Below are 120,520 nucleotides of genomic sequence, written 5' to 3'. Positions count from 1 at the left end.
CTTCTGTAGTTCTTATTTGATGGCGAATCCTAGAGATTACGTACCTAGCAAAGAGCTTCTGTCTCAACAAAACCCTCCCATTTATAGAGATACCACCATTACAGAGTATTCAAAGTTCTACAGATCCAAAGGATTCGATGGTGCCTCTGGACTATATTTCAAGATCTAGAATGTACGTTTAATTTATGTTTTAATAAGGATACGTGTTTTAATAAGGATACGTGGAGCCGTGGAGGCACGTGCACGTTTATGTTTAACTAGGATGCGTACCTGTAATAACTTCTTGTCTAATAAGACTGTGTTAGAGCCAGTAATAACTTCTTGTCTAATATGGTCATATCGATACAGTGGTTCTGTTTTTGTAGAAACAAAGAACACGTTGGAAACAACGGAGGTTGCTTCCATGCATATTCCACGACTCACCTTCCAATCTAGTAAACCCCAAACCGCTCTCCTCTGACTTGCTACATCTCACGACGATCCCAACGATAGATCTCGAGGACGAGTCTAAGCGCAAGAATACGGTTGATGAGGTTAAAGACACAGCAGAGAAGTGAGGGTTCTTCCAGGTGATCAACCATGGCGTTTCAGTCGATCTTCTAGAGAGGGGATGTATCCCTTTCAGTGAAAGGAACTCCCTGAATGATTCTCAACTTTTCTATGGCCATGATCATTTTATGTCCTTTTTAGGCTTCATCAAGTAAGGACTACGAAAAAACTTCTCAAGTTCCTCATATGTCAGCTAAGATCAAACCGCTAATTTATTCTTCGAGATGTTGTACGAGAGAATACTTTCTGCCAAGATACATTCAGAGAGGAAATGGAAAGCTCCAAATCCAGATAACACATCTCATGATATTTATACAATATGGTGTCAGCTTCTAAGGAATATTTATAGTTTTAAATTGAAACAATAGTTCCTTTCTTTACTGATAAATTTGAAACACATGTTTATGGACGCCATCTATAATTGACTTGATGGCTCCAGTGATAATACAAAGTTTAAAGATGATGTCAAGCTATTATTATTGGATCACAGCTCATATACAAAGTTTAACTACTTAACTACATCATCTTTCATGTCCTCAAACTATGATTAATAATTTACTAGGTTAAGATCCGCGCCTTGCGCGGGATGAATGTTATATATATAAATTATTTTATATAATTTAATAGTTTAAGTAATTTATAATATTTTTAAAAATTAAGTTTTCAATATTTTTTCAAATTGTTTATCAAAAAAAAATAATTTCAAAGTACTTTCAAACTTAAGATATTTATGTATTTTCTTATATGACATATAATTTAATTTAAAATGATATATATATATATATACATATATATATATATATATATTTAATAATTATTAAATGAGACTTTCAACTTATATGATTTATTAATTATTTGTATCATGTCAGAACAAAAAATTTAAACCGTAGATCACAAAATTTAAATGTGAAACTTTTAAAGGTTTTAGTAATTTATACTCATTTTTAAAAATTTAAAATATAACATATAAAGAAAACTTTTAATTTTTATTAAATGGTTACTATGGTTGTTTAATTTATTTTAATAGTTTAAAATTAAACAAATATAATATAAGACACTTATTTTTATCAAATATTTATTATTCAAAATCATTAATTATCATATATACTTTAGCCATATTAGGTAATTCTGTAATTTTATTTTTGGAAATAATGATACATTAATAATTTATTTATGGTTAGTTTAATAAAAAGTTTATTATATATTTAGATGGACCAACCTATTTCTCTAAGGTATCTAGGAATCATTCTAGTGATGACATGTGGCTACAAAAAAATGTTGTAATGCTTCTCAAATAATATATAGGAGATTTTTACATTTCTAACTTTTTGTGATGAGTAATCTTCTTAAGAAGAGCAAAAGATTATTGTATTCGCCAAGCTATCTTTAGCACGTATACTTTCTCTTGCAGAAATCTAACGTGAGTTTGACAGACAAAGCAGTCAGACATGTTTAAGGAGATACTTTTGGTCAGCAACTGAAGAAAATTTTGGAAATTTATTCGTCAATGATGACGAATGATGTTAGAAAGATGTACACGTTGAACCTTTATGCAAACTTGGTTAAAACATTCTTAGAGAGAAATACACGTTGAACCTTATGCAAATTTGGTTAAAGCATTCTTAGAGAATTTCTGGTAGCTTTCTATACAGTCACCATCATCTAGACCCTTATGTTGATTTTGTTGGCAACATGTAGTCTCACCGCTAAACTCTTTGTGCATGGACCACTGGATATTCAGATATTTATAAAAAGAAAAGAAAATCACACATTAAAAAGATAACAGAAAAACACACTACAGTAGCAACTCTATAAATGATCCAACAAATTAATAAGCACTATATATTAATAATTTTTCGATTTCAAATTGAATCGATTCAAACACAAATCAATAATATAATAAGATAATATTTTCATTGCCAAAGTTAGTTTCATACCAGAAACCAAATAAGAAGAAGAATATATGCACAAAACTTCATCACACACGTTTAAATTCAGATTACTCTCTAAACTAAAATTTCAATATTGTTCTTTTTATATAATGTCCACATGGTACTTAACAGTATATGCTCTCAAAATAAACCATCAACTTTACTTTATGTTTAAATTCCAACTAAATTAATTTTATTACGACTATTGGATTTTCATTCTACCTTTATTGAATCCATTAGTCACAACCAATTATGCTATTCCACTTTGAAGTAAATAACTCCAATACACTACTGTCGCTAACACTATTAAATGTATGGATCAGTAAAAATATCATTCTCTTCCAACATATTTTCATTTTCATATTTTAGAACATATTTTCTTTGCTAAAACCATTAAATGAATTGTAAATTCAATTAAGAAAAAAACATACAAACCCGGCGCGTAGCGCCGGAATACCCCTAGTTCTCAATATTGTGTAGAGTGATGATGTGTCACAATTTTCGACCTCTCCAAGCGTGCTGGTGAAGCTTGATTCCATTCTCAACCCTCTTCTATTTATAGGGTTTGAGGTGTTATTTCGGTTTTGATAGCATTAAGCTTTAATTATAATCGAAGGGAGACAGAGAGTTAATGGCTTTAATGAAAACTGAAGATTCATTGTGTAGAAACGTTGAACAGAGCGCAACCAAGAGACGGAGATGAAGAGATAGGGAAGGTAAAAAGTTGAGAGTAAGGAATTTTGTTTTTTTCGGGGAAAGGATAAGACAGTGATGTTGAATCGTCGAAAATGGAGACGACTTCCGACCTAATGAGTTTAATCTTAAGCACAGAGTTTGGTTTTCTTTATGTATAAAGTTAATGAGTTCATGTATAAAGTTAAGTTGTTAGATAGCTTTAGAAAATGTGGGTCGACTAAGAAAATTAATGGCAAATGTAATTATTCTAGAAATTTATGGGTGGTTGTATTTTGATTAAGAATGATTCTGAAGCTAACACATAGGTTCAAAAAGGTTCTAAGAAAATGACACTTCAGAAAACCTAAAATGTAATTAATATAAAATTGAAGTTATATCTTTTTAAATGAATCTCAATTGATATACATGAGATGTTTATCTTTGGTTTATAATTTTTTTTTCCTTTAGAAAAACTATATTTGGCGGTTCACTCATTCGTAGTTGTTGATTTTATACTTACCAATATAACAAAAATATCTCCAATTCAACTTATGATTCTTCTTTGAGAAAATCAGCATCCTTTTTGTGTTCTTCTTCTTTCATAAAATATGAACTCAACGATGTAAAATTCTAGTTGACATTACTTTATAAGATATATATAGTGGATGAATATATATAAAGGTTATGAGGTTTAAGTCAATTGTTTTTCTGAATATATATTTTACTAGGTGTTTTGTCCGCACATGCGGGTATAATTTTTTTATTAATATTTTATTGATAAATGTGCTATTAAATTTAAAGATCAAAATTTTGAAGTCAAACATTAAATTTATAATATTTTTATGAATCTTTTAATTTCTTAATTTTTTTATCTTTTATTAATTTTAAAATATTATTTTCGATAACAATGTCAATATGTTATTATTTTAAAATAGGTTATTATCTTTAAACATTTTTTTAATATATATATATAACTGCTAATACAAAGTGATGTTATTAATTAAAATTATAAAAATTACCAAAACCTACAAAATCTCATAAAAAATCAAAAGCAAAAAAATTGTGAAATGCCTCCATAATAACTGAATACACACTCAAACAAGTTAACAAATAAAACATTAATATATAATGAATAAGATAAGAACCTTTGTTATCTATTCTTATATTTAATTCTAAACGGTATAATAGAAGGAAAAATATGCTATAGTCAATCTCTATTTTTCATTAAAATAGAGACATGCTATTTTCTTCTAATATAGATATTAAAATAGTATTTTTTTAGTATAAAAACATATTTTTTTTTCTTTTTCAAAATGGTATTTTAACTTTCAAACTTTAATAATTATAACTAAAATAAATAATGTGAAAATACAATTTTTTATAAAAATAGAATCAAATTTTTTACATAATAGTCTTTTAAATAAATTGTAATTTAAACAAAATTATAATTCTCTGAAATTCTTGAAAACATAAAAGTAATTAGATTTAATTCTAAATTAATATTTTGAAAATATTCTCTTTTGGAGAAAGATATTTTTAAAAGCTAATATTTTTAAAAGATAATTTTATTCCCAATAAAAAATATTTAGAAAAATCACGAATAGCAAAAAAATATAAATAAAATTATCATTATTACTTATATACCTCTTTTGTATTTTAATACTAAAATAAATTTAATCATTCAGAAAAAATATTCCATGATATATTACGCTTACAAACAAATATAAATCAATTTTTGATATTTTTTATAAACCTATTTTAAATATTTTAGTGTAATCATAAATCTAATTATTATATGTATATATATACTACTACTTTTAAAAATTAGTGAATAAGAAAGAAAGAAAGATGTAGATAAACACAAAATAAATACATGAATTTATCTTTTCTTTTTTTTTCAAAAACGTTTTCCATTTATTGTTTTGAGATAATTTTATTATAGTAATTTGTAATCAGATAAATAATGAATTATATTTTAATTATAGTTTAATTAAAATTATTTATTAAAACTAATGACTCAGCCATAAAATCATGGTAAATGTGACAGATAAGTAAATTCTCTAATTATTATATGTATATATATCTATACTATTAAAAGGGAAGGAGTCTAAAAAAATCTACCTATGAAAAGTTGTTGGACACTTTTATTAAACTTATCTATTTTATTGGTCTTACCTTATATTTCTCTAACTATACAATAATCAATTATTTTACCTTTATTTAACTATAAAACAATCAATATTCTTATTTATTATTCAACTTAACTAAAATATCATTCTCATAAATCTATACCAAAACGTGACTGATGAATTCAAGTACAAAACTATATTGTTCCTTGGTGCCACCAACTTTGCAACATTTCATTCTATCATTTTTTTACCAAAGGCTTCACTCTATCATTTTTTTCGTTGATCGAAATGTGTTTCTGAATAGGATGACCTTTCTTAAATATTTATCTACAAACCTTATACATCATAGCTTTTCCTTGACTAACACTTCTAATATATTTATCTACAAAGCTTATACATCATATTCTAAATATATTGTTAGAACATTTTAGTTAAAAAAATATTATAGATGCGATTTTGAAAATTTATATTATGAAAAGAAAAACCATTTTAAAAATCTATTATAAAAAGGTTGTTGCAACTATATATATCTCTTTATATTTTTATCCTACCATTAACTACTATAACTATAAATAATTTAAATATTTTAAATAAACTTATTATTATTTCTCATTCTTTTCCAATAAATTTTCTCCTTATATAAATATATTATGCTCAATGATGGATATATAATATTTAGATATCAATTATTAAAAAGAAAGCATATATCATACAACATATTATAAAATGTTATCTAATATTATATAATTCTAAATATTTACAAAATCAAATTTGATAAAAACACTTCACCAAATCATTTTTAAAAATAAAATTATTTATATTTATGTTCAATTATTTTTTATAAAAAATATCTATAAAAACAATTGTTATTCAATATAAGTTTTAAAAAACAATTAAAACTCCTGAAAATATATACTATTAAATTAGCTTAAAATCTGCCAAATAAGTCTTAAGTCTCACTAATTGAACAAAATAAATAAGTAGAATAGGAATTGACATTCGGGTCTTTGGATCAGATAAGAGTCGGGATTTTTTCTGGTCGGGTCCGTTAAATCCTAAATATTATAACTCAATTAAATATCTGAAATTTTTTTATCAGAGTTTGGGTCAATTCTTTCCAAGGTTGGGGTTGTTTGGGTCCATAATTCAAATACTTACAAAAATACATGTAAATTTTGGGTACATAGCAGGTCCGGATCGATTCTGGTTTAGAACCCAAAAGACTCGAAACTCGAAATCCCAGAAAAATCCAAACCCCAAAAAATATAAAAAATACCCGATAATATTCAAATAGCCGAAAAGAAAAGAAATTTTACCCGAAAAACCGAAAATACCCAAAGTTTAATCCAGATACCCAAAATAATATATTTTAAGAAATTTGAAAATTTACCTAAAAACCGAAATTATAACTGAAAAGCAGAACATGAAACTTAAGAGGATATAGTAATATTGAAAACATATTTGAAATACCTAATATGCACATAACATTTCAGGTACATAGAGTATCCGATAGGGTTTCGAGTAGGATGTGGACTTGAACCAAGAACGTGGATCCAATAAATACCCAACATGTATTTATCTATGGATCCAAATCAAACCTGTGTTTTCTGGTCGGTTTTTGGATCCAGATAAATGTCCAAATTTAAAAGAGAGTTGTGTAAAAACATACATATAAAATCTTAAATAATCTAATTCATAAATTAAATAAATTAAAACAAATTCTCTACTTTGTTATAATACAATTTACTAACAATACTTTCAAAATATTAATTTATATCAAACTTTGTTTATAATCTACAGAAAACCCGCGCTTCAAAAAGCGCGGGTCAAAATCTAGTACTGCTAATTATAAAAATTAGTGAGTAAGAAAGAAAGACATAGATAAACACAAAATAAATACATGAAATTATCTTTTTTTTTCAAATACGTTTTTCATTTTTTGTTTTGAGATAATTTTATAATATTAATTTGTAATCAGATAAATAATGAATTATATTTTAATTATAGTTTAATTAAAATTATTTATTAAAACTAATGACTCAACCCTAAAATCATGGATAATGTGACAAATAAGCAAATCCGCTTCTCAAATAATAGTATAGATTGTAGTAGTTATTAATATAAATATATTTAAGTTTTTTTCTTCCTATAATTGTTTCTATTTATATTCTAAGTTTATATAATATAATCTACAAAATATTTTTTCCTATAATTATAATTACATCAGATTATTTATATTTAAGATTTGTTTGAAAGTTTTGATTTTTGGCTTATCTATGATAAGTTTTTCTTTTTATATTTTAATTAAATAAATAAAAATAAACATATTGTCAAGCAGTCAATTCAAGAGAATTAGTTTTGAGTTTCACTTATGAACAATACATAAGGAATAATCACTTAAGTGATGTCCCTTTTAATATAAGTTGATGTGTAATACAATATCAAATGATTTTACAATCCCTATAAATATTTATACAATTATAAATAGACTTATAAGCATTTACAAATGATTTTATACTCTTATAATTTTTTATAAGTTAGAAATTAATTCCTAAAATTTGATAAATAATTTATTATTTATATCAATTTTTGTAAATGGTTTGTATTCATTACTTTATATAGTTTATAATAAATAAAAATAATTAATCTAACATTATTACTCTTTCTATAATTTTGACAATTACTACCATAAATCATTAATTATGTAGACTGACCTTTTATTTTAGATCAAATTATAATTACTTAAAATTAAAATCATAGACCATTCAAATTATAACAATTTTCTTACAATTATAAATAGATTTGTGTCTCTCTATAGCCAATCTTGGATTATAATTTGACCAAAAATCTCTTCTTTTTTTTTGATAAAGACCAAAAATCTCTTATATTTGATATAAAAGGAAATGTTATATTTTCTTATATATATTTGACCAAGAAGATATTTACTTGTAATGTGCATGTGTCACTATATATATAATCAGAAAAAGTAAAGAAAAACGCACCAAACAAAACGCTAAAGTGAATATTTTACAACAAAGTTTTAAATTTACTTATAAAATGGTCATCACTATGAAAACTTTAGTTCTGTTTGTTTTCACTACTATTTTCATCATATCTTTTGTTGATTGTCATACTACAACTATGGCTACTACCCCTGCTAGTACTCCTGGTAACAATTTATTTTTATACTACATTTTAAATTATAGGTATAATTTTATTCTTTTTGATTAATATACTTATTGGTTTAATAATTTTTTCACATAAATAGGTTATGGAATAAATTGGGCGACAGTACTGTGCTTCAAGATCTCAACGCCGTGTGATTTAGCAGGGCGATATGGATGCGCAAAGTTTTGTGACCAGTGGGATTATTTTTATGACAGGTGTGAACCGGGTAAATGTTGTTGTCACAGATAAGTAGTATGCGTTCAGAATAAAATAATCTTATAAAAGTATTGGCATTTGTTTGAAAGTAACATCAACAACTTTCATGCTTTATTATCAATATATGATCAAGAAATGAAATGAATCAAAATTATTAGATTGAAATAGTTTGATTCAATCCATTTAATAATATTTAAAAAAAAAAGATTTATGAGAAAAATAAAATTATATCAGAATACAATTTTTTATTAAAATTTTAAATTATGTAATTAATCAAAAGTCACAAATTACTCTGACTTCCACTTCCAGTCATACAAGTTCACATAACCATGAAATATGTAAGACAATAATAATTTAACATGAAGAGATGAGGATGATTGCTTATAGTCAATAGCAACACAACTTGATGGGGTGAGATCTTTACTGAGCTGAGTGATATGTAAATAAGAATTTCAGTATCTTTGCTCGTGCTGTCGTGCATCATTGGCAATAAGAAACCTTCTCGAGCCTGAAAATATAACAGATTACTAGATCCATCGTTTCACACAAGTCCATAGAGATCAAGGGGACTCCACAAGGATTCTTGTGATGTTTTGATTCGTTTTTGACTCATCTTAGTATCAGTCTTTAAATTTCTAGTCTATATGGTAATGTATCTACTATATTAATTTAGAGTTTTATTTTTTATCTCCTGATAAAAATGGTTATTAAATTTTAAAAGGTCTAATAAAACATATAACCGTAGTTAGAGCATTATAAATACATTTATTATATTTCGGTTACTAAAATGAGTTCCTGTTAAATAGGATATTTGTTTATATTTAGAAATTCCAATTGAGTAACAACCGTAATTAATTCAAGTATTGTCTATGCCATGTTATTTGAGTTTTAAATAAAATATCACGGGCTTTCAAATTTTATACGTCTACATAAAACACATAATATATTTTGTTTTATACAATTTAAATAATTATAATAATATACAACTATAGTATGATATAAAATTTAAAAGAGTTAGTGATAGACCGCGGTCCACGGATCAGTACATGGAGCCGAACCAGCATGAATATCAGGACGTTCTGAAGTTTTCAACCGAGGTTCATGATTTTCACCATACTGGCCAGACTGACCGGACTGTCCCAAATGCATCCGGATGGGAGCTTTGGCTGGAACCATGGCCAGATGATCGATTTCACTGTACTAGACTTTGTCTTCACCGTCCTGTTTTCCATTTGATGAAGAACAGTCGAGACGGAATCGCATTCGGACGCACGAATCCTGAGTTAGGTCATTGCTATACATTTCTGGACAGTACCACATGTACCGCCCGGATGTCCAGTTTGAGGCTTCATCAATACCCATGTCCAGACGATCGAATTCACCGAACTGGAGCTCGTATTTCCCGTACTGATTGGCATTTTAAGAGCAACGGTCGAGACAGATTTGGATTCGGACGAGTGGAACTCAAGATAGGCCATGACACTTCAAAACTGGCTACTTTGGACTGTCCTGCTTGTGTACTGGCCCAGTCCGCAGGACATGCTTCAGGAAGCAATGAACCTGGACGGAATTTGAAGGGTTTTTCACTAGTCAAAGTGTGATTTCGTGCCTTGACCAGATCTGGTCAATTTTATCATTTTCTATGTTTAGATTTCCCACATTTTTCTTTAAGTCTTTTGACTAGAACTTCTATATAATGTAACCATCAGATCTGAATAAGATAATTTCGTTTTGCTTTCATTCTTTTGAGTTTTTTACTCTCTTTGTTCTTTGTTAGAACATTTCTTAGTTTCTTGGTGAGGTTATCTCCAAGTTTCGATCCTTCTTTTGTTGGACCGGTGCGTCACATCCGGCAACGATCGAAGTCTGGTAGTATCTTTGGGCTATTCCGCAACCCTTAGTGTCACCGTTCATACCATCAGTTCTCAATCCTCTCGGATCTGAGTTCATATCAACCTTACCGAAAGAGTGATCCTTATTTTGGTTCTATCAAGTGGTATCAGAGCCACTCTTCCGGTATTGTCTATTTCATTCATCTTTCTCATCTTCCATTTTCTTATAAAAACTTCTTCTTCTACCTTTCTTAAATCCGGGCCCTCATTACCATCCACCATATCAAAAAAAAAAAGATCTAATCAAAAAAAAGAAAGAAGGAAAGATCCACATAAAAAAAAAATAGAAATCGAAAGTTTCATTTGGGGATTGGTGGTGGAAGAGAAAGCCTGCTGGCTGAGGAGAAATCCAGCCTTTGAGGTGGTTAAAACGGATTTCAAAAAAATCAAAAAATCTCTTATCTATCTATCTTGAGAAAATTCCCTTGTTAGCTTGGATTTGCCCATTGGGATTCTTTGATTTGTTCTCTCAGAACATTGAGTAGAAACTTGTGTGTGATCACCTAAATCTGAGAGAAACACTTGTGTGGGTGAGGATCAAACACTTGAGAGTGTGAGGTTTTTATCTACTAACTTTTGTGTTGAGATTTTTCAGGTTTACGATGTTTGGTCTCCAAAGGAAAAGTAACAAGGAGAAGCACCCACGACTTTCTGTCTCTCAAACCTCCTTTAAATCTTCTTTGAATTATTTTGATGAGTGTGTTAGTGTGCAGGAAAAACCAAACAGGTGGAGCAAAGAGCATGTCAATACATCCAAAGGTGAATCTGATCCAAGAAGGCGATTGCTTCAGTTTGATGTCCAACAATTTTGTGATAACTTTGTGAAGGGTGTGGACAAAGCCCTCAAGGACGTCAGCAAGAGCCAAAAGAAGAGCACATCCACACGTGCCCCAGTAGCTGAGCCATCCTTGTTCATCATTAAGAAAGCCCAAGGTGAATCTGAAAACCATTTTGAAGAACTTAAAGATTTTTCAGATTCTCTACCCATTTTTGATGAATCTGATGAAGAGCTAATTGAAAGCTTGATGTTTTGTGAAAAAGATTGTGATCTTCCTTCTCTTGAAACTGAGTTTAATCTTGATAATGAACAAGCTATTGTAGAACTAACTGTTTTGCAACCGGAGCTTCCGAGTAGTCTTGTTTTGTCTCCACAGGTTTTTGAGGAAGAGCTACTGGATTTTCCACATCAGTGCCCATGTCTTGACACTAGGATATGTTTGGATGATGATCTAGGTCCTATCTTTGATGAGGAGGACGAAACTGGTCCAGTCTTTGATGAAGAAGCAACAAGCATCACATCCATTGCTATGGAGAACTATCTATGCTTTGATCCCGGCACAACTCCTGCCCCTTTACCTCCTGATCTTCAAGAGCACTTGTTTGTTTTGAGTATCCAGAAAAGACAGGTTCAGCCTCTGAATGAAAGCATTGGCCGTGCCCAACAACCTCAGATTTTGAGAAGCTTTGTTGTTCAAACCGACTACCTTGGTGCCAGCAACAGAGGTTCAGTCCAAGAAGGATATCTCAACAGTCCGAAGGTCTTTTGTCTTGAATCCAATTTTACAAGAAAGCCAACTCATCAAGGATTCACTGAGGCTTGTAATCGCATGAAAAGCTTCACGGATGAAGACGTTATGAATTTTCCAAACCGGAGGTTCTTCAGTCCATCTATCCGCGAGTACCAGATTTCTAAAAGAGATTCATGCCCCAGAAAGAATCGGCCTGAGCCAAAACCGATCCTCCATGAACCAAAGGTGTTTCCTCAGTCATTCTCCTGTCTAAACCAAAAGCACTGTAAGGATCATGAGTTGATTGCATCTACTCTTCATGAAAATGTTTTGAAACCGAGAATTTCAAAAAGAAAACATATTCTTACTTGGTTGAAAAACGTTTTGCTCAAACCTTTTCATGAATTGATTTCATTGAGCTGTGCTTTGAAAGAGATTTGGTGTAGGAAAAAGCATGAACTAAAATTGCTTAGGCCAAAGAATTCTTTTGATTTCGTTCATGATGATAATTTTTCAAATTTGGCATTGTCTCTTTCTTTCCATAACAGTTTCTCACCTTGGCCTGATTTTGAGATTGATAAATCAATTTTTGGCAAGCAGCTTACTTGCTTAATACTTGCCCACGTCCCTGATGATTATCCTAAGGGCTTGGATCCTGATTTTGATGTCTTAAGGATAGAGAAACCCTTTGATTATTTCTTTGGCAGATTTGATGTGGTTTCTCTAGTTGCTTTGAATAAACAGGATAAGCATGATCAGTTTCTAAGGAGAGCAAGCCCCAATGGACGTCAAAGTACTTGGAATTCCTTGATAAAAATGACTTCAAAACTCCAAGGAAGTTTCTGTCCATTCTATTCATTTACTGAATTTCCCTTGAATTTTAATTCCTTTGTATCTGATTTATCTCTTTTTGATATAGGTACATTGGATTTGAGGACAAATCCTTTTGAAGAAAGAGGGAATGATAGACCGCGGTCCACGGATCAGTACATGGAGCCGAACCAGCATGAAGATCAGGACGTTCTGAAGTTTTCAACCGAGGTTCATGATTTTCACCATACTGGCCAGACTGACCGGACTGTCCCAAATGCATCCGGATGGGAGCTTTAGCTGGAACCATGGCCAGATGATCGATTTCACTGTACTGGACTTTGTCTTCACCGTCCTGTTTTCCATTTGATGAAGAACAGTCGAGACGGAATCGCATTCGGACGCACGGATCCTGAGTTAGGTCATTGCTATACATTTCTGGACAGTACCACATGTACCGCCCGGATGTCCAGTTTGAGGCTTCATCAATACCCATGTCCAGACGATCGAATTCACCGAACTGGAGCTCGTATTTCCCGTACTGATTGGCATTTTAAGAGCAACGGTCGAGACAGATTTGGATTCGGACGAGTGGAACTCAAGATAGGCCATGACACTTCAAAACTGGCTACTTTGGACTGTCCTGCTTGTGTACTGGCCCAGTCCGCAGGACATGCTTCAGGAAGCAATGAACCTGGACGGAATTTGAAGGGTTTTTCACTAGTCAAAGTGTGATTTCGTGCCTTGACCAGATCTGGTCAATTTTATCATTTTCTATGTTTAGATTTCCCACATTTTTCTTTAAGTTTTTTGACTAGAACTTCTATATAATGTAACCATCAGATCTGAATAAGATAATTTCGTTTTGCTTTCATTCTTTTGAGTTTTTTACTCTCTTTGTTCTTTGTTAGAACATTTCTTAGTTTCTTGGTGAGGTTATCTCCAAGTTTCGATCCTTCTTTTGTTGGACCGGTGCGTCACATCCGGCAACGATCGAAGTCTGGTAGTATCTTTGGGCTATTCCGCAACCCTTAGTGTCACCGTTCATACCATCAGTTCTCAATCCTCTCGGATCTGAGTTCATATCAACCTTACCGAAAGAGTGATCCTTATTTTGGTTCTATCAGTTAGGGCATGACTGGTTTCTCTGCTACCATCCGCAAATGCAGCTTTTGCGTTTGGTAGCGGTTGTTGATGTTTTGCAACAATCACAAAAAAAGTCCATAAATCGTTTAAACCACTCTAAACTTCTAAAATTCAAAAGATGATTCTAGCTAGTGTTTGCGGTTGCAGGCGGTTGCCGGAGGGCAAAACAATTTTTTTTTAAATGTCATATAAATATGGAAATAAAAATGTTCAATTAAATTTTAAAATTGAAATAATAAAAATGCTAAAATATATATACTATATTTTAATTTATACTATAAATTGAAAAAAAAATAATCTATAGTTTACAAAAATAGTATAGATTTATGAATATAATGTTTATATTGATTATAATAATATGATATAAAAAATTTAAATTATATAAGATGTAAATATTTTTAATTTATTATTTAACCACTATAACTTTTGGTAGTTAGCCAGTCACAAGTATCCCGCAAACGCACGAATTTCTAACCGATGTACCAGTCGTATAAATCTCTTAGTAACCCTTAAAACCGTAACTATCCGCATCCGTAAACGCTCGAAACCGCTGTGGTTACACCAGTCAGGCCCTTAACTAGGTTGTTACTGTTTTAATTTCAACAACTCATGTACATATGTGAACAAAAATATAAACATGTCAGCTTTTATTTAACAACTCATGTACTGTTTAGATGGTTATGTTTAAAATTATTAGTTTTGGATTTAAATGGTTTATTACAGTTTTGTATAACCATTCAACTTCTTTTTTTTTAATCATCATCATTCGAATTTGGTTAAAGATAGTAAATTTGCTGTCAAAAGAAAAAAAACGAGTCTGTTAAATCCTGATTAAAATTTTCAATAAAAAATCTATCAAATCCTAATTAAATCTATTAGAATGAAGTAAATATGTGGCCAAAAGAAAAATAGATTTCTCAAATTTTAATTAATCTGTCAAAATGTAGTAAATCTGTGGCCAAAAGAAAATTAAATCTATTGAATCTCAATTAAATCTGTCAAATTAACGTAAATTTGTGTATATATAAAAATAAATCTATTGATGCTACATAAGTCTATCAAAATTAAATAAATCTGTGCCCAAATAAACTAAATCTGTTAAATAATTATTAAATCTGTCAAAATTAAATAAGTTTGTGGCTAAAACGCGAAAAATTTGTTAAAGGGAATTTGTAAAAATTAAGTATGCGGCTAAAGAGAAATAAATCTGTCAAAAATAAGTTTGTGCCTACATAAAACGTAGAAAAATAAGTCTGTTCAATGGCAAAATCATAAATATTTTTTTTTAACAAAAGAACAAAGGGTAAAACATGTATAAAAAATAACTAGTAATCAAAATAAAATTAGAGTTACTCTAATAATAAATGGATAAATAAGGGTTATACTAGGTTTTTTCCTTTTTGTAACTGTTTTTATTTTTGTTTATCAAATATATATTAAGTAAGAGTTAAACTTTGTACATTTTATATAGGCATATCTTTTTGTTGCCAAGATATACATCAATGTATAATTGTTCAAAAAAATTCAATATATAATTTGTTATAGTCCAAAATTGTTTGTTGCCAACATATAAAACTAATCTTTTAGTATGATCTGCATTTTCAACACACATAAATAATTTTTGTCTGCATTCATTTTATTTCATGAAAATTGTATTATCTGTTCCGATGAATGAGAAAATTTTATAGAAAATTTTTCATGTTTACCTTCATTAAAGAGACATTTTCACAAATATTTTTTTCATTAAGAGGTAAAAGATTCTTATACCCTTGCTTTATATATACTAGAATCGTGACCGCGCTACACGCAGATAATATATTTAAATTTATTTTAATTTTATATTTGTAATTAATAGGAGACATTTGTTATTTGTATTTATTTTCTAAAAATATTTATAATTGTATTTTTACCAGTTTTAACTGAATTTTTTTATTTTTTTCTGAATTTTTACTATGACTTTGAATTTTTTACTTTTTCATCACAAAGTTTTTGTTAGTATAAAGTAGGTTCATAATTTTTGAAATAAGAAAGAATAACACATCTAACACCGTAAATACGAATAATGTAGTTTGATGTTTTTTTGTTTTCTATTTAGTTTTAATTTTTTTCTTTGAAGCTTTGAATAATGTTTATGAAGTTGTTGTAAAATATTTTGGATGATGTTGAGACGAACAATAACTTTTTGTATTCTTTTGATTAGTTTTTAAATATAATTTACATGGTTAATGAAATATATTTTACATTTATAATTTTTTTGGTTGTTGCTTTGATAATTATTTGAAAGAAGTTGCTAGTTCATCCCATATAAATATTAGCATATTTGTGAATCAGTGAGTAATTAATTCATTAGAACTTCATTTTCTAACTGTAAGAGAATTGTTTTTGAAACTGACTGTAAGAGAATTTTGGTATCTATATTAAACCAAAATTTTGGTTTAACTAATTTTTATTGTAATAATCTAGCTAAAATTATTTTTAGTTTATTTGGTTAAGCTAATAACATAGTTTTGTTGTGTATATCAAACCAATATTGCATAACAATACTTTTTGTGAAACTGATGAACCTAATCAATCGGTTAAATTAAACCAAAAAAATATGCTTACACGTTTGTTTGTAATTTGTTTTGAAGACGTAAGCCAATAAAAACTAAAAAGAAAATGTAATGATTTTTAAACTAAAACAAAGATTAATTCTTAATTTAACATATGTTTTACATAAACATCTAGATAAGAAGATAACATATATATATTTAGATGGTAACTAAGATTTATTTATTTTTATTCAGCTTCCTCATCGTCATGTTATATGTAGTCTCCAATAATAATTAAAAAAAAAACAAATTTTAAAGTCACCCAATGTGAGCTTCAGTGGTTTCTAGACCACGTAAAGCCACACCCTAACCAGTTTGTTGGAGCTCATTGCTACCTAGATTTAACTATTACAAAAGTAGCTTCGATTATATTACTTTATAATTATATATGAATGTATTTTAACTTTAAAACTGCCAATTATGTATTTGAATGTATAATACATATGTTATGTATTTTATAAAAAAGTTATAAAACGAAAAAATAAATTATGGGAATGCAAAAATGAAATATTGATAAAAACATACAGTAGATTACATTATTGGCAATAATATTACATCAAAAATTATTTTAACACTTTTTTTAACACATTACAATATATTGTATATAATTTTTTATCATTATTTAAACCAAAACCTCGTGAAAATTACTTTAACTACCTTCTACGGGCAGATTTTTTATTATTGTTTGGTTTTTTCTAAACAGTTTTCGGATGTATTTCTTTTGCACATCATCCAACGAAACATGTCACTAAGATTATTTTTAATGGTTATTTCTTTCTTTTTTCTTTTTGAAAAAGGCTTCAAGTTATTTCTATTTCTTATTCTAAAAGTATAGTACAATTTGCTCCAAAAAAAGTATAGTACAATTATTTATATGAACATATAATCTTGAGAAAAAGACTAAGATAGTACCAAACCAAGTTTTTGTTCCCAAAGTAGCACTCAAGGTTCAAAGTCACAAAAATAGGTTTCATGGTAAATATACACTTATACCCTTGGGTTAATTAATCCAAACCTTAGGGTTTAGAGTTAAGGGGGTGGGGTTTTGGAATTAGGGTTTAAAATTTTATAAAAAATAAAAATAAAAATTTTAAAAACAGTTTCAAAAAGTATTTTTAAATTATAAAAAGAAAATTAAAAAAAAAAAAATTCGAAAAAAAAAATTCAAAAAAAAATTATAAAAATTTCGAATCTGAAAAATATAATCTGAAACTATAAAAAAAAATTAATTTTTTTTTTTAAATTTTATTTATTTATATTTATTTTTGTTTGTTTATTTAATTTTAAACCAAGGGTATTAGGGATATTTTACCCTTTAATGAATGTTATTTTTGTGACTTTCTCCTTCTAATGCTATTTTTGTGACATAAACTTCAAAAGGTGCTATTATTGACAATTGCCCTATAATCTTTCATGAGACAGTGATTTAACAAAGGGAACTACATTTAGATGTAACGACGCGTTTCCTTTGTGTTATGCACTTCCAATGTAATTAAATTAATCATTTCTGTTTTCTTTTGATGAAAACCTTGTTTGTATACATGAAATGAATACCTGAATCTTTTTCCCTGCTACTCTTGCAGGTACAACACAAAATATTCAGGTTGTCACTGGAGATGATTTAGGCAACCCAAGTCTGATAACAAAACACAAAAGAAATAACGCTTTACTCATGAATGCTGGTTCAGTTCACGGTAAAATCTACCTTCTCTATTACTATACTTCCTTTTTTCCCTGCTCTGATTCTTGTTGTTTCTTTTTCTCGCAGTGAAAAAAATTTAGCCTAATTTTAAGACTAATCAGAGTTTAAAGAATTGTGGTTATTAGATCTCTTTGTCGTGCTCCTCATGGCAATGGCAGACCTATACATCATCATCATCATCCCAAGAAGCCAATATTTTCTTATTCTTCGCTGTCTGGTCTATGTTTTCTCAGCACAGTAAAAGACCAGAAGATTAACCAAGCCAAACCCTGAAGTTCCTCTTGTATAAAAAATTATCATTTTCGGGAAAAAATTCAATTTAAGTTCAATATGGTAAATTTATTGAGACATTTTGAATAAAGCTCAGAGCTTTGATCACTTGTTGTTTTCTCCAGTTTTGGTTCTGTTTTAAAATAAGTGAGACTAAGGAAACAATCCACGATGTTTCTATAAGTAAAAAACTGAGAACGGTTATGTGGTACATTTTTTGAAATGGTTTTGCGTTCCGACTTATGATGTTGATCTTATTTGGCAAACACATCAGCTCCACCCGTTAGCTTACTGTAATAATTTGGAGAAGCATGATTACAAAGATTCTGACCGAGGAAAAGGGAACAACCTCGATACTTAGTTTTTAATACAACTGCAGAAAATGAGGAAACATTTGGTAGAAGTTACTGGAAAGCCGGTGCAATATACCTGCACATGACACAACTTTGCCTTATGCTTCTAATGTTTTGCTAAAGAATCAACCGCAAAAGATAATTCCCTACATCTAATTCAATTTCAAGAGGTGGAAGTTGTTGAGTTAGTTTCTTCAGGGTTTCTTATTGTTTATAATTCAGTCTTGTGTTTTTTTAAAGACATGCTAGTTCGCTTGGAGAATATTGATGTTAGAAACATACCAGATGGAGATAAAGAAAAGCTCTCGGTTTTGTTTAGTAACCCAGCCTGATTCTCTTTTCCATGCTGATCAGTTGCCGTTGTGTAGGTTTTAGGATCAGCGGTATCTCGGCTTGTCGAGGAGCTGGATCAAGCTCGAGGAAATCTGCTCCTCATATCTCTAGAATCGTTGCTTAGTTTCCACACCGGTAGCAGTAATTTGGTGCACTAAACACTGTCACCACATTATTTTCCTGTTACCATAAATTTTTTGAAAGATCAGTGATTCAATCCACAGTTATGATAAGATAGACTGACCAATCATGCCTGTGGCAGAGCCTTGAGCAATTGAGATGAGCATTCATGACATGCCACCAGTTAAATCCTTCCATGAGAAGCTGATGTGCTCTTGTTATGAGACTGCGTCCATTGTTGTCACTGAAATTGGTCTGGTCCAAATAATAACCATCACCAAGTGGAGATAACCCACATCGATCAAGGGGACCAGCCATAAATCACAAATTGGTCCTTCGTGTTGCACATAGACATACTCCAAATAGATAACCAATAAGTTATTATTTTGATCTTTGAGAAAACAACCTAATAGTAATTTGGAAGTTAGCACTTGAACCTTGAGAGCGGAAGGAGGGAGAGACCCATCAAAAACTCATATTCAAATTCAATCCGAACTAAGGACCTGGGCAGGAAAAAGGGAGAAGGTGATAAATGGTGTAGTTGAAAATTACGTCTGATAAGGGGAAGATAATCGAAAAGGTCCAGGTGCATTCTCATACTTCCTGAAACACGTCATAAAAACCATAGCTGGATCAGAGAAGCAAAACACACATCAAACAGGGTAGTATTTTTTTTTTTTATTATTATTAAGCTTACACTTGAGTAATCTGCTGAGTCTTGAGATTCCCTCGCAATAGTGTAAAACTGAGAAAAGTCTGAGCAATTTCAAATTACACAACAAATCAAATGATCTATGACACACAGAGAGAACATATATTTTCAATCTTTGTGATAGCAGTGACAGCTAAATACGAAAACAGACGACCAAGGAGATCCATACCTGACAAGAGATTTTTGAGCAGGTGAAGAGGATCTCAAAGATGTAAAAGCATATCCCTCGTCTTAGAATCACCGGAAAGCCTCTCAAAGAAATAAACATAATGACACGAGGATTTAACCTAATTGAAATAAAGAATCAAAAAATGGAAAAATAATAAAATCAGAAGAGTAGAAGAATCAAAGAACTAAAAGACCTAAAACTCGAACTTCTTTATTTCTTCCTCTTGGATGCGACTTTTATTTTTATTTTGTAAGCAGAAGAGTTTTGATATTTATATTTCATCTCTCACATCTAAAAGCACTCTGGGGAGATGAAGAGAAAAATCAGAATGAGAGCGAGTGAGTCATGAAGGTAGGATTAAAGTTTAAACAATGTAATTGAATGACATCGGATGGATCGTAATTAAACGGTTAATTGCAGTGATTGGAAATGTCGCCCGTGAATTGTAAGAGCCGGAGACTACGGTGATGGAAATTGAAATTGGATGGAGAGCTGGACTCTTTAGTAATGAGCCAATTTTCATTATTATCAGCCCATATGAGAGTTAACATTCTATTTCGACTACAAAATGAGTGACATGGCATAATAGAGCTTCATAATTGGTCGATTTTTTAATCCTATGTGGCATAGCTCTCCTTTAAGCTTATTCTCCTTTTAATATTGTTAGATAGTAAGTAATTATTGAAATGTATAAATAAAAAATAAATAAAAATATTTTTTATAGTTTTCAAATTATACGTTTTCAAATTCAAACTTTTTTATAATGTTTTTTTTAATTTTTCGACATTTTTTAATTTTTTCAAAAAAAAATTTTGAAATTTAAAAATTCTTTTTGAAACTATTTTTATGAATTAAAAAAATTATTTATTTATATACACATTAGATTTTTAAACTTCACATTCCAAAACCATATCCCATCCCCCAACTCTAAACCCTAAATCTATATTAGTTAACCCTAGGATTATAAGTATTTTTTTACCTCTTTAAAAATGAGGGTAAACATGGTTAAGGTAAACATGAAAATAAGTATTAGGAATATGGTATTTTAGGCAATTTCCCAAATTTTATAAAGTTTATTTAATAATTTTAGATAAATACTAAATAATAAGAATAGACAACAATATATTCTTAAATTTGTTAGCTTTTCAAAATATATAGTTTTATAGTAAGCTCAAGATAAATATTAAATAAATAATGAAAATATTGAAGTACTCTCATTTTATAGATTCAGAAGATATATAATTTTTTTTTGTCACACATATTAAAACAGACTCATATAGACTCTGTAAACTAGGCTGGTAGCTCCGTACTCATATGAACAACAAACGATTGTTGTTTTTTTTGCAGTGTGTGCGAGACTGTCCATCCTTGTATTCTGCATCTGTGGTATATAAATGAGCACTGAGCTATTGAAACTTCTCCTAAGGATTTTTATGTCTTACAAAATAATTTGCAAAAACTTGTTTTTCTTCTGGTTCCGAAATCATCTTCACCAACTGGGAACAATCCGTTGCAAATGCAACAGGAAACTGTGGTAGATTCTTCATACATTCCATACCCCAAATGAGAGCTTCTATTTCCGAGTGAAGTGGCAACTGATTCACTCTTGTATTCCTAGCTCCCATCAAACTCTCATTCTATTTATTTTATGTGGTATATAATAAAATTTAAATAATATTAGCATAGATATATATTTTATTTTTAATATGACTATCTATTTAATAAATATTTTTACTTATATGGTTTTATTATTATTTGTAATTTTTAATAACAAAAACTTTAAAACATAGATAACAAAAAATTTAAAATGTGAGACGTTTAATAGTAATTTATAATCGTTTTTAAAAATTTAATGAAAATTTCAAAATTAAAATATGAAGTTCTTAATATTTTTAAAAATATTTTGAATTAAAATATTTATGTATTTTTATAAGGTATATAGTTTAATTTAAACGATATTATAACTATATTTATATTTTAATCTGTCTATTCATTAATTGGGATTTTCTACTCATATAGTTTAATAATTAGTTTAACTTGTCATAACAAAAATGTTAAACCATTGATACACAATTTTCATTGTGGGATTTTCAATAGTTTTAGTAATTTATAGTCTTTTTAAAAATTTAAAATATAACATATACTGAAAATCTAAATTTTTATTATTATATTATTACTCTGGTTCTTTAATTTATTTAATAATATAAAATTAAATAAAAATGATAGTGGATACACAAATTTTTATGAAAACTTTATTATTCAAAATCATTAATTTTCATATATACTTTAGTCACATTAGGTAGTTCTGTAGTTTTCATTGAAATAAAGTATGAAGAACATTAATAATTATTTTTATGATTAGTTAAGTAAAAAAATTAGTATATATTTAGATAGACCAACATATTTCTCTAAGAATTTTAAAACTTATTTTGGTGATTACACGTGACTACCTTAAATGTTGTAATGATTCTGAAATAATATATAAGAGATTTTTTCTATGATTTCTACCTAATTATAGACAATAGGCCAAAGGCCATAAGTCTGCTTATATAAATCAAACTAGATGATTTTCCGCAATATCGCGGGATAATATCATATAAATATTATTTGCGGTAAGTTAGTTTTGTATATATTTGAAATTTAAAACAAATTTGATCAATTAAATTTGTTCATAAAAATTAATAACAACTTTTGATAGGTTAATAATATATGAATAACATTAAATTTTATTATAATACATTAATCATTTTAAAACAGGCATCTCATATTTATGAAAAAGTTCAAATTAAAAAAGAGAAACTACCATATATGAGTTTGATATATCTATCTAGTATTTATGTTAAATACAGAAAATAGTAAGTTTGAAAAGATTTTATTATATTACTTGGATACAGTATAAATTTATTTGGGATTTAACCAAATATTATTTTTTTGTCATCACAAATGTTAATTATTAAATATAGTTTAGTTGTGTACACAATTAATCAACAATATAAAATTGATTTCAAAACATTCTGAAATATAATATAACAGATCATGTAAACATTCTCAAGAAATTATTTGTATGTTTATTTATTTTTATATTAAATATAATATATTACTTAATAGAGTAAGGGTTCTAATAGAAATATATCTATAAATTCAGATAATTTGAAAAATCTTCAGAATACAGATAATTTGTTGTATTATAGCTACATATTCATAGTCTGATAAAGTTGAAAATTATGTAAACTGCAATCAAATATAATATTATTTTATTATCAACAACTACAAATTACCTATTTAAAATAAACTAATACATAATTGAACATTAAAACACATATTCTATAAAAATATTATTTTGAAGACTGCCCTAAGAAAAATATTTAATATAATATAATATTTAATATAATATAATACATAAAAAAATTTGAAAATATATTCTTAGAATTATATTCTAATCTTATTTCTACTTATTTAATTATTAATATATGTTCTAAAGATACAATAGATGTTATATTTATAATATATGAAGTTAACCTAACAACACATACAGATGGAACTTAGTTCATTGATATTATTTGTTAGAGAATTAGGAAGATCTTACAGTTTTGATCAATAGTGACATACAATTCATTATGCATATATATATATATATATATTATTTTTTCTTTGAGAAAGTATGAAGCACAATAATTAAATTACAAATATAGTATGTATATACGACAGGGTTTATACTATTCAAAACTTCTTACAAATTGGTTAATGTAAAGTACGCTATATATTCTATAACAATTATGATTTTGAAGATGGGTCGAGCAAAAAATATTTTGATTTTTTAATACTTATTTCTACTTATTTAAATTGATAACTCTTTAGTTAAAATTACAAGATCGTGAAAAATAAGTAAAATTATTAAAAATTATAGAAAACGTGACAAATCAGCAAATTCATTTTTCAAATAATAGTACATATAAGAAATATGAAAAAATAATAGTACATATAAGAACTATTTCTGGCCCATTGAAAATCAGCAATATACCTTCTCATTTCTCTCCTAATGAAAATTCTATCAAAATACCCATTAAACACCCAACATCTATCTCGACCCATCTCACAGAGTATAAACCGTCTACTAGTTCTTGAGCTTTGGTTAGAGCAAAGATCTTTTCAAAAAAAAACCATTTATTCTTCAGCCTTTGAATTTTAAAGAATTTTCAAAGAATGTGTGGGGGACATAAGTTTCTCAAGATTTCAAATAGCATTTCGGTTTGAAAGACATAAGTTTCTTGACTTTCCATGAACGATTTGCATACTCAAAAGATTTAGCTCTGCTGGCAAAAGATGTCATAGACATTACAATCTTACCACAAAATAAACGCACAGTGCAGTAAAAAAATCAGTTAGAAAATATGGTAAACATAATGTCAAGCAAAGGTGTCTTCACGATCTCCCTCAGTGATGTCAGCCTCCACCATGTTGCTAAACTCTAGGAAATGAATGGGTTGATGTTCCTCATGATAGATTGATAGTACTCCTTTGGGGATCCAAGTTTGACGCTGTATTTCATGCCCTGTTTCTCAATCTCAGCTATCTGCTGCCTCTGTTGAGAGGGTGGGGTAATCTCAGCTCCAAGGATAATATCTCTGATCTCTGATTGTGTAAAAGCTGAGGTATTCACATTGTTCTTCTTTGCGTAGTCAGAAAGGATAAGATCCATTAGTGCTAGCTACCTCCACCTGAATTTATACATAATTGTGAATTAGGAAAGAGATGCATCATATACTGTAAATAACTCAACACCAGTAAAAACTGTGTAGATAGAGAGAAAATAGGTAAACATGGATCTTATCGAATAAAATATAAGAACATGGAAAGAAACTAAGTAAATGAAAAGTGGCAGAGGAATTTCTCAATCTTAAGGCACACCTAGAGGGGATCGAGCATTCCTTTACAATAACTTATTTTGGCTGTTCTTCAACAGGGAGAGACCGCACGAGTGCAGCCACCTCTTCAGCAGTTTTCCATTTCGCTAGCTGACCAAGACGCTTCTGACCAGCCCAAAACGCTTGTATGGATAACCTATAGAAACAAAAAGCAGTTACTTAACATCCAACTGCATGTTACAGCCTTACAGGACCTAGTAAACAGAAGGAGTAACAGGTTTGAGTCACAACATGCATATTCTTAATGTAAAGCATATAGAAGAAAACGTTACCTTGAGGAATAGCTGCCCACTTCTTGGATTGAAAATAAAGATCGCACCACTGATTGGCTTTGTTGTTAAATTTCCTTCAAATGTCTTGTGAATTGTGACACGATAGACATTGGTATCATCAACATACCATAAAATTTGATTACAATCAATGTTTTTAAAAAAATAAAAAAAATCTAACCTATCATTTATCCTCTTACTATTTAGCCAAATATATTATTAATACATCTAATAGTCCAAAAATATTTTATAATAAATGGTACATTTTAAACTCAAATAAATGGCAACTTTTAAAATCATAAACAACTTTTAACACATTTTATTAATGAATAATAAAATTCATATTTATATATATTGATATTCTGAAATGTTTAAGATTATTTTTCAAAAGATAAAGTTATAATAAATATCATCATTTACATGTATGTTATATTATTTCAATATAAAAATGATTGCTGACTACATGAAGTATTGGCCATCACATGGCTGACTATGCAAACTAAACTAATGTATACCTACCCATACAATGCATGACAACATCCCTCAACTTTATGATGTTATGTAGTTAACAGCACGAGTTTAATTTCATTCATCCAAAAACTGATGTGGATGTTAGAGATCATTTAAATATCTTGTTTCAACAATTAAAATATGATCGACCCGACTATAATTTAACAAAAATTATTTTTGACCCACATTTTAAAAGCGTAAGAATATTTTCAACAAAATCTAATTTACAAAATCAATATGTTTTAACATTTTTTGATAAGTAGTGTTTTAATATTTTTATTTCAGTGTATTTTAAAACTATATAATTGTATGATTTTTATTTATATTAATCTGTTTTGTTATGAACTTTTAATAGGTAGTTTTTAACATTTTTATTTCAAGTGGTTTAACATTTTTATTTTAGTGTATTTTATAACTATATAATTTTATTATTTTCATTAATATTTATCTATTTTTTTAATTATTTCAATCTGTTTTTTATGAAACATTAATAAAAAATTGTAATTTGTTTGATTAATTGTGTGATATATTATATATACTTCTTTGATATTTTTTTAATTATAAAACTTCTTTGCTGTCAATTTATTAACTCTAACATTTTATTTATTTAATATGAAATTATTAAGTTAATGAATTATTAACTTAATAATTCATCAAATAAGGTTTATAATATTTTTTATCAAATAAGTATATATCACACACTTAATCAAACAAATTACAGAAGTTTTACTAAAATTTCATACCAAAACAGATTAAAAAATTAAAAACTAAATTAAATAATATCTTATAGAACTTTATATTTAATATAAATAATATAATATAATTATATTATTTTCAAATACACTAAAATAAAAATGTTAAAACATTACTTATCAAAAATTATAAAACATATTTATTTTGAAGATTAGATTTTGTAGATTAGATTTCGTTAAAATATTCTTACGCTTTTAAAATACGAGTAAAAATATAATTTAGGTAGATTACCGTCAGATACATTACATTCTAATTGATGAAACGAAAAATTTAAACGGTCTTTGACATACATATCATTTTTGGATGAATGAAAGTAAACTTGTGATGTTAACTACATAACATCATAAAGTTGAAGAATGTTGTCATGCATAATATATACTTCGTGTAGCTAAATATACATTTGTTTAGTTTGAATAGTTAGCCATGTGATGGCCAATATTTCATGTAGTCAGCAATCATTTTCTTCTTTTTTTAAACATTCAATATATATATATATATTGATTTGAAATTATTATTAAATACTATTTATTATTTCTTATTATCTGAAGATATATGAATAAATTAAGAAGAATGCAGATGGTCATTTATCAGCTTTTTATCATTAACCAGAAAATTCAGCATAATATAATAAACTAATGTAGATAATAATTTTAATTAGACTAATATATTTATACTATGTTTTAAGTTTTTATTTAAAAGATATTAGCTGTAATGTCTTATGTAATGACAAATTTATATTAAATATTATTATATATATGATTAATTTATTTTAAGCGTTTGCAGCTGTAATGGAGTGTCATATGAATTAAATGCTCAGGTACTCCTCTATGGAAAAAAAGAGCTCAGATACTCTCCATCTGAAATTCATTTTATTTTTATTTATTTTTAATTCGAAATCTGACTAAAAACCCAATATATCATTAATGAATATAGTTATTTACAGACTATGCCATTAAACCTAATTTTCTTCCTTATCTCTACAGATCTAGATCTATCTTTCATTCTTCATCTTCTTTCTTTCTCTCTTCTCTTTTTTTCTCTCTTCTCTTTCATTCATTCTTTCATTCAAATCTCTTCTTTTTCGAATCTGTTTTTCTCTCTGTTTCTCTTGTTTTATTTTCGATTTTCATCTGTACTGATTGCTCCGTTTTTATCTTAGTTTTCTCTATATTTTTTTTGCTCTTCTTTGAATCTAGATCTATCTTTCATTCTTCATCTACTGATTTTTTCTGTTTTTTTCTTTGTTCTTCTTTGAATCTCAACTGTTTTTTCATTTTCTTCTCCACATTTTCCTTCTTCTTCTCTACCTACGACTTCGCTTATTCTCCGCATCAACTTCAGTCTGATTTTTGGTATTATCGGTTTTTAAGATCCAGAAACGCATATATCAAAGTAGAACACGGAAGTGAAACTACAAACCCATAAAAACAATTTTACCAGGTTATACTATTGTGTAACTTGGTAAAACTGTATAACTAGGTTATAATCTTACTAAGTTGTATCTTTTGACAAATGTACAACTTGGTAAAACTACAACCTAGTTATACAGTTTTACCAAATTATACTACTTTGTAACTTGGTAAAACTGTATAACTAGGTGATAGTTTACCAAGTTGTACCTTGACAAATGTACAACTTGGTAAAACTATAACCTAGTTATACCAGTCTTGAGGTATAACTTGGTGAAACTAGGACATAGGTACACCAAAAATATAATTTGACAATGATATAACTTGGTTTAACTTGGTTCAACTTTCACTAAAATTCAAAATTCAAATTTTAAATTTGATACCTAAAATTCGACAATTGTATAACTTGTTTCAACTTGGTTCGTAGTTTCATTAAAATTCAAAATTCAAATTGTAAATTTGATACCTAAAATTCAAAATTCAAATTTTCAATTGAGGAGGGAAAACGTAAGGGCAAAATTGGAAATCTCTTATTTCATGAAGAGTAGAGAGTATGTCAGATTTCGTAAGAGTACCTCAGATCACTTTTTGCCTAATTAAGAGTATATAAGATTTTTACTCGTGTCATATACGCATGCACTTAGTGAAGAAGTCGCAAGTGGGAGGTTTACAATCCAAAGTTTTAGGTTTGAGCTGGTGGCTGTTATGATCCAAGATAGAGATAGAGTGGCCGAACTCCAGGTCAAGAGGGCGAAGTCTAAGACAATCTAACTGGAAAGGACTGCTGCTATCAAAGAGATCACTGCTATGAAGGAAAAACTAGGAGTTTTCTCGCCGACCGAGAGAGAGTGATTCCACGGTTTTTTTGTGCAACGTGTCGTGCTCTTGCGGAGGAATATGACAGTGTTCTCAACCATTTTAAAGACAAATAGGAGAAGAAGAAACTAGAGACAGTTTAAAGGAGTAATGCGGCCATCAAATCAGCAGCTAAACCAGAGGTCAACCCAACACTTTACTCAACCAACCATAGCGCCAACCATGACATATGTACACTAAAAATACCATATCTTACAAACCAAGACGGTTTCCACCATGAAATAAATTTGCAAGGATTCTACACGCAAGAATATTTCCAGGACAATTGAAATCGTGCCAAAATATTCACGGGCCAAGAAGTTATGAATTTTAAAAGTAAGGGGTTTCTCAGCCCGTCCATCTGCTAGTACCAGCCTTTAGAAGAAGATTCAAGCCCAACCATGAAGCGTCCTTCAGCAGAACCAATCATGGGCTACAGGAGGGAATTATAAGCTTTCCAGAAAGCCAAAAATCAGGATAATTTGTCAAGAAAATCAGAAGTTATAATCAATTTCCCAGAACCGGCCAAACCAACATCATCTATGGAAAGTCTTCAACCAATCCAGATTGGTTCGACTCAGAGCTATTTATGGAAACCAGGAGATCACAGTTAAAAATAAGGAGACATTACAGAAGTACTTAGCTGAACCAGAACCCATAGTACCAGGCGGATCCTTGAAGAAGTTATCAAATCCACCCGGAGCCATTTAAGAAAAGATTGGACAATCTTTCGGTTTAATCACTTCCAAGCCAATCATCTCCGACCGGAAGAAGTCCTGACTAAAACAAGGCTTCCAGAAGACATCATAGACTACCAAGAGGAGTTCTACAAGTGCATAGCATGCTCCAGCTAACATAGGATCAGGAGGATCCTAATTTACACCAACTTGCCTTATATGGAGAAAACCGACATTAATGTCCCATAGCTCCTTTCCTATCAAGCTACGGACGTGATCAGCACCTATAAAACACCCAGGAAGATCTCAAGGAATCTATAATGTCTCCTAAAACCGTCTAGGTTCAGGAATGTATAAGTTTTTCACTTGGAGCCAAAATCCCACAGAAGGTTCCATACCTAGTTTTCGATTTCTTGCTTTATTTTTGATTTGTTTCCTTTCTTATCTTTTTAGAACGTTAGGACCTTTGTATCTGAGCATTATATATAGTCGACATTTTTACAAACCATCCCTCAATCATCTAAGAGTTTATAGAAGTTATTCAATTTTTATTAAAGAGTGTTCTTTTCATAAAATATCGGTCTTTACAATTCAAAGAGAGATTCTTTGTTGTTCTATTGATTTCGTAAGCCTAGCTTGTTTGTTCAAATAAAAAAATCTCAGTACACAGATGTAGAGATTCAATCACACCATTCCATCACACCATCAGATTGAGAGATTCAATCAAACTTTCATCCGCAAATCCACTTCAAGCCATCATTTGATCAAGCTGAGAGTGATACACATCCAGCAGCTTGATTCCACCTTATCTATCATTTTCCTTTGTTTATTTTTCTCCTTTTATTCATATCATCAACCAAATCTCACTTTATTTTCATTTGTTTCAGGTTTGCAAGCTAGATTTTAGACATATCGACCAATCGATCACTTCTTTGGATGATCTGATTTGAATTTTCATTAACCATCTGGACGACCCCCATTCTGGGGCACGCCATTTTCCAATGCATAGACCAGAAAACTGAAATGATACAGCCCCAAAATGGGGGTCGTCCAGATGGTTAATGGAAGTTCAAATCGGATCATCCAAAGAAGTGATAGATTGGTCGATATGTCTAGAATCTAGCTTGCAAACCTGAAACAAATGGAAATGAAGTGAGATTTGGTTGATGATATGAATAAAAGGAGAAAAATAAACAAAGGAAAATGATAGATAAGGTGGAATCTAGCTGCTGGATGTGTATCACTCTCAGCTTGATCAAATGATGGCTTGAAGTGGATTTGCGGATGAAAGTTTGATTGAATCTCTCAATCTGATGGTGTGATGGAATGGTGTGATTGAATCTCTACATCTGTGTACTGAGATTTTTTTATTTGAACAAACAAGCTAGGCTTACGAAATCAATAAAACAACAAAGAATCTCTCTTTGAATTGTAAGGACCGATATTTTATGAAAAGAACACTCTTTGATAAAAATTGAATAACTTCTATAAACTCTTAGATGATTGAGGGATGGTTTGTAAAAATGTCGACTATATATAATGCTCAGATACAAAGGTACTAACGTTCTAAAAAGATAAGAAAGGAAACAAATCAAAAATAAAGCAAGAAATCGAAAACTAGCTGTGGAACCTTTTGTGAGATTTTGGCTCCAAGTGAAAAACTTATACTTTCCTGAACCTAGAAGGTTTTAGGAGACATTATAGATTCCTTGAGATCTTCCTGGGTGCTTGATAGGTGCTGATCACGTCCATAGCTTGATAGGAAAGGAGCTATGGGACATTAATGTCGGTTTTCTCCATATAAGGCAAGTTGGTGTAAATTAGGATCCTCCTGATCCTATGTTAGCTGGAGCATGCTATGCACTTGTAGAACTCCTCTTGGTAGTCTATGATGTCTTCTGGAAGCCTTGTTTTAGTCAGGACTTCTTCCGGTCGGAGATGATTGGCTTGGAAGTGATTAAACCGAAAGATTGTCCAATCTTTTCTTAAATGGCTCCGGGTGGATTTGATAACTTCTTCAAGGATCCGCCTGGTACTATGGGTTCTGGTTCAGCTAAGTACTTCTGTAATGTCTCCTTATTTTTAAATATGATCTCCTGGTTTCCATAAATAGCTCTGAGTCGAACCAATCTGGATTGGTTGAAGACTTTCCATAGATGATGTTGGTTTGGCCGGTTCTGGGAAATTGATTATAACTTCTGATTTTCTTGACAAATTATCCTGATTTTTGGCTTTCTGGAAAGCTTATAAATCCCTCTTGTAGCCCATGATTTGTTTTTCTGAATGATGCTTCATGGTTGGGTTTGAATCTTCTTCTAAAGCCTGGTATTTGCAGATGGACGGGCTGAGAAACCTCCGACTTGTAAAATTCATAATATCTTGGCCCTTGAATAATTTGGCACGATTCCAATTGGTCTGGAAACCTTCTTAAGTGTAGAATCCATGAAAGTTGGTTTCATGGTGAAAACCCTCCTGGTTTGTAAGATATGACATGGTTAGTGCACATATGTCATGGTTGGCGCTATGGTTGGTTGAGTAAGGTGTTGGGTCGACCTCTGGTTCAGCTGCTGATTTGATGGCCTTATCAAGGAGGTGAATTTGAATATCTTTCTCTTGAATAATTTCATGGAGTGAGGGTTTCAGGTGGCCGACGAGCTTCGTGGTCTTAAAGAGACCGAGTATGTGCTGGCTGCGTTGTCGGATTTATATATCCATAGACTCGATCTTTCGCAGATATCTGGTGACTCGGTAAACATTACACTTAACTGTTAGTATAGCTCAATAGAAATCTACTGAAAGATGCGATGAGCCTTAGAAATGGGCTATCTTGAGTATTTAAAATGGGCTTATAGTCCAAGTTCTTTTTATTGACTTTCGTTGCAAGTATATGCAGAAAACATTAATCTTTGATGATCATTATCAAATACAAAGGGGTTAAATCCCTAAATTTCTTCTTATCTTGCTTGTCTTCTCCTTTTTCTCTTCCTCTATCTTTCTTTCATTTCTATCACACAACTAAAATTATACCATGGTCTTCTAATGGTATCAGAGCTCATGAGTTCTTTCGACACCGCGTATAAAATTGCTAATCATGTTAATATCATTTGAGAAATGAAAATGGTCTGGATATACAAGAGCTAATCCTAACCATCTGTATCTTTGGCAACAAAAAAATTAAAAACAAGGACACAAGACAAATACTTGTTGAGCTTAAGAAGTTGCAATACTGGATGTGTATGCCACCGGAGATAACGTCGGATCACCAACAAACAGGAAGAGCTCACTTCAAAGGAAACAGATCAATGTTAGTCAAAACTAAACGACTTTCTTATATATAAATATAATGTTTCATGTCTTTTTTTAACAACAATAATGTTTCATGTATTGCTCAAGAAAAAAAAGATCTAATCATAGCCAAATGATGTTCTGCACATATACTAAATAATTTGTAAAGAAAAAATAAATTTGAGTAAAATATCTTCAGTTATCTGACAATATTGCAAACCTTTTCACAAAGTCACTACTTACCTCAATATTCAAGAAACATATCTACATCATTTGAATGTGTCATTGAGAAGATTTATTAAATACAATAGTAACTCGAAGAAGAGTTTGCATGGTTGTATCTTTTCATTTTACTGTAATTTTTCGTAGTATTATGCATACTTAACACTACAAGGGCCAGAATTATAGCCTAAAAGTCAATTTTCTGTAACAGTTAAGTCCATATCCTATTTTATGTGTGTTTATGGATAATTCACATTTTCAAAATCTGGAACATTTTTATCAGTGTGATGTGTTTTTAAATTTTAGGATCAGATATTATAAGATGAAGAAAAGTATTTCTTACACATTTACGATATTAATATGGTGTTATAGCATTCACGTTAACTATTCTTATTGTCTAAATAATTTTAAAAATGTTGACAATATTTGTGAAAATCAACAGATGATTATTGCTAGTATTTTAATTGTTTATAAGTAACCAAAAAAATATTTCTTACATGTTTACAAAATAAATATATATTTGGGTCCTGTAATCATGCTTATTACTGTCTTTTTTTAGCAAAACTAGTAATGTTTGTGCCAAATCAAGAAATGAATATTGCTAACACTTTTACTGTTTATAAATTAATGAAGAAGAGTATTTCTTATATGTTTAGGAAATATTTTTTGGTAGCATATGTTTATTTTCTGATTTTTTAGCAAAATTGACTATGTTTTGCCAAATAAAGAAATGATTATCGCCAATCATTTTTTTGCTGACAAATAAAAAGAAATGATTATCGCTAATATTTTTTGAATGAATAATTTTCGCTAATATTTTTAATTATTTATAAATAAAATATATCCACCGAGATCTATCCTCTCACCATTGTGTTAAAACACTCTACACATATTTTTCTTTTCTTCTTCACCAAACTTCCCAAAACCGCTAGATCAGTTGGAGAGTAGCTTGCTCCAAGATTATGAATCCCACATGAGATAGTAATAACAAGTTAACAACAGTTTGTACCAAGGCTTTGAATATTACAAAAGAGTGAGAGAATAATAAACAACCTAACAAAAGTTTATACAAAGAATATACTTCAATACTGGAATTGTAACTAGGAAAAGAAATATAATTAATGCAAGTGTTGTTGCTTTGTATATGATTGAAATATTAAGTACCTATGTAATTATTTCAAAGCGTGTTGTATATTAAATACCAACTCTTTGTAATTTAGATTAGACTTTAGTTTATGTGTAGATTGAGATATGAAAGATGCATAAACCTTTCAGTTTTGCAAATATGTTAGGAACTCTAAAAGAAAACTGAAAATATTTACCAAGGCTTTGCTCTCTTTCTCAATCCTTTTGTCGATAATTTACTTTTACAATATAGTTTCGTGTAGGAGATGAATTTAATTCCGTTTAGAAAACGAGATTTGGAAACCAAGACTTTTGGTTGAAGTTAGTGTGTGAGACACATAGATGATAAAACCACAAGAGAATCATGAACATCCTTTCTACCGGTGTGAAATAAAAAAATATAAGTTTCTTACATGATTTCTTAACATTGGATTTTTGGATGAAGGGTTAGACTCAACATCAGCATTGTCATTTGATATTCAATAGGATTAATTTTTTAAGGGTTAAAAATTATTGCATGAGAAGGTTGAAAATATACTACCAAAACTTGAGAACATTAAAACTGAAGTTTATAATATGAAAGCCGAACTTAAAGGCTTGAAGGAAGATGATTCATGTCTTCAAATATGTAATTTGTACCAAATCGAAATGAATGAGTAGAAAGTCATTACCAAAACAATTTGTGAATGTCTTTTCTTGATGTTTGTTGTAAAAAAGTCATTAGCAAATATACTCTACATATTATGTATCTTTGCTTCATTTTTAAAATTGTTTTCATTTGTGAGACCTCTTATTCTAAGTCATTGTCATTCCCATTTGAGTTTTTCATTTTTGATATCTATGGTTTCATTTGTAAGTGCTATTGTTATATATTATTCAGTTTGGATTTGTTATCATTTCTAAAAACTTGATTTTAATTTGTTGTCAATTGTAAGAGGATAGTCCTATGTGTGTTATATAGAGGAATTAGACAAAAGATTATTAGAACATTAATAAGACAAAACAACAAAGTTTGCATAAACTTGACAATGCATGTTTAAGAAGCACTTGCTTGAACTCATATGAGATGAAGACATCTTACCCAATGCCAAAACCTCATAGACTGATGTTGCATCCTCATCAACTTCGCTTCATCTTCCTTATATGATATAGGATCATTTATATTATCTTCCTTCCAACAATCTTCGTCTCCATTTTTATTGTTTTCTCTTCCTTCATTTTTTGCATCATCTCCAAAATTAATTGCTAAAACTTCAAAAGATTATTCTTCAATACATACTCATCCTCTTTTTCGACACCCTTCACATCCTTTTTTGTCAACATCACTTCCTTTACAACCTTCTTTGTCGACAATATTCCCTTCATAACCTTCTTGACTAACACCATTCATGTCATTATCATATACAAGCTCATAGTTAGGATAATCAACAATAACCTCATAGTAAAAAATGGGTATGATTCACACTTATCTCCTTCAATTTCTTTTTTATTTCATCGTATTCATTTTTATTCATCATCTTTCATCGTTTTCAAAAATATGTATAAGTTGTCTGCCTTGACATTAAGCAAGTTTTTTTTTCTTACCATATTGGGATTCTGTTATAGTGAATTTAGAAACATACAAAAAGTGAATCAGTTTTGACTTTTTGTTCAAATAAAAGAATACAGAAAAAGAAACCGATTTGAAGATTTGCGTTTCTTAGAGGACCAATGTTTGCTTCTTTTTTGTTCGTTTTCAAAACAATATTGTTTAACTTTCCATTTACAATAAATAGTCATTAAATAATTTAAATTACAGTAGGTAGATTTATACTGAATTCAATTCTATTAAAACAGGTTTAATTTTTATAAAAAAAATCAACAAAGATTTTGAATGTTATTTTGGCGAAAATAAGTAAATTAAATCTTTAAATAATCACTTTTTATTAAAAAAAGGAATATTTATTGTATAAAAAGAAAGAAAAACTTAAGTGCTGTAAAAATACATTTTTCGTGAATTAAAGTTTTACATACTTTTTTTTTCAAAAAGTTTTACATACTAACAATAAAAATATATTAATTTGTTACTATTGTAAAATGTATTGTAGTTCTTTAAAAAAGTATTGACTCTCTTTGATATCCTACTCTAACAAACCGAATCGGTTTTAACCCAATTAAAACAAGATTTATTTCCGCAAAGACCATCTTTCTAAAATACATTATTTTAAAAAGACCAAAAAATATCTTTGTAGGCGTCTGTCCTAACGATGGCGTATACAGAAAATTAATTGACTGCTCTTCGTTAAACCTTCCCCCTTCTCGCCTTTACATAGTTATCATCTCTGTCCAACAGTTCATTCTCCCTCCACCGACTTGGCTAATCCTTCTCATCGGCGGCGATTTTCGTCTCTCAGATGACTCTACGCCGTTCAACAGCCGCAGATTCACCAATCTCTCACCGATCACCTCTCGCCGTCGCTGGAACCGATAACCACAAACGCAAACTCGACGATTACGCCGCCGATTACAGCCTCGACCTCCTCCAGAAGATGAAACGGCACGAGGTCGACGCCGATCGCATCTCCCCGGCGTCGCAGCAGAAACCGTTGACGTCCGGTGAGAATTACCGGTCTCTGTACACTCCCGGCGAGTGCTCCTCCTCATCCTCACCTTCCTCCTCCTCCTCTCTCCCCGAGTCGTGGACTCGTTCCGAGTCGACTCGGTTGCAGCTCTTCGTGAGGATGATGTCAGGAGGCAAAACAATCGTGATCCACGCGGACAGAAACGACACCGTCGAGCATCTCCACCACAGAATCCAGCTGAAGACTCAGATTCCCGTCACGGAGCAGCGCGTTATCTACAAAGGCAAGCAGTTACAGTTCGAGCACACCTTAAGCCACTACTCCATCGAGCACGACTCTTCCCTACACCTCGTCGGCCGTATGCAGAGCACAGAGTACCCAGTAGCTTGCCAGACCGTCGACGAGATCATGTCCACCATCTCGCGGATGCACAGAGGCGAGAATCTCTACGGAGGCCGCACCAACATCAACGACAAGCTCGTCAAGTTCTTCGCGAGGATTCCCGCTGAGAGCAACCGTTCCTCCGCCAAGTATCTCAAGATCTTCTCCAACTCTTCGGTCCCAGCTGCGTTGGTGATGCTCTTCGTCTCTCCTCTAGAGATCAACAAAGCCTGCGGGAAGAGTTCGATCAAGCTCTTCTTGAACAGCTGCGTAGCGTTGCCGGTTCATCAGCAGAACAGTTGTTTGCCCGTTGTGTTGGAGTTCTGTAGATTGCTTAGGGGAGCTTGTCCCGACAACAAGCTTTACGCCTCTTGTCGGAACACCTTGGGGTCGATGCTTGATTTGGTGTGTAAATCCGATGAGTTTCAGTTCAGATTGTTTACGATCGGGGAGGAGATCTACCCTTGTGTAACCGAGTTAGCTGATATTATTGTGAGAGAGTTGGTAGAGAACACAGGGCCTGGGTTGTCTGAAGTTCAGAAATTTTCTTCCTTTTGGCAGCCCTTGAAACGGGCCATTACAGCTCAGCTTCCCTGCTTGTTCCCCGTCGCTATGCCTCTGCGGAACACTGTGATGGAAGCGGAGATCGGGAAGCTTTTTCAGATATTCCGAAGGTTAATGACTGTTATGGACATTTGTATGACTAGAATCGAATCTTCGTTGGGTAATAGAGGAGTTGCCAACACGGAAGCTATGTCTGCGACTTGGTCTCAGTATCTCGCTGTTCTCAAGATTGTGGATTCGATGTGTGAGCTTTATCAAGGCGCTAAGGAACAGCTAGCTAGTCTCTTAAACGCTAGGAAGGTTTCATTCTCAGCCCTCGTTTTGAAATTCGCGAAGAGAGGGGATGATGATCACCAGTGGATCTTTGACTACAAGGAAGCTACGACGTTCGAGTCCAGGAGGCATTTAGCGATGCTGCTGTTCCCCGACGTGAAAGAAGACTACGACGAGATGCACGAGATGCTTATTGATCGGTCCAATCTGTTTGCTGAATCGTTTGAGTACATATCCGGCGCCACCCCAGGGTCGCTTCATAGTGGACTGTTTATGGAGTTCAAGAATGAGGAAGCTACAGGTCCTGGTGTGTTAAGAGAATGGTTCTATTTGGTGTGTCAGGAGATATTTAATCCCCGAAATGCCCTCTTCCTTCGATCTGCTGATGATTTCAGAAGATTCTCTCCTAATCCAGGTTAGCTCTTTTGCTTCTCTCATGACATAGCCTTAGGTACACGTCAATCTCAGACCTGGCTTGAACATTCATTATTGTTGTTCTGAAGGGTTTAGTAATAGACTTTATATGATTCTATAGGAGCAAGAAACAAACCTAAGAATGTTACTCTCTTGCTCTGTAATGACAATTGAAGTTTTTTGTTATTACATTCAGCATCTAAGGTGGATCCATTACATCTCAGTTACTTCGAGTTCACTGGTCGTGTGATTGCTTTAGCTTTGATGCACAAAGTCCAAGTAGGTGTGCTATTCGACCGTGTATTCTTCTCACAGTTAGCCCACCCGGAAATAAGTTTGGAAGACATCAAGGACACGGATCGAGTCATGTACAACAGCTGCAAACAGATCCTAGAGATGGATCCAGCGTTTTTCGACTCGAACGCCGGTCTTGGTCTAACGTTTGAGCTGGAAACAGAGGAGCTGGGGAAAAGGGAAACAGTAGAGCTACTTCCAGACGGGAGATCTATTGCTGTTAACAGCGAGAACAGGGAACAATACGTTAAACTCCTAATCAAGCAACGATTTGCCGCGTCGATCTCCCAGCATGTAGAGAGATTCTCCAAGGGCTTCTCTGATATACTTTCTGACTCTGTGCCAGCATTTTTCAAACGTATATATTTAGAGGATTTCGATGGGATGCTTCGAGGAGGAGAGAACCCAATAAGCATAGATGATTGGAAAGCTCATACAGAGTACAATGGATTCAAAGAGACAGACAGACAAATAGATTGGTTCTGGAAGGTAATACACTAATAAAGCTCGACCAGTTTTTAAGTTTCTTGAATCCCTTGAACCGTTTTTTTGTGTGTAGATTATGAAGAAAATGACAGAGGAAGAAAGGAGGAGCGTACTCTTCTTTTGGACATCGACTAAGTTTATACCAGTGGAGGGGTTTAGAGGGTTATCATCAAAGCTTTACATCTATAGGTTACATGAAGCTAATGATCGTCTTCCAACGTCTCATACTTGCTTTTACCGTCTCTGTTTACCAAAATATCCAACGATGGGTCTCATGGAACAACGTCTTCGATTCATCGCTCAAGATCATGTCAGCTCCAGTTTCGGTAAATGGTGAAACAGAATTATCAAAGTAATCTTATCTATATCTCTCTCTCTCTCTCTGATCTTTAGGCTTGTAGATTGGTGCCTTTGGTGTATAGCTAGATTTAGCTGTGGTCAAGCTCTGTTTATGACCGGGAGTGAAAGGTGAAACCTTTCTTAATTTGTGTGTTCTATAACTAATGTATAAATTAATTTAATTTGGAAACTTATGTTAAGGGGAAAGATCTGTAAATGACATCGTTCTGGCGTTTCGTGGGAACTAATCCTGAGTAATTAAGTTGAACAGACATCAAACTGTCCTAAGACCATCACAGTTGTTTCATAATAGACAAGATAAAAAGGAAAACACATAATATCATTATATATTAAATAAACATTACAATAATAGCACCTGGATTATCTTATTATTATGCGGAAATATAGGATTTAAACAAAACAGAAATGTTCTCATGGGTGAGAGAGAAAGACAAGCATCTTAGGATGTCTTTTTTTTTTTTGTAACACAGCATCTTAGGATGTCTTGACTTCAACAGTCTTCTCCTCTTCTGCCGCTGGCTTAACATCTTTCTCCTCCACAGCTGCCCGAGTTTCAACCAGTTTCTCCTCTTTAACCGGAGCTGTCTCGGTTTTTTCAGTCTCTTTCTCTACCTTTGGTGCTTCTTCTTCATCTTCTTTGATTTCAACTTCAACCGCAGTGGCTGAGTCATCTGCATGGACGGTTTCCTTCGGCGTCTCGATCGTTGTTGCCTCGGTCGTCGTCGTCTTCTCTTCTGTGTTTGGAACCGTTTTCTCAACCTGCGGTAAGAAATCGACCGTGCTTTGCGTCATGTCATAATATTCATGATCATTTCAGACGTTTATAAAAAGATTATCGAGCGGAGATATATAAGCACTTGCACACATATTTTATCATCTGAATTATACGGTTTTTTTTATATTTTATTATATATATATATATCACATGTGTATCATCAATATCAATTGAATGATCTCTTGTGAAGACTTCTTTAAACTAATGGAAAAATTATGACATGAACATTTAAAAACGAGAAAAAGACTTACCTCAACACCAGCCATTGGGAGACTTTGAAGAAGAAAGATATGAACAATGGAAAAAATAAGCGTGTTTGTATTTAGGAAAGCAGGGAGAATTGTGAGTGAGTTAAGCGAAGAGGAGGAGAGTATTTATAGAGTTGATCTTCAAAAGTAAAAAAAATTAAAAAATTAAAAAATTAAATTTGTTGAGCATATTGATGTGTCGTATTTACAGGTAAAAACATCAGTAAAGTGTGTATACTATGTTATGATGCTTAAAGTGTTTATGTGTGGCGCGTGGAGAACAAATTAATTTTAACCCATCTTTATCATGTAACATCACAAAACATCCCTAATTATCAAATTTCTTATCATGTAACATCACAAAACATCCCTAATCATCAAATTTCTTATCATGTAACATCACAAAACATCCCTAATTATCAAATTTCTGAGAGAAATTTGGAGCAATAACTAACAAAATCACATAATTATTTAGATAACCAAAAATTGGCTATATTACAATAATATGTACCATATGATAATTTTATATCTTTAATTTTTGATTATTTATTTTGTGGTTTAACTTTAAAATTTTGAATCTTGTTTACTTTAATTCTTCTAAATATAATAATTTAATATTTAAATCTGACTTTAAAATATAAATATTTTGTACATTACATATTAAATATTTTAAACAAGCAAAATTTTGAAAAAAATAATTAACTATAATAATTTTATCTTTTTTTGTCATCAACTACAGATTCATACTGGCTCTGTGAACCACTCCGGAAGATCTTGATCCATGTGAACGACAAAAGACAGTTGCTCTGACACTGCGTGTTAGGCTATTCGCTCCTGAATTTTGCGTCTTTGGTACATAGATAATCTCCGAACGTGTAAAACCTTATTTCAGGGTCTTAATATCTTTCAAATAACTTGCAAATGTTGGTCATTCTTCTGGTTCCGAAATCATCTTCACGAACTGAGAACAATCTGTTGCAAACGTAACCTGAAATTAACGTAAGTTTTTCATGCATTCCATTGCCCAGAGTAATGCTTCTATCTCCGCATGTAGAGGAGATAGACAAACCCGAACATTCCTTGCTTCCAAATGCATATCAAAACCTTCTAAAATAATTTTATCATACCATATAGAAAAGAATACAGTCTTATTATATGTTCGTATATAAGCTATACGATACCAAAGAGTGGAATTTGATGATTCATGTATATGGTTAACGTCTTATTTTCATAAGAAAGGCTCATACAGTAATTTAGTCAAAAAAAAAAAAAAAAAAAAAGTTCATACAGTAATGGTTAGCCGTTCTTGTCTTACGGACAATGGGATGAAATTCTTTTGACTGGACCTACGAGTTATCGGTTTTAGTAACCGCACACCTCTTGCTCGCCATAATATTCTATCAGAGGACAGTATAAAAAGAAGTATGAAGCTCTTTTAACAATAATCGGCACATTAAGTTGCTTGTCTTCCTTTGAATTTTTAAAATTAGCTTTAAGTGTCTTTCTTCTTAGACCAAGTATTTCGATTGTGTAGCTCTTAACTCTCGGCTAAGTTGTAGGTAACGCTGGGCGTTTGGATATTCGATTTAGATTTGGGTTGATTGTTTCTTCTAGTCTTAAAGATTTGAACTTTTCTAGATACTTGCAAATTTTTAGTTTGGTTTTTGGCCGGTTCCTTTGGATTCCTAATCGATTTAGTTCCTAATATTTTATACCTTAACTATCAAAAATGTTACTATAATTTAGTTTTGATTCATATATATAACATATCAAAATTTAGCTAAACCCGTTATGTTATCTAAAATTTCCAAATGACCAAAATAAACTATTAATAATTAAAATTAAACATTTGTAAACTCTAAATTTGACATTTAAATTTTCATATTATTTAAGAATACAACAAAAATAATAATGAAGATTACAAAAAAAATGCATTACAGCAAAATCATAAATACAAAATGTAAATTGGAACATATGGAGCCATAGAAGTACTGGGAATCGGGCCAGATTCGCTCCGCTTGACACGTCATACGGCAGATTGGCAGTATTTTTATCAAAAAATAATCTGCATAATCTTTGAATTTAATTTAGTAAATTTATCTGTTCGATCAAATTTGTGGGTTATCCGCAAGTTACCTACGGATCATACTAGTTAAAATAAAATTTCAATTGTTATATCTTTTATTTAAAAAATATTTATAATAATATAAGTCTTATATTTTTAAAATATATTGTTTAAAAGATATATAATTTTAAATTAACATGTTTGAATAAAAATCTATTTATTAAAAATATAGCTAATTTTAAGTACTATTTATATATTATATAATTTATAATTAAAATTTAGAAGTAATAATTTTTTTTATATAAATTTGGCGCGTTCGCGGATATCTGTGATTTTAAATTGATTAACCAACATCCTCACGTATCCAAATATTCAACTCGCATCAAAAAAATCTTAACATGCATGAACCCGTCACTCGTCGGGTCAAGCGGGGAGGGATATATGTTTTTTGAAGCAAATTTTGTCTTAAGTCATAGCCTTAGATATTCATATTTTAGGTTGGTATGAATTGGTTTTTATCACACGCCCGAGACCAGAAAATAAAAAACAACAAAACCTTTATCCAAACCTTACAGTGGATTCGCTCATCAATAGGGCATCGAGAACATGGAATTTACAGGTCATTCAGACGTTGGTGGATACTCACGATGTGAAAATAATTGAAAGTATACGTTTAAGCCGAAATCAGATAGCAAATCGTGATGGATGGTATTTCACTAATAATGGAAGATACACAGTTAAATCTGGTTATCAAGTAGAACGAGTTTATGCAGACAAAGAGAGAACGCTTCCAGAGTATGGTCCCTCGGTCTTTCCCTTAAAGACTTTCTGCTGGAAAATACGGTGCCCTCTAAAAATGAAACATTTCTTATGTCAATTGGTATCATGATGTATTGTGGTAAAGAAAAACTTAAGAGCGAGATGTCTTCAGAGGATACAATTTGTTCACGTTGTGGAGCACTTGAGGAATCCATAAATCATGTATTTTTTTAATATCCGCCGGCGGTTCATTTTGAAGGGTCTCTCCATAATTGGAAGATCATCAATTTGCATGGATTTTATGGTACATATGGAAAGGACGAAACAACAAAGTCTTTAGTATTGGATATTGATCCTAGAGATACTATTAGATTGGCAGAAACGGAGTCACTACTTTGGGATGAGGCACAAATATCCCTTACACAGGGAACCATTCAAACCCGATTACCAGGAGAAACAATAGTTCTAGTTATCACATGTAGATGGTGTTTTACGGATAGATCTTGGAAAAATCAGGATAACTATTTGGGACAAGGTTGGTATAACACACTGGAAGGTTTTGATGGTTTCATGGAAGCGAGGAATTCAAGGGCGAGTCAGTCGCCCCTTCATTCAGAGATAAAGTCCCTTATTTGGGAAATGGAATGTATGAGGAATTTAAGCAATATACGGTTACATTTGCAACAGATTGTTCTCAGTTAGTGAAAAAAGTTTCGAAACCAGAAGAATGACCAGCCTTTGCAAGTTATTCAGAGGATATCAAGATTTTGAAGAAAAGTTTCAACAGCCCAGAGCTCGTTCATATACCACGGATGCAAAACTTAAGGGCAAACAATCTAGCACACATGCAAGAAAGCAACCATCGTTTGTAGTCCATATGGATGCGGAGTTACCAGTTTGGTTTGCAGAGTTTACATGAGTCTGTCTATGCTGCCGACAAAAAAAAATGAATTGGTTCTTATCAAGTCGAATTTATTCGGGTCGGATTTGTCAAATCAGACATATCCGACCTCTTTGATTGGTTCTTTTAAGTTCCAGTTCTTTCGAATATGAAGATTTTAGACATATCTAAATACTTGTAAATTTTTAATTCTACAGTAGAACCTCTATAAACAATACTAGATAAATTAATAATCTCTATAAATTAATAAAATTTTCTGCTCTCAACTTGGACCGGTTCAAAATTTGACACAAATCAATAAAATGATAAGATAATATTTTTTTAGAAACTTCTATGTAAATACATAGTCCCATTAAAATTATAAATTAATAATTTATATCATTATGTGTATACATATTTTATACAAGTAAGAATCTATTATTATATTATTTATGTTATATTCTCAATAGAATTGTCTTTATATTAACACTTTATATTATAATATTATATCTGATCTAAGTTATATGCAATATATATTATATACACCAGATAATATAATAAAATTAATATAAATGTTAAATTTAAAAGAATGACAATTAATATCTATACACTAAAATCAAATATTTATTTTATCTTACAATAAATATATCTTAAAATAAAAAATTTAAATAAGAAAACTTTTATAAACTAATATCTCTATAAATTAATAAAATTTCAAAATTCTAACATTATTAATTTATAGAAGTTTTACTGTATATCGAATTGGATAGTTTTGAGTCGATTCCAGTTCAGATTATCGGTTAAAGTGCCTAAGGTGTTTACAAATCTTGCATCAATATCTTTTAAAATCAATCAAACATCACATTAGATAAACACATGATTATCCACACAATACATAACCTATAAGAAAGTTACATCAGTAAGACAAGATTGGATTTATATGTTAAAAATATCTAAATTACGTCCAAAACAAAATAGTTTTGTTAATGAGTTGGTTCACTAGTAGGTGCGGTGGTACACTTGGACATATGTAAAGGTCACACTATTCCGTCATTTTAATGCTTTCCCTTTCATCTTTCTCCTTTTCTCTCCGCATGATTCTATTTCTCTCTAACTTTCAAAGTTTAATTCCTTCACGTCACCTCTTTTATTATCCTTTATTCCTTCTTGTTATTTGAACCATTGCTTCCGATGTTTAATGGTTTTTTAGGTATTCAAACAATTCTTTACAGAACAACGAATGAATGATTCGATTCGTTTCTTGCTTTAGTATTTTTATTACGAGGCTTTTACTTTCATTCTTTGTTTTAAGAGACCAAGATTGAATTTTAGCATCGATTCTCTGGTTTACCAATATAAATGAGTTGTTATTATTTAACACATGATTGGGCAATACTCAAAAGCCTAGAACCTGTGTATTACAAAAATGAATGCTCAAAACGAATAAATCTAAATCAACATTTTTTATTGTTTTCTTAGATAAATTAAAACCCCAAATTTGCTAGGAATTGAATTACGAATATTCAAAAGTAAACAAAATAAGTAAAAACTGCTGCAGACTTTTTTCTGAATTTTGAAAAATCATCAAACGCAATTCGAGTAGATAAATGTTATCTTGTGAATTTTTCAAAAAAAAATGTTTGATGATTCTAATGATATATTTCTACTCGAGTAGGGTAGCAGCGTCTATGTGTGGTACTATCTTCTGTATGTTCAAAATGTACTTCAATCCACAGTGTAGATTTTGTTTCTGCCAATTTAGTGTTTTACTGGTATCAATGTCTAAATTACTGAAAATTTTATTATTCATTCCTTTACAAATGTATCATAAAATCCATACAAACTGATAATCATCCATCTGCAGGAGAACTCTCTAAAAGAGACGATTCATGTTTGTGAAAAGAGAACTTGTTAGAAAAAAGATTGGATTTGATGATATCTTTGAAAGAGCCCAAACCTGAAGTGCTGAAAGATTTTCAAAAAATAAATGGTTTATCGATTCTTCACTGGCTCCATATCTTGCACAGCATCTTGTAGCCTTCTTTGCTCGCATAAATTTCCTGACTGTTATACATTCTGACACAAATTACCATAAAAAATGTTTTTATCTTTTGTGGGCAACATATTTTCTAGCTGAACACTTTCAATACATCAACTGTGAGTCCAAAGAATATCTAGGCAACAGTTCGTGTATTCTTTTACTTTTATTCATTCATAGCATCACTTTTATCCAAATTAAATAGTAAACAAAAAAATATAATTGATATCTATATTATTATTTATGAAGTATTTTCGTTATAAACTGTTAGAACGGCTAAAGTCGTTGATACTCTTCAGCAATATATATATATAATCTATTATATAATTGCCAATAACTTTTAAATTACCAATTTTAGATTTATTTATTACATTAGATAATTGATTGTAAACTACTATAATAAAATTAGACAAACACAAAAAAATATTTAAAAATAAATAAGATAAATGTTATATGTATATTGTTATCCAAATAATATTTTCAACCATAAAAGATAATAAAAAGTACTATCATTTGCGATAAACTAGTCTTTATTCTGTTAAAGTCGTTAATATCCTTAATAGATCAATATATATAATTAACGATGAATTTTATATTACCAATTTTAAATTTATTTATTATATTATTTAAAATTAATATAATAAAAATTGGTCAAACATAAAAAATAATTAAAATAAATAAGATAATTTATATATATATATTGTGCTTCTACCGATATAAAAAATTTCAATCCTAAAAAGTCAAAAAATAAAAGCAAAACGATGCATAACTATATACTAATTAATAAAAAAAATAACACAATCAATGTTTGTATAAAAACACAATGAATATATAAAGATTTTTTCAAGATTTGATAAATAACTTAATGTTTAATTTTAAAAAACTTAGAGAGCTAAAATAATTTTCGAGGAGCGAAAATATTTATAATATGTAACTGTTTCCAATTCTTTTAAAGCAATAGCAAGCACATATATTTTGATGGAAAGTTTTATCTTATATAAATAATTTGATGTTTGATTTAAATTTTGGAAAGCATAAACAATAATCAGCTAGATGATTAACTTGTGCGCATGCGCGGAGTGAGTTTTTTATACTAATGTTTATTCGTTAAATGATTTTAACATTTTGCAACACTACAGTCTTTATCGATTGTAAAATGACGAATACAAATGTTGGTCTCTTAAATATATCATCTTTTTAAAAAGTTAACGTATTACATCTCATTTTAATTATTTTTAAGATTTCATATGCACAAAAAGAAATTAAGTTTTACGGCTGACACAAATCACCTAAACTAGATAGACAACATCAATTGTAAAATGACAAGAGGATTAAATATTTTGCTCTCAATTTTTTTACTATTGACTCTCCATAAGTAATTCATTTTCTACATCTATAAAGTTATGCTTTCGTTTATGTTTGACTGATATGAATTTTGTTTCTTTTCTTAACTTCTTCTGTGAATTCGGTGAATTACAAAAGAGTCAATTTAAAAAGATTGACATATGTAAAAATTAGTTCCACTCCATATACATATCTAAAAATCTAATTTTTGAAGAAAATCACCGGCAAAAATGTATATCTAGTATATATTCACCATTTTGGTCTAAAAATCATTTAATTCTAAAACAATAAAACAAATTACTTATTTTATTAACCTACGCTTTTGAGGTTTAGTTACTTAGGAATTACCGATAAAAAATATATATAATACTTTATCATCTAGTATATATAAACTATGTACAAACTAAGAACTATTTGATTTATTAAGTGATAAACTAGAAAACTTAAAATAAATAGTTCAAATCTCGTATTCTTACAATTATAATAGCTAGATAGAGTATTAGGGAGAAACAAACATTAGTCGAATAGTCGAATAGTCAAATCTCACATTCCTGCACAATATCAAAAGATGGTGATTAGAGTCTTGTCATAATATTTCATTAAAAGCTTTTTAGAAATAAAAATCAAAACTAAATTATTTAATCTGAATGAAATAATATTATATATAGTGCTTCCAATATCAAAAAATATTTTGATTTGAAGAAGTGTATTTCTGGAATTGTGAGGATCAAATAACATATTAGAAACCACATATTTAAAAATTAAATTGTATGCATAAAAGTATATTCACTAGAGTAAACGCGTAAATTAAAATCAATACCTTTTGTTTATTTACAATCATGTTTTTGGGTAAATAAATCAAAATAGTTATTTATTTACTTTATATTGTGTATAATTAAAATTTAGTGATATTGATATATATATATATATATATATATTTATTATTGACATTTCCTACTCATATGATTATATTAACATTTGTATATTTGATGTAACAAAAATTTAAACCATTAATCACAAAACTTTTAATGTGAGATTTTTCAATACAAAATTCAAAACTAAAATATTAATATCTCAATAATTTTTCAATGTAAATTTTGAAATTAACATATTTTACATTTTATATAGTATATAATTTAATTAAATACTATAATATATATATATAATATATATATATATATAGATATATATTTTAATATTTATTAATGAGACTTTGTATTTATATGATTTATGATCATGTGTATCTGACTTGAACAAAAAAAATTAAACCATTAATCAAAAAATTTTGGATGTGAGACTTTTGCTATTATTAGTAATTTATAGTCGTTTTAAAAGATTCAAAATATAACATATAAGAAAAAATCTAAATTTTTGATTATATACTTAATGTGATTATTTTATTTCTTTTAATAATATAAAATTTTAAAAAAAGAAAGAGTATACAAAAATTGTTATAAAATATGTATTATTCATAATCATTAATTGGTATATATATGTTAATCATATTAGGTAATTCTATATTTTGTTTAATAAAAAATATAATATATATTTATATGGACCAATTTATTTTTCTAAGGATTATAAAAATTATCATAGTGATAACACGTGACTATAAAAATATATCGTAATGCTCCATGATTTATATATAAAAAATAATTTTAATGGTTTTTAATTAATAATGTATTTAATAATAAGTATCTGTAAAAAAAATTATATCCACGTACGCAAATGAAACACGTAGTTGGTAGAATATAAATGAATGGTTAGAATATGTTGGCAAAAGAAATAAATGAAATCTAACAACTACATTTTTTAAGAAAAATTATAAAAATATTTTTGTATTTCCATTCTTATATGATCACCCTATAGTATATAAATAATTCCAAGTAATTTTGTCCCACAAAAAAAAATTAAGTAGCCCTACGAAAACATCTCCAAATCTTACCAAACTTAACCGAAGCATTCCTATTTTGTAGCATACGCTGAATCAATCCATACCAAAATAAACCGGATACTGTTCGGGGAAGATTTTATAGAGAACACAGTAACAAAAACTGAAAAATAAAAAAGCAAAAGCAAAACACAAGATTTGGTTTTATGTCGAAGCTTCTACAGAGTTGATCTGGTTTCAACGTGTTGTGTCAGAAAACTATATCGTCATTGTCTCTACTTCACGAGTTTTCTCAATACGGACTCTGCACGCTGCTCGAATCGAGGTAGAGCCCAATCGTGCTGAATTATGTCGAGACCGTCTTTCTCTGCACCCAAGCTCTGATCAAAGTCGCAATGCAAACTGAATTAGGTATGGACAAAGATCGAAAGCGAAAAATAGAGTAACATTTGAACAAGAGTGAGAGAATGATCACAAGGAAAGGTTAATATGAGAATACCTTTGATGCATCAAATCCAAACCCACCCATTTGCATCATACGTTGTGTGTCATCAATGGCTGCACAAGAAGCAAAATGTATACCATTACTACCAGCATGATTTTATAATTTCAAGATTAGTACACTAACCATTTTCATCACCGAGAATGAGACTGAACAAGCCTCTTAATCCAAACAAGTTTAAGAAGTACCTGAAAAAGTGAAAGCAAAGCTCATGAAACAAGAGAATTGGCAACAACCAGAAGAAAATATCGAAAAATCTGGATTCGTTCAAGTAACTTGGGTACTTACCACGAACGACTACTCACGTAACTAACATCGACAGTGCTCAAGTCGATGCCATTCTGTAACATTGACCTGAACCTCTGGGTCAGTGGGAATGGTATTTTGGCTGTAATATAAACAAAGAAGACTTAGATGCATCAACAAGAGTGAAACAGCTAGGTATGTATCAAATTTCAATAGGAAACAAGACCTGCAACAAATCCAGAGAAGAAGAAGTTGACCCATGCAAAAGTGAGCGTCTGCAGAAAAGGTAAGCAAGCAAAATCAGTTTCAAACATCACAAAGAACGCAAAGAGAAAAAAAGGAAAACTTAAAAAACTCAACCTACCTGGGGAATAATCATGGAAAGGTTCTTCTTCATCATATCCATGGCCATGTTAGGATCAGAAAACATCTGAGCTTGAGGGTTTGTGCCTTGGCCCTTGGGAACATGTAGCAAACCATTCTCCTGCACCAGTCAACAACACATATTTTCTCAGCATTACACATCCAAAAGACGGGAACTAACTAAAATACATTAATCTGCAACTGTGCATCTGATAGATCACCCTTATTCTCCCTCAATCAAACAAAAGAGGTAACTAAAGAGAGACAACAGGCAAGTAAAACCCTTCCTCATGCCAGATTTCGCGCAGCTAATAATCAACTACAACCTACTTTGGTAATACATAAAGGTAACAGATTTGTACACAAATGATAACACTTTATCCATTGGCATGGCATCTTCAATGAGCGCGCAAAAGAGAATTCAGCTAGTTTTTGACAAACAGAGAGATAACTAAAGAGTAACAATAGGCAACTAAAACCCTTACTCGTACATAAAGGTAACAGATTTCTACACAAACGGCAACACAGAACTCAACTTTTAGTTGTGAGAATCAAAGAACGCTATGTACGTACCCCCACAACAACATTAAGCTCTAAAGAATCACACAAGTTGACAAAAGATAGCAACTTTGAAGCATACCTCGTTACTAAAGTAGAGTCTACGAGTTCGGAACGATCTCAACGGGATGAAATTGGCACCGGCTTTTAGATTCCGAGCTCTGATAATAACTTGCCTACAAAACAAAACAAAATCGAATCAGCACACGAAAACAACACATAGATAGATCATCATCGTCGTGCAGATAACTAGATGAAACGGACCCTTCTTTGACAATCTTAGCATCGGGAGATGGAGAAGAACGCATGAGCTTGGAGACAAAGTACCGGAGGATACCGATGAGAACCATCACAACAGAGAGAGGGATCAGAACCCAATCTCTAATCGCCGTATCGAGAACCAGATCCTCCGCCATTGTAAATTTAAGTCTTCGCCTCTCTTCTAAACCCTAGTTATCGTCTCTCCTCCTACTTGTGAGAGATCTTTCTTCTCTCTTGTTCGATCCGGTGAAGCAAACACGATCTGAGGTCTCTTTGGTGGGAATATTTTTATTTCTTTTATATGTTTTTGGTTTAACGTGTTATCCGCTTTTGATTCGATTTTTCTAATGTTCGGTTTTATCAGGTTGTGATTTGGTTTAGTTTCGGTTTTGTTTAGTAGTTTCAGCTTGAGTTTTGGTTAGTCTATATCTGAACCAAACTTAACCCCAAAAAAAAAATCAAAAATTTAGACCCGATTTAATCTGTACAAACTACTTGGATCCGAAAATAGATCTGAAAACATCCAAAAAACTCAAATTAATTTGAGTAAATAAATCAAACATTCAATTTTGTATTTATTTTTGGTATTTGGTTGTACATTGTTAGATTTGTCCAAAATATATATATTTCTATTAGTTTTAATTTTATTACATAAATGACCACGTTTAAATGACCACGTTATGAACAGTTTGTTTATTTAACAAATTCTTATATAATTTTGTGAAACAAATGGGAATTATGTTAATCTTTCATATAATATTAAAAATTAAGTTAAATAGTCCAGAATGTTATTTTAAAAAATTATTGTTAATATTTTATTAAAATGAAATTATAATTAAAATTTCTTACAGTTGTCGTGTTGAACTTTTTATTAAAGAAATACAATTATAACATTTTTTATGGATGACAAAATTCACTCGAATAATTCTCCAAATCTTGAATCTATAATTTGTATCTCATTGTTTGCTATTGAGTATACAAACTAAAATGTTATAAACACCAAGAAGTCTCAGTCTGCATGCATTCTATATTTAGTTATTTCATGAAAGTACGTTTGTTACATTATATACATCACAAATATGTAAAAGATATTCATATGGCGTAAAAAATAAGATAATATGACTTTCAAGTTTCAATGCTTTGGCCTTTGTGTATGATGGATTGGAAACATTTACTCATGTCAGTTGTCGCTTTATGTTGTTCTTCAGCTAGCAGTTCCCCTTTATGTTTGGACAAACACATTCGAGATGAATCTCACTTAGTTGGTATTATTCAATCTTGTATTTTAATAGAATTTAAATCTAAGTAAAATCCAATGTTATTCAAATGATATTAAATTCTATTTTAAAATCTAGTGTTATTAGATATTGTATTTATAAATTTAATTTAAATTCTAGTCTTATTCAATGAATGATTTAAATCTAGTTTTTAAAATTTAGTGTTATTAAACTTCAAATGATTTAAAAAAATTATAATTAAAATATTTTTTTGGATCTTTTGAAGATTTTTTTAATATATGGTTCATGCAAAATATCTTAACAAAACCGAGAAAACACAATTAAAAAAAATCCAAAGCACTTACATGAATTTGATTCAAACATAAGAATATTGAAACCAAATACGATCTAAAATTTAGAATTTTTTGAATATACCTGAGTATCTATCTTAGTTTTTGTTTGGATATGATATTGTTTTATCCAAAATTAAGATAATTTTTGGTTAGTTCAGTTTAGTAAGGTTCTGGTTGAATCCAGTTTCTTTTCTTTGGTTTCCAAAGCAGTTACAGAAATTTGATAACATAAGAATATTGAAACCAAATACGATCTAAAATTTAGAAATTTTTGAATATACCCGAGTATCTATCTTAGGTTTTGTTTGGATATGATATGGTTTTATCCAAAATTAAGAATATAAATGGTGACCAGAGAACGGCGATGAATAATGTATTCCCTAACGTTCTTAAAAAAATTACCATTCACAAGGAATAATAATTCCCTCTCATTCTCTTTTATTTTTTTTCTAGAGAATTAAAGAACAAAATTATTTTTTGATAAAATTGATAAGGAACAACCATTCTTTTTTATTCTTACTATTTTACTCTCGAACATTCATTTTTGGTTAGTTCAGTTAAGTAAAATTCTGGTTGAATCCAGTTTCTTTTCTTTGGTTTCCAAATAGCCTGCTTAACTCAATTGGGCTGGGCTTAAATCATTTATAATATTTATATTTTTCCTCTGTTTTCTAACCTACTGACCCAGCCAGAGGCACCACTAAGGTTCCCTTTATAAAACCCTAAATCATCGTCTCTTCTTAACAAAAACTAAAACCCTAGCTGCTTCCTCTCATCTCTTCTCTTCTCTTAGAACTCTGCGGCGAAAGATGACGGTTGAGGCAGTTAACCCTAAGGCGTACCCGTTAGCTGATTCTCAGCTAGCGATAACAATCCTCGATCTTGTCCAGCAAGCTACGAACTACAAACAGCTCAAGAAAGGAGCTAATGAAGCTACCAAGACATTGAACCGTGGTATCTCTGAGTTCGTTGTTATGGCTGCTGATGCTGAGCCTCTCGAGATCCTTCTTCATCTTCCTCTTCTCGCTGAAGACAAGGTATTGGTTTCTTCTTATCCTTTCTTTTACCTTACGAATCTTGAAGGACGTTTATGCATCTCTGTGTATGATTGTTTGGTTGGCTTCTTAGACAAGAATTTTAATGTAGTAAAGACTTTTACTGATTGATTAGCATTGAGAAGCTCATTTGTTGCTCCAATAACAGACCTTAAGTGATGTGTTTAGTCAGTGCTGTTGAATCTTGTATATATATTGTTTTATTACATAACACTAGTTTGTATGTATTGATTCATGAATATTGGACTGACATGAGACCAAAGACCGTGATTCACATTTGAAGCATATTGTTGTTGTTGTTTTTTCAATAATCTTTTGTACAAACATTCTGATCTGTATCTTAACAGTTGTTCTGTCTCTACCTTTGAATGGTTGCAGAATGTGCCGTATGTGTTTGTGCCATCGAAACAAGCACTTGGAAGAGCATGTGGTGTGACAAGACCCGTGATTGCTTGTTCGGTTACATCAAACGAGGCTAGCCAGTTGAAGTCTCAGATTCAGCAGCTTAAGGATGCTATTGAGAAGCTCCTCATCTAAGGATGTGTTGGTGGAGTTATATGAATGATGGGTCTTTCTCCATTTTATGGAAAAGGCTTTGACTTAAGTGTGTTTGTGCGAATTTTAGCTTATGATGAAACGAAACCGTATCTGTTTTTGAAGTTTGTAATGCTTTTATTTCATGTTTGTGTTGGTGCAAATGTAGTTTTGAACAAGAATGATTTATGAAACGAGTGTCTTAGATTTTGTTTATCAGTTTGGTATTTTGGTCTTTTCTTGAAGCACCCATGGGAGACAGAAAAATATATGCTTCCAAATGTTTTTCAACCTTGACATTACTTGAAAACATGTTTTACATTTAATGGTAAAGGTGTGGAAAGATCAAAACAGTGTTAGAATAAAAGTGAGCATCATTATTGGTTAAATATTTTGAAGAGCATTTTACAAGTTCAATATTAATACTTTTATTAAGATTTAATTATTTAACTAAACCCTGAATAAAAATCGAAGTTAAATCAGATCCATTAAAAAGGTATTTAAATTAGTATAATATCAATACTTTTATAAAAATTTAATTAATTAACTGAATGTAAATAAAAAATAAAGACAAGTGTCGATATGTTTCATATATATTTATTTATTTCAAATGAGAACCATTTGTTCAGTTTTATTTTGTTGTTCTTTTGTAATTATTTTAATTTTTTAGTGAGTGTGTATATATTTTGAAGAAAAAAGACTACCAATAAAATGATTTAGATGAAATTATAAAAGGAAATCTAATTATACAGAATTTCTTCATCTGAGGGCAGATAAGTCATTTGGCATGACGGATCTGAATCCCTATATAAGTCGGTTGTATCCCCTCTCCTTGTATTCTCCACAGAGACAAATCTTTCTCCGTTCTCTTAAAACACAAATTCTAATTGCAATCTCGGACCCCAAGGTAACAGAGAACCCTCGCGATTCGATTAAACACATTGAAAATCATCGTCGATTCCTTCCCGTAATTTTGGATTTTGAATTCAAGAAACCCTAAATAAATTCGATTTCTCTGTGTATTGTTTGACGTGTACAGAAAGGCAAGAAAACAATTCCTTGGATCCGATCAAAAATGTCGCACTGTTTAATCCTAAAGCCGGCGTGCATGGGCTGTGGATCGCGGTCCGATCTCTACGGAAGCTCGTGCAGGCACATGACGTTGTGTCTAAAGTGTGGCAAAACCATGGCCGAGAACAAAGCCAAGTGTCTCGATTGCGGAACAGTCCTCACCAGATTGATTCGGGTTTTTGATTCTTTCACTTTCATAATCGCTTTGAGAGAGAGATGAAGACAAAAAAAAAAAACAAATAGGGGTGTTTCTTTTTTTGTAGGAGTATAACGTCCGTGCGGCTACACCCACGGACAAGAACTACTTCATTGGTAGGTTTGCCTCTGGTCTTCCCAATTTCAAGAAGGGCTCTGATGAGAACAAATGGTCTCTCCGTAAAGACATACCACAGGGTCGTCAGTTCACAGATGCACAAAGGGTAATGTTGTGTTGGATCATCATCATCATCGTGTTGTTATTACAAATCATTTTAAGACAATGCTTGTGGGGATTTTGTAGGAAAAGTTAAAGAAGAAGCCTTGGATCTTGGAAGATGAGACTGGACAGTTTCAGTACCAGGGGCAACTTGAAGGCTCCCAGTCTGCTACTTACTATCTCTTAGTGATGCAGAACAAGGAGTTTGTCGCTATTCCCGCTGGTTCTTGGTATGTTTCTTAACTTTATGTAAACTCTAAAATGGTAGATTCTGAGAGATTTTTGTATTATGTTAGGTATAACTTCAACAAGGTTGCACAGTATAAGCAACTTACACTGGAAGAAGCGGAGGAGAAGATGGATAACCGTAGAAAAACGGCTGATGGGTATCAGAGGTGGATGATGAAAGGCGGTGAGAGTAGGGATGTTAACTTAGGGTAAAATAACCCAGCCCAGCCCAACCCACAAATAACCCAACCCAGTTTATACCCAACCTGTAAAAACCCAGAAACATCAAAGTTGAAATCCAAACCCAAAAAATAACCCAATAGGGTATAGGTTTACCCATGGGTACCCAAAGTATTATCTTATTTATTCTAAAAATATCATATAAAATATTAATATCATTAATGTCAGTTTTAATATATAAACAAGATTTCACAATTTTATAAAAAAACTTGTTTTGGCGCAAAAACTCGTTTACGATTTTGGCGGGAAAACCCGTTTTCGATTTTGACGAGAAAATCGGTTTTGCGGTTTCGGCAGGAAAATTCGATTTTCCGGTTTTGGCGGGAAAACTCATTTTGTGATTTTGGCGGGAAAACTCGATTTTGCGATTTTGTCGGAAAAACTTGCTTTACGTTTTTGGCGGAAAAACTCGTTTTTGCGATTTCGGCGGGAAAACTCGTTTTTCGGTTTCGGCGGGAAAACTTGGTTTTTTGGTTTCGGCAGGAAAACTCGTTTTGCGGTTTTGGCAGGAAATTTGGGTTTTGCGGTTTTGGCGGAAAATTTGGGTTTTGCGGTTTTGGCGGAAAAACTTGTTTTTGCGGTTTTGGCAAGAAAACTCAGTTTTACGGTTTTGGCGGGAAAACTCGGTTTTGCGGTTTTCAGTCGGAAAACTCGATTTTAAGGTTTTGGCGGAAAACTCGGTTTTGAGGTTTTGGCGGGAAAATTCGGGTTTGCGGTTTTGGCGGGAAAACTCGATTTTGCGGTTTTCAGTCGGAAAACTCGGTTTTGCGGTTTTCAGTCGGAAAACTCGATTTTAAGGTTTTGGCGGAAAACTCGGTTTTGAGGTTTTGGCGGGAAAATTCGGTTTTGCGGTTTTCCGAGAACACTCGGTTTTGCGGTTTTGACAGAAAAACTTGGTTTTATGATTTTGGCGGAAAAACTCGGTTTTGCGGTTTTGACAGGAAAACTCGATTTTTCGGTTTCAGCGGGAAAACTCATATTTTGGTTTCTGTGAGATAATTTATTTTTACGGTTTTGGCGGAAAAAACGTTTTTTGCAAATTTTATATAATTTAATTAAAATGGTGAAAATATAATAATATAACTGAAAACCCATGGGTACACCATTACCCTTTTATATTTACCCAATATAAATATGGGTTTCAAAATTAATACCCATAATCGACCCAATAAATCTTAAACGGGTAAAAACCCAACCCATTATTAGTGGGTTTGGGTAAACCCATGGATAATTACCCATGTTAACATCCCTAGGTGAGAGTGACAAAGAGGCGGGTGGAAGCAGTGGCAGGGGTCGTAAGAAGTCATCAGGCGGCGAGGAAAAAGAAGGTAATGTCGACAAAGGGGAGGAAGATGAAGAGGAAGAGGCGTCACGGAAGAGTAGACTCGGTCTTAATCAAAAGAGTAATGACAATGATGACGATGAAGAAGGTCCAAGGGGTGGTGATCTTGACATGGATGATGATGATGACATTGAGAAAGGTCTGTTGTTATTTTTTTCAAATTTGTCTGTAAATTAATTTTCCTAATGTGTGTTTGGTTTTATTTAGGGGATGATTGGGAGCATGAAGAGATTTTCACTGATGATGATGAGGCTGTTGATATTGATCCTGAGGAACGTGAAGATCTTCTGGCACCTGAGATTCCTGCTCCTCCTGAAATAAAGCAGGTCTGTCTATCTTTGGTTTATTAAACACTTGAATTGAACTGTTGGCTCTGTGATGTCCCAACTTTTTTTAATTTACAGGATGAAGAAGAGGAGGGAGGGTTGAGCAAATCTGGTAAAGAGTTGAAGAAGTTGCTTGGTAAGTCTAATGGTTTGAATGACTCTGACGAAGATGAAGACGACGGTGATTCAGATGAGGAGACAAACTTCAGTATTTCGAAACAGAAGGATGCGACCAAAGAAGTACATATTGAGAGCAGTCCTCCTCCAAAGCAGCCGGCACAACCTTCATCTTCTGCAAAACCATCCAAGGGAAAGAGAAAACTGAATGATGTCGATTCTAAAAAGCCTAGCAGCAGCAGCAGCTCTGCTCAGAAGAAAGCGAAGGCTGAAAATGTAAGTCACACTTGCTTCTGTTTTTACGTTTTGGAGTGTATTTACTTTTGTCTTGTCATGTGAAGGAAGAGAAAAGCAACTCGGTTTCAAGATCCAACGCAGCAGCCGTGAAAGCTGAAGCAACTCCAGCTTCTGCTACGGGACCTGTGACCGAAGACGAAATCCGCGCTGTTCTGATGGAGAAGAAGCAAGTCACTACACAGGACCTTGTCAACGGGTTCAAGCCAAGACTTAAGACCAGAGAGGTAATATTTTTGCTAGAAAACTCTATTCTAAGATTATGATATCTGAGCTTAACTATGGAGAAAATCAATCTCTTTTGTGGATCTTTACAGGACAAGAACGCTTTTGCTGATATTCTGAAGAAGATCTCAAAGATTCAGAAGAATGCTGGTTCTCAAAGCTTCGTCGTTTTGAGGGGGATATGAGAGAGACTTTACTATCTTCAGAACTAATTCTATTTTCTGTTATCATATGAGACCTCATACCAGTTAAGCAAACTTAAGTATCTTTTCTGATTTCTTGGTGTCTAAACGTAAGAATCAAGTTCAATGTTTATTTGTCTGAGCAAGATAATAACTATATAACTTCTAGTAATGATCCTCATCCCGACAAAACAGAAAGATAGTGTGTGCCAAATACGAGACTTAAACCCCAAGGAGACATGTCAGATACCATGTCCTTGCGGCATAAAACGGTGTCACAGAACCAACGTATGTTTCTTCTAACAAGAAGCGTAGCAACCATGTCTTCAGCAACTCCTGCAGGCAATTACTCCAATGTTTCGACAGACTCGCACCAAACTGATTAGGAAATGGAAAAAAACTTTTCCATGTAATTCTCTACTCACAATCATGAGGTTTTCATGCATCAGCCTAATTAACAACAAACACAACTATAATTGGCCTCAGGTATGTCACGAATTCTACAAAAATAGTCAGAACCGGTTGACGCAAAATCACTTGGTTTCGCTTCCCTGGTAAACAGTAAACTGATCGGTTAAGCAATATTTTCGTTATAAAAATAATTTCTAAACAAATATATCCTTCAATTATACCAAATTAATCAAAATCTTATATAAAAAAATTAAACCGAAGAGTTCGCTCAATTTTGCTTTCTCTGTTTAATTTAGAGTACGGCTCAAATTTGTTTATGAACTGCTGGTAAATAATGTTGTGCGGATAAATGTATGTATACATCTAACAATTTTTAATTCTATTTTTATAAGATAATAATAATTGAATTAGATACAAATTTTAAATTATTATAAATTATAATATTTCAATATTCATATTGGTAATCAATGTATTATATTGTATTATTTTGTTTCATATTTTTATTTATGTGATGTTGATTTTGGATCAAAATATTTTTATAGTACTAACTAAATTAGAAAATTTTGTATGTGAAACTAACACATATTTTATTTGGACTGAAAAGAAATCATGTGGTACTAAAAGGATTATAAAAAAATTACAAATATAAAACATTAACAAATAACAATAGTTTAAGAGTGTTCAGTAAAACCAAACCATTCAAAACCGAACCAAACCGAAATAGAAAAAATAGTCTGGATTTGAAAATACCGAAGATGTTATGTTTAGAAAGCATAGTATATGAATATGATTCAATATATTAAAGGATCAACCCGAATAAACAAAAGAAACCGATTAATTCAGATATATTAGTATATTTATATATAAATTTTATAATAATTTGTATTTGATCAACATTTTCAGTAAAAATCAGAGAAATTGGCTATAATATTAGTCATTAAAATTATAAAATGATGGAAAAATAATGCTGATATTATCGGTAGATATTGTTAATATATATTTATTAATTCCTAAATATCATGATAATTATATATTAAAATATATTTAAAAATAATATTAGTATATATATATATATATATATTGGTAAAATATGTTAATGTTTATTAATTATTTTAAATATCATCATAAATATATAGATATCAAAATAAATAAATTAAATAATAATATTAATTAAACTAATGATTTATCATATAACTATGGAAACGATGAAAAATAAGCAAATTAACTAAAGAAACTGATTAATTCAGATATATTAGTATACTTATATATAAATTTTATAATAATCTGTATTTGATCAATATTTTCAGTAAAAAATCAGAGAAATTGGCTATAATATTAGTCATTAAAATTATAAATGAGAGAAAAGGTAATGATGATATTATCGGTATATATTATTTAAATCTATTTATTAATTAAATGTCGTAAATATCATGTTTATTATACATTAAAATATTTTTTAGAAAATATTAGTATATATATCGGTAAAATAGGTTCATGTTTATCATGATTTTAAATATCATAATTAATATATAGATATCAAAATATTAAAAAATTAATAATAATATTAATTAAACTAATGATTTATTCTAAAATCATGAAAAAATATGACAAGTAAGCAAATTAACTAAAATCATGGAGAATGCGACAAATAAGTCAAATCACTTCATAGATAATAGTATAGATAGATTTATTAAATATTTGTATACTAATAAAATAAAGATCTTACGGATGAAATACAACGGATTATAAACTTAGTGTATGTATTCCACACGAACCATCCCGAAGAATATCTATTTTCCAACATTTTATGGTTTTAGAAACACTAGATTTTTTAACCGCGCTACGCGCGGATAAGATATTATATGTATTTCACAATTCTAAAAAATAATATATAATATTGTATTATATTATTTAAAGAATATAAAATAAGACTACATAACATAAATATATTTTTTATTTTTTCTTTGTGAAAATCATTATGTTGTTTGATTGTTGTACTTAATTCACATATTTGCATAGATATTTGTGATAGATGAATAACTATATTTTTATTATCAGTAAATAATATATATTTATTATATAATATAAGAAAAATGAAATTATTTACTTTTTAACAAACTTGTCTCATGTTGGGGACTCGGTTATAGACATATCATATTCGAATGAAACATTTTTACACTTATCAATCTTCTTAACAATTAAGAAACAAATCTGAATATCAAAACAATATCTCATACAATCTCTTTGTGGAATAACTGCTTTGAAGAAATTGAATTTATGCATCAAAAAAGACTGGAAATGGATGTGCATATGTGTTATCTAAGTCAGCTTTAAAAAAAACTATTTATAGTTCATATATCATTTATGTCCATCCTATTTTTTTGTCCATCATTTCTTAAACATCTTGAAATAAGTAATGCTAATTAATAATAAACTTTTTGCTCACAAAATAAAAATCAAATTTGTTTAATTATCGCTTAATTTGTCTAACTGATATATGTATTTCTCAATTCTAAAAAAATAATGTATAATATTGTATTACATTATTTAAAGAATATAAAATATGACTACATAACATAAATATACTTTTTAAATTTTCTTTATGAAAATCATTATGTTGTTTGATTGTTGTACTTGATTCACATATTTGCATAGATATTTGTGATAGAAGAATAACTATATTTTTATTATCAGTAAATAATATATATTGATTATATAATATAAGAAAAATAAAATTATTTACTTTTTAAACAAACTTGTTTCATGTTGGGGACTCGGTTATAGACATATCATATTCGAAGGAGACATTTTTACAGTTATCAATCTTCTTAACATTGAAAAAACAAATCTACATATCAAAACAATATCTCATATGATCTACTTGTGGAATAACTACTCTGGAGAAATTGAATTTATGCATCAAAAAGGACTGGAAATGGATATGCAGATATGTTATCTAAGTCTGCTTAACAAAGTACTATTCATAGTTCATATATCATTAATGTCCATCCTATTTTTTTGTCCACCATTTCTTAAATATCTTGAAATAACTGATGCTAATTAATAATAAAATTTTGCTGGAAAAAAAATCAAATTTGTCTTATTATCACTTAAATATTTTATTAATATGGTCTAAGAAGCTTTTAAGTGATATCATAGTTTAATTTATTAGTTTTTTTGTTACTTTTTAGAGGTTTTTGTATTTAAGATTTTTTTTCATATTAAACTTCTATTTCTTTCACAGAATTGATATATATATATATATATATATATATATATATATATATCATAAAAATTACCATCAAATCAGTTTTACTTATTTATTATTTTGTTTGAACGAAAATACACTTTTTAAATAATTTAATTTAAAATAAAATTATATATTAATTTGCTGTATTTTAACAATTTCATTGATTTAATTAATTTGCTTTGGTGGATAACTTAAAAAGTTTTCATATGAATCTGGGAAAGCAAGCTTATGTTGTTATATTATATTTATTTTGTGTATATAGAATCTATATATAATGTTAGTTTAATAAAGAAAGAACATTATTTTTTTTGTAACTTCAAAAAGATACATTATTATAATTTTAAATGAATCAAAATTGAATAAAATAGTAATTAAATATTTGTAAATCTAATTGTTTAGTTGGATTCTCATGAAAAAAAATCGATTGGTTAAACAAATGTTTTAAAAACATTTGTGGTATTTTTTTGTCTATAAATTATAAAATTTATTGAATTAATATATTTAATTATTGCATCCTTCAATAATATTTTATTAAGACATTAGAAAAATATGTTTTGAGTTGTTTTGTCAAATTGTACAAAAATCTATGCTTTTTCATATTTGTAACTTCAAAAAGATACATTATGACAATTTGAAATTAATCAAAATTGAATAAAATGGTAATTAAATATTTGTAAATCTAATTATTTTTTTTTATCTTGTTTAGTTGGATTCTCATGAAAAAAATCGATAGGTTAAACAAATGTTTCAAAATTTGTTGTGTTATTGTTTTGTCTATAAATTACAAAATTTATTGAATTAATATATTTAATTATTACACCCTTAAATAATATTTTATTAAGACATTAGAGAAGTATATTTTAATTGTTTCCTATTCTTTTTCATATTTGTCACGAAAATTTATATGTTAAACTTACTTTTACAAAATTCTTAACTTTGTCACGAAAACAAAAATCTATGCTTTTTCATATTTGTCAACGTTATCACACTTTCTAAGAATATATTAGCTTAGTCACTTACTTATTTTTTTTTTTACAAAACAAAGTATCGGAGTCTTGAAAGTTGAATTTATATTATTGTAAATGTACATAAGAGTTTGTGATTATATACTTAGTGGTTCTTGTATATGTGTCCAAGAATGTTTCAATAGCTTAGTGGTAACTGTCCTATATATATATCATACTAACCCGGGTTCGATTCTCACCTTCGCATTGTTTTTTTTATTTTTTACGAAAAGTAAATGAGATGACATGGCAATTTCGGGTTCTCTGATTGGTTGATTTTTCTATCCTATGTGGACACCCTCTCCATGGCTTATATCCCCTTTTTAGTATAGTATAGATTACAAAAGGTTACGTACTTTGAAGCATTGTGTGATTCTAGCCACAATATGATGAGATATTAAACAAATTCGTGTTATTTTAGCTAAATGATAACATGTTCAATTTAATTTCGCATGAGTCTAACGATATTAATGTAAAAAAAAACAGAATCTATTTTACAGTCAATTTCTTAATTACGATCACCCACGCACCACAACTTATTGTTGTTATTATATACATAGATATACCCATAATACAGAAACAAATTTTTTTTTTTTGGTAAAAATACAGAAACAAGTTCCTTAAAATACAAACCTAAATTACATATATCGCTGACACAAAACACTCATATATCTTTGTGTGTTTAATCATGGAAAGGAAAAATAACAAGACGTCGAAAGCCAGTTCAAAAAGAAAAAATAACGAGATTTTCAATCCAGTCAGCCAGTGGAATATCATTATAACGTTGACAGCATCAGACACAGATTCGAGCAATACGATAACGATCCCGAAAGAGTTAGTAGAAGCCAAGATCTTTCCTCTGTGGGGTAGCAAACGTTGCAAAGGATTGCTAAAACCTGACTCGTTCGAGATGGTGTATCTCTATGAGCACCATTCTAAAGTTACAACAGGTGTGGCAATGAAGAAAGATGAGCATGGAAACTTCAAGCTATATGGATTGCCTTCCGTTCTTGGGGGAAGACCTTTCAAGACGGGTGATGTTATTGGGTTTTGGTGGGATTAACAATGGGGTAGGCTTAATTTCGAACTACTCGTGATTGCTTAGTTGATGGGAACGGATTCTTGCAACTTCATTTCTTGAATTTGTATATAACTACGTTCTGATTTATATGTCTATGATTAAGTTGTTTTAGTTCTATATATTTTAATCAATATATGTTCTCAACTTCAACTTCATTTGTTACTAGCTAGAGATTATGCATGTTACTACTGATAAGATGAATCTATTTGGCATTATCTTATTAAAAAAATATATTGGCATTGTGAGGATATATTTTAAGAATTAATATAGGTTTATTTGTGAAATAGCTAAGAAAAAAAGAGAAATTAGTTTTGTAAAGAGAAGGTAGAGAGATATAGGAAGAGAAAAGAGGAAAGAAGGTGTGATTTTAGTTAGATAGTGAATTATGGTTTTTTTTAGTGTTATCTCACCCAATCTCCCAATTAATATATAAATAATCGAAGACAAAAGTTTCACAAGTTTTTTTTTATTTTTCTATGTTTTTGGCATTCGAATTGAAAGCTTATAACATGTGTAAAACTATTTTTCGATTATTTTATCTTTTTGAAGATGGAAGGAATGTGAGAGCCTATATTTTCAGTGTCAACATATATCTATTAAAAGTTTAAAACTGTAAATCAGTATATCAATGATTGATGGAAATGCCAAAACATTGGCGCATTGTTGGTTTAAAGTTGTTTGAAATGTAATATACTGTCATGTTAAGTTGTTAACTATCAATGATTCTGACGTCATTATTACTCAGAATAAAAGACAAAAATATTTTCGATAATTGAATTATAGAGCCACTTAATTATTATTTTTTTTTCCAAATAGAGCCTCTTAATTATATTTCCCTTTTTGGTTTAGATTACAATTTTCATCTTATATTTTGTTGTAAAATTGATAGTAGTATATTGACTGACGGGAAAAAAAACAGCATATTCAAAAGAAAACCCTTCAATTTAAAGGGATTTTTCATAAATTATGATTTGAGTAGTCCTTTATGGGCTATGTCATGGTCCACCGGTTTAATTGATGATACGGAATAGCTTTCGTACATTGAGAACCGGTTAGGAAATTAAAATTAGTAAAGTTGATTATAGGCAGCAGCGTAAACAGACAGTCACTGCTCATGAATTTGAGAACAGAGATTGCCTCCACAGTGCCCTAGTTCTTAAAAAAAATTCAATGTAAGAGAAGGCTCTCTAAAAATGGCATTATCTCTTCCCATTTTCTTCTTCTCTCCCTTCTCCATTAGACAATACGAATTTAAAAAATAGAAGAAGAAATCAAGAAGACGTATCTAACCCAAAAATTGAAAATTCGAGAACTTCAGTAAGCAGATGAGTCGATATGTAAATCATCTCGCGGGAATAAATTACAAAAAATCGATATTTGTTTCGCAGCTTGCTGAAAATCCTGATTTGATTCGAAACCCTAAAACTAGCCGTCGTCGCAAGAAAAAATGAAGAAGACGTTTTGATTTTATAAAGGGAGCCAGGAGGGGTAGAAACGTCTTTCAGTCTGTTGTAGGCTTTGGCTGAAACCCTCTTTCCCAGAAAGAGGATTCAGTCACTAAAATTGATTCGAAAACCTGTTTGATCAGGAATATCTAAACCGATCGGTTTCAATCGTAAAACCGCTAATTCCACATCTCCGGCAAACGAAAGTTGGAGCCTTTGATGAGGTTGTGATAAGATTTCTCTGGAGTGAGGGGTAGTGATGGATGAGGAGAGAAGGGTGGTGTGTCGAGAGAACCAAGGATTAGCGGATCACGTGTTGATGAAGAAGCGAGAGTACGCAGATAAGCCCAAGGGTCTGTCCGAGAACCTGGAGAGGACATTTATCAAGGCGTATCGAAATGTGTGCGACTCCAAGGATCCCATTACCACACTCAAAGACTTATCCCACATAAAGTATGTTTCTTGAGCTATTAGGGCTTTTTGAGTAACATTGAATGTGAAGTCTTATTACTCTCTTAGTCGCTGAATCATCCCATCACTCAGTTTGATTATTGGGTTTTGGTTGGTGTAGGGGCTTTGGCAAGTGGATGCTTAAGATGACGAAAGGATATTTTGATAATGGAGCTGAAACTTCTGAACAAGAAGATTTACCTGAAAACTCTGCTGGTAAATGGTGTTAACTGTTCATTATGAGACATCAAATGTAAGGTTTTAAACTTATTGTTTCAGGGAACAAGGGTAAGGGAAGAAAACGCTACACTCCGCAAAGAAACTCTGTGGCTTATGCATTACTAATAACGTTGCACAGGTTGGTTACTTCAGATACTCTCAATGTGTTTTTGCTTTCCCCTCTCTGTAAACCCTTCTTCAGGACTGTTTTGTTCTTTTGGTTATACCCTGCAGAGAGACTGCGAATGGGAAGGAGTTCATGCGCAAAGCAGAGCTTATTGATGCTGCTGAAGCTAGTGGCCTCTCACACGCTCCTGTTGGGTAATGAATCAGGCTCCTTCCTAACCTTTTGGATATGTTGATTTGAGTCTGTACCTAGATATCATTTCTCTCTGATCTATTCTTCCTTGTTACTAGTCCAGAGAAAGGAAAAGGGAAAGCAGGACTTGGAAACTCTAAGAGGGAGTGGTATAGTGGATGGAGCTGCATGACTACTCTTATACATAAGGGTTTAGTGGTCAAATCTAGCAACCCTGCAAAGTAAAATACATACTCAACTTTAAACTATATATATATCTTTGTGGCTTTTGACTAGTACTATATGTAGATAAGTTGACATTTACCTTGTAACATAGGATGTGATAGTTTTTTCTTTCTCATAGGTACATGCTGACAGATGAAGGTCGGGAAGTAGCAAATGATTGTATCACACGATCTGGATTACCTACACTTGACATCTTATCAGATGATGATAATGAAACAGCTAATGAAAATTTCATCTCCTCTTGTACCATTAGAGAACAACAAACAGCCATTCCTAGTGATATTCTTGAAAAGGTACTCCTTCAAAATGGTATCTTAAATCTTCAGTTTTCTTTCTTATACAGTGTTGTTAATTTTTTGTCTTTTTCTTGTATAGTTTACACCGTTTGGGTATTCTAAGGAACAAGTCGTTGCTGCATTCAGAGAAGTTTCAGATGGATCTCAGGACAAAGATCCATCAACTCTCTGGTTATCTGTAATGTGCCATCTTCGTCAAGCAGAAGTTTATAACCCCTGTCCGGACTCTCGAAACAGAAGGAAAGATTCAGCAGGACCTTCTAGACCGCAAAATTGTAGGGTCTTTAGCAATCATATGATCCTTATTGCTGTGTCTGTTGAAGGTTGGATGTTTCCTTTTATGAATTCTTACCTGAAAATTTACAGGTCAAGTTGATCTGGAGGGAACTCATGCTAAGAAGTCCCGCTCTAGCAATGATGGATACACCTTAAAACCATCTGATCCATTGCAAGCCTGCTCATCTTCTGTATGTAACCATTTACAATTTTAGCTTTATTACTTGAGATCAGCAGTAAGTATATTTATTAATGAGCATTTATATGTTTCATGGTTACAAAGTTGCCTTCAGATACTAATATCCGATGCCTTCCTCCTCTTACATTTGGAGAAGCATTTGAGGAAGCTTATCAAGTGATCTTGATACTCGATGACCGGGAACAGTTTGCCACTAAGGGGTACGTGGAGCATCTAATCTTTCCTCTCTGCTCATTTCTTTCGATTTGAGCGTTCTTATGAATTACTTATCAAAGTGTTCTTATTCACAGATCACGATCCAGGAAAATAGTTGATTACATATGCTCTGAATTCAAGATCAAGATTGAGGTTATCCTTTGTTTTTCATGGACAAATATCATCATACTTAACACAAACTAACTGGAATGATGGTTGTTGAATCTGTAGGTTAGAAGATTACCAGTAGGGGACTGTATCTGGATCGCTAGGCACAAGTGCCTTGGGACTGAGTATGTTCTGGACTTCATTGTTGAGAGGAAGAACATTGATGATTTACGCTCCTCAATCAGAGACAATCGCTACAGAGACCAAAAGCTTAGACTTCAGGTGTGTGATGAGTATTCTACTTACTCAACGTTTCCTTGATACTTGTTTTCTTCTTTTAAAATTGGTGTGTGTGCTTATCAGAGATCTGGATTCAAGAAGCTGATATACGTCGTGGAAGGGGATCCAAACCAGTCTGATGCAGCAGAAAGCATCAAAACAGCGTAAGAGTTTCTTTTTTGATTGGTTTATGCATTTAACCTTTGAGAGATGGAACCAAACTTGTATATATATATATATATATGCTTGTGTAGTTGTTTCACAACGGAGATTCTGGAGGGGTTTGATGTGTTGAGGACAAGCGGGCTTGGTGAGACGCTGAGAAAATACGGCCATCTCACTAAATCAATACACCAGTACTACAAGTCGCTGGTGAATGATGATGATGGCCAGAACAAAGTGGCGGCGTATCCTTGTTTTGATGGTTTTGTGAAAAGGTGTCAAGATCTTGATAAAATGACGATCAGCGATGTGTTTGCCATTCAGCTTATGCAGGTATGCTGATAATAAGTATCTTTATTGTTTAAGTCTTTTGAGTAAAGTATTGTGGATTGGTTCTAAGCTTTTCTTGGTGCAGGTTCCGCAGGTAACTGAGGAAATAGCCATAGCTGTTCTTGACATGTACCCAACACTTGTATCTCTTGCTTCTGCCTATTCTCAACTAGTAAGCTTTTCTTATTCTTCTTCTTTTTCTTCCTTGCATGAGATCTTTGTTTAAACACACATATTTTGAACTAGAAAACAATCAATCTGTGTTTTTGAAGGACGGGAATGTTTCAGCACAAGAAGAGATGTTGAGAAACAGGAGCAACAATGTGATTTCTGCAACTGCTAGTAAGAATATATTCAAGTTAGTTTGGGCTGAGTGACGTCGCCATTTGTGTCTTTGTGGTACTGTGTAACTAGCTAGTAAGAGTGTAAACTAAATTGCTCTTTTAGAATTTTAACAGTCGTTAATAAACTGCTTTAGCCATTGACTTGTTTGCAACCTTGGTTACTTGTTAGACACGATTGAATATTAAGTTTCAAAAAGACAAATACATACATAGGTCAACGTCGAATGGTTACTTGTTACCTACGCTGTATCGGTATCTTAGACTAAGCCAAACCTAATTTTTCACTTCAAAACCAAACCAAATCGAACTGAACATTAATTTCAATCTAGTTCTTTAAGAGTTGTTTTGAACCGAACTATCCGAACTTCCATTTTGGGAAATTGCCAAACTAAGCCGAAAATGCCAAACAGTTTTACATGCTCTTTGTTTTCGGCTTAGTTTGGTTTAATCAATTCATTCACTAAACAAATATATTCAAATATTTTGGTTTATTTTTGGCTTAGTTTGGCAATTTCTCAGAACTTTTCAAACCAACTCATTTACTAAACTAATATATTCAAATATTTAATCATGGCATTCTCAATTGATAACAAAAATTTAACCTTTTGTGTGACATGTTAGACCATACATAACTATTTATAAATTTTAGTTTCGAAAAACCTTTTTACTCAGTTTTAGGCTTGTGTTTGATTACAATCTTCCAATTTTCAAAAAAAGTATTTAATAGGCTTAACAATTTCTTAAATGATTGATTCTAATAAGTTTTAGCTCCACAAAACATTTCTCACTGGTTATGTTTAAATGCATATCATTTTAAGGTTTCCAGATTTACACATTATGCTTTCAAATTATCATAACTAAAAATGTATAAATTTATGAATTTTATTTATATATATATTTTAATAAAAGAAAATTTTAAATATGTCCTTTTAGATTGGAAGTCATACACGATAAACAGAACCGACTCATATATGAGGGTGAACAGTTCGACCCCCCCAGGGTCCATGATACTAAGAGTCCTCTCGCGCATCAGACGGACCACTCTTCAGTAATATGTGGATAAATTTTGATCTAATCAATGGATCGACCTCAAACCGGCAGAATTTTAAAGCTAACTCGAATCTCATGCTTGTGAAAAATTATGAGCTTCATCCATTGGTGGGAAGACTTCCACCCGGTCTAAACCTCTGACACGTCTGCACAGTTATGCATTTCAAATTACACTAGAATCTCCAAAATTTTCCAAAGTATACATGAACATGCAAAGACCCTAAAATGACTCCAAAACTATAATATACTAGATTTTGACCCGCGCTTTGAAAGCGCAGGAGTATATTTGTTGACAGATTTATTTATATAATTGTTTGTTAACTAATTTATTTCGATATAAACATTTTTGGTTTTCGTTCGACTCTAATTTGCCTTTATTGGTTTTCGATTTCAGTTTGGTTGTGGTTTTGGTTTAGAATTATATGAACAATTTTGGTTATATATGAAGTTGAGTTTTGGTTAAAGTGATTGAATATTTTGATATTTTGTGTGGTATGGATATACAAAAATTTTGAATTTTTCGGTTCTGGTTACATTTCTGTTTTAAATCATTTCAAATAATTGAGGTAAAATAAAAAAAAATCCTCATATTGTGAATCACTAATATAATAAAATGGGAGAAATATTTAGAAAATTATTTTATTTACATATCTATTTATTTAAGGTATAAATAATATAGAAAAGAATAACAAATAATTTTAATAACATAAAGTTACTATATTCAGAAATTTTTTTATAGTTTTTATTAAAAATATAATTTTTAATTTTTATATTATGAAAAAATTAGAATGTCGATATTTTATTTTTTCAAATATTTTAATTTGCTGAAAATAATTAAAATGAGACACGCTATTACTTGATTTTAAAATCTTATGCAAAAATGATCAAGTTGGGTCACAAAAACAAATTGAACCAGAAAGCAAAGCAAACATATATCTTATTTTACCTTAATAGGCCCAAGCCCACTGCTAGGGGTGTCAATTCGGGCTGGCCCAGCCCGGCTCAAACCCGCTAAGCATGTAAATATTTGAGCCCGGCCCGGCCCGGCCCGAAAATATTTTAGGCCTAGACTTCAAAGCCCGGCCCTTATAGGGTTATAGGGCTTTTCGGGGTTTTATAGACTTTGCGAAAAATCATTTGTCATTGTCACTTCCATAGTTTTAATACATACGAATTTTTATAAAAATAGTTTCATTTAAGAAAATATATATAAAGTGAGTTTAAAATTTTCTTCTTTATCAAAAATGTTTTATTTTTTCGTATGGTTTAAAAACATATTATAAACAAACCAAATTTAATAAGATTGAAAATAATCAAATATCAATTAAAACTAAACATATAAGAGAAAAAAAATTATGATAAACATGGTCAAACATTTCATACTTTGTATTTTGAAAAAAAAAACATGTTGTACATGAAAGAAGAAGGTACATTTGCAAAATTTAAAATATAACACTTGTAATGATGAAACAATAAAGTGCATTAACGACCTTTATAATTGCTTTATTACAGTTTAGATAAAAATATTAAAATAATATGTCAATACTAATAATGATTTCCATTATAAGAACAATAATATTTAAGCTAAAATATAAAATTTCGGGTTTTCGGGCCGGCCCTAGCCCAAACGGGCTAAGGCCCAAAATACCCAAAGCCCAAATGGGCTTAGCCCGAAAAGTCCAATTTTTTTTGGGCTTATAAAACGAAGCCTAAGCCCGGTAATTTTTAGAGCTGGGCGGGCTCGGGCCGCTGGCTTCAGCTATAATTGACATGTCTACCCACTGTCCTTACAAATCTAGTTTATTGTTTTGACCGACAAAATCAGGTTTATTATTAAAAAGTCACTGAAAAAGTTAATGGAAAATTTTGCAATTAATTGGAAAAGTCAGGGGAATAATCCTAAGAAGGATTATGCTTTAATAGTATAGATACTCTGAAACCAGACTTATGACATGGTTAAAATTCATACAAGCCAAGGTATACCAATGGTTTACTTTGTTTGGGGAGGAGTAAGGAAGAAAACATGATAATGAAAGATTTTTGAAAGAGAAAAATTCAAATCTCGACAAATAAAGAAAGATGGAAGAAACTTAGTGTCTGCAAATGAAAACACATGCCATCTTGGAGGTGTATATAAACAAGGCCGGGGCAGAGAAGAAAGAGAGAAGAAACTTAGTGTCTGCAATTAGGAACCTTAGGTTTTATTTTCGTCTTTTTGCTAAATGAATTGCGACACACATAGGTTTTTTTGACATAGGTGGTTACTCTAGTGAACTTAGATAGTTTTTACTGCCCGTTTTATTAGATTATGTTGTATGTTTGATTCGGTCTCTAGAACGCTTATACGCAAACTCATTGTAAAAGTATCTTGTTTTAAGTTTGTTTTCGTATTATCTTATTTCGTTTTTGTATATTTTTGATTACTTGTCATTGACTCCGTAGACTGAACCCTGTAAAAGCTTTGTTTTCTTCACTATTATTTGATTGTGAAAATTTCTATTCCCAGAGTTAACTCTTTGCCTCAACGGATTACTTGCTTAATTGTTTGGTATAATGCTAAGTTGTTGATGTAGTGAACTCTGTGCTATTCTGAGTAGATTACCATTGCCGGTGATAGGTGTTTAGTTTAATCACCTAACTGTTAACTCATTTCCTTTTTTTCTTCTTTAGAGCGTGCATACACGCAAGGGAACAATAAATAAGCTCGGTGGTGTTCATTACAAAGACTGCACTTCTGTTCAATCTGTTCCTCGCTCCCTGAAGCACAATCTGGAAATGTCGATGCACCTTACCGGCTTGGATAACAGCACTAATGGATTTTGGACGAGAAGAAATATCAAATATCAAAGGAATATGAGCAACAAAAAAGATGTGTTGTCTGTTCTCTTGGTAGCTTGCGCAAAGAAGACAATCCGAGGGAACAATGAGACCCCAAACCCTTAGCCTATCCATGTTTGGGATTGAGCCTTTGAACAACACTGACTGATGCCATTGAAGAACATGAAGCTGAATCTGAAGATGACTCCAAGTCTCAAAAGCTGTGAAAGTAGTTTTGGGAGTAGCATTTCCGATTTTCCTTATATAAGTCATATCCACCGAGTTAATTACTCATGCTACCTTTGGCAGAGACTTCTTGAGAAGAGTGATTACATGCCAGTATCAAATGTCAAAACATTCCATAATATATGTAATACCAAAAACACATACACGCATAATACTAAGCAAGTCAATAAAATATTAAAAAGAAGAAAAAAAGACATTTGTTTCATTTAAAACTTCAACCGCTAGACAAGACACCAATCATCAAATACCAAAACACTCCATAATATATTTTTAAGTTACACAAATTTCAGACCTTTTTATTTAATATATAATAAAACAAGCAACATTTATTTTTTAAAATCAAAACTCTCTCTAATTGTTGTTAACATCTGGTGGTAAGATTGTTGTTGTTAATGTTGGATCACCTTTGGAGAATCTGTTATTTGATATCCCTATCTTGACATCCTCTTTCGAACATATGAATATTTCTTTAGCCATATTGCAAAATATGCTACACAGAAATAAAAATACTAACTAAATTTTGCCACTAATAAGAAAAAATAGAAAATAAACAAAACTTACGGCCAGAGATCGTCTCCAAGAATCATCATATCTCCATCATCATATATGAAAAACATTTCCCATTGATTGTGCATATGCAACTCGCCTTTGATATCAAAGAGTCTTTCTAGTTCATCGATCAACTCATCATATCCATCAAATAAGTTAAATCTACAGACCTTTCTATGACACCTTCCATATGAACTTGGGCAATAACCATATCAAGACCATATGAAATTTATAGTAATCTCAGTATATTGAAAATTATGCAATTTTAATCAAAATCTAACATTAAAAAAACTGTGGATGAAAGCATATATATATATATATTGAATTTACCTTATACACAACATAACCTTTTACTAATATATGTTTTCTAATGTTTTAGTTGTAAATAATAAATAGTTTTAAACTTGACTAATAAGTAAAAAAATAAGAAGATGGCGATATTTTCATACCTTAGTACGACTTTTAGCTTGGACATGGTCAACCCTTTCGTCTTCAAAGATTTTAGAAATCTTAATTTTTTTTTTGTATGAGTCGATAGGTTCCACTGGATCCTTTGTTATAGCGGGAACCATTAGATCAACTCCAAACAGTCTGCAGCTAGTAGTTGCGGTCGTGGTTGCCGTTTCTTTCATTGCTTGAACCATTTTCTCATTGTAGGTGGTAGGGAATGATAATCTCATGGAAAATTGTATGCTTGACTGTCTAAATTCTTGGCGTTGGGACAAGGTATGAGCCCACATTTTTGAACCTATACACATCAATAGAATGATAACTAATTCACAAAGAAGTTTTAACTTATTGAGAAATGTTTACATACCAAACTCATGTACTTCGATTGACGTTTATGTTTTAGATCATCTGACTTGAAAATGTTTGATGAATGTGTTAACAGCTCAATCTCCCATAGAAATACCTTTTCAGGTCTTGGAATTGTTGCAGCTTCATCCCGTTGCACCTATAAAATAAAGTTATTAGATATTATATATTACTCTTTTTAAAATATATTCTAAATTAATATATGTAAGTGGAACTAATACTATTCTTACTTTTAGACTTTGCCATTCTAAATCCTTCCAATGAGTGGAAAAATCTCTCACTCCCACTACTGTTCTATTGTATCTAGTGTAGTAAAATCATTTGTAGTAAAAATTACCTTGGCTTATAGAACACAACGAACATGCATTTGTTTTTAATAGAATTCAGTGCAGTAGTAGTAACCACACTATGGTGCATACTCTGTTTTGAAATTAAAGATGTTGGTATGTTGTGTTGCTGATGAGCTGCTTTACTGATACCAACTTGTGATTCCCCATTCTCTCCTCTAGAATAGCAAATAATTAAAATATAAATTTAAGGATCGAAAGAGATCTAAAATGGCAAAACATATATATATATATATATATATATATATATATATATATATATATATCGAAGGAATACAAAAGAGTCTCCATCAACCAATTTTTTTCCTTTTGCAAACTCATTCCAACCAGATGTTAAAAGATGTCTTTTTGGTGTATCTAGTTGATTGTTTGTAAACAAAATATAGATCAGTAATTAACTCACAAATTTTGAATTGAAATATAGAATAGTCACCTCTTAAGGTGTCTTTAAAACTCCATTTCATTCATGACCATAAATATCTTTAGCAATTATCTCCAGACTTGGGATTAGCCGAGACATATCCTAAAAACATTAAATACAAAATGTTATATAAGGATCTTATATAATAAAGTTGGCTTGAGTCTCTCCTTAAGGTGTCCACATCAGCAAGGACTGAAGGGCAAAATATGACACGTGTACTCCTGTTTTTTAACATTCGGCCGTCTTTCAATTTTAGGGAACGAAGTGAACTTATGCTTTTTCATTGGCCCATTACAAATGCTTATATTGTTGTCCGTTTAAATTAGGTCAATAGCCCATTGCTTAAAAGCTAAAACGTTTTCGAACTCTCTCTCCTCTATGGTCGAAACTCTCCTAGCTACCTCCGCCTTTCTGAAACCGTCGAAATTACTCCAATCATCCACTCCTCTGCGATTAAAGATTTTATGTGGTTGATGGCATTAATTCATAGCAATAAATTCATCTGTCCAGCTTCCAAGCGTTCCTCACCTATCTCATACACTATATATGAATGATGAACTCTCCTAGGTGTACTTTGTAAGGTTGCTGGTCTAATACCAATATCTCGAGAAGGAGAATGATGATGTGGATATCAAAATTGGCAAAGGCTGTCTGCTTCGTGACAGGTATGTAGACATAAACGTTGTTTCGTTTCTGATACTAAATTTCTAAAGTTGTAACGCTTTGGATGCCATAACTCAAGGATTGACATGGAAAGGCGGGCACGATGAAGCTGCAGCTGCCACGATATACCTAAAGGACACACTTACTACTGAAGAACAGCAACAACTAATCACATGTCTCTCCAAAGATAAAGTAAATAATCCTCCCCTTCATGAGATCATAATCTCTCTAAAGTTAATCTTTTAATTGGTCTTTGTATTGTATCTGGTTTCTGAATAGAGGAAATAATTATAGTGGAAAATGCAACAAAATAAGTATCAATAAGGAAAAAAAGAGTGCTCTGATTTTATGAAACCAGTCAGAAACTACTACTCTTGGTTGTGTTGAAGTTAGCTTCTTAGTACTGAGAGAAGACAATGTACACAATCTATAGATAATATTATATTCGATTTATTATTCCAAAGAAAACCTTAGAAATCAATGGGATGACGTGATCATAGTCCATATTTGCCAATGTTATTTGTGTTACATCGGCTCTTCTTCCGGGCTCTTTTTCCTGTACCACAGCTCTTGCTGCCCTTTTTGGAAGGTATGTTTGCTCGCCTCGACCAAACCCATCTCATAGTCACTAAGATTCGATTTTAAGTGTAGGTTTGTTTGCTCATGATTGTTGTTCTCTGTTTCTTGAGACAAATGCAGGGGATTGCAGAGCTATTCTCTGTAAGAATGTGAAGCAATAAACATGTCTCAAGACGACAGACCAATCTACTTACCAGAAAGAACAAGAGTGGAAGCTTTGTCAATGACGGTTACTTAAACGGCATTCTATAAGTCACACAAGCTCTAGGCGATTAGGACATTGCATAGCCAGAGATCAAACATATACGTTAACAGAGGAAGACGAGTTTCTGATAATGAGATGTGAGGGGATTTGGGACGTTTTGACAAGTCAAGAAGAAGTGACAGAGCTTGCTTTAGAGGCTTCAAGGCTAAATACATTTGATAACGTATCGGTGGTTGTTGTTTGTTTCTTGTCGGCTGATGAAATGGTGACGCGGCTCCTCCGGCGGAGAAGCAATGGTGTTGTAGTTTGACTGCAGAAGCCTTTTAGAGCTTGAGGGTCTTATAGGATAGTTGAATAAAAAGATGATGACGTTCCCTTTAGTGTTCTTGGCCAAGTTTTTTCTTGCTTTTGTATATAACTTTAAGTGTCTACGTGCTCCATTTTTGTGCTCCATGTAGTTCCCTCATGAAGTTCACGAGGATTCATTTTTGTATATAAATGAAATAGTGTTATTTTAACAAAATAATTTTGTTCTTTTAATATATATCGTTTAAAAATTGTTATAAGTTTATACAATGGATAGACCATCAAGCAATCATCATTAACAAGGAAAAAAGGCAAGTCAATAATTTATCATCGTGTTTATGCAAAAAAGAACATAAACAAAATTTACGATTTCTTTCTTCCTAACAATCATAATGTATTTTTCTGAAAAACTAGAGTTCAATCACTCTAAAAATGGGTAAGAAAATAAACGAAATAATATTAACAGATTTTCAAGATTTAGTTCATTTTCAAATCAAAATAACATTAACATTCAATTTTTTTCTAGAACAACTTTCATTATTTGTTCCACTATATAATAAATAGTACATACTGAGATGAGACATGCAAGGAGTTTCCAAACCCCAACGGCTGGAGCTCTGTTGAAAGTAACCACAGTGAAACTGAAGCTGCCACTGAAACCACCTTCGACATAAACCTAATTCACATTCTTCGCAAAAGACCCACTTTAAACAAGAAGTATGTACTACAATGTAATGAAAAATGTTAACGGTGACAAGTGGTTGCCAATGTATACATAGAAAGGATTATGATGGCCTTTACAACCTAAAATAAGTTTGGTATTTTAATGTTATGTAGAAGGAAAATAGAAGAATCAACTATAGAATAAAGATAATATGAGTTCAAACTTTACACCAAACCCACAGAACATGTTGGTTTCTTCTACACCTAAACCATCACTTCAGTGCACATATAGGCAACATTTTCAAATTTTCATATGTTCCACATTTTTACTTAAGTGCTTTCAACAACTCCTTCATCACTTCTTTTTTTGAAGAAAATATTCTTCATCACTTATGAACTGAAAATATAGAAATACATTTCCACAAAGACTATGTACAAAAAAACACACCAAAATAAATATCATAAATAATTTTTTCTCCAATTAGCATCAAAAGCTAAATAGACTTGCAAAATAAATTCTATATATCACGGTTCATTCCATCACACAAAACTCCCAAATAAATAAAACAGTTATATGGAACAAGCTGGTGACAAAATGAAGACCATGATCTTTTACAAATCAAGTTGCACCAAATTTTACAAAAAAAATATAAATATAAAGTAATTAACCCCGCCCGTAGGGCGGGCTAACCCCTAGTTTACAATATGAGTTAATGTAAGCCCATGGTAATTACCAACAGGGGAAGACATTCAATGGCATGTCTTTTATACAAAACAAAACCACAATTTGTGCGGGTATCAGAAGCACTCTAAACCCTTAACCATCAACACTAAACCCTAAGCTATCAACAGTAAACTCTAAACCCTAAAAATTAACTCTAAACCCTAAAACATCAACTCTAAACCATAAACTTCAACTTTAAACTTTAAACCATCAACTCTAAACCCTAAACCATCAACACTAAATCCTAAACTATCAACACTAAACCCTAAACCTAAAAGAGTAAACTCAAAACCCTAAACCCTAAAAAATTAACCCTAAACCCTAAAACCTTCAACTCTAAACCTTAAACTCTAAACCCTAAAACCCTAGAGTTTAGGGTTTAGGGTTCGAATTTCAAAAAAAATATAAGGTTTAGGGTTTACATTTAGGGTTTAGATTTAATGTTTTAGGGTTTAGATTTGAAGGTTTAGGGTTTAAAGTTGATTTTTCAGGGTTTAGGGTTTAGGGTTTAGAGTTGATGTTTTGAGGTTTAGGGTTTAGAGTTGATGTTTCAGGGTTTAGTGTTTGATAGTTTAAGGTTTAGAGTTGATGTTTTAAGTTTAGATTAGATAAGCATAGGTTTTTTTTTTAAGTTAATCAAAGAGTTATAAATGTTTTTTACCCTTCATTAAAAATGAAGATAAAAGCAGTTAGTGTAAACATGAAAAGTGGTACTTTGAAAGTGGTATTTTTGGCAATTTTCCATGAATTTTCAAGGTTTTTTTTTCTAATTTCATGTTCACTCATTTCTAGAAAATCCATAATACAAGGTGGAATAACCTTGATAATAAAATGAATGAGTTTTTTATTGGTTGGAAAAGATTTTTTTTTTAAAGAAGAAATGAATCTTGTATTTACCTTAGGTAAGGCTCTAGACGTTTTCATATGCTTATTATTCTTTAAAAAATGAGTAACGGAGACAAATAAGTGAAAGATTTGTGGGTTGTTTAGTATTTTAGTTGTAGTAACAATTTTATAAGTAGCAAATTTTTATATGTTGGAGGGCCTAATTAAAATTTTAGAATAATAAGCAATTTTTGGACTATAAAGGAGAAGCAAAGCCATTCCTTTGCAATTAAAAAACTATTGAGAGTTAGAGATCTTGCTTACCCATGGATAAAGATCAAGATAAGAGACGGGCGTTCGACAAGATTCTGGACCGACAACTGGAGCAGCTTTGGTAACATCAGAGAACTTCTTAGGCTCCCCTCCTCCTCAGCACTAGGCATCAGACCTACCTCAACTCTTCATGACATTCATCGGAATGGTGTTTGGCTCATACCGGCACCACGATCTGATGTGCAGGTAGAAATTCATGCCTTCTTAACAACCATCACACTCAACATTGACGAGGACAGGTATGAATGGTGTCCCAACGGCTCAGCTACCCCAGCCTTCTCCACTGGTGAGATTAAGCACCACCAACCTCTGGTCCCTTGGAACAAGGTAGTCTGGAGCCCTAGAGGAATACCTAAGCATAGCTTCCTCACTTGGTTAGTAGTTCTGAACAGATGCCCTACAAAAGATAGAATCCTATCTTTGGGGCTTCAAACTAACTCTATATGCATCCTTTGCAACCTTGCGGATGAGACAAGAGATCACTTGTTCTTTGATTGGAATTTCTCCTCAATGATCTGGGAAGCACTAGCAAGGAAAACTCGATGCAGTCCGATCAGCACCTGTCCCCAGCTACTTCAGTACTTGCAACAGCGATCATGCCCAAAACCTGAGCGAATCCTTGGTCTCTTAACATGGCAAGTAGCGATGTACTACACTTGGACTGAAAGAAACAGCCGGCTTCACAGACGATGCTACTGCTCTTCGAACTCTATCACGGTCTTGGCGGCGGCAATGATCAGAAACAAAATCTCCAGCTTCAGGAACTCTAACCCAAGACTCGCTTCGGCGAAGTTCAAACTATGGGTTAGCAGCTAGTTCAGCTTCGCTCCTACAACCATGTAAGACCCGTTCCTGGTCTCTTGACCCAACTGGATACGAATGCTTACTTATTAATTTCTTTGCTTGTTTGATCCATTTTAAGTCTTTTATTTACTAAGTCATATTCGAATATGAGGTTCATAAACAAAGGAACAGATTGCACAGCGGAATAATAATGTATAAACTTTGTATTACTTAGAAACATGAGATTCAATACACAACTTCTTAACAGTCTCATAGACAATCACTAGTTCATCCCTAGCATCATCTAACCACACGTTACACAGCCTCTCACTGACCGAGCCTTCACGGCTCCTTGGCTTGACCAGAACCATCCTTAGTTCCTGAAACCACAACCAGATAAGCATTAATCATAACCGAGAATAGAACGGATTGATTCTACAATGCTTGGCTTGGTTCCTAGAACTTAGATAAACCTCAGTCAACACAATCATAAACAGTATGAACCTACCTACCGTATCCTAAGTCATTCAACCAACCATCCCTTGACTTAGAATCAGATAGATAGTCCAGAATAGATAAACAGAACACACGAACAGATCCGGATCGTCCCCAAAGACCAATCCGTCTAACCGGATAGAATCTAGGTGCGACCGGCCAATGGAGTCCGGCTCAATGGCCCAACGGACTCCCTTACCTGATCCGGCCTTAGGCCTGGATCCAATCGGCCGAGTAAGCCTCAAGCCTAATCCGGAAGGCTTAGCAACCGGTCAGACCTTGCGACTCTACCTTGGCTTAGACAAACCGTGACCTTGTCTTAACTAGACAAGCCATAGGCTGATCCATAAGGATCGGTCCTAACCTATCCCGAAAGACACCGTTTGGAACATGCACCCTTTGGCCAATCATGCCTCTTGGTCCTCGTACCTTTTGATGTTCGTAACCTTTGGTATCTCGTACCTTTTGGTTACTGACACCCTTTGGCAACTCACAACCTTTGGACACTCATGACTCTTGACAACTCGTGCCCTTTGGGTCATTCCCAACCGTTCGTCCTAACCGCCCAGTCTTGGTGCGATCGGATCATCCGACTAACCGACCCGTGTCTAGGCTAGCGGTTTGGTTATGTTCGGCCAAAGCCTAGGGACGTGTCCCTTAGACTCAACCAACATAACCTTTCGTGTTTGACCAAAGAGAAGAGAAGAGAAACGAATTGAAACAGATAAGGAGAGCCGGATGGGACTTAGGAACCGAGCAGAGCCGCGGTGCGGTCGCATGGACCGTCCGTTCGGTCTGATGGAGCCACGGCCCATCACATACCTTGTGAACCACGTCAGGGTTCTCCATGCTCTTCTCCTTGTCTTAATCTCCCATTCTTGACCGGAGTTAGTTCTCAAACGATCAGAGTCGCCGGAACACAACACCACCACAATCGGCCTTTCTCTTGGCCGAAACTCTCTCTTTCTCTCTTTCTTTCTCTCTACGTTTTTTTCTGAGTATTTTACTCTGGAATTGGATAATGAAATCGACCAGAGAGCCCCCCATATTTATAGAAAACGAGGGGGTAAGTCTTGCCCCACGAACAGGCACGACTTGCTAGCGAATAGGCACCATCGGCCAAGGGTTGTCCCCTTTCGGCCACTTGCATCCCTTCGCCCTTTCTGATTGGGTTTGGGGTCGGTCACAAGCCCAACCCACGCCCAAAGCCTCCTGGACTTAGCCCACGGCCTTGTCTAAAGACCCAACAGCCCATGGCCTCATGGCCGGACCTCACAGCCCGCCACTGACCCGGACCCGGACCATCGGCCTAAAGCCCGGACAGTCCGTCTAGCTGAGATGAGCTGACTCTCAGCTGCCTAAGCTGAGTGAGCTAGTAGTCCAGCTAGTGGAGCTGACTTAGTAGGGACTGAGCTGGAGCGAACTGAACCTAGCTTCATTAAGCTGGCCGAGCTACTCGTCCACTTTGTCCAGTTACCGTCTAACTCGTCCTAGCTGTCTCTTAGCTTGTATAAGGTTAAGTCTAAGTTTCCTTATGTCCTTAACCTTCTTGCTCGACCATGGAACGCTTGCCTTGATGTCCTAAGACTGGCTTGCACGTTTCCTCGAACCATGGCCGTCCCAACAATCCTATTCAGGATTGGGGGCGTGACAAGTCTCCCCCCCCCCCCCCCTTGGGATGGATTCGTCCTCGAATCCGAATCAAATGCTTCCTCGGAAACAAACTGATCCAACCACTCTGGGTACTCTGCTTTCATTCTAGCTTCGGTTTCCCAAGTGATTATATCCTGACCATTACAGTCCCAGACGACCTTGACCATCTGGACCGTCTTCTTCCTTGTTGCTTTTTCCATCCTATCTATGATTCGAACTGGCCTCGTTTCCAAGGTTAGGTTCTTACCAAGATCGTCTGGAATGGCAGGAAGAGCGATGTCTTGGTCCGTTAAACATTTCCGAAGTTGGGAGACGTGGAACATATTATGAAATGCGTCCATCTTGGTCGGCAAGTCCAACTTGTAGGCCACCATCCCAACTCTTTCAATGACCTTGAACGGCCCCAAGTATCTCGGATCTAACTTCCGTCTTCCGGAAATTCGGACTCGTCCTTTGAAGGTAATCATTTTGAGATACACCAAGTCACCTACTTGAAACTCGAGATCTTTCCTTCTTCGATTTGCATAGTTCTTTTGGCGGTCTTGTGCCTGTCTCATCTTGTCCCTCAAGAACTTGATCTTTTCGGTTGTCTCTTCGACAATCTCCGGACCAATCATGCTGCGTTCCCCAACTTGGGTCCAGCATAAGGGTGTCCTGCATGGACGCCCATACATAGCTTTGTATGGCGACATGCCAATACTACTATGGAAGCTATTGTTGTAAGCAAATTCTACCAGAGGTAGATGTTTCTCCCAAGAATCACCCCAGTCTAAAACACATGCTCGCAACATATCTTCCAATGTCTGGATCGTACGTTCAGACTGTCCATCCGTCTGTGGGTGATAGGCTGTACTCATGTTCACTCTTGTTCCTAAAGCCTTTTGGAAAGCCTTCCAGAAGTAAGATGTGAACCTTGAATCCCTATCTGAAACTATGCTTGCCGGCACACCATGTAGTCGGACGATCTCATCAATGTACTTACGTACAATCTGATCTACCCCATCCGACTTCTTGATAGCCAGGAAGTGTGCTGATTTGGTTAGTCGATCAACCACAACCCAAACCATCTTTCTTACTCCTCCTGGTAGGGAACCCAGTCAAAAGTCCATTGTGATGTGATCCCATTTCCATTCCGGAATAGGCAAGCTTTGCAATAACCCACTAGGCACTTGATGTTCTGCTTTGATGAGTTGGCAAGTGGCCTTCATACGGATCCAATGATAGAACTTCTTAAGGTTCTGGTACATCTTGGTCGCACCAGGATGAACCAAGAATCTGGACTTATGAGCCTCCCTCATAATCTCTTCCTTTAGACTTCTATCATTAGGAACACTGATCCGACCGTTTACTAGGATGGTACCATCCTTTGCAGTTTGGTACTCCGTCCTATCATTCTGAGCAACCTTGTTCAGGTTCTCGTACTGACCTTGAGCCAACCGAATTTGGGTAAGCAGGTCGGCCTGATTGACCGCCTCTAATCCGAGTGGTTCAGACTCTTTGGTCGATGCGTTCAACCGCAAAGCACGAACCGTACCATCCATGTCGTCCGCTTCTCATTCGGCTGATACGTCGGCCCTTCTCCGGCTCAAGGCATCTGCCACCAGATTAGCCTTTCCCGGATGGTAGGTGATATCCAGATCGTAATCAGCTACAAACTCCATCCACCTTCTCTGCCTTAAGTTTAACTCAGGCTGGGTGAATATATACTTAAGACTCTTATGGTCCGTAAGTATCTGAACCTTGGCACCATACAAGTATGATCGCCAAATTTTTAAGGCAAACACTACCGCAGCCATTTCAAGGTCATGGGTGGGGTAGTTTCCCTCATGTTTTCTCAACTGCCTTGACGCATAGGCGATGACCTTCCCATGCTGGGTTAATACGCAACCTAGTCCTGTTATGGACGCGTCCGTATAAACCACATAGGGTTGGTCGACCTCTGGAAGAACCAGAATGGGTGCGCTAGTCAGCGTATCCTTAAGCGCGGAAAAACATTTCCCACACTCCTCAGACCATGTGAACTTAACGTCCTTCCCGGTCAACCGTGTCATAGGCTGAGCCAAGCTTGCGAATCTTTTCACAAACTTTCTATAATAACCTGCCAGCCCTAGGAAGCTTCTGACTTCCGTGGCACTGCGTGGTCGAGGCCAATCCTTCATTGCCCTGATCTTCTCTGGATCCACCGAGACGCCCTCACCGGACACAATGTGGCCGAGAAACCCAATGCTCTTCTGCCAAAAACTGCATTTACTGAGTTTTGCATAGAACTTGTGTTCCCGTAATCGTTCCAGCACGGCTCTCAGGTGTTTCCGATGAGATTCCTCATCCTTGGAGTAAATCAGGATATCATCAATGAAGATGATCACTGATTCGTCCAGGAAGTCTCGGAACACGCTGTTCATCATTTTCATGAATGCAGCAGGCGCATTGGTCAGACCGAATGGCATAACCACAAACTCGTAGTGGCCGTACCTGGTCCGGAATGCTGTCTTTCTAATATCATTTGGCTCTATAGGGATCTGATGATACCCTGAGACCAAATCAATCTTAGAAAACCACTTGGCTCCTTTGAGTTGATCCAACAACTCGTCTATTCTGGACAACGGGTACTTGTTCTTCACAGTAATCCTGTTCAACCCTCGATAGTCAATACACAGACGCATGCTACCATCTTTCTTTTTCACAAAGAGGACTGGTGCACCCCAAGGAGAGCTACTTGGACGTATGAACCCCTTGTCCAGCAATTTCTCTAATTGCTTCTTTAGCTCGGCTATCTCGGCCGGAGCCATTCGATACGGACTCTTGGACAGCGGAGCTGTCCCTGGTTCTAGTTCAATCGTAAATGGATCCGACCTATCAGGGGGGACACCCTGTAGCGAACGGAACACATCTGGGAACTCAGACACCAACGGATCCTCAGATAGATCTTTCTGATCATCAGACCTGCCATGCTCCATAGTGGTAATTGTGGTCAAATATGCTTCACAACCCCGTCTAAGCATCCGTTCTGCTCGGATTTCTGACACCACTACTCTATCTAGAGCCGGACTCATATTCAGACTTTGGTACTGGATCGGGTGAGGTCCAGTCTCCAACCGTACACATCCTCTGTGGCCGTTGAGAGTGGCCCCATACTTTCCCAACCAATCCATGCCTAGGATCACATCGTGATTCTGTAGGCGCAACACAATCAGATCTACATGCAGATTTTTCTCCAGAGATCGAATCAAACGATCCAGAAGCGCCGTTGTCTCGGGACAGCTCATACACCCTTGGTGTTGTGGTCGGCCTGCTCTGGGTCGACTTTCCCGTGTCTCCACGCCCCTTCCCTTGTCCTCCTTGCCGCTTAGGACATTCACTTTGGAAGTGTCCGCTTTGGCCGCAATGGAAAAAAGTCCGAGAGATGCTGCCACTGGATTGGCCCTGAGTCCGGCTTGGTCGAGTGCAATCTCGGATGGAATGATCCAAGCTGCCACATCTCACACAAGCTCCCATGGCTTTCCAGCATTCACCTGGATGGTTCTTACCACACTTGGGACATTCAGGTCGTCCACTAGAGGCCTTGCCTCCGTCAACCTGGTCCCACTTCCTCTTTCGGTCGTTAGTCTTACCCGTCGGGACAGACTGCGACTTTGTCTTAAGCTTGGCTTCTTCGGCCAAGTTAGACTCCAAAAGAGCAATACGTTCAACCAGCTCTCCGACGGTGCTGAAGGTGCGGATTGAACAGTGGGTTCTCAGCTCCGGCTTTAAGCCTCGAATGAACCGACGAACATGGACTGTCTCGTCCTCAAGTTCCCTTCCAACAAACCGTCGAAGCCGGTTGAACTCCTCTTCGTACTCACGTACGGCCCTGCGGCCTTGGGTAAGGTCTAGGAATCTACCTTCCAGACGGTCTCATGCCTCTGCAGGAAAGTATTTGCGGTTGAATTCATCTTCAAAATCCGCAAAACTCTGGAGACTTCCATTGGTGCGCTTGTCCACAGCCAGCCACCAATTATGCATGTCCCCTTCCAGGAAGTGAACCGCAATGTCTCTCTTGTAATCCTCGGGACAACGAGTGGAGCTGAAGTTTCGGACTAGCCTACTCCTCCACTCGTCAGCCTCAATAGGATCGGTGCTTCCTGAGAAATGCTTCGTCCCCAGACGGGAGATGTGCTGAAGCAAACTCAGATAGTCCACCTTTTTCCCGGTCCTTTCTGGTGGATCAATCTCGATCACCTCGGCCGTTTCCACAACTGGACCATTGGTGTTGGGGGCGGTAGTAGCCACAGGCGTAGCTTGGCCAACCGAAGAGTTCACTAATGGCGTGAACAGTTGGGCCATAGCCGCCACCTGAGTCCCTATTACCTTCATGGCCTCTAACAAGTCCTCTTTGGACAGTGTTGCCGTTACATTGGCCGTACCATCGGCCACTTTCTCACGCTGGCCACCATCACGGTTAGCGTTCGAGAATTCCACTTCCTCATCACTCTCCTGATGTTCCTGACCATCCTGTTGCGTCCCCGTAAGGTTAGCCTGATCAGTTGGCAACACATCTTCAGCGTTAGCCGCGGCCGGATCGGTTTGCAAACCGGACAGATTAGTTCCGTCCACGGCCACTTGGCTAGACTGACCGGCCATTCTCTTACTTCTTCAGGACTTTCCCGATTTGCTTTTTCCAGCCTAAGGATTCAGACAATGTTAGTATAAAACACACTAACATAAACAGAACAAAACAATCCCTAGACTAAGCAATCAAACCTCACCGTGAGACCTAATCAGCTGGCTGCGTGTGTGTGTGGACTACATAACCCAACTATCCTAGAATCAAGCATGCTCTGATACCAACTTGTAAGACCCGTTCCTGGTCTTTTGACCCAATTGGATACGAATTCTTACTTATTAATTTCTTTGCTTGTTTGATCCATTTTAAGTCTTTTATTTACTAAGTCATATTCGAATATGAGGTTCATAAACAAAAGAACAGATTGCACAGCGGAATAATAATGTATAAACTTTGTATTACTTAGAAACATGAGATTCAATACACAACTTCTTAACAGTCTCATAGACAATCACTAGTTCATCCCTAGCATCATCTAACCACACGTTACACAGCCTCTCACTGACCGAGCCTTCACGGCTCCTTGGCTTGACCAGAACCATCCTTAGTTCCTGAAACCACAACCAGATAAGCATTAATCATAACCGAGAATAGAACGGATTGATTCTACAATGCTTGGCTTGGTTCCTAGAACTTAGATAAACCTCAGTCAACACAATCATAAACAGTATGAACCTACCTACCGTATCCTAAGTCATTCAACCAACCACCCCTTGACTTAGAATCAGATAGATAGTCCAGAATAGATAAACAGAACACACGAACAGATCCGGATCGTCCCCAAAGACCAATCCGTCTAACCAGATAGAATCTAGGTGCGACCGGCCAATGAAGTCCGGCTCAATGGCCCAACGGACTCCCTTACCTAATCCGGCCTTAGGCCTGGATCCAATCGGCCGAGTAAGCCTCAAGCCTAATCCGGAAGGCTTAGCAACCGGTCAGACCTTGCGACTCTACCTTGGCTTAGACAAACCGTGACCTTGTCTTAACTAGACAAGCCATAGGCTGATCCATAAAGATCGGTCCTAACCTGTCCCGAACGACACCGTTTGGAACATGCACCCTTTGGCCAATCATGCCTCTTGGTCCTCGTACCTTTTGATGTTCCACCTTTGGTATCTCGTACCTTTTGGTTACTGACACCCTTTGGCAACTCACAACCTTTGGACACTCATGACTCGTGACAACTCGTGCCCTTTGGGTCATTCCCAACCGTTCGTCCTAACCGCCCAGTCTTGGTGCGATCGGATCATCCAACTAACCGACCCGTGTCTAGGCTAGCGGTTTGGTTATGTTCGGCCAAAGCCTAGGGACGTGTCCCTTAGACTCAACCAACACAACCTTTCGTGTTTAACCAGAGAGAAGAGAAGAGAAACGAATTGAAACAGATAAGGAGAGCCGGATGGGACTTAGGAACCGAGCAGAGCCGCGGTGCGGTCGCATGGACCGTCCGTTCGGTCTGATGGAGCCACGGCCCATCACATACCTTGTGAACCACGTCAGGGTTCTCCATGCTCTTCTCCTTGTCTTGATCTCCCATTCTTGACCGGAGTTAGTTCTCAAACGATCAGAGTCGCCGGAACACAACACCACCACAATCGGCCTTTCTCTTGGCCGGAACTCTCTCTTTCTCTCTTTCTTTCTCTCTACGTTTTTCTCTGAGTATTTTACTCTGGAATTGGATAATGAAATCGACCAGAGAGCCCCCATATTTATAGAAAACTAGGGGGTAAGTCTTGCCCCACGAACAGGTACGACTTGCTAGCGAATGGGCACCATCGGCCAAGGGTTGTCCCCTTTCGGCCACTTGCATCCCTTCGCCCTTTCTGATTGGGTTTAGGGTCGGTCACAAGCCCAACCCACGCCCCAAGCCTCCTGGACTTAGCCCACGGCCTTGTCCAAAGACCCAACAGCCCATGGCCTCATGGCCGGACCTCACAGCCCGCCACTGACCCGGACCCGGACCATCGGCCTAAAGTCCGAACAGTCCGTCTAGCTGAGATGAGCTGACTCTCAGCTGCCTCAGCTGAGTGAGCTAGTAGTCCAGCTAGTGGAGCTGACTTAGTAGAGACTGAGCTGGAGTGAACTGAACCTAGCTTCATTAAACTGGCCGAGCTACTCGTCCACTTCGTCCAGTTACCGTCTTACTCGTCATAGCTGTCTCTTAGCTTGTATAAGGTTAAGTCTAAGTTTCCTTATGTCCTTAACCTTCTTTCTCGACCATGAAACATTTGCCTTGATGTCCTAAGACTGGCTTGCACGTTTCCTCGAACCATGGCCGTCCCAACAATCCTATTCAGGATTGGGGGCGTGACAAACCATCTCTTCACTGCAACCACCGCCCTCTATGATCGGCTCCCCCCTCCTCCTCATCCGATCGACCTCTGCTTAGACTTCTCCGCTACTACTACTCCTCTTCTCTTTTTGAATTGGGCTCTGCCCTTATCCACTATTGGGCTTTGGCTCTTTCTTGTACTGGGCAGAAGGCTCTGCCCCACAAACTGCCTGATGGGCCTGGATAAGACACATATAAATATATACTCCCTCCGGATACGAATATAAGATGTTTTATATTTTTATCTTGTATATAAATGTATGATGTTTTGAGATATAATTAATGTATTTATTTTTAAAATTTAAACATAAATTAAAAAATAAAATTGTAAGTGGTAAAACATTATTGATATAATCAAAAAGTAACAATTAAAATAGTCTCTTTATTGTTTTTTAATATGTGTGTAAAACCTTAAACATTTTATATTTAAATCCAGAGGGAGTATATAAGAAGCCTTTTTTCAAACCAAAAAAAAAAAAAATTGCCTCGGGGTCTATCAAGTGTTTAAGCCGGCCCGGACGATAGATTTGGTGGCTTGAATCCACCCTGACCATCAGTGACACATTCATATCCAGAGGTATCTGTAGTTTTGTATACAACTGTTGTACCGTGTGGTTTGTTTGTTTGATACATGACCTGAATCCAACAGCTGTAATTGAGTATTTAAAAAGATAACGCATATCTTTGTGGAAAGAAAAGAATAACACACCCGTTTCAAACCAACAATAAAAGCTAGGGGAACACAAATCCATAGCATTAAAAACCAAATGATCATGATAATAAAATCAAACTGTAAACCACAATCGTAATTTTTTTTTTTGACATCAGCACAATCATAAATAAAAAAAACGGCAGCAAGCAGAAAATAAATTGCAATGATAACAACAACAAAAGAAACATTTTGTAGAAAGATAGTTTTGTCTGAACGGAATGTGAACTTCTCAAACCCTAACGGAACCATATATGATTGGTAGGATTTGAACTGGTAACTGGATTGGCACTGCTTGCGCTAACGTTTGTTGCCGGAGTGGTGGATGATTCGCCAGGGACCTGCTGGTGGTGGTGGTAGTGATGGTGGTGATGGTTATCATTCATAAACGGAAAGCCCATTTGCTCAGCCGCGTAACTCATTTGCTCGGGACGGTTCATCATCATCTCGGTAAACCCCTGTTGTTGATTCTGACTATGACTCAGGTTCAGATTCAGAGGCTGCTCATAGGGTCCAACATGTGGAGCTGCATGATGACGAAACATCTGATGTTGTTGCTGATGATGATAAGGCTGAATCGTATCGGTTGTAGTCGGCACAATAGCCAACGTTCCAGCGGCTTCAGAAGGAGCCGCTGCAGCATCGTTGGAGGTTTCACCAATCTCCATACCACCACCAGAACTCCCCAAAATCTCGATCCTGCGGTTAACATCTTTAAGATATTGATCAATCATATAACCCAAATCATTAAGATCCATAATGTTCAGATTAAACATCCCCATGTTTCCAACCAAACACTGGAACATGACTTCAGTCATCTCCATCTCCCTATTGTCTTTCCTCTGCTTCTTCAGATTTTCGGAGGCTTTGGCTATTCTTTGTCTGAGAAAGGCTTCTTGATCCACCATTTTCTTGTTCTGGTCCATCTCTGGCAACTTCCGGAAGTCTGAGATGATTCTTTGCACGCCGGAGTTTGATGGCCATACCTCAGGATTGGTGTCGTAGGGGCTGTAGATGATGGCACATGCGTTGATACCGCATAGTGTTGAAAGCTCGTTTACTTTCTTGATCAAACCTTTCTTTCTTTTTTTAAAGGTTGCTTTTCGTGAGGAATCATTGGCAATGAAAGCAAGTTTCACCTTCTTCCTTGTCATGATGGATTTTTTTCTTTGTTTTTGTTTGTTTTGTGTGTATATTAGATTGGGGATGTCTTGGTGTTATATAGTGAGTGATAGAGGAGTACAAACGATTTCTTCTTTTAATTGGAGATTTTTTTCAACTATTAGCTGGTCAACAAATACAAAATATTAATTACAGCCATAAAATCGTGAATCTATTTTATATAAAAATTATCTTGACAAAAACTTATATAATAATACTCCATGTTAATTTTATTACATTTTACGTCAATACATTTCATATCCAGAATAATACATACATTTCATATCCAGAATAATACATCAACTACTTTCTTTTTCTATGTAAACTCATCAACTATTATCGAGCTATCCGCTTTAAAAAAATTTCCTTGAGTTTTTTTTTTTTAAACAAGCATACAAAAGGCAGTACTTGCAAAGTTGCAATTCAAGGAGAATGCCATATTCTATGGAATAATATTTTAGAGTTTTTTCTAGAAAGTCTGAACTTTGGAGCCAAAACAAAGAATTCCAGAAAAAAAATCCCAATTAGAAACAGGAAGCTGTTATATATTTTAATGATATTTTGTTTCTATTTTTAATTGGAAACAGGCAAATTTCGCTACTGTTTAATAATATTTAAAATATAATTTTGGAAAAATCAGAAATTAGCAAAATTAAATGTGCAATTCAATCAATTACAATAGTATGGTTAGTTTTGCAATTGCAATGTACCTATTTCAAGTTTGATGATATTTTCTAGTTTATAATAATTGATTTTAGTCAGTTATGATTTATATTTTAACCAGTACATAATTTACGCAAGACTAGAAGTTAAATATTTGTAATGATTTTTATTTTAGAATATTCACCCTGTGTACATATTTTATTACACAAGAAATATTATTTTCTCAGAACTTAATACTGGATAGTAGAAAAAAATTCTATAAGATTTTATTGCATTGCATGTCTTAGTAGCAATCTATAAATACATGTATCTAATTATCAATTGACAAAATATAGAATCTGTTTTTTAAATATACAATATAAAATTCATGATTCAGATTTACCAAAAGATCATATTAGATAATAAAAATAAATGCTATTTGAATAGATCTTATTACATTGTATTTCTTGTAAAATACATAAATGCATGAATCTATCAATTATTTGACCAAATCGAGATTATGTCTTTAAAAGTATACTATTAGGTTCTGAATTCAAGATTTACCAGTATTTCTTTCACTAAATGCATTTTCTTACTAATTTGGCCATTTTACTAAACGAGACCATGCTGCAAATATTGATCTAATAACACATTTCCGTTAATATTTTGTATAAATATTCACTAAATGCATATTGTTTAATAATATATAGATACAAATATATAAATAAAACCTCTAATAATAATTAGACTAAATGAAATTACAAAAACTCTACACTTACCATGTAATTAGAGGTTTATATGTTTAGGTATAATATATAGATACAAAAGGATGAGATTTAATTATGACTATGATTTTTAAAGAATTATCTTGACAATGCTTTAGTTGAAATTTACTTTATAATTCACAATAACGTATATTAAGGCATTTTCACATCTTCTTAATCTGAAATGGCTGGGGACTATACAAATGTGCGGCAAACCCATGTAAAAGGATCCCTGATCGGTTCTACACCCAATTCATAACTAAAAAGTTTTTCAGACCCCTTCTTAATTGGAGATAAAACTCCAAAAATTAGAAATAATTTTATTATCATTTTTATATTAAATATTTCGATTTATAAAAATCAAAGATTCAATGTATAGATCCACGGGTCTATGTTTCTATATGGATCATGTTCATGAATTAACGAAAATGTGTCTTTGATGATTCACAAGAGGTTCCACGTGCTTCATACTACTTGGTGGTGTATTTGTATTTAGTAGAGTAGACGAACGAACTCGTGAAGGAAATGAATCATTACCGTAAGATATAGCTAGAGAGGGAGGTCATAAGTATCTAAACCGTAAAATAAATTTTTGACAGAATACAAGTAGACATATATGGTAGAATCGTAACCATAGAATACGACCCTAATTGAAATGCATTTTTTATTTTTAAAAAATCAACATTCAAAGTCAAAGGAAAATAATCACAGAAATCTATTAAAACCAAATTTGACATGCTTATAAAAGCAAATCTTAGAAATTATTCCAAATATATGCAACTATTTGTTTAAAATAACGGTAGAATTTTCGACTAAAGCGATGTTTTTTAACTAAAGCGATTAAGTGATTAAGATAAATGATGTTTTTATAATAGTATGCTAACTAAATTTTATTATCATTTTAACATATCCATGTTTATATACCCAAAACAATGCACCAGTTTTTTTCATTTGAATTCGTCAATTTTTAATCGTCTACATATTTTACGATAGAATATTCACTCTGTACATACTTGTACTAAATATTAATTAGAAACGTTCAAATTTTTTTTAAAATGTTTTCAAGACAAAAAGACGAAGAGAAACGTTCCCTATTCTTGTCGACGAGTTGGGAACGTTTCCACGAGTACACCCTGACCCAATTCCGCCCCTCAACGAACCCGGTACGCGAGACAGCACCATTTCGAGTTCTCGACGTCCCCATGCAACCTAGCTAGAAACCTAATTGTTTCTTTTATGGGGCGTGGCTCATATCACGAGTGTTATATGACGATGTGAGTTGTGAATGCTCATGATTTTTTTTTTTTTTGTAACTTTGAATGCTCATGATTATTACCATGATATTTCGACATATCTTTTTAAAAAGACGATGAAGGGAATTTGAACATATCTGGCTGGGCTGGGTACAACTTTTAATAGAAGAAAGTTCAAATAAGGTGATACAATTGGATTTTGGTGGGACAAATGCAATGCTAGACTTAATTTCACACTGTTGATCATGCATTTTCCATCATATTTGATGTTACATCCGCATTTTGTTTTTTTTTTTTATGGATTGGTCGACTCTAATAATCGTTTTTATATTTCTTTTAGTTTAACTGATAAATAATTTATTAGAATTCTGATATTACCATAGAAAACGTTATTGAAAAGATCAAAACAATTATGTATATATATTTAGAATTTCAGAGAGGTTTGTATAATTTCTATTATTTAATGTACTAAATATTTCACAACACATATTCATAGTATGTTATAATGGATGTCACCAGCATTCCAGTCCCAATCTTACTAGCTGGCGGTGGACACTACGGATGTATTAGCGTACGCAAACAAAACGATCGGAACAAGTTATCGACAACTCAACTCCGTGAAGACGTTGCTTATTGACGTTGTACCTTTCTCAGATTGGGACATGCTTCCAGTGAAAGCAGGAGCGTTAGGTAAAGGAATGGTGATAGTCTCACTGCCTAGCCAAACTATTACCGAGTTCATGGTTGGTCTATTCCCTGCATTCTCTTGAACACACAACAAACCAATCTGAATCAACTTAATGATCTCGTTACTAGGATTCTCTACCAAGAAAGGATCAATTATAATCTCAGGCTTTCCTTCAACCCATCTCTTCCATGCCTGAACCAAAAAGATATATGTTACGTTTGAAGATAAAAGAAAATGGAGAAAATATTGATACAATGTGAAAGAAGCTTACATAAGCTGCAAGTCCTTCCCCTTTGAAGCTATTGTTTTTTCCACCGCTTATCATCTCTAGAAGCACAACCCCGAAGCTATATACATCAGATTTAGCTGAGATTTGCCCGTGATTCAGGTATTCAGGAGCCATATATCCACTACAGATATGCAAATTAATTCATTTATGTAATATATATATGTCTTTAATGTTGAGTGACGCTTGAATTCAAACAAAAAAATATTAATTGATATATTTTTACCGGGTTCCAGCTATTCGTCTTGTTTCAGCTCGAGTCTCATCAGCTTCGAACAACCTTGCGGTCCCGAAGTCTGCAACTTTAGGGTTCATCTCCGCATCTAAAAGGATGTTGCTTGCTTTCAAGTCTCGGTGAATAATCTTTAGCTGAGAATCTTCATGAAGATAAAGAAGACCTCGAGCTATGCCTTCTATAATTTTGAATCTCACCTCCCATGTAAGAAGTGAACGCTTCCCTTCGTCTGTATAGCTCAAAGAATCATTTTATTGCCAAAAGTTTCTAAAATTATATAAAACTTTCTTTTTTTTAACTTGTATAAAACTTGCAGCTCTCTTTGGAAGCCTTACCGAAGATAAAATGATCAAGACTTGAGTTGGGGACAAACTCGTAGGTAAGAATCTCTTCATCTCCTTCATTACAGAACCCAAGAAGCTTAACTAGATTCCTATGTTGGAGTCTTGTCAAGAGTGAAACCTCATTCTTAAACTCTAAGTCTCCTTGCCCTGAACCTTTTGTTAATCTCTTCACAGCTATCTCTTGGCCATTTGGTAATGTCCCCTTATGGACCGTACCAAATCCACCTTGACCAAGCTTACGTTCAGACGAAAAGTCATTGGTTGCCATTAAGATTGAACCAAGATCAAACCGTAGGATAGGTTGGCCATTAGAATCAGAGTACTCTGCAGTACCAACTAGAAAATAATAATAATAAGAAGTCGTATTGTCTATATAATAAGGTTGATTGAAACAAGCTACAGGTAGGTACCATTACATCCGTTGTATGAGTTTTTCCTCCGGGCATAGAATTTTATGAGACCAATAAATACCAACAGATTAATGAGACTAGGAACTACAATTATCGCAATAGTTCCGCTATACCTAATGCTTCTTCCTGCAAATTATTCACCCATTTCAGTATGAGAACCTCATTTTACAAATTATGAGTCTATGACCAGTGGCAGTGCTAGAAATATTTTCAACTGGGGTCATAATATATAAATTTAATACTATTTTTTAACTAAATATAATAGTAATTTTAGAAAGAAAAATACACTAAAAATTTGTTTCCCTAATTTTAGGGGGTTCACTTGACCCCACAAGTCTCTTAATGCCTCCGGCCTTATGACGATGCTCTATTTAAGTGTTTTCTAATGTCTAGAGGTTCTAGATCCGAATACCCCCATACATCTCCTAGGACGAGACCCATACATAACTCTTTTCAAAAGAGTTAACTTTTCCCAACGACAATTAAACCCATGACCCCTTAAAAGTTAAATCTATACTAGGTAATTAAAAAAGTTTTAGCCACTATGCTTACTCGTAGGTCTAGTTAAGCCTTTAACTCAGTTATTTTACCTTTCTTGTCTGTTATAAAGGTTCCATTTGCCTGAGCCTGTGGTCCAGGAGGTGCAGGAACCCTTGTTATATTATCAAAAGCACCATGGAAAGCATACAGATCCCACCTGAAAACACAGCTCGGGCGACTAACCTCGCCTCCTTGTCTTCCCCAAAACTGTTTCTTATAATATGTCGCACACTTTTCCAAACATATCTTGCACTCGCGGGAAGCTATGTCGGGCGTGCATTGCATCAGCATGTATACATTTGGAAACTCCGTGAACTCGGCTTCTACAGCACTGTAGTACTTGAGTATGGAGGAAGTTTCAGCTTCTGCGGCATCCTCGATGGTCCGATTAACCGTTGCTTCCCACTGTTGTCTGAAAAGCGTCATGTCCTTGGATGGCTCTATAGTAAGTGCATTTGGATATATAACAGCAGGTACAAGCTGGAAGTTCTTGAAAGTTGAGTGGTTTGAGGAACGTACAAGACAATTAACATGGTCTCCATCGTCATTGTCCCACTTGAACGAATCCATTCGGTTTGGACAACCAGTTTGTATCTCCTGAGTCACCTTTTCGACACAGCTGATACAATCTTGCCGCTCGTAGCCTCTTTTGCAGAGGACAAGAGCGTGGACTGAGTTAGGACTTTTGCCGAGCGAGGCGTTGTAGAATCCGCCGTTGGCGACGACTTTTGAAACAAGAGTGGAGAAGAGATTGTCACGATTCTGAAAGTAGCTGCTGTTACCGTTGATGAAGCTTCCGCTACACGTGACGGCGTTAGCGACGTCGAGGTTTTGAAGGACAATAAGAAGAGAAGAAGAGAGAAAGATTATCAAAACAGGGTTTAGACCCATTATTTAAGATAATGATAATAAATTAAAGAAATTTTGTTGTAGAAGATGTATTTCTTTCTCGTATTACCTTGTTATTGTTAAGAAGTAATCAACTTAAGAGCTTTGTTATATTTATAGGTGAGATCAGAGAACGTTGCTTGACGGGCAAAGACTGAGAAAATGTATATTGGTTGATTTACAAAGATGCAAAACAGCCACCTAAGTTACTTTAGAATTATACGGAGTTCTTTTGTTGTCAAACCATTATTACTACTATTAGAAGCTGTTATAATATACACTACAAGAAAACTCAAGCTTAACGAGGAATATTAACGAGGAAAAAAAAACCTCGTAAGTTTACGTCAACTTTACGAGGATTTTACGTGAATAACGGTATCATCGTTATTTCCTCGTAAACTAACGACAAAAACCGTTCGTCGTAAAGTCGATGTAATGTGACGTGTCATTTACGAGGAAATAACGATGATATCATGTTTCACGTACGTTCCTCGTAAAGTGGACGTAAACTTCGCGTCTTATTTACGAGGAAACTATTTACGTGGATTTAGCGAGGAAATTTTGAATCCACCAACTTTGTAAGTGACGCACGTTTTTTTTTTTGCACCTAATTAATTTTGAATCCACCAACTTTGTAAGTGACACACGGAGATTATTGAAGTCGAATTTCCAGGGATACTGAAGCTGAAATGCGTCCTCTTCAAATGTGAATGGTTCGACCCCGTCGTCAACAGAGGTGTTCGGTCTAACAAATTCGGTGTAGTTGATGTCAACGGTGGACGACGGTACAACAAATTCGAGCCTTTCATCTTAGCTTCACAAGCAGACCAAGTTAGCTTCCTTCCATACCCTCGGATGAGAGATTCGGGTATAAATTGGTTAGCAGTGATCAAAGTAACACCTCGAGGACGAATCATCAGTGGAGAAGAACCACCATTGCAAGAAGAACAGATAAATGAAGTCGAGGAACCTGAACAAGAAATTGATGACATCCTTCTCATTGATCCGCATAATCACGAGTACGAAGATCTTACCGATGATGCCACAGACGAAGCTGTTGAAGACGAGTTTAATGAAAATGAAGACATTTCTAGTGATGACGAGAATGTCGATGAATCCGATTGATGTACTTTCGATTTTGTGTAGTTTGTTTTATGAATAAGGTAATGTGAGAGTTTGTTTTATGAATAAGGTAATGTGGGAGTTTGTTTTGTGAATAAGAAAATGTGGGAGTTTGTTTTATGAATAAGTAAAAGTGAGAATTGTGGTTTGGAATATATGAATTAGAAGATAAGGAATTGTGGTTTGGAATGAAAATAAAGATAGGGTTTGGAATATATGAAGTAGAAGATAAGGAATATGGGGTTTGGGGTTTGGGGTTTCGGATTTTAGGAATTTAAACGGAATACTCGTTAATTCCTCGTATGTTGACGTCGAACTTACGACGAATTCCTCGTTTATTCCACGTAGGAGAGATTCGTCGTAAATACCACGTAGGACAAATTCGTCGTAAATACCACGTAGGAGAGATTCATCGTAAATATCACGTAAAATAAATGATGAACGCGGCCCACTTTAATTCCACGTAGGACGGAATCGTCGTAAAAACCACGTAACCAAAATCGTCGTAAACACCTCGTACTGTAAAAACTAGAAAAAAAAAAGAAAAAAAAAATATACTGGATTTACATGTGGCAAGACTTCCAGCAATTATATTACTTAAGTCTCACCAACATAAATTCCAATATCTTCTTCTCTTCCTTTTTTCTCAAATTTTTATAATTTGAATAGGATTGGATTTGAGAGTATGATATGAGATAGGGTGTGATTTGGGAGTTTGGGTGTGGATTGAGAAGGAGAGTTACGGGTATATTTATAGGGAAGCTTTCTTCGGTAATTCCACGTAAGCAAAATCGTCGTAACGTCCTCGTACCTAAAAAACACGGGCCTTTGTAATTCCTCGTAACTTCCTCGTATAATAAAACGCGGGCCTTTGTAATCTCTCGCTGTTTCGTCGTAAAAAAAAAATACGGGCCTCTGTAATTCGTCGTAAAATTACGAGGAATTTGCGACGGAATGTAATCTTATATATACACCCCGAGCGCTCACTCTTTCTTTCCTCTCTACTTCCTCTCCACTTCCTCCCTGTTTCGTTGCAATGGTAAGCCTCTCTAATTCCTCTCTAATTTGGTTAGTTTAGGTAGATTAGGTGGTTTGTATAGGGAATTTAGATAAGTTTACGGATCTTATGTTATTTAGTGTTGATTAGGTGGATAATGTTGGAAAATATACTGTTGACGAAAATTAAAAAAAATTAAATTTTTTTCTCAGGTTCGAAAAGGTAGACTTACTGCCCATTACAGAGAGATGTTCGGTGAGCCGGGTAGTCGTTTAGACCCGTCGTCTTCATCAGCTCCCGGTTCTTCGGGACAAGAGACTGTCCCCGAGACTCAGTACACTCAGAGAGTCTTTGGGTCTCCTTCTTCTAGTGGACCATCGGTTCTTCCTCCCCCGATGACCATGCGACAACGAAATCCTATTCCAGGCGAGTCAACATCCGACACACATGTCGAGGCGGATGTAACGGCGAGGAGTGATGAATTCTATCGGGCGATTCACGACCCTTAGTTCTTTTTAATTTCGGTTCTTGTATTATGAATTCAAAACTTATTTATATATAAAATATTTTGGTTTTGATTTTTTTAGAATTTTAATTTTATTAATAATTTAAATTATTTAAATTATTTTTTTAATTATAATTTTTTATATTTCTGTAAAATAACGAAACGAAGTAAATTCGTAGCTAATTTTGCGACTTCTTTACGTGGAAGCTTAACGAGGTTTTTACGAGGAATTGTTTACAAGGAAATGACGTGGAAAGTTCATGTGGTCTTTTAGAGGAAAGCTATCAAGGTATTTACGTTTACTTTACGAGTATTTACTTTCGAGTTATTTACGTGGGTTTTACGAGGAACGTCTTTCGTGGTATTTACGAGGAAATTTAGCGACGTCCTTACGTGGAAGCTTTACGTGGTCTTTACGACGAAATATTCCTCTTCGCTTTTACGACGAAATTATTTCCTCGCTATGTTACGACGAATTAGCGAGGATATATGCGTTACGACAAACGTATAACGACGAAACGGGTTTCCTCGCTAATTCCTCATAACATTGCTTTTACGACGAAGTCACGAGGAAAACTGTCCTCGTAAAACTTGTGTTTTCTTGTAGTGATATGAAAGTATTTTACGTTAGGAATCGAAAGAAAATTGAATGTAAGAAAATGTTTTCGCAAAATGTAAACAAGCAAAGTTATAAAGAAATTTGCATGAATTCTCATATCAAAAACTGCATATTTAACTGCATGTAATTCGGATGAACAGCATAATCTAATACATAATAAACCACTGCAAAGTAAAAGATAGACCTGGGCGTTCAGTTTTTTCTTCTGATCGATTTCTGTTAGGTTAATTCGGGTTTTGAGCTTTACATTTTTTAACTTCTAGTAACTAAACATGAACCACACTAAAATTGGTTAAGATTTTTTTACCAAAAAAAAAAAAATTGGTTAAGATTGCTTTGATTATCTTTCCGTTCAGTTTGGTACGGATCTTTTTGTCAAAACCTAAAAATATCTAAAAGTTTGGGTACAATTCAATTATGATTAATGTTTTTGTATATTCTAAACTATCAAAATACCCAAAAATACTCAAATTACCCATATAACAAATATTTGAATTACGTAATGTTTTACATACTTTGTTTTGTAAAAATCTTTTTTATTTAAAGCCAAACTAAATATTTTAATAATAAGAAACCGTTCAAAGACTCTTGCCGTAGCTGCATTTTTTTAGTCTTCAGCAGCAGAAACCGTTCAATGAAGTTTTTGGACGTGTCTTTAGGATATAGAATTATCGAAAGTCTCTTACTTGCTCCATACGTCACTGTTTCTAACAAAAAAAAAATTCTTTAAGAATTATGGGGATGATACAAGTTTTTACCATCAGACTAATTCCTGTATAATGATATAAGCATTAAGTAACCTTTTTTTGATTGGCCAAATTAAAATATTTAAGTAATTTCAGTTTTAAGATTTTTCAAAAAAATCCACATGAAAAATAAATAACAATAGGAAATGCCTATATGTTTATGTACTTAATATTTACTCGTCAAGATTCTTTACAAATAAATATTTATTTATTTAAAACCAAACTAAAGGTTATAGTAAGACGTCTTCTCAGATTCTTTATTCTATTTTAAAGAAAAAATGTCAATTAAACCTTTAAATATTAAGATTCGGTTAAAAACCACTAACTTTTTCTTCTCTTCAAACAAACCTCAAAGTATAAATTGACTGAATCATATAAATTTCCAAAAAGTAATGTGAACAAAAATTATTAAAATTACTCTTAATCTATTAAAATAAAATCACAGTTATTTAATGAGGTTATAAAATCGAATTTTCATTAAAATTATCAATTAAATGTATTTTACTATCTACCTAGTAATATCCCAACAATAAATAGAATTCGAGTGAAAATGAATAATATCTAACAATAAATTTCATTGAAAATTATATTAGTCTTAATTTCTCATTAACTATAATTTTGTCTTTTTACACTCTCTGCTAACTATATAGATAGTCTGCTTCATCAAACCTGAGACATCCTACTATATAAAAGGGACTAAATTCAAGGCTTTTGGGACTATCCACCTCAACCAAAATATTATCATCCAAAAAAATTTAGAAATAGACATCATTTAGAAGATAATTAACTAACATATGACTTTTGATATTTGTAGAAATTTCAAATTTGTAACTGCTAATTTATTAATAGAATCATATATCTATATTGAATTATATTCTATTTTTAATCGTTAGACTTCAAGGGTAAATAAATTATTAATTTATAATATATATAGTTTATAACTTTATATTGTAGTTATAAATAAAGAGAAAATAGCCGGGGAGAGTGAAGAAGCTCATGTAAAATTATGTAATTAAAATGGTAAAATGGTGAGTATGATGAGGTGAATCTAAAAAAATTTGTTGTACAAATTATGGTGCTTTCTTCGTCCACTAAAATGATTTAAAATAAAATATATATTCACATAAATAAGTCAATATTTGTTGTTTTTTTTGGTAAGATGTTAAGATTATCATTTTCTGAAAGGTTACACTGTTGTTTTTAAACAACTTATTACAGCAAGGAAACAAAAACAACCAACAACAACTCAAGGTAAAAAAAACCTTAATAAGATTTTATACAAGAAAGATAAAAAAGAAGTAGAGAAGAGGAGAAAGAAGAACTTGCCGGATAAGAAAGGAGACGGTCACGCATCATTACGCTCTTTCCACAGCAGGTAGATGGCTGGCTGAAAGTAGAGCTTGATGACTGGAGTAGCATGCACATCTGTGTTGACGCGAGGTTGATTGATCCAGGCTGCAACAGAGTGTAAATCAGCCGGAGTAGAAATCCAAACTTCAGCAGCAAAAGGCTCTCATATCAAGCGAGAGAAAGAGCACTCAAAGAAGAGATGATGGTGAGTCTCTATTTCCAGATTACAAAGGACGCACGTTCCTGAGACATTTAATCCCCAACGCTTCAAGCGATCCTTGGTTGGCAGTCTTCTCCGCAAAGCCAGCCATGATATAAACACATTACGTGGAATATATTCCTTGAACCAAATAGTCTTGTGCCAATATTTGTTGTTGATAGTGTTTATATTCTTTTCTGATATTAGTATCCATATTTTTTAGTAAACTGATCCAAAGTGATTAGTTTGTGGAGCTAACCAAACAAGGATTATAGTGTTTACTTTGGAAAAAGTAATAGGTTGAATGATAGATGGCGTACGTGCTTTTTCACATGGAAATCTGCACATATATTAAAATTGTAATATTTGAATCATAGAAAAAATATAGTGTATATGACTGAAGTTGGTCCATTCCGAAACTAAAGATGGCTAAAATTCTTCTTTGTCAAAATGCATAGATATGAATCTTATATGAATATAGTTCTCTATTGCTTATAGCAGTGTAATAAACTCCGTGTGTAAAGGAGAAGAAATGTTATATAAGTGAAAACAAAATTATGATTTTTTTTCTTGTGCCTATAGGCTCTTCGCAATTTGAAGAAGAAAGAACATATTGTGTGAAAATCTTTGGTTCGATCAAATTTTATCCAGTTGTTTATAAAACTGTTGTTATCTGATTCATGTAATTTTTCAGTGTTGATTTAAAAGCCCAAAACACCCATCTATACTGACTTTTTGATATTTTTTTTCTGTGATTTGAATTTAAAAAGAGATAACACTTTCGATGAGTTATGTAAACTCAGAACAAGTATTTAGCTTTAGAAAGCATTTACATGTTTCAAACTTATAATATATACATATATAATGTTTAAAATTATGCATATAAAACATGTGTACAATGTGCCTGAAAATATTTATCTTCTTTAATGTGTTAATCGTACTATATATAACATTATTTAAAATTTCAAAAAGTTTATGTCACATACAAAAAACCATCAATAAAAATATAATTCTCCATCTACAACAAGAAAAATAAAAAATATAAACATATAAATTTAAATTAAGAAAAACTAACATTGGAAAAATAAGAAGTTAATGTAAAAGAAAAAAACCGACAAATAATATTATAAATAAAATAAATTTAAAAGACACAATCCGCGCGAAGCGCGGAAAAAATCTCTAGTTATTATCATATAAAAGTTAAACTATTAAACCAACCAAAATAAATTAGACCTTACATGTAATTGAGCTGGATCTTGCATTAATTGGCAAAACTTTATACTCTTGCCACTATTCCAGCATTAAATAAATCCCATACATGTTATTTGTAGTATACAAGTCATATGTTTCATTACCATGACCATCATAACAGACATATTCTGAAAGCGTGAGTATACACCACTAAATCGACCAAATTACATTACACCTTACACATAATTTAACCGGTAATGTAATTTGCCTAAGCTTTATGAGTGTTATTTGTGCATACACATTTGCAATACATAAATACGAATATGCAGTACAATTATCAGCATCTTACAAATAATTTTGGTTTACAGTAATATTGTAGCTGGAGACTTTGTAAAGGTTGTTGATGCATAAATCACTATCTTCCAGTACGGAACCGAAGAAGCTGGAGACTTTTTTTTTTTAAATATGAATATATACTAAAATAGACCCATATAAACGGGAATTAGTTTCGGTTACAAGCTCGATTCGAACAAAATTTTCCAAATCTATATATTACAACAACTAGCTTCGTCTTCAATGTAAATTGTTTTAATACCTTTCATGTATTATGAAGAATTATGTCAATAAATTCGTTCTTATCAAAAGCAGAATGTAAATCGTTTTAATACCTTTCATGTAGCAATATTAAGCACCTATTTTAAACCGTGTGTTGTTTCTCTAAGAAAATGTAACAAATCCGGTCTAAAATAAAGGAGGTTTTGGTTGAAAGAGTCGTGAGTCGTAGTCAATTTCTGTTAATAAATAATGTCCTGATCTAGTGGAAGTCTAATTCTATTTCTGTGTAGCTTTTGTAGGATTTCTGTTTTCGTAAGGCTACTTATAATAATCGGGTTCTCACAGTTTCCATTCTCTAGGTAACGAAAGAGCTTACTTACAACACTGAGTATCTTTGATCGAAAACATGGCTCTAGCTAAGACCTAAGAAGATTCTCAAGGTTAGTTCTCTCAAATTATAATGTAACCAAAAACTCAATATCAAAATCCACGCACATGAATTTCATTCTTAAAAATGTTTTCTTTAAAAAAAAAAAATTGAAGGTTATGAATCGAATAACCCCTTGTTAACATTTAGTAAGAGTATTTCGGTAAATGATTTGAAGTGAGTTCTCAATGCTTTATAAAAATTCATGTGTAAGTTCTAAAACATGTGCTATGGCCTTGAATTTTGTTTCTAATACATCCAACTACAATGAAATATTAAAAAAAATATTAGTAAATAAACACTGACACGATTGCTAAATATGTAGTAAAACCTGCAAAGCTTAGATTTAGATTATGTTGAAACTGATTGAATAGACCCTCTAGATTGAATATTTTTAAAATAAAATAAGTGAAATAACGTTTATAATGCTTAGATAACAAATAATGTTTGGTTTAAACTCAATATTTCAAGACTTACTTCATATGTATCTCTTTTTTTGGTGAACTTACTTAATATGTATTCAAATGACATAAGTACTAACAAAGGATATAAGTAGAAATGTCGAATCACGACATAACTTTGTAATGATAACGTTTGCTTTCTCAATAACATGGAGAGACACTGTTCTTGCATACGAAGAATAAAAAACATAACTCTGTATGGGATTACACAAACAAAGGAATACATGACAACATTTCAAAACGAAAAACAGATACAAATCCAGATGATCATCCAACATGAATCAACAAAACTAAGTCTTTAACTTAAAAGAAAGTTTCTGGATTCAATAATCAGCAAATAGAAAAAAACTCACAAGTAATTTCCCAGCCATGGAAGCTCCTTGTTGTCTTTCAATGCAAAAGCAACATCATCACTTGGAAAGTTCAGCTGCAGCTTCTGCAACCTATGCCTCTCTCCAGGCTCACAGAGAATGATTCTGCATTCACCAAGCTCGCAACCCACTTTGAGAAGAACGTCCCAACCAGGAAAAGCTTCTCCATTGGTTCCGCAAAGAGACGACACAGTCGTCGCCACTCTATCAAACGTCGTCTCGGCCATTCCCGTCTTGTATAGCTCGTGTACCATAGCCGTCAAGTAGATCTTACTCAGTTTCGAAACGCTCTTCATAACTTGAATGTGAGGTGCTTGAAACATCTCTTGGATCGCCGCTTCAACATCTGACATTACCACCAGCTGGTTCTTTGCGGATGTGTTGTTCTTTAGACGGTAATCCGCCACTTCAGCTGCACGCCTGCATATCTCGAGGGCACGTCTTGCATCTCCTGAGATCGCAGCTACTTTCCTCGAAGCAAACTCAATGGCTTGCTTCTCGAAAGCATCGATCCCTTTCAGCCTTGTGGAAATGATCTCTTGTAGCTGAGTGTGGTTATAAGGACCGAAACATAGTCTCTGTATACCCATCCGGCTTGAGATCCGAGGAAGCAGCTTCTCCGGAAGATCCATAGTGTTGGCTATCCCCAACACAATCAGCTTGGAGTTAGGCTTGGTGGGCCAATCCAAAATGTTGTATAGAACCGACTGGTTTCTAGTAACCAAGAGATCAAGCTCATCAATGAGAAGTATGCAAGGCTTCTCTTCCTCTTTCCCAATACGTTTCCCTTCTGAAAATCTCTCATTCAGAGAGTGTAAAGCTTTCTTCCAACCAACGCGATGACCACTCAATGCCTCGTAGATCACCGTGTAAATCTTCTCAGGGGAAGCCAGCTTGAGACCGTTAATCTCCACGAAGCAATACGGGCTTACGATCCCTGCTTCAACCTCAGCCTTCAGATTCTTCATAACAGATAGCACACTAACAGTCTTCCCTGTCCCGGGAACACCGTGAATGTACATACACCTTCCTAAACACTGATCATCCGAGATGGAACCTTTTATAAACGCAGTGATCTCTTCCATCTCCTTGTTCCTACAAGGAAGAGACTTAGGCCTTGTCGCCAACAACAAAGTAGCTTTCGCTTTCTCCAACTCACTCTGCTTATGGCATCTCACATGCTCAGGAATCCTCTTCGCTCCCACCTTGTCGAGTCCAAAGAACCTTCCTTTAAGCGAATTAGCAGCTTTTGAACTCGCTAAACCTCTCTTACTCTTGGAATCACGCACACTTCCTTCATCTTCAACCTCCATCTCTTCGTCATCACTATCACCAACCTCTTCTTCTTCTTTCATCCACTCATGGTCATCACTCTCGCAATCTCCATCAGCCAACTCAGCCAAACGCTTGAAGCTATGCCAATGCACATCGTACTCATACTCACACAAAAACACATCATCACCATCGTTACTAGCCTTCGCAAACTCCTTAGGAGACTTGACAAAACAATGCCTAAGCACAGATCTCATCTCCACGTCAGCAAAATCATTCGTTAAATAAACCTCTCGTTTCAAGTTATGACCTTGACGCCCCGAAGCAGTCTCTTCAGGAATCATATACCAACGAGCACGAACCCAATACACACCGTCCACTCCTCTCCAGAGCTTCTCGATCCGAGCAGCCCATAGATCGCTGGAGAGAAGCTTCTCCCTCGCGGTCCTCGCCACCTTCTTCCCTTCCGGAGGCTTGGGAGCCTCGAGCGTGTGGCCTTGACAAAAGTGACAGATCCAATCGCCTTCGGGGACTTCTCTCAACGGCGGCTTCAAGCATTTGAGATGGAATCCGCCTAAGCAGTCGTCGCACTCGAGCATCACGTTGTCGCTACTTCCTGATTTGAAGCAGATCCGGCAATCTTCGAGTTCGGCGTCGTCGTCGTCGTCTTCTTTTCTCTTAACGTAAACATCGTCTCCGATTTGGAACTCGACGGAGTCGAATTCGACTTTGGTGTAGTGGACTCTCTTGTTGGAGCTTGTTTCGGCGTTTTTCCTCTTCTTCTCCGAACGAATCGGGGATACAGGAGAGAAGGAAACCTCCGCATTGGATTTGGATTTGCTCTTCTTCGGAGTTTGGAGATCATCGGTGGGTTGTTTTCTCGGGGCTCTCTCTCGCTTTCGGATGAGATTCATTTCTTCAATCGGAGGATTGAGAATCTCTTGGTCGATGTCTCCGAGATCGATCTTGCGGGAGACATGGCGAGCGGATCTGCGGAGAGGAGTGAGAGTCTGTGGGGTTTGGGGAGTGGGATGCGATGGCGTTGAAGGAGATAGGTACGATTTGCGATAGATGTTGTTAGTTGGGGTTTTGTTTGGGGATTGGAAGGTTTTGGCTCTCGGAGTTGAAGCAGCCATTGATGCTCAGAGAGAGAGAGAGAGCTAGGGTTTCTGGGTGAAGGAGGCTGAGGAGAGAGAGAGAGAGAGAGAGAGGTAGAGAGAGAAAGGAGATGGTTTCTGGTGGGAGGAGGGTTTTAGTGAGAAGGATTTGGCGGGAAATGTTCCCTCGAAGAAGAAATATGTTTTTTTTTTTAATTATTAGTAGGATTTTAATTTGGAAAGGAAATGGTGAATGATTCTTTCGTGCCTAAATAATTTATTAGTAGGAGATTTACTTGTCTTTAATAGATTGCAGGATTCATGCAACTTTGATTTCAAGATTCTAATTGACTAATGACTAGTGTCTAAAAATAGTTTTTGTGTTTTATCAATCTGTTTAATACTACGCATTAATTAAGAGGTAAAAGACATTTCATTTACCACCATTGATCCCGTTATTCTTGACTTCTTTTTCCATAAAATAAGTCTATTGTTTAATTAATGTAAGATTCGACATTGATTAAATATCTAGAAATTTCAAGGTACAGTGAAACCTCTATAAATTAATAATGTTAGGACTACACCACAATTATAATTTTTTTATTAATTTGATATACTAATTGAACCAAAAACTCAATTTGAGACTATAAAAATACATTATTTTATAGAGATTTTTAATGTATATTAAATTATACAGTATTAATTTAAAGAGGTAAGTTATATTGTACTCTTTGGATATGGAAATGTTAGTTTTGTTATTTATATTTGGATAAAATATTAAAATCATAGTTATCATCTTTTCATAAAACAAAGAGATGAAACAAATAACATTGTTCATTTTTTTAACAATCTTAAGGTTTTAAAGATATATATTTGCATTTTTAATGTATATAAATTTGGAGATCAATGATGACAAATGCTGGTAAACTGTATAATGAAAAAGGCTAGAAGATATATTTTTATCAAATAAATGAATATATGTGGTAATATTATTTTGGACTTTTAAAATCGTCATTAAACTTTATTATAATAGAATTTATTTCAATCCATTATTTTTATCTGGATACTAAACTAGACATTCTAGTTTTGTTTTTACAACAAACTAGACATTCTTGTTATTCAAAATTTTGGAAGGAATTTGAATGACATAATTTAATTTTGATGTGGGTTTCAGTCGGAATTTCAACTTTACAAAACAGTTTACCAATGTGAAATCTGATCTACTATGGTTCAATTGAGATGGATTTGAATTTGATTCAAAGTACTTTTATGGTCTGATTTTAGTTAGAATGCATTAATGGAGACATTATCAGATGCTAAGTGGAACAAATAACTAATATTTCGGGTAAATACAATCAGCGTACAAATTTGAGAACTCTCTAGAAACTAAAGTCTAACAAAAAAGCATACAAACATGTAATAAAAGACAAGGATGCTAAAACATTAAACTCAAAGACAATGCCTATGTATTCCAATAACCCCCTAGAAAATGTATAAGAAATCTCATTTGATTAGATACAAAGTGGGTTAACATGGAAAAACTGGTACACTAAAACAACGGAAATCTCATTTCGATTTGATTCTTATTTAATAATTGTTCAAGTTCAGATTTATTTTAGATACATATGGAGTAAATTAAAATTGATTCACTTTTTATAATATCCTTTTCTCTTAGTTTGGATTGGATCAGCCCGGTTCAGTACGAATATTTATATGTATAACAACTAAACTGAATGGATTTAGTCTCAAATGAAGTCCTAGCCGGTAGAGCGAAGAAATAAATGAAGTACTATGATTTTTTAAAATTTAATACGAAAACACAGAAGCTAGCAATTGAAACAGCTTAAACCTTATTGAAATTCCACAACAATCAATCATATTCCGCAATTGTTATATCATAACTTACTCAGACTCGAGACGAAGACACATTAATATATCTTTGGATAACATGTTGATTTATTATTTATCAAGCATGGGACTCTTACCATTCACTGTCTAATAAAAATCAAGCATTGGCATATGTTGATTTGGAAAAGAAATGTCTAGTTACAAGACACTTGCGAAAGAACCTTTTCATCAAAAAGCTTTCACATATTTTTCATCATCATTCATTTTCAGCAGCAGCAGCCTCTCCTTCAGGTACATAATCATACCTATAAACATTTAAGCAAACATCCTTAGTTGATCGCAAAGGCTAAAGCAAAAATGGCGTCTGATACTTACTGATGCATACGAATCATCATGTCGTGCAAAGTAATTTGACTATCTTTGATATCATATTGTTCTTACTTTATTTTACGAGAAAGTTGGTATACTCCTGTCGCTGCCATAGCAACATTAACACTGAAAAAATTCCAGTTTTTCGGTAAAACGAAAACAATACTCCAATAAGGAAATCATTACAAAAAACAAACTCAAAAAGCAAGAAGTAGGCGAAACTTACATGAGTGATTACAATGCTACAACGACATCAAATCATTCCAGTACATGTCACAGCGTATACAAACAATTAGAATAACTGTAGTCAGAAGATTTTGAGATATGGTACAACTAAGAAGTAGTAACTAACCACAATGTGTGTATATACCAATTTGATGAAGGTATGAAATATTCTCTGGAGGTTTCTGGAAATCTGCAATGTTAGCAATGCATTTGAAAGTTGGAGCCCAGAAATGAACTGATAAGACCAAAAATTAGAATGAGCTGAATCATTTATTGGTTATAATTAGAGTATTAAGTTGTTAGAAAGGAGTAACAACATAATAATCAAACTCAGGATTGTCGGACATTAGAGCCAAAAATTATTAGACCAAATAACTGTCATACATGGTTAAAATTCATAAATCGTTAAATTTTGAATGATGCATAGATTCTAATTGATTCCCATGAATGTAGCGAAATAAATATAAAACGAAAACTGAAAGTCAAGAAATAATGTGAACAGAATCTGAGTTGACTCACTTGTCTTAGACCACCATTATCCATGGTTGCTTAAGGGGTGGTTAGCAAATTTTTAATTAAAAAAAAAAGAAAGATAAGAAGAAGAAGCAGCAGCGCTTCTGATGCTTCTTTAAGCGTCCATGTTTTGTTCTGTTTGCAGGCTACACCGACATGTGGCGATCCGCGATTGGTCATTTTTAATTTTTTTTAGATAGAAAAGAAAAAGCAAAAAAAAAAAATTTAAGCACCCCTAGTGAGTTGCTAGGGTTAATGATGCTCTTAGGTCCCGCCGGGTAGTTCTAGAGTGCTTTAAGCTTCGACGTCACCATCTACTTTTTATTTTTGAGAAATTCTCTTTTCTGTCTGGTTCAGTCTTACATGAATATCAATGAAAAAATGCAACATAAAATGACGTCGTATAATACAACATTTATATCATCTCCAACCCAACTGCAAAACACTATTTTAGTGTGAATTTTACACCAAAACTTTCTCCAACCTAACACTAAAAATCACACTATTTTAGTGTAACACTATAATTTTACACTAAATTTGGTGTGATACTATTCACCACACAAAAATACTATTTACTCCACTAAATCATTATTCACTTATTTTAATTATAAATTATATTATTAAAAACGAAAAAATTAAAAAAATAAACAAATATAATATTATGAAATAGCTTTTAGTGTGAAGTTTAGTGTTGTGGTTGGAGATGAATTTGTTTTTAGTGTTGAAACTACACTAAAATAGTGTGGTTTTGACACTAAAATAATGTTATGGGTTAGAGATGCTCTTAAAGTTACTATCGATCCTATCTATCTATTCTATTAAAACAGCAACATCACCTATTGACTATTGATATATGTGTGGTCCAACTATTTTAATATAATTATTAAAACTTTTTATTAATCATTTAAGAGAAATATTATACAAAAACACATATATAACTAGAAAACACAAATATAAAAAATAAATTTCTTACAAAATGTAAAACAAAAAATATAACCGCCCTTAAAGGACGGATCAGAATCTAGTTGATTTTTAAAATGAATTCTTTAATACTTTTTTTTCAAACTTTTCATATATAGTAAATAGTTATGCACTATTGCAATTCTCTTCCTCTCCTTTTTTCTAGTACACACTATATTAAAATTAGAAATCGGTACTAAAATATTGAATTTACAGTGTTTCGTCAAAAAGTATAAACTAATAACTTTTGTGAATTATAGTTTTCATTTAGTTACCGTTTCAAATATAAGAAAATTAAAGTTTTCACTTATCAAATATTTATATTTAATGTGATTTACCCTCTCAACTTTCCTTAAATAGTATATGTACTTTTATTTATTTATTACCATTATAAAAAAGGTATGATTACGTAAACCGTCACCTAAATATCAGAAACACACTACAAAAAAAAAGATTAGTTTGAATCATTTATTTTTAATATTTTCATTATTTATAAATGATGTAAAAGAAATTTACATCACTTATATAAGTGACTGTGAAAATGGTGATGTAAATAATATGCATCATGGTGCAAAAGATAATACTATTTTAATCACTTATTTTAAGTGATGTAAGATTATATCATTTGCAATAAATGATATTAAATCTAAATCGATTTAGTTAAGTGATGTTAGTATTAGTATCAACTAAACTAACCGATTTTAATTATATACATCATTTTCTAATAATTGATTTAAAATTAATGTCAATTTTCATAAATGATTTGAATAGTTGTATCAATTATAATAACTGATATAAAATTAGTATTGTTTGCAAATAATTGATATGATAGTTGTGTCAGTTTTGACTTTTGACAAACGATTTTTATACATACATCGTTTATAAAAAATGATGCAAAATATTTTTTAATATATTTATAAAATCATTAAAATAACTTTGCATCATCTGTAAATTGATGTTTAACATATCAACAAAACTTTTGTATATTTTACTATTTTAAAACCAATATTATAAAAAACTAAATAAATAACTAAATTTAAACTGGTAACTATAATAATAATAATAATAATAATAATAATAATAATAAATAAAAAAGTAGAAACACAATTCATCCATAATGCAAATACATAAAACATAAACAAACTAGAGTTAATAAGAAGCAATGTTAAAAAGACGTAATTACAATCACTTGCAGCGTCCCAACGTTTTGAAATCCATCAACACCATCATTCCATTTCCTAACATAAAATTATATGATAATTAGTGTGTCATCTAAATACTTATCGATAATGAAATAAATATAGAATCATCATTTACCTGATTAGGATTTTGTGGAGTTGGCATGTTAGCAAAAGTTGGATTTGGAATATTAGCAAAAGCTACATAAAAACTTGCAGCCCATGCTCTTGCCTAAATATATAGTTTAAAATGTTATTTTTATGTATCAAAGTATAGTATAGTGAAATAATAAATTATATTTATTACCTGTTCACCGGTTGAAGTACCAATAATTTGTTGGATGAATGTAGTCATTCCCTTGACTTGATGAGATAGTTCTTTTATTTGTATTTTCAACTCTACGACCATTCCAAAATTTTCTATGTCTTGTATAGTTACAGTTGAGCGTCTCACTAGTTTCGAAGGTGTAGGTCCACGACCAAGACAACGTACTCGGCATGGACGTAATAGATGTAAAAATTACGTAATATTTATAATGTTAAGATAACTATGTTAGCATCAATTTTTATTGATGTAAGTTTTGTATTATTTTAACAAACGATGTTTTAAAAAAAAAGTAAATGCATCGATTATTGAACTGATATTAATCTATATAATAATATCATTTTTGTTTAAGTGATACAAAATCACATAAATTGTATCATTTTTAATAAATTGATGCAAAATAAATTAATTATGATATCATTTGCTATAGCTGATGCTAACTTATTATTATTTGTATCATTTATAAATAAATAATTTAAAATACAATCACTTATTTTTGTGATACACTATAAGTGATTTAATATGCACTTTTTTTTGTAGTGACATAATACACAAGCCAATATATTATAAAGGTAACCCCAATGGAGATATTTAAACAACTATGTAAGAGTATCTCAAACAGAAGCCCTCGTCTATAAAAGTTCTTCCCTCTTATAGCAGAAGTCATCGCCTGTAGATCAAGCCTCTGACATGCAATCTCTATCGGTCTTAAAAGTCTTATCGGCTTTTTCGGACAACTATGCGCTCGTTAGTGTCAGATCTTTGGTATTGTTGTTGATATCAAAGCCTTCACAGCTTTGTTTTCATCTATCTCTTTTTCTTACGTATTTCGATAAAAAAATATGAAAGCTGATTTGTTTTCGAAGTTGGTTCTTCGTAATCTTTCGTCAGCCGTAGGCTCCTCTTTTCAACCTGAATCTGTAATGGGCCATGGTTTGGGCTGAGCCCCTTTCTTTTTATTATATTATTAGTGCAATTATTAGTCGATAAAAAATGTAAGAATATATAATGATTATTTAACTAAAAAGAATTATGAAAAGTAGAAAGAAAGAGAAAAAAAGGTTAAAGAACTCCAACAATTTTTTTTAGCATACTTAGTTACATTACATGTGTTACTTTCTGATTTGCTGAGCTTATTTTTAATGATGTAAAATTTAATTATTTCTTAAGTTAAATTTAGATTATTAATATTTTTATGTTTGAGATACTTTAAGATTAAAGCAACATTAACGCATGATTTCTTAAAAGAAAGTTATTAACACCATAATATTATTATTTATCAGTAAATTATTAAATTTTAATTAAAATTAAATAGTTAAACTAATTAGATTCTACCATGTGGAGAAAGGAGTTCTTATAAATATGCTGCAGAGACTTAATTAAGAACTTATGGATATTCTTTCTCTTAATTTTATATTTTTCTAAAATCCTTAGGTATTCATTATTACAACTCTTGGAGAAGCCCTTAGATACTTTGAAGTTTGGTGTTTAATGTATGTATATAAATCTGGCGCGTAAACCCTGGCTTCACGGGCTCTAGCCCATTACCGGCCTTGTATAGAGCTGTATAAATAAATACATTAAGTTAGGTCAAAGTTTCCATATTCAAGCTATTCAGAATAGAGTCGAAGTTATTTCGTGTCTGGTACTCTAGCCTTCTTTTATGTCTCCGCTTGTTCTTTGATCTTATCCGTGGAAGATGTCTATAACGGAAGCAAACACCGACACAGAGCGCAAGACTATCTCACCCTACGATGAATGGGCAACTAAATTTCTTATGAAAGTGTTGAAACTCACAATCAAGAAGTTTAGATCTACTGATAAAAGTATTACAGAACCGGCGGCAAGTTCTTCTACGCTTGAAGTCTGGAACGGTCGATATTCCGCAGTCCGTAACTTGTTAGTTTCCACTTCACCAATCTGATGAATGATACGTCAATAATTATTTTTTTTGACGATCCTACTAATGATTTTGCATTATTATTTGACACTTAGGGTTTGTTAGCTTTTGGTCAACCAAAAAAAAAGAACTTAGGGTTTCTAATTATTATATCTTGAATTTGTGATAACGTATTTTTGTAATATCAGGTTGGGTCTCTTACAAATGTCACTTGAAGAGACTGAAAGCAAATGGAAAGATAGAATAAGCTTATTACCAGACTCCTTGCTATGTCACATACTCAGTTTTCTTACGACTAAGGAAGCTGTTTGTACAAGTGTTTTGTCTTCCAGATGGAGAGGTCTCTGGAAGTGGGTTCCTAGTTTAGATTTAGTGAGCTCAGATTTCCCAAGTGACAAAGTGTGTGTGGATTTCATCAACGAGTTTCTTCTAAATTTCAAGACCTTGAGTGAATTCAAGCTATGCATTATTGAACAAGATGACTCTGACAAAGATGCCTCTCTTTATGAGCCATGCCTTGATAAAGTGACCAAGCACAGGATTCAACATATTGAAGTCGTGTGTTATAAGGACACTGAGATACCCTTGACCCTTCCCGTGTGTGAGGCACTGGTATCCTTAAAGCTCTATTCCGTAAAGCTGAATGATTTTGAATCTCTTTCCTTACCTTGTCTCAAGGTTATGTGCTTAGAACATGTTATATTTCCTCACAATGCGGTTCTTGATACGCCGAGGCTTGAACACCTGACTCTCACAGGTTGTCAATCCGAAAGCTTCATGATAATCAAACGTATGAGTGAACATGTCAAGGTTGACATTGAGGTTGTCTTTGAGCCGAAGGATTATGACTTTTCCGAAAGAAATATCATCTATTATCTTATCAATAATTTTTCAGCCGTAAAAGATATGACACTCTCATGGTATACTCTTGGGGTATGTTATCAAACTTAGGCCAAAGCTCTAATCTATCCTCTCTCTCTCTCTCTCTCTCTTTCTCTCTCTGTTATCTTGACTTTTTCTCTTTGCTTGCAGCTAATTTATTGTCTCCAAGGCATGAACCCACTACCTAAATTTCGTAACTTGACCCGTCTGCGTGCTACTACTTGGTTAGAGTACTCTTTTGAGTTACTACCGTTCGTTCTTGAGAGCTGCCCGAATCTAAGACACTTGACCTTGGTAATGACTTTTGCTTTAAACTTTGAAACTTCTTACCCAAGAAAGTCTTTTCTTTTTTGTTCATCTGCTTATCAATTTTTTTTTGGTTTTGTTTTGTCAATTTTTATGTGGTTGCAGAAACTGGTTAAGGGTAATAATTTAGAGGCAGTGGTAAATAGCTTTTCGAAAGTGCTGTCTTTTTGTTTGGTATCTTCTCTTGAATATGTTGATATTGAAAGTCCGATCACGGAGAAAGCAAGAGAAGAGGAAGTGGTTAGATACTTTCTAGGCAACGCGACATCACTCAAGAAGCTTGTTCTACGTTTGAATGTGTCTGATGGAGAGAAGCACGACCTCGAAGTCTTGAAGCAACGCTTTGACTCTCCAAGACGCTCTAGTTTGTGTCAGTTTGATGTTTTTCTTGTGGTTCTGACTCCAGATAAGATGAAGGAACTGTAATAAAGTGTGTGGGAAACTAATACAATCATAGTACAAAAGCAAGCGTTGACATGATGATATCTTGGAATAATCACAAGAAAACGAGTTATTTAATTTATTTAAGAATTACAATGGCTTCATCTTCGTCATTCTCTGGCAACAACATGGTCTGTTTCAGATGCATAATCGTGTCTGTAAACCACAAAGAAAAACAAAAGAATTAGCATATCAACGTGTAAACAAAGAGATAAACACCAATGATTAAGTTTTAAACCATGATGTAAGTTACAACCAAACTAACTACGTTCATCAGAAGCAAGTCAAGCAACGAGTGTTAATGCAAATCTCATGCAATGTACTCTAGAGTCTTACTTGACTTTACGGGTAATTTGGTATATGCCTGTTGCTGCCATACCAAGACTAACGCTAAAGAGATTCCAGTTTTTCTGTAAGAACAAAATTATTATAAACAAGTAAATCCACTAACAAATCAGTACAAGAGTAAACAAAAAAAAAGAATATATAATGAGTCTACGACTTGTCAATCCCACATTCCAAATTATCATCAAGAGTATTTAGAGGCAACATACCGGAGTGATTACAGTGCTGTAACGTGACCAGATGAGTCCAGTGCCTGTGATCACTGGAATAATATAGAGCAGACAAACTGTAAGAAGACTGATACATGACGACAAACCGAGACAGGACATCATGTAAGCATAGAAGAAATGTTCAAACCGATGCTCTGTCTATTGTCTAAGCGACAAATCCGTCGTAAACAAAATGATTTGTCTAAAAATTGGTTCAGTCGGTGTCTAGATGTCTGCAATCGGTCATAAGCAAAATAATATTTCTAAATATTGGTCTAGTTAGCGTCTGGGCTTACGCGTATGAGTTAAATCATTTATAAAACACCTAATTACTAATCCAGCTATATTTTAAACGCTGAGAAAACTATAAGAAGATCTAAACATTGAAGAAAAACCGTAAGAAGATAAGAGGCATAGAGACATATAATCAAAGAGATATGGGAAATTAATTACATAAACATAATAGAAAAACTGTGGGAAGACTATATAGAGCCGCACACAAGAACATGAAGGATATGAGAAGAGTGTAATACCCATTTGTTGAGGGTATGAAAGTGTCTCTGGAGGTTTCTGAAAATCTGCAATGTTAGCAATGCTTATACCCCACTTGAACGTTGGCGCCCAGAAATGGACTGAAAGTTTTACAAAAGTTACAGTTCAGGTTCTTTCTCTACTTTGAGCAAGCTAACCAACATATGCACTTTCTTGATTAAAATTAGAATCCATTGGAGAAAAACACACGATTTCGATGTTGGATATCCATACAGCAACGTGTTATTAGAAAACAGTAACGCTCATTTTCTTGGAGGAAACTCTGAATCGAAACTCAGGGTATCATCAGATATCATCAAACCCCACTTTGAAGAAAAATAAAACTCGTTATAAGGCAACATCAAGAAATATGTGTCGCTTAATAATGAAGAATTCGATGATCAAAGTGTCACAAAGCGCAAGAAGCAAAAGAGTCAACGTTATAAGAACAAAGTAAAGTAATTCGAATTTGACTCACTTGTCTTAGGTCCTGCTGGATGATTCCAGAGAGCTTGAAGCTTCGTCGTTGCCATTTGATTTTCTCTGTAGATTCCAGATAGCTTGAAGAAATCGTCTTAGCCAATCTATTCTTATTCGGCTCAGACATTTGACAAAACTGTGCTTAACAATCGTGACGTGTATTAGAGCATCTCCAATGTATTACTCCAAATTTTACTCCAAAATGGTGTAACTCCAAAATGGAGTTGGATTTTACTCCAATGTATTACTCCATTTTTTACTCCAAACAAAAAGATTTTTTTTTCATTTAGTTAATAATTGTTATTAATACCTTCAACTTATAAAAAATTAACAATTAACCCAACTATTTTATGTTTACAAAATTTCCATAATAATATATTTTATTTATATTAAATATTTATCATTAAAAATACAATTAGAGATTATCTTCTATTTCAATTCGTGCAGATTTTATCATATGCAATTTTTCTAATTCAAAAATATTTTTATGCATTAAAAGAACATAAAGAAAAAACAAAGTTTTGTTTTGTAATTTGAATTATGTATTGGGTCATATTGTTTGTTTGTGCAAATATCAAGTTCAACAAGTACAAATGTTATCAATCAAAATTTTGACCAACAAGATTAAAGAACTCATCTATTCCGTTTGAATAATACTTCACCGATTTTAGTAGTTTCGAAAACAATTTACCAAATTAATTATTAAATTACTTATTTATATTATATTATATTTGTTTTATATTATTTATTCTTAGTTTTGACTTTTATGAGTTTATGCATATTTTCTGCAAACTATAAAGTAATCTTTTGTGGAGTATTATATTTTTTTATGTTATTATATTATTTTAAGTATGAAATAAAAACATTAAAAATTAAAAGGACTATTTTATAAATATAAAAAGTTCAACTCCAAAATGGAGTAATTGGTAAGATTACTCCATAAATGGAGTAACCCTAGCTATTACTCCATTTTGGAGTTGAATATGGAGTGGGGTTGGAGAAGA

At 33.1% G+C, this 120,520-nt stretch overlaps 12 protein-coding genes, 1 long non-coding RNA gene, 1 other non-coding gene and 2 pseudogenes across 17 annotated transcripts; 7 read left to right on the top strand and 9 right to left on the bottom strand.

The window, feature by feature from the left end:
• Positions 1–7,794: 7,794 nt before the first annotated feature.
• LOC106365464 lies at positions 7,795–8,896 on the top strand. The gene is made up of 2 exons (XR_001273500.3): positions 7,795–8,453; positions 8,553–8,896. It is a non-coding gene; the product is annotated as an uncharacterized LOC106365464 (long non-coding RNA).
• A 27,608-nt stretch (positions 8,897–36,504) lies between these two features.
• On the top strand, positions 36,505–39,817 carry LOC106366111 (E3 ubiquitin-protein ligase UPL5). Its single transcript, XM_013805669.3, has 3 exons — positions 36,505–38,498; positions 38,694–39,280; positions 39,351–39,817. Exons 1-3 carry the CDS (start codon positions 36,698–36,700, stop codon positions 39,612–39,614), a joined length of 2,652 nt encoding a protein of 883 aa, XP_013661123.2. The 5' UTR covers positions 36,505–36,697; the 3' UTR covers positions 39,615–39,817.
• A 123-nt stretch (positions 39,818–39,940) lies between these two features.
• On the bottom strand, positions 39,941–40,853 carry LOC106364102. 3 transcript variants are annotated; one of them, XM_048740798.1, is made up of 3 exons: positions 40,664–40,852; positions 40,119–40,396; positions 39,941–40,083 (listed from the first exon to the last, which is right to left on the bottom strand). In XM_048740798.1, exons 1-3 carry the CDS (start codon positions 40,676–40,678, stop codon positions 40,077–40,079), a joined length of 300 nt encoding a protein of 99 aa, XP_048596755.1. In that variant the 5' UTR covers positions 40,679–40,852; the 3' UTR covers positions 39,941–40,076. The 3 variants fall into 3 exon arrangements, with proteins under 3 accessions (XP_048596755.1, XP_013659194.2, XP_048596754.1); XM_013803740.3 differs by having other exon boundaries at positions 39,941–40,396; positions 40,664–40,853; XM_048740797.1 differs by lacking the exon at positions 40,664–40,852 and having other exon boundaries at positions 40,119–40,444.
• Positions 40,854–49,661: 8,808 nt separating this feature from the next.
• On the bottom strand, positions 49,662–51,856 carry LOC106366112 (ER membrane protein complex subunit 3). The gene is made up of 8 exons (XM_013805670.3): positions 51,571–51,856; positions 51,389–51,482; positions 50,750–50,869; positions 50,612–50,660; positions 50,428–50,527; positions 50,266–50,327; positions 50,137–50,195; positions 49,662–50,017 (listed from the first exon to the last, which is right to left on the bottom strand). Exons 1-8 carry the CDS (start codon positions 51,720–51,722, stop codon positions 49,913–49,915), a joined length of 741 nt encoding a protein of 246 aa, XP_013661124.1. The 5' UTR covers positions 51,723–51,856; the 3' UTR covers positions 49,662–49,912.
• A 1,967-nt stretch (positions 51,857–53,823) lies between these two features.
• On the top strand, positions 53,824–54,942 carry LOC106366115 (NHP2-like protein 1). The gene is made up of 2 exons (XM_013805672.3): positions 53,824–54,174; positions 54,571–54,942. Exons 1-2 carry the CDS (start codon positions 53,947–53,949, stop codon positions 54,727–54,729), a joined length of 387 nt encoding a protein of 128 aa, XP_013661126.1. The 5' UTR covers positions 53,824–53,946; the 3' UTR covers positions 54,730–54,942.
• Positions 54,943–55,576: 634 nt separating this feature from the next.
• LOC106364104 (transcription initiation factor IIF subunit alpha) lies at positions 55,577–59,312 on the top strand. Its single transcript, XM_048740796.1, has 10 exons — positions 55,577–55,633; positions 55,766–55,972; positions 56,061–56,216; positions 56,297–56,442; positions 56,509–56,624; positions 57,934–58,161; positions 58,230–58,348; positions 58,427–58,741; positions 58,807–58,986; positions 59,077–59,312. The coding sequence occupies exons 2-10, from the start codon at positions 55,802–55,804 to the stop codon at positions 59,167–59,169; spliced, it is 1,524 nt and encodes a 507-aa protein (XP_048596753.1). The 5' UTR covers positions 55,577–55,633; positions 55,766–55,801; the 3' UTR covers positions 59,170–59,312.
• Positions 59,313–64,519: 5,207 nt separating this feature from the next.
• Positions 64,520–64,894, top strand: LOC106362700 (putative B3 domain-containing protein At4g12617). Its single transcript, XM_013802559.2, has one exon. The coding sequence runs from the start codon at positions 64,520–64,522 to the stop codon at positions 64,892–64,894; it is 375 nt and encodes a 124-aa protein (XP_013658013.2).
• Positions 64,895–66,532: 1,638 nt separating this feature from the next.
• LOC106366117 (crossover junction endonuclease MUS81) lies at positions 66,533–69,896 on the top strand. Of its 2 annotated transcripts, none has more exons than XM_022692343.2 (15): positions 66,533–66,810; positions 66,929–67,023; positions 67,087–67,165; positions 67,261–67,347; positions 67,444–67,566; positions 67,689–67,863; positions 67,946–68,141; positions 68,233–68,333; positions 68,426–68,541; positions 68,632–68,689; positions 68,768–68,926; positions 69,008–69,087; positions 69,178–69,418; positions 69,501–69,587; positions 69,662–69,896. In XM_022692343.2, exons 1-15 carry the CDS (start codon positions 66,617–66,619, stop codon positions 69,683–69,685), a joined length of 1,815 nt encoding a protein of 604 aa, XP_022548064.2. In that variant the 5' UTR covers positions 66,533–66,616; the 3' UTR covers positions 69,686–69,896. The 2 variants fall into 2 exon arrangements, with proteins under 2 accessions (XP_022548064.2, XP_013661127.2); XM_013805673.3 differs by having other exon boundaries at positions 66,534–66,810; positions 69,688–69,896.
• A 4,327-nt stretch (positions 69,897–74,223) lies between these two features.
• LOC125578100 lies at positions 74,224–80,937 on the bottom strand (annotated as a pseudogene).
• Positions 80,938–91,000: 10,063 nt separating this feature from the next.
• Positions 91,001–92,276, bottom strand: LOC106364105 (agamous-like MADS-box protein AGL80). The gene has a single exon (XM_013803742.3). It carries the CDS (start codon positions 92,033–92,035, stop codon positions 91,121–91,123), a length of 915 nt encoding a protein of 304 aa, XP_013659196.2. The 5' UTR covers positions 92,036–92,276; the 3' UTR covers positions 91,001–91,120.
• A 2,812-nt stretch (positions 92,277–95,088) lies between these two features.
• Positions 95,089–98,280, bottom strand: LOC106364106 (putative cysteine-rich receptor-like protein kinase 39). Its single transcript, XM_013803743.3, has 6 exons — positions 97,255–98,280; positions 96,665–96,790; positions 96,246–96,590; positions 95,902–96,139; positions 95,661–95,799; positions 95,089–95,581 (listed from the first exon to the last, which is right to left on the bottom strand). Exons 1-6 carry the CDS (start codon positions 98,093–98,095, stop codon positions 95,300–95,302), a joined length of 1,971 nt encoding a protein of 656 aa, XP_013659197.2. The 5' UTR covers positions 98,096–98,280; the 3' UTR covers positions 95,089–95,299.
• An 8,164-nt stretch (positions 98,281–106,444) lies between these two features.
• On the bottom strand, positions 106,445–109,171 carry LOC106366118 (origin of replication complex subunit 1B). Its single transcript, XM_013805675.3, has one exon. The coding sequence runs from the start codon at positions 109,041–109,043 to the stop codon at positions 106,614–106,616; it is 2,430 nt and encodes an 809-aa protein (XP_013661129.2). The 5' UTR covers positions 109,044–109,171; the 3' UTR covers positions 106,445–106,613.
• On the bottom strand, positions 108,028–108,104 carry LOC125578818. The gene has a single exon (XR_007316901.1). It is a non-coding gene; the product is annotated as a small nucleolar RNA snoR28 (small nucleolar RNA).
• Positions 109,172–110,829: 1,658 nt separating the features above from the next.
• Positions 110,830–112,273, bottom strand: LOC106364107 (annotated as a pseudogene).
• A 3,637-nt stretch (positions 112,274–115,910) lies between these two features.
• On the top strand, positions 115,911–117,936 carry LOC106366119 (F-box/FBD/LRR-repeat protein At5g18770). Its single transcript, XM_013805676.3, has 4 exons — positions 115,911–116,321; positions 116,511–117,255; positions 117,355–117,498; positions 117,616–117,936. The coding sequence occupies exons 1-4, from the start codon at positions 116,122–116,124 to the stop codon at positions 117,934–117,936; spliced, it is 1,410 nt and encodes a 469-aa protein (XP_013661130.2). The 5' UTR covers positions 115,911–116,121.
• LOC106366120 (mitochondrial pyruvate carrier 3) lies at positions 117,918–119,675 on the bottom strand. The gene is made up of 5 exons (XM_013805677.3): positions 119,515–119,675; positions 119,039–119,137; positions 118,506–118,558; positions 118,288–118,361; positions 117,918–118,107 (listed from the first exon to the last, which is right to left on the bottom strand). Exons 1-5 carry the CDS (start codon positions 119,567–119,569, stop codon positions 118,062–118,064), a joined length of 327 nt encoding a protein of 108 aa, XP_013661131.2. The 5' UTR covers positions 119,570–119,675; the 3' UTR covers positions 117,918–118,061.
• Between the last annotated feature and the right edge of the window lie 845 nt (positions 119,676–120,520).

Source organism: Brassica napus, chromosome A9, assembly GCF_020379485.1.
Source record: "Brassica napus cultivar Da-Ae chromosome A9, Da-Ae, whole genome shotgun sequence".
Taxonomy (NCBI): domain Eukaryota; kingdom Viridiplantae; phylum Streptophyta; class Magnoliopsida; order Brassicales; family Brassicaceae; genus Brassica; species Brassica napus.
Note: the sequence above shows the minus strand (reverse complement) of the source record. Positions and strands in the feature narration are given on the sequence as shown.

What these genes read in the sequence shown, in the direction of transcription:
- LOC106364102 (XM_048740797.1), bottom strand. Translation starts at nt 40,429, where the DNA reads ATGACGCAAAGCACGGTCGATTTCTTACCGCAGGTTGAGAAAACGGTT.
- LOC106366111 (XM_013805669.3), top strand. Translation starts at nt 36,698, where the DNA reads ATGACTCTACGCCGTTCAACAGCCGCAGATTCACCAATCTCTCACCGA. An exon ending in AAGATTCTCTCCTAATCCAG is followed by an intron (nt 38,499 to 38,693) that starts GTTAGCTCTTTT and finishes TATTACATTCAG; the next exon opens with CATCTAAGGTGGATCCATTA. An exon ending in AAATAGATTGGTTCTGGAAG is followed by an intron (nt 39,281 to 39,350) that starts GTAATACACTAA and finishes TTTTGTGTGTAG; the next exon opens with ATTATGAAGAAAATGACAGA.
- LOC106366119 (XM_013805676.3), top strand. Translation starts at nt 116,122, where the DNA reads ATGTCTATAACGGAAGCAAACACCGACACAGAGCGCAAGACTATCTCA. An exon ending in TCTCATGGTATACTCTTGGG is followed by an intron (nt 117,256 to 117,354) that starts GTATGTTATCAA and finishes CTTTGCTTGCAG; the next exon opens with CTAATTTATTGTCTCCAAGG. An exon ending in ATCTAAGACACTTGACCTTG is followed by an intron (nt 117,499 to 117,615) that starts GTAATGACTTTT and finishes ATGTGGTTGCAG; the next exon opens with AAACTGGTTAAGGGTAATAA.
- LOC106366115 (XM_013805672.3), top strand. Translation starts at nt 53,947, where the DNA reads ATGACGGTTGAGGCAGTTAACCCTAAGGCGTACCCGTTAGCTGATTCT. An exon ending in CTCTTCTCGCTGAAGACAAG is followed by an intron (nt 54,175 to 54,570) that starts GTATTGGTTTCT and finishes GAATGGTTGCAG; the next exon opens with AATGTGCCGTATGTGTTTGT.
- LOC106366118 (XM_013805675.3), bottom strand. Translation starts at nt 109,043, where the DNA reads ATGGCTGCTTCAACTCCGAGAGCCAAAACCTTCCAATCCCCAAACAAA.
- LOC106364106 (XM_013803743.3), bottom strand. Translation starts at nt 98,095, where the DNA reads ATGGGTCTAAACCCTGTTTTGATAATCTTTCTCTCTTCTTCTCTTCTT. An exon ending in CTTTATAACAGACAAGAAAG is followed by an intron (nt 96,791 to 97,254) that starts GTAAAATAACTG and finishes AATAATTTGCAG; the next exon opens with GAAGAAGCATTAGGTATAGC. An exon ending in AGACGAATAGCTGGAACCCG is followed by an intron (nt 95,800 to 95,901) that starts GTAAAAATATAT and finishes GCATATCTGTAG; the next exon opens with TGGATATATGGCTCCTGAAT.
- LOC106362700 (XM_013802559.2), top strand. Translation starts at nt 64,520, where the DNA reads ATGGAAAGGAAAAATAACAAGACGTCGAAAGCCAGTTCAAAAAGAAAA.
- LOC106366117 (XM_013805673.3), top strand. Translation starts at nt 66,617, where the DNA reads ATGGATGAGGAGAGAAGGGTGGTGTGTCGAGAGAACCAAGGATTAGCG. An exon ending in AAAGACTTATCCCACATAAA is followed by an intron (nt 66,811 to 66,928) that starts GTATGTTTCTTG and finishes TGGTTGGTGTAG; the next exon opens with GGGCTTTGGCAAGTGGATGC. An exon ending in ACCTTCTAGACCGCAAAATT is followed by an intron (nt 68,142 to 68,232) that starts GTAGGGTCTTTA and finishes GAAAATTTACAG; the next exon opens with GTCAAGTTGATCTGGAGGGA.
- LOC106364104 (XM_048740796.1), top strand. Translation starts at nt 55,802, where the DNA reads ATGTCGCACTGTTTAATCCTAAAGCCGGCGTGCATGGGCTGTGGATCG. An exon ending in TCCTCACCAGATTGATTCGG is followed by an intron (nt 55,973 to 56,060) that starts GTTTTTGATTCT and finishes CTTTTTTTGTAG; the next exon opens with GAGTATAACGTCCGTGCGGC. An exon ending in AGTTCACAGATGCACAAAGG is followed by an intron (nt 56,217 to 56,296) that starts GTAATGTTGTGT and finishes GGGATTTTGTAG; the next exon opens with GAAAAGTTAAAGAAGAAGCC.
- LOC106366120 (XM_013805677.3), bottom strand. Translation starts at nt 119,569, where the DNA reads ATGGCAACGACGAAGCTTCAAGCTCTCTGGAATCATCCAGCAGGACCT. An exon ending in TTCATACCCTCAACAAATGG is followed by an intron (nt 118,559 to 119,038) that starts GTATTACACTCT and finishes ATATTATTCCAG; the next exon opens with TGATCACAGGCACTGGACTC. An exon ending in ACAGCACTGTAATCACTCCG is followed by an intron (nt 118,362 to 118,505) that starts GTATGTTGCCTC and finishes TTGTTCTTACAG; the next exon opens with AAAAACTGGAATCTCTTTAG.
- LOC106364105 (XM_013803742.3), bottom strand. Translation starts at nt 92,035, where the DNA reads ATGACAAGGAAGAAGGTGAAACTTGCTTTCATTGCCAATGATTCCTCA.
- LOC106366112 (XM_013805670.3), bottom strand. Translation starts at nt 51,722, where the DNA reads ATGGCGGAGGATCTGGTTCTCGATACGGCGATTAGAGATTGGGTTCTG. An exon ending in GCTAAGATTGTCAAAGAAGG is followed by an intron (nt 51,483 to 51,570) that starts GTCCGTTTCATC and finishes TTTGTTTTGTAG; the next exon opens with GCAAGTTATTATCAGAGCTC. An exon ending in TACGTGAGTAGTCGTTCGTG is followed by an intron (nt 50,328 to 50,427) that starts GTAAGTACCCAA and finishes TCACTTTTTCAG; the next exon opens with GTACTTCTTAAACTTGTTTG.